The following is a 135,000-nucleotide window of genomic DNA, read 5'->3' as shown; positions in this document are numbered from 1 at the left end:
AATGGGATTTTGATTATCGTGATAATATCGTAAATTGCGATTTCTTTCGTCACAATCGTCGTGATATGACATTTTCATATCGTCCCATTCCTATGGGGCTGTTAAGTATGACATCATTTTGTAGGCAGAGGAGAATTTCTGCCCCCAGTTTCCGTGAATCTTTTTACTATTTTTACTATTTACACATTTTTCTTCTCTTTGTTGTTGAAAGGAAAGTGTTAGAATTATACTTTAGTCGTTATTTTTGTCTCGGATCTGTTGAAAATAGCGAGGGACAGAAAATGATCTGGGGGCAGATTCTCCTACATGCCTACAAAATGATGTCACGGCTTAAAAGCCCCATAGAGGGTATGCATGTCCACTGGGCCCCGCCCCCCTAATCTAGTGGCAAAACATTGAGCAGCATGGAGCATTGGAGTTTGGAAGTGCTTGTTGCAAATCACTCAACAGCCCTGCATACCACCTGTTTCTAAATGTCACATAATGCAGGAGGCAGCAGGATGTTGTGTTGGTGAAAACGAGTGCTTCCAAACTCTGACACTCGGAAAAAATAATCCCCTGCACAGAATATCTTGACAGAAAGTAGCTCATAACATGCCTATGGTGGATTTTTATGAAACAAAAACGTTGCAGGTAGAAAGAGGATAATTCAAGCTTTTAGTACAATGACAGAAATGAGTTTTTTGCCACTCAGTAGGCGTTCCCACATAACTTCCAACAGTGATGGCACACGCATACCCTCTATTACAGGTATCCATCTTCCTAAGGAACAGTATCTGTACACCATGATGTGTAGTAATAGTTGTGTATCTTGCTGTATGGGTGTGTGTTGCAGGTATCCATCATCCCCAGAGGTAAAGGTCTGGGCTATGCTCAGTATCTTCCTAAGGAACAGTATCTGTACACCAAGGATGTGTAGTAATAGTTGTGTATATGGTTGTATGGGTGTGTGTTGCAGGTATCCATCATCCCCAGAGGTAAAGGTCTGGGCTATGTGTAGTAATAGTTGTGTATCTTGCTGTATGGGTGTGTGTTACAGGTATCCATCATCCCCAGAGGTAAAGGTCTGGGCTATGTGTAGTAATAGTTGTGTATCTTGCTGTATGGGTGTGTGTTGCAGGTATCCATCATCCCCAGAGGTAAGGGTCTGGGCTATGCTCAGTACCTTCCTAAGGAACAGTATCTGTACACCAAGGATGTGTAGTAATAGTTGTGTATATGGTTGTATGGGTGTGTGTTACAGGTATCCATTATCCCCAGAGGTAAAGGTCTGGGCTATGCTCAGTATCTTCCTAAGGAACAGTATCTGTACACCAAGGATGTGTAGTAATAGTTGTGTATATGGTTGTATGGGTGTGTGTTACAGGTATCCATTATCCCCAGAGGTAAAGGTCTGGGCTATGCTCAGTATCTTCCTAAGGAACAGTATCTGTACACCAAGGATGTGTAGTAATAGTTGTGTATCTTGCTGTATGGGTGTGTGTTACAGGTATCCATCATCCCCAGAGGTAAAGGTCTAGGCTATGCTCAGTATCTTCCTAAGGAACAGTACTTGTACACCAAGGAGCAGCTGTTAGACAGGATGTGCATGACGCTGGGAGGACGCGTGTCTGAGGAGATCTTCTTCGGACGCATCACCACTGGAGCCCAGGACGACCTGAGGAAGGTTACACAGAGCGCTTACGCACAGGTACACACGCACGCACACACATAGGGCTGTCACAATATGACATTTTACATGACGATTATTTGTCACTCAAATAATTGGCGATTAACGATTTAATTGTGTTTTTGTCGTTGACAATTACATTTCTGTTTGGCTTTTAGGCTTTGAAGTTGTACATGGTAGATATGACACATGACCTAAATATACAAAGAAATCACTGACATTTGACAACTTACTACTTAAAAAATAACATTGATAGTGGAAATAGCCGATCTACAAGCTCACAGCGCGTCGTGATGCGACGCGTTGTGAGCTTGTAGATCTGCTAGTAGATCTGCTTGTAGATCTGCTAGATCTGAAGTTGTACATTGCAGATATGACACATAACCTAAATATACAAAGAAATTACTGACATATTTGACAACTTACTACTTAAAAAATAACTTTGATAGTGGAAATAGCAGATCTACAAGCTCACAACGCGTCGCGATGCGACGCGTTGTGAGCTTGTAGATCTGCTATTTCCACTATTTCTGACATTTTTCAACATTCAGGATTATGACGATTATGACAAAATAATTGCGATAATGTCAAATAATCACGATTAGACGATTATGTAATAATTGTGACAGCCCTAAAGTAGAACTAATGTAATGTGTGGTACTCTGCTGCTCTTCTCCAGATGGTACAGTTTGGTATGAAGTAGAACTAATGTAATGTTGGTACTCTGTTTGTCCACAGATCGTGCAGTTCGGTATGAACGACAAGGTGGGCCAGGTCTCCTTCGACCTCCCCCGGCAGGGAGAGATGGTCCTGGAGAAGCCCTACAGCGAGGCCACAGCCCGCCTCATCGACCACGAGGTGCGCTCTCTGATCACCCAGGCCTACGAGAGGACCCTCGCTCTGCTCACCCTCAGGAAGGAGGACGTGGAGAAGGTAAAGGTCATACCAGAGCAGCAGGGGTCCCCACATTATTTTGGGGGACCCCCAGATGATTAACTTAATGTAGCAACATTGTTTTCCTCACTCAACACTAAACAAACCAACATAAAGTGTATAGAGGGTATCTATCTGCACATTTCTAAAGTGACAATTTTAATGGGTTAGGGTAAAGCCCTTTGCACACAGGACAGTTGCGTTTTTTTTTCCGTTTGCTGCATGAATAAAACGCATTGGATTTGGTGTGCAAGGCTGTGCGGAATCGGCGCTGCGGATCCCAAAAGGAGTGATGAGTTTTTTACCGCATGTGACAAGACGCACAAATCGAACTGGGTTCGCTCGAGAAAAAAAACGTACAGCCGCAGCCACTCGTCGCACGGCTAATTCGGATCCGGTGTGCATGAGGTCGTAGAGAATCATTGTTTTCTTTAAAAAAATAATAATTGTCTGTTTTATCCGGGCGGATAAACGCGCCTGTGTGCAAAGGGCTTTAGGGTTAGGGTTAGACTTTTTAATGCCTCTAAAATGACAAATTAAACATTGGCCAAATTGTCAAATATTAGAGGCAGAAATTGTGAAAATAGCCGATATATCTAGCTGATATTTGTCCGAAGAAACGCAGCAGTGTAATAATGCGTTCCAAGTCTTACACATTATAGTGTATTATTATTTTATGCTTTAACTATTGAAAAATAGCAGATATACAAGCTCACAGCACGGCACTCGGTGAGCTTGTAGATCTGCTATTTTTGGAAAATCTTGAAAATTCGAATTTTGACCCGATTCTAGAAGTGTCTTTTGAATCCTATTAAGATTTTTTTGAAAAACCCAATGTTTCTATGTCAGCAATCTGGCCAGCCATCGTCAAAGAAAAGGTCCTTTTCACTTAACTGGAGCTCAGTCTGTTCTTGAGAGACTACTATGTCAGTGGTTCTCAAACCTTTTCATGTGAAGGACCCCCAAAATGATATGTATTTGGCCACGGACCCCCATCTCAAAATATTTAGTTCCAGGGACCCCCCAGATGCAAAATTTGAGTTACAAATGCTCGCTTTGAAAATACATATAGTCAAAGATTTGCACACATTTTCACGACTTTTTCAAAAATAGCAGACCTACAAGCTCGCAGCTCGAGCTTGTAGATCTGCTATTTTTCACTGGTTAAAGCATTCAATAATTCTAGGCCTAAATGGGTTAATGTATTTCACTATTTCTCCAGTAAAGTGCATTCGGTACAAAAAAGGATGAACATTTAAAAAAGAATCGATTTTGAGACTTGACTGTCGTTTCTCCCTCCGCTCCACCAGGTGGCGCTGCGTCTCCTGGAGAAGGAGGTGCTGGACAAGGCGGACATGGTGGAGCTGCTGGGCGCGCGGCCCTTCCTGGAGAAGTCCACGTATGAGGACATGGTGGAGGGGACGGGCGGAGAGGACGAGGACACCTCGCTGCCCGAGGGCCTGAGGGACTGGAACAAAGAGAGGGGCAAGGACCAGGAGAACATGACCGTAGAGGAGCAGGTGGCCCGGCAGATCTCTGGAGGGATGCCCTTCTAGCGCCCCCTGTCTGTCTGGAGGACCTCTGGAGGGATGCCCTTCTAGCGCCCCCTGTCTGTCTGGAGGCCCTCTGGAGGGATGCCCTTCTAGCGCCCCCTGTCTGTCTGGAGGCCCTCTGGAGGGATGCCCCTCTAGCGCCCCCTGTCTGTCTGGAGGCCCTCTGGAGGGATGCCCTTCTAGTCCAGTCATTATATGAAAAAACCTAAAACAAATTGCAATAGTAGCAAACTCAACTGATTCTGTATCCTCATTTTGTCCTTAGTGAGAGAAAAAAAGTCCCAAGGAATCCCATCAGGGGGAAAGTTTTTAAAACGACCTACCTACCTTCACTTACTACCCACAATTTTCCCCGGGGGTTTACTGGAGACTATCAGGACCAAACTTCCGGGTTTAACAGCAGACATACAAGCTCACGTCGCGTCGCAGATGCAACCCGTTGTGAGCTTGTAAATCGGCGGCGGAAGATCGGTGCAAACGTCTGCGCAATGCACTATGGGGCGTAGGAAAATCGTGGATACACTACACTATAAAGGAAAATATGACTCCCAAAAATCTGCTTTAAGTGGGATGTGAGGGGTCAAACTAGGGGTTTTTAATTATTCTGAATCCATTGCAAGCATTTGTTTTGCATGAAAAACATTCCTTGGGCTAAAAACGGACCCCAAAAGACTGTGAAAATTGATGACTCATCACTAAGCCATCGTTTTGAGGGGCCATTTCTTGCCCAAGGAATGTTTTTCGTGCAAAACAAATGCTTGCAATGGATTCAGAATAATTAATAACCCCTAGTTTGACCCCTCACATCCCACTTAAAGCAGATTTCTTGGGAGTCATTTTTTCCTTTATAGTGTAGTGTATAGTAAGTGAAGGTAGGTAGGTCGTTTTCAAAACTTTCCCCTGGTGGGATTCCTTGGGACTTTTTTTCTCTCACTAAGGACATATTGAGGATACAGAATCAGTTGAGTTTGCTACTATTGCAATTTGTTTTAGGTTTAGCCTAATTTTGGCCTAAAATTACTGGACTATTCTAGCGCCCCCTGTCTGTCTGGAGGCCCTCTGGAGGGATGCCCTTCTAGCGCCCCCTGTCTGTCTGGAGGCCCTCTGGAGCAGTGTTTCTCAACCACTGTGCCTGGGGACCTTTGGTGTGCCCCTGAGAAGGGTCAAGTGTGCCCCTTGAAACTGCTTGGAAGCCAGTATTGTATTTATCATTTTAAAAATGATTTAAACTAGTGTTAAAACAGCCGATCTACAAGCACATCGCAAGGCGTTGTGTGCTTGTAGATCTGCTGTTTTCACTACTGTCGTGCGACAGCCTTGTATGATGAAGCAGGGCTTTACTTTGCGAATAAACGTACACATTTGAAACTTGGAGATACGAGGTTTCTTCCCGACAGTGACGATATTTACACCCCTGTATTATGTTGGTGTGCCCATGGATTCTTGGGACATGAAAAGTATGCCCATGCAGAAAAAAAGGTTGAGAAACACTGCTCTAGAGGGATGCCCTTCTAGCGCCCCCTGTCTGTCTGGAGGACCTTGTGTTCACGGCCGTTCACAGTCTTTTTTTCTTTCACGCTGAGAAGAAAAAAATACGTTCCATAGAAAACAAGAGGTTTTGACCGAACATTATATGTCAAGGTGCCCACATGACCTGTTACTGTCCATCTAGTCTCGCGTGGCCAGACTGTTGCCTCCGCGATTTGGGCAAATGCTCCCCGGCATACAGTCTGGCAAACGGAAGAAGAAACGATGAGTGCGAGATAGAGCGGATGTGACGCAACCGCTCCCTTGGTGCAGTAGCAATAACATGTCCTACTGGAAGCGTTATGTCTCCTTTCAATATTTCTGGGGGCTTTATTTCGTCTTTCTCTGGTGTTATTGGTGTTACCTCCATGATGTTTTAAAACGTTTTTCTTAAACTATACACCCATAACAAGAATAGGCAGCTCAAATGACTTTGTCTGAGCTATTGTGTTTCTGTTATGTTTCCAATGGGACTACAATTCAGTGCAGCAGCGGCTACTTCCTATACTCGCCGTTCAGGAGCTGCCGTTCCAGACTCTATATAGCATTTAGGAGATTGTGAAATAGTTGTCTGGCTACGCGAGACTACTGTCCATCTGTCTGTCTGTGTGTGTGTTGCTGTCTGGCCGGAAACCTCACGTAATAAAAAAAAAAGATAAACTGTCAAATCACGTGGCGTTTTGAGCTTGTAGATCTAGCTATTTGTTTTGCTACTTTTGTGTGACACTGACTGCAGAATATTGATTTACAGGGAAAAAAAACTATAAAAAGTAAAAAAAAAATATGGAGGTTTCTGCCCCAAAGGCAAGAGGAACACAGGGTGGCAAGACAGGTTGTCTGTCTGTCTGTCTGTCTGTCTGTCTGTCTGTCTGTCTGTCTGTCTGATTGAATGTGTGTGAGACAGACGGTTTGTGTTCTGGAACTAAATCTCTCTCTGTGCTGAAACCATGCATGGAACATACAGTATTGTCCAGGACTTCCTCTGTCAGGATCAGGAGCTGAGACAGCCACACTGAAACCCTTGAGCAGACAGACGGGGGGAATCGAACCCCCCCCCCCCCCCCCCCCCCCCTGTCATGAGTGAAAGACTGACTGGTGGTGGAAATGTTTGTGGCGCTGAGTGACAGCTGTCAAACTGTCTGTCAAGTGTCAACCACAAATCACTTTGGATTAGATGACAATGATCGTATCGTGGAGATTTACATTTATCGTGGAGTTATCCTCCCGTCATGCACTGGGATCAATTCAGCTTTTATTTGCAGAGCTTCATACCTTGTACCACTTAAAGGAGTAGTTCACCCCCAAAATGACTTTTTTTTCTATTGATTACTCATGCCATGGAGAGTAGAGTTCAATAATATTTTTAGTTTTTTGTCACATTCCTAAGACAAAAATGTGATAACAATACATTTACCCCCATTCGTTCCGGATGGTGACCCGTTTCGAAACGGGTCCCCATCTGGAATCAATGGGGGTAAATTTACTCTAATAAAATTTTTGTCTTAGGAATGTGACAAAAACCAAAAAATATTATTGAACTCTCCATGGCATGAGTAATCAATAGGAAAAAAGTCATTTTGGGGGTGAACTACTCCTTTAAACCCTCTAGAATTGGTCAATCGTACCTTTTATTCGCTTTACTTTGCGAATAAACGTACACATTTGAAACTTGGAGATACGAGGTTTCTTCAGCAGCGGCTACTTCCTATACTCGCCGTTCAGGAGCTGCCGTTCCAGACTCTATATAGCATTTAGGAGATTGTGAAATAGTTGTCTGTACCTTTTCACTCTCTACCAAATCTCTTTGCTAAAAATTAGACAATCTACAACCAATTGTAGATCTGCTATTTTGTGGCGAATGTTCCGCCCCAGGATGTTGGATGTCGGGGGACATTTTTGATTATCGCGATAATATCGTAAATCGCAAATTTGTTTGGTCACAATAATCGTGACATAAAACGTTCATACGGTCCCATCCCTACTATCACTTTGGATTAGATCACTTTAGTGTGTGTGTGTGTGTGTGTGTGTGTGTGTGTGTGTGTGTCCAGAGAGCGTGTGCACGTACGTGCACTAAAATGTTAAAAAAGAAAGGTTGCGCCAAAGTGAAATATTGAAACGTTTCTGTTGACTTTTTATCAAACAACCCAAAGTTAACAGAATTCTTGGAAGGTCATTACAGTCGTCAGGTTAGTACAGAATGTGTCATAATTATCATTTTTCACAGCAAGCCTCTGGAAGAAAATGAAGTGATGTTTTGAAGGGAACTGGGTGTGTGTGTTAATACAGTATACTATTGATGAACACAAGGAATGCCAAATGTAATATTGTAAATAATAATAATAATAATAAAGCACACTCCTTACTGACTGATAATTAGAGTTTGTTTATTTGACGTCCCCAACATGCCATTATAATAGATATAAGCACTCGTTTGTTCCTCTATCAATTATTATTGAAAATAAACTCGGCACAAAAAGAAAGGAAACTTGACTTCGGTCCATTATATCTCTCCTTTATTAATACCATTGATATAAATATGATATAAAACACAATTGTGTTTTATATCATTTTTATCGTTGATTTGTCACCTTTACAACGAGGTACAGTTTGTAAGCATCGGGCATTCGTGGCATGAGCTACACAGCCAAACGTGTGGGTAGCGCCGACCAAAATGTTGCCAAAATGGCCTGCAATATACTGTTCTGCTGACATTTTTTTTCCTTATTACTGTGAGAGTGCAATCATTCAATGCTCCAAGCAACCAATGTGAACACCAAAAGAACAATATTGCAGGCCTGCCAGGCCATTTTGATCATTTTTGGAGAGGCGCTACCCACACGTTTGGCTGTGTTGCTCATTCCACGAATGCCCGATGCTTACAAACTGTACCTCGTTGTAAACGATAACAATGATATGAAACACAATACAATTGGTATTATTAAATGGGAGATATAATGGACCGAAGTCAAGTTTCCTTTCTTTTTGTGCTGAGTTTTAAATCAAGTAGTCTGATATTTCAGGAATTTGTTGAAAACGTGGACAAATGTGACGTTTATCTTGTGAATTAAAGTTTCTTGTAAATTGATATGAAGATTATTGTATAAAAGAAGTTATTCACAATGACTTACTGTAATGTTTTTAATGTCAGGTGGAAACCTTGTATGTCCAAATCTGTAACTTTCAGCAAATCTCTGCTGATGTCATAGGTTTTTCCCCCAATACCACTTTCTAAAAATACATATCTAGACACTTGCATGCATGCATGCAAATCAAAATAGTTAAAACCACAAGATTATAGAAAGCAGTAAATGAAAACATTTTAACACTCATCTCTTTTCTTTCTCTCTAATTACAATCTAAAACATGAACCCTTGTTGTAAAAAAAACAAAGTTGTCCTTTAAGGTGTTTTTGCGACCGTCAGGTCGCAGTTTAGTATCAAAACCTCCACCGGCCGGCCGTCCGTCCGTCCGTCCGTCCGTCCGTCGGTCACACGTCACACGTCACACCTTTGCCCTGCTCATATCTCCGCATCAGTATGACATCACACTGCTTGGTGTGTGCCGTCAGGGTCATTTGTGTACGGTGTGATGTCATACTGATGTCAGCAGTGTGATGTCATACTGATGTCAGCAGCTATGTCTCTATATATGGAGTTATATGTTGTTCGTGTCCAAATATGGGGCTTGTGAGGTCAGACTTAGTGAGATTCTCGGTTATCTCCATATATGGAGGGAGAACCAGCTTATGAGCCGATGAGTTGTGTCAGAGTCGAGATCCTGCTTGCATCTAATCTGTCGGTAGATAATGCCGGTCTTATATAAGGGTCATTTGTGTACGGTGTGATGTCATACTGATGTCAGCAGTGTGATGTCATACTGATGTCAGCAGCTATGTCTCTATATATGGAGTTATATGTTGTTTGTGTCCAAATATGGGGCTTGTGAGGTCAGACTTAGTGAGATTCGTCGGTTATTTCCATATATGGAGGGATGTGTTGGTTATCTCCATATCTGGAGATTCAACCTTCAACGATTTTGACATCTTGTTACTAATCTGTCTTATCTCCCGATTAGGGAGTCTTACTGGTAATATAGCCAATTGGAATTTGGGGACTGTATTTTATCATTTAAGATAACTGTCCGTACCACACGCCTTCTTGAGTTCGAGTGTTTTTATTTTATCTTTTAATCCACTTAACACAACAGGGCTGTTCTTACTGTGGAAAAAACTTTGATCTATCTACATTAATCACCACCCTGGCAACAATGTGACATAATGACATTCAGTTACTACCCAATGGGCCCTATTATGATCCAGGTCTTATGCCTTGTGCCTTAACTTCTTTATCTTTTTTTCACTATTTTGAAAAACATTTTTAAATACTACATATGCACGTTGTGAACTTGCAGATCAGCTATTTGAAATATTTAAAAAACAAAAACAAAATAGTCAAAAAAGGCAAAGAAGTTAAGGCATAAGGCATAAGACCTGGTTCATAATAGGGCCCTATGTGTTTCTTAGCAGAACAAAAGCACATTGTTTTGTCAGAAACAGATGAAGTGCAGTCCATTTGAAATGCTGGACTAATCAAAGCTGACCTGAAACCAAAGAGATCACAAACCTGTTTCATCATTTTAATTCATGATGAGGGGAGGGGAGGGGGGGGTCAATCAAAACCAAGCAGTGAAACTCTATTATGAGTGAAACAATAGAACTCTCACATCACCTCTCAAGGTGTAAAGTGGGCCACAGGTTTTAGTAGAGAGAGAGACCCCTCCCCACCTTTGTAGTTTTCAAAAACAGCCTAAAACTTCAACTAATTAGTTTTGTAGCAGAGAGTAATAGAAACCAGAAACCAGATATGATGACACAGTATCAGATAGATATGATTTCTGACACACTTAGGCCTACATTTTTATTGACAAAACTGCATAGGGGTCTGCACACGAAAGCAGTGGCGTCAGTTCAGAAAAAGCTACGGTATGGCAACATGACTGGTGTCTTGCACGCGCGCAAGACACCAGTCATGTTGCCATACCTTAGCAACAAGCATGATACATTTATTTTAAGAAGTACACCCCCCCCCCCCCATTTCTATGGTTTCTTGGGCTGGATATGGCAGCCTGGAACTGTTGTTCAAGTGCAGCTAAACTTGACATGTTAGTAAACGTACCGCAATTAACAATAATGCATTGCACCTGTGCAGCTGACCTGCGGAACCTGGGAATATACCATTCTGTCAAGATGGGGAGAATACAAGTGTGGAGAATATAATTATAATACCTTGTTAAAGTGACCATTTTGTTACATTTTGCATTTGTAGTTATTTTACTGTAATTTAACAACATAATAACCAGAACAGATAGACAAAGAGATATTCATGGATTTATATTTAAAAGTAACTTTTATTTCCCCCCCTGGACCCATGATATGGCAGCTGCATACCCCTGCCATACCCAATTGACGCCCCTGCATGAAAGACGTTTTCACACGTTTATTTATGTAAGTTGGGGTCATTTTTTTTATTCATATAAAATTGAATGACAGACAAATAAAACACTACTATTATATTTTAAAATATAATTGTATACAGAACCTTTTTGAAAATAGCAGATCAGAACGAGTTACATCATACAAAGTGACTAGTATGTTCTAATAATTGTAGTTGTGGAGTAAAAGTAGCCCACAATATTTCCCTCTGAGTGTTGTAAAGTACAAATACCTCAAAAGGTACAGAAGGCCTACTTGAGTAAATGTAGTTACTTGCCAGTGATAAACATGTAGGCCTATTATATATCTGAATTGGTGTAGGTGGTTTTCAACCAGTGGTCCTTGAGGGGGTTCCAGGGGGTCCCCAGCTAAATGATGGAGAGTTGGTAACCAAATGGACCCTTATAGATCTTTAACTATTGACAGTGTAAATGAAACCAAATGGCCCCTTATAGATATACACCCTCAAGAGTTAATGTATTGCTAAACATCTGCATTGCTTAATGTACAAGAAGTCTACACAATTAAATGATGTATTGTTAATTAGTTATTTGCATCCCCTATGATTCCACCATGAATACATCATGGAATTGCGGGGAAATAAATCTTATCCAGACAACAAAAGTTTTGGGTCTTATAAATGTCATCAAATCATTCAAATAATGGTTCTTTGGCTCAAATGCCCAATAAATAAATGGACCTTGTGAATGTGAAAAAGGTTGCAAACTACCAGGTCTAAATATGTTCACATCTCACACAGATTCACATTTAAAGTGACAAACTCTTATTTAAACAGTTTAATTTATTTAAACTGACACTGCTAGTAGTGTGGATAAAAGCTGATAAAATATGTCTTACATTGTCAAAGCATACACACAAAACAAACCATAACAATGCATATACAGGGACAAGACTGAACAATAAACATTTTATAACAATAATTAAAGTAATAATGAAAACAAGTGAATATTTAAAGGGATCCCTGGCTAATACGAGAAATATGCCTTATACATTGAGTATTCTGCTTTGTTTAACAATGTCAGTGAGATACCTGTTGCACTAACTAGCATTGACTGTTACGGTCTCTTTTTGTAAGACACTTTATGTATATACTTATATATTATTCGCCCCCTCTATTGATGCACCTTTTCTTTATTGGTACTGTACTGCTCTTTTTTTTTTTCTTTTACTCTTATCTATTTTTGTCTTACTTCTCTGTAACTTTGTACATACTGTATACTGCTATGCTACAACTGGACAACTGAATTTCCCCCTTGGGATAATAAAGGTATCTATCTATCTATAACTACAATGTAAAATTAAAAACACCTTAATTATTTTATTTCTTCTAGAAATAGCTAATCTTTCACTCAATATATAGGGGAAATGCCTGTCGCAAGTTGATGATGTCATAAATGTCATGTGTGATCAATCCCTATGGAATTTATGGCATGCATGTGAAAAAAACACATTTGAAATATTGATTTGATGCTCATATTAACCTTAGGAAGTATTACGTTTATTTTGCACATGCATGCCATAAATTCCATAGGGATAGATTGAGTGAAAGATTAGCTATTTCTAGAAGAAATACAATATTTAAGGTGTTTTTAATTTTACATAGTTATAGAGGACAATTATAATGTATTAAGGCATATTTGTTGTATTAGCCAGGGATCCATTTAACAAACATTTCTACTCATATTCTCTTTGTAAGTACGGCGTGTCGCCGCTAGGTGGCGGTATGTGTGTGTGTGTGTGTGTGTGTGTGTGTGTGTGTGTGTGTGTGTGTGTGTGTGTGTGTGTGTGTGTGTGTGTGTGTGTGTGTGTGTGTGTGTGTGTGTGTGTGTGTGTGTGTGTGTGTGTGTGTGTGTGTGTGTGTGTGTGTGTGTGTGTGTGTGTGTGTGTGTGTGTGTCCCAGCTAGGCTGGTGTCTTTTGTTTCCAAAGAACCGGTTCCTGTTCCTGTAGTTCCGGTTCCTGTGGGTGGATATAAACACATTGGGAGCGGGTTGTTCAGTTCAGTTCAGTTCAGCCTCTTAGAGTTCCTCTAAAACTAAACTATTCTCTAAACTAAACACATCTAGACGTGTTTCTACCGCAGCAGCGTCCATTCGGTCACCTTATCCCTGCTCAACCAGCAGTTAAACAGCCTTTAAACAGCCTTTAAACAGCTTTTAGTTCCAGGATGCATCGGAACAACGAGCGGCAGCAGCAGTTCCACAGCCCCGGACACAGAGCCTCGTCGGGCGGCCAGGGACACCAGGCAAGCCCGGGGCTCCTCCGGTCCCCTCCATGGGCCTCTCCTCCTCCTCCATGGGGAGGACCCCCCCAACACGGAGGGTCCCCTCACAACAACTCATCTTCCTGGGGACCACCCCGCGGAGGAGGAGGGGGTCCTCCTCCCCGATCCCCGTCATTCCGTGGGGGTCCGTACGGCGGCGGTTCTTCTCCCGGGGGGTCCCCGGTCCACTTCAACAGAGGTGGTGGAGGAGGTTACGGGGGAAGGAGTCAGCACAAGCCGCGCCACAGCCTCAGTCCCCGGGGAGGACCTGGTGGCTTCCACCGCTCTCCTTATGGAAGATCTCCTCACAGCTACCAGGTAACATTAGAACCTTTAATTATTATAATATGTATTATTATTATTATGGAAGATCTCCTCACAGCTACCAGGTAACATTAGAACCTTTATTTCAGCTTTTTGATTGATTGATTGATTGATTGAATGGTTGATTTGATTGATTGAATATGTTTTAGAAGGTTGCACAGGAAAAAGTACATTTTCGTGACCACCTAAATCACTGGTACAAGTCATTGATCGAATATTTTAGCAGGAGTTCTCATAGGAAAAGTTTAGTTCAGATACAGCACTATGGCTTGTTTACATTGGGGTCCTTTGTGCTCAATTCAGTTGAGCCACACAGGCCCTCTTTTTTCAAACCATGAAGCTGAGATTCAGAACTCTTAATAATGAACAGGAATAGAGCAGACATTCACACAATATTACAGCAACATCAAAATACATGAACCAGTTGTCCGAAAGCACCCCAAAAACACAATTAAAACGAGAACTAAAAACAAAGCAGATCTGATTATAATCATCAACCATGGGTTTGTTTTGTCTGTAAACTAGCTTGCTTATAACTGCAGATTTATTTTAATTTAATTGTTTGCTTATTTGAGCTTTCTGCTTAAAGTTTAAAGGAGCTATAGTCAACTTTTTCATGAAAAAACGAACGCTAAGATAAAAAAAAAAAATGTTTCGAAAATATTGTATGCATTCATATATGTGTTTCTATTCAAAAATTACCACAAAAAGCGTAAAATAATGATAAAATAATCATTTTGGCCGTTGTCAGGCCAACTTTGTTTACATCCCTCTTCTATTCTTTTATATGGATTGATAAGAGATATAAACAGTCAGTCTGACAACGGCCAAAATGATTATTTTATCATTATTTTACGCTTTTTGTGGTCATTTTTGAATAGGAACACACATAGGCCTTTAATATGAAGCTTAATCTTTTTTATAAAATATTTTCGAAACATTATCGAGCGGTGGTCACAACGCTCCTATACATGGCCGTGTGTGTGGGTATGTCTGTCTGTCTGCGTGTCTGTCTGTCTAGGGAGGGGCGCTGTTGTTCAGGCCAGACCAGACCAGAGACACACACACACACACACACACAATGGATGGATACCAGTGGCGGCCTGAGGCCTATTTTTTATTATATATATATATATATATATATATATATATATATATATATATACAGGTATATATATATTTGTTTTGCTGTTGCGCAGCCTCCACGACCACCGCTCAGTTCACACGGGTGTGATTTTTTTTATTTTAGCGTCCGTTTTTCAAGAAAAAGTTGACTATAGCTCCTTTAAACCAATGTTCCTTTCTAGATAGTTTTTATTTATCGGTTGTATGGATACATAAAGGTGGTGAAAGAGAACAAAACAGTTCCTTGAGTCTGTTCTTGAGAGATTAGTAACATTGTAACATGGGTTCCTCTCTGTATCTTCACTACAGTTCTTTAATAAACAGAAAATAAATGTTAAATGTCAAAAATTTGATTCAAGTAAATTTACCCCCATTGATGGGGACCCGTTTCGAAACGGGTCCCCATCCGGAACGAATGGGGGTACATTTATTGTTATCACATTTTTGTCTTAGGAATGCGACAAAAACCTAAAAATATTATTGAACTCTACTCTCCATGGCGTGACTAATCAATAGAAAAAAAGTCATTTTGGGGGTGAACTACTCCTTTAAGGTCAGGATATCATCCATATTATAATATAAATTAACTTTATTTCTGGAAGAACAGGACACTAAACAATAATAAATATATCCCAATCTTGGAACCTATCGCCAAAGAAAAGGGAAAATTAGCCACATCCCTGTTTTGTTCCTTGTTTTGTGGGTGAATCACTTTATGTGTCTTGAGAGATTAGCGCTTCCCAAACCAACACCACCGTGTGACACTAATGTCTGTGTTTTTCCTGTCATGTTCCCAGGGTTCCCCTCAGGGCCAGAGGAACAACGGAGGTGTGGAGATGTACTTCAGTCCATCCATGCTCCAGGACCCCTGGTCTGGGCTCAGACCGGTCCCCGTGGGGGGTCCCTACAACACACACAGCCCCCAGAAGCAGCAGCAGGGCCACTCCGCCCGCTACTACTGAGTCTGACCCCCCAACCCTCTGCTGAGGCTCGTCTTCTGGCACAGCTTCAAGCAGCAGCGCGACACGATCCCTCTGAAGTCTGAACTTATTTATTTTTTGGCAAAGGGAGGCGAGACCATGGATCAGGGTTCCCCAATAGGTGGCCCGCGGGCCATTTGCGGCCCACAGGGGGCTACTGTCAGGCCCCCACCAACCCCAGTAATAATGGTGGTATAAGAGCACAGAGCAGCAACAACACTAGTATATCGTCGTTGTCGGGTGGAAACCTTGTATCTCCAAATTTGTACGTTCTTTCACAAGGTAAAGCTCTGCTTCATCATACAAGGCCGTCGCACAAAAGTAGTGAAAACAGCAGATCTACAAGCACACAACGCCTCGCGGTGCGAGGCGTTGTGTGCTTGTAGATCGGCTGTTTTCACTAGTTTAAATCATTTTTAAAATGATAAATGCAAAACTAACGGTTTTGGACATACAAGGTTTTCACCCGACAACGACGATATCTGAACGGTCGCTGGAGTAGCGGGAACGCCACCGTCGCCCCCTGCAATGTTGTGGCCCTCGGCTTGGTAGCCTATAGACACAATTCGGCCCTTGGGGAAAACTAATTTGGGAACCCTGCCATAGATATAGAAACCTAGACGCCTCGGTCGCCGCTGCGATTCATCGGACGACTTGTATCGTTGCCGCCTTCCCTCCCTCTCACAAAGTGACTACTGGCCAATCACAGCGCAGTTTTTTTTTTTCCCCGGGACTTGTCAGAATCTAGGGTGCGTTGGAGTAAACTAATCGATCAGAGGGCACACTGGGGAACTCGGTTTGAACACCGAACGCACGGGTCACAACGGACAAGTACATGTTTAATGAACTTTTCCGTAAAGATGTATTACTTGTCCCGGACAACAGGACAAGCCTTAATGTCATGGCCTGCACCCACCCGCCTCTGATTGGCCTACAGAACGTCCCCTTCGGTGACGCACGCGGAAGCTCACTTTCCCTGGAACGGGCGCCCCAGAATCGGAGGAGAAGTCTGCCTTTTTTATGTCTATGGGTCAGACGACTACTCTTCTGATGTCATTTTTGATCCCCCCTCGTATCCTGACTTTCCAAACGTTCTTCAGATCAGAGGAGCGTTATGTCGATCTTTTACGTACGTAGCGGCCCCAACAACCCTATTATCGTGGATGGCCGGTAGATAGCTGATCTACAAGCCCACAACGCATGATCACACATTGTGTTGTGGGCTTGTAGATCATCGGAGGCCAGAACAAGGTGCTTGCAGCTGAGAGAAATTACTTTATTTTACTTTTTTATATAAAACCCAACGCAGAACAGTCGACGACCCTCTGATGCGAGGGTCTCTGGAATCTGTGGATTCACAACACGACACGAGACTCAAAATGAAAGACATTTATTTGTTTATTCTGTATTTTACGAGGAATACGATTTGTTTTTTTAAATGTTTTCTAAAGTAAGGTCGATTCACCAGCAAACCAAAACAGGCAGGGAATGAGATATAAATACCTCGTTTAGATAAATATGTGATTATGTAGAGAATACATAACGAAGCATAGTGGGATGTAGCCATGCATCCTATGATGGCATTATTGATACATAATGTTGTACGTGAGAGAAATTATATCTTTTTACTTTTCAGTAAATAATCTATGTTCCAAAATGGTTCCGAGGTAGTTATCATTTAATCACAAGCTCATAATAATACCTTGGTTCAATATTCATAATACCCACCCAGATCTAGAAGAAATCAACGCATTGTGTGAGCTTGTAGATTAGCTATTTTTGTTTTTGGGTGACATCGGGGCGTTTAGTAAAGATTCAAACATATATTTAGCTTTCTCGCCACCAAGTGAAAACCGAACATTTACGCAAATGACGTGTAGTTTTATAAATGCATATAAAAGTGACACGGCAAACGTAAACACTTTCAGGTTGTTTTTTAATCAAAAGCAGAACGTGTGAATGTATTTAAAAACTGAGGGAACAGTAGGGCATTCTTTACAGTGGAAATGAAACGTCGAATAATAATAACGTCAACATCAGCAAATATTATGCATTATCTTTTACTTTAAATAAATGCAACTTGTATACCTTTTTTTTTAATAAATGGTAAAACGTTGACAACCTCATATCTAAGGTTTGTGGATTTTGTCAGATATTTTTTTCAGATCTTAAACGGGACTGTTTGATTGATTGAAGACTTTATTGTCAGTTTGCATAGGAAAAGGTACAGTTTCATGACGGTACAGTTCACTGGTACAAGGTCTACTAAAAGGAGATCCTAGAAAAGACTAAGCTTATTTACACAGGAAGCCATTAAAGTATCTCACATAACATTGAATGACAGACGGATAGAACACAGTACTATGCAGTAGATATAGTAGAAAATATACAAATAAAATAAACAGTGCAAAAATATACAGGTCATGTTTATATAGGCCTATATATATTTTTTTACATAAAAGAAAAGTGAATCTTTTTTTTTCTTAAGTTCAGGATACTGATTTTATCCAGTGAGCATGGAGAACTCATGTAGGCTTCAGAATAAACAAGGTGCCATTTGGAGGCGATGACAAAAGACAAAACTGGAACAGGATAAATTTTATTTGATAAATGGCTTTTCCAGTTTCCTGGTGCAGGTGAAACTGCCACCCCAAGGCACCTCAAAACATTTAAAGGACTAATTTGTTTTTTAACAACAAGGGTTCATATTTGAGATGGTCATTAGAGAAAAGAAGAGCGATACAATATTTTAACAGTTATGGTGCCAACCCTGAGTTTCCCGAGTTTTTTTTCTCTTTTTTTTTGTTTGAAAGCTGTGAACAGCGTGCACACACGTGGTGCATGATTAGGCATGGGCGTGCACGATCAGTGCACTATGAATTACATGGAAGTCTATGGAGACCGTGGCATCTTGGACCTTCAAAGAGAGTTTTAATTGATTGCAACAATTGTGTTAATTTACTTATTTCTATCGTTTTAGTGATTTTAACGATTTTTATTGCATGCATGCCCCCAGGTTGGGGGCATGCATGCAAGTGGCTAAATATATTTTTAGACACGTCGTGGCCATGTGCAGATGTGACTTATGGGGGCTGGTGTAAATAGTAACAAAGACATTGATAGCTTATTGTGTCTAAAAAGACATATTTAGTCACTTGTACGCATGCCCCCACCCACTGAAATCAATATACTAAAATCGCTAAAACAAAGTTGTCCTTTTAACTTTTCCACAACCTTTTTGTTTGAACAAATAAAAAATCACTTCCCATGAATTCTCTAGGGCAGGGGTCTTTAACAGGGGGTCCGGGACCTCTAGGGGGTCCTCAGAGTCACTACAGGGGGTCCTCCAAATCTTTCTGAGATGGAAACTTTTTTCATTTTTTATATTAACCACTTGAACCCTAGTGTCCTTATTCTGAGAACTTTAGCCAAAAATAGCAGATCTACAAGCGAGGCGTTGTGAGCTTGTAGATCGGCTATTTTTGGCAAAAGGCCTTTGGTGTAGAGGGGGAAAAGAGCAGACTAAGTACAGAGTGAAAGGTCAGGTTTATTAAGTATTGACGGTTCAAGTGGTTAAATATCTGAAAACACAAATTGACATGAATCCAAAATACACTTATGTTCGATCGCGCTGTCAGACAATGAAACTATATGGAATCTATGAACAGGTTGTGGGGGTCCCTGCTTCATCTCTCTCTCAACTAAGGGGTCCTTGGTCTGAAAACATTGAAGACCCCTGCTCTAGAGATGAAATGTCCTTAAAAATGTGTGAAACCAGCCGACACCCTCATGAGTATTGAGTACTTGAATATGGTGATTAAACTGTAGACCTACTTTCTCTCATGTAAATCAGGCACACAGTGAGTATTGTAATGCTAATAGTTGAGTCGTTAGGTTGGGTGTGTTGATGTGTCAGACTGATTCAAGTGGATTCTAGTTCTCAGTCATTTGGATTTACATGTCAAGGACTATATAACTGTTGAGAGTACAAATAGAACACTATGGTTCCATTGGTACTCTCAGAGTTGCAGACCTGTAAACCAGGGGTCTTCAACGTTTTCAGGCCAAGGACCCCTTTGGCGCTGAGAGAGAGATGAAGCAGGGACCCCCACAACCTTTTCATAGATTTAGTTTCATTGTTTGACTAACAGCACAATCATCAGTGTATTTTGGATTCATGTCAATTTGTGTTTTCAGATATTTAACCACTTGAACCATCAACAATTAATAAACTTTATCAACTTGACATTCTTTTTCCCCTCTACACCAAACCTCTTTGCCAAAAATAGCCGATCTACAAGCTCACAACGCCTCGCAGTGAGCTTGTAGATCTGCTATTTTTGGCTAAAGTTCTCAGAATATGGACGCTAGGGAAAAAGGAGAAAACATTTTCTACCATAAAGATTTGGAGGATTCTATGTAGTAACTCTGAGGACCCCCTAGGGGTCCCGGCGGACCCCCTGTTGAAGACCCCTGCTGTAAAGGGTCCATTTGGTTGAGAGGTTTTCAGTCATTTTCACATCAAGGACATCCAAATTATTTATTCAACATTTGAGGCACAGAACCACCATTGATTGATTGATTGAATAATTTATTAGAAGTTTGCAATAGAAAAAAGTACAGTTTCATGACAGTACAAATCACTGGTACAAGGTCAACTAAAAGGAGATCCTAGAAAGCCGAGGCTTATTTCCACAGGAACCACACTTTAAGTATCTCATATAACATTGAAAGACAGACGGATAGAACATAGTACTTTATCTAGGATAATATCAGTTTCAAAAGCATAACATCAAATACAAAGGCATCCTCTCAGAACCAAAACCTAGAATATAGTGTTGTCTTTGGATAAAGATTTTGTCCACAATTCCATGTCGTATTGATGTCAATACCATAGGATAGACCAGGGGTTCCAAAACTTTTTTTGGCTCAGGGCTCCCCTATAAATATTATTTTCATCCGAGGCACCCCTACATTATGTCCATAATTTTCACTCCCAACACCTTATATTTATGCCATATTTTAGTGATTATGTTGTGAGGAAAACATTGAGATAATAGACATTTTGGCTAGAAGTGAGAACTGACTGAAAATAAGTTTAAAATGATACTAAATATATTTTGAAGTGTCCAAATAAATTCCAAATATCAAATTATCTCACGGCACCCCTGGACTGCCGTCATGGCACCCCAGGGTGCCCCGTCACCCACTTTGAAAACCCCTGGGATGGATAACAGGCAAACCTTGATCATATAAATACAACAATCTAATCTCTAATTGTGTAGACTTCTTATGAATTAAACAATACAGACAATTTAAACAACAATTTAACTCTTGAGCCTATCCATTTGGTTTCATTTTACAACATCTATAAGGGTTCATTTGGTTTACCAACTCTCCATCATTTAGCTGGGGACCACTGGAACCACTGTTTGAGAACAACTGCAATAGAGGCCAACGTGTTGTGACTGCGAGCTTGTAGATCTGCTATTTTTTTAACCATAGTTTCACTATAGTTTAGGAAACAGCACTGTTTCATAAATCACAGACTTGTCCAAACTAAAACGTTTCAGTTGTGAGATTCATAAAAATGATGATGTGCTTTTAATCGCTGAAATCATATTTTATAGTTGAATTCAGATCAAACCCCGGTGAGTTTGTAAGTTTACAGGTTCAAATACTCTAAATTCAAATACTCTAAACCCCCCAAATACAAGCCAACTGTATTCTGTCTGTCTGTTCACTAAAGCAAAAATAATTCACCTTTAAAAGGATAGTTGGCCACCAGATGGCGCCGTTGACTGCTATTCACAGCTTCATTCTCCCCCTGCATAAACGGGACAGTTTACTCACCCAATATAAAAGTCCTGTCAAATTTGAAATGACATTTTCTTTACATTACATTTGTTTCAATCCCATATTTAAAACTAAAACGTAATAATGTAACTTTGACAAAACAACCACACAATGATATGAAAGATAGAATAGGGCGAAAGTGGTTCATGTATGTTTCATAAGGCCCTATATAATTTATAACGAACTATAAACTAGTAACAGTACTGGTTTTCAGTAACTAGCACAACACAGTACAGTAGGCTACAGTACAGTACAGTACAGTACAGTACAGTACAGTACAGTACAGTAAAGACAAGTAAATGTACTCGGTTACTTTACAACACGTCTCCACTGTTCAGATCACTTTCAACCCAGAGTCAAAACCAACAAAGGGTCAAACTCTTTTTTCTGCTATACCACCAAAATGTGGAAAGCCTTACCGAAGGTCATAAAGGAGTGTGGATCACTAGCATCCTTTAAAATTGCCCTGAAAAAAACACTTACAGGCAGCAGCCATTCGCAACTGGTAAAAAAAACGAACCTAGCCCAACCCTACCCTCCCCTGCCCCTTCTTTGTATATACTGTTTGTTTTAGACTCTTTTTTTTTTCTCTCATTTTTTCTTTTCTTTACATATCTACTGCATAGTACTGTGTTCTATTTGTCTGTCATTCAATGTTATATGAGATACTTTAATGGTTTCCTGTGGAAATAAGCTTAGTCTTTTCATGGATCTCCTTTTAGTAGACCTTGTACCAGTGAACTGTACCGTCATGAAACTGTACCTTTTCCTATGCAAACTTCTAATAAAGTCTTCAATCAATCAATCAAAGCGTAGGATGGACCGGTGACGTCGAACACGCGCGACGGATTGTGCCACATTTCCGACGCTTTTCTTTGACGTCACTGTCGACTCCTTCCTTCCTTGCTGCTCGTGGAGCAACAAAAACAAACAGACAACAAACTAACAGAAAAAACACACAAACCAACCAACAGGTCGTCTTGGGGTTTACTCTGTGGAGCCAGTGTTCTGTGAGTGAATTATGTTGTTTAAAACGTTAACTTTGACTTGACAAACTGTTGGTGAACTGAATGGAATTAAACTACCTGGGAATGCAGTGCTATATAAGCTAGCCTCCAGTTAGCCACACTGCTAACTGCCAATATTACAATGGAATAGTGTTATTATTATACAGTAATACAATGTTGTTATGGTTTTATATAATACATGTTATATTATATTATAATTATAATGAAACACAGTGGTGTCTGAAAGTTAACTTTTATGTTTCTGACACCAGCTATGTTGTATTGTGTTGTTGTAGTCTAGAGCATTGGTTCTCAAAGTGGGGTCTGTGGACCCCCAGGCCCAGGGGTCCTTGAGGGAGTTCCAGGGGGTCCCCAGCTTATATGATAGCTATTGGACCCTTACAGGTCTGTAACTCAGAGAGTGTATAAATGGAACCAAATGGGCCTTTTCAGGTCCATTTGGTTCCATTTGTACACTCTCTGAGTTAAATTAACATTGATTTTGCAATATAAACTGGGGTCCCAGAGATTGAAATGCCATTAAACGGGGGTCCGTAGCCTAACATGCATGTCAAACTGGGGGTCCTTGAAATTAAAATGGTTGGGAATCACTGCTAGAGCCGTTTAAACATCTTCTCTTATGGGCTGTCCCTGGCATATCTCTTCAAATGGGGGTCCACGGGCTAATTTGGGGGTCCTTGATATGAAAAGGTTTAAGAAACACGCTCTAGAGGAGATTTAACTTTCATATTCCTTCCGTTTCTCATATTTACATTACAGTACAGATTACATTCCTGGTCTTCTCGAGGGAAATGGCACTTTATGATGTTAAAATATATCATGTTGTGTTTAAAGCTGCACTACAGTACAGTATGTCATTTTTCCTTTTCTACCGAGGACTTGAACCTGATTTCCTGCGCTGGTGCAGACATTTTTAACCATTGAGCTAATAGAGCCTGCCTGTTTGCTCAGGTGATGAATTGAATCTTCTTCATCCTCAGGTCAGAATCCGTGTCAGATCCTCTGTGTCTAGCTGAGGCGTGACCTTTGACACCATCTAAATGTCTCAATAGAGGAGCAGGGAGACACAAATACAACCACCCCACGTGTATACGGTAAGTTATATTGTATTGTATTATTAACATGCAGATTGTATAAGTTATGTTTGCGATAACGTCTTGCTGCGTGGTCATTCTGGGGAAATATGGTCACGACAGGCTGATAATCCCCGAGGCGAAGCCGAGCAGCTGCTCTGAGCCTTTGATTAGGCAGCGGTCCTTTATAGAGCAGAGCGGTTTGATTGATTGATTGAAGGCTTTATTAGAAGTTTGCATAGGAAAAGGTACAGATTCATGACGGTACAGTTCACTGGTACAAGGTCTACTAAAAGGAGATCCATGAAAAGACTAAGCTTATTTCAACAGGAAACCATTTAAGTATCTCATATAACATTGAATGACAGACAAATAGAACACAGTACTATGCAGTAGATATGTAAAGAAAAAGGGGAAAAAAAAGAAAAGAAAACAGTAAATCTAAACAAACAGTAAGTATATACAAGGAATATACAGTAAATCTAAACAGACAGTAAGTATGTACAAGGAATATACAAGTATACAAGTATAAACAAGGAAGGGGCAGGGAGGGTAGGGTTGGGCTAGGTTTTTTACCAGTTGCGAACGGCTTTCTGCCTGTAAGTGGTTTTTCAGGGCAATTTTAAAGGATGCTAGTGATCCACACTCCTTTATGGCCTTCGGTAAGGCATTCCACATTTTTGTGGTATAGCAGAAGAACGAGTTCGACCCTTTCTTTGAGTTGACTCTGGGTTGAACGTGATCTGTGGCACTGCCTCTGGTGTTGTAATTATGGACATCCTTAACGTTTATAAAGTATTTTGACAGGTACTTGGGTATCATAGTGGTGTAGTGTATCTTGTACACCAGGCCCATTGCAAGTTGCTGTACTCTGTCATCTACTCTGAGCCACCCCACTCTTAACTGGTGAGTAGCGGTGAGGTGAGTCTGATAGGGAAGGTTAAGCAGGACCCTAATTAGTTTATTTTGGGCTGTTTGGAGTTTAGTTTTAAGGGCTTGTGGGGCGTCACGATACCATACGTGGACTCCGGTCATTATACAGCTATAATTCACAGCTGATTTCAGCGCTTGACCAATCAGAATCAAGCATTCAACCAAGCTGTGTAATAAATTGTACCAGTAAGACTCCCTAATCGGGAGATAAGCGACCGTCAGGTCGCAGCGTGATTTGAGAGCAAAATGTGTAGGAGCAGTGTCCAAAAAAGTGTTTGAAAAAATCGGCCTGATGGTGTCGCTATATGGAACAGATCCATGTTGATGAAATGAGTGTAGATCAAGTGTGTACCAATTTAAGTGATTTTAGGGCAAATTTTCGGCCTCATGGTGGCGCTAGAAGACGGTCATGTGAGAATTGGTGGAGGTTGTGGTTTGGCAGGCAAGGAGTGTGTGTGCAAAATGTGTGTGTGTGTGTGTGTGTGTGTGTGTGTGTGTGTGTGTGTGTGTGTGTGTGTGCAGAATGCGTGCGTCATGTCCGTGCACCAGATGCTGCAGGAGCGCGTGTCGTGCGCGCAGGGCCTGCTGCAGCGTGTGGAGGCGGTGTGTGCGGTGCAGCAGCGCAGCGTGGAGGGACGCGCCAAGCTCTGCAGCAAGCTGAAGGCTGAGCTGCGCTTCCTGAGGCGCGTGGAGCAAGGTACGGAGCTGTAGAGCATAGCTGTGGCTAAAAGTATTGGTACTTTAGCTTGCATTTGTTTAAAAAAACACACAATGGTCTAGATCAGGGGTCTTCAACGTTTTCAGGCCAAGGACCCCTTAGTTGAGAGAGAGATGAAGCAGGGACCCCTTAGTTGAGAGAGAGATGAAGCAGGGACCCCTTAGTTGAGAGAGATGAAGCAGGGACCCCTTAGTTGAGAGAGAGATGAAGCAGGGACCCCCACAACCTGTTCATAGATTCCATATAGTTTCATTGTTTGACAGCACAATCATCAGTGTATTTTAGATTCATGTCAATTTGTGTTTTCAGATATTTAACCACTTGAACCGTCAATACTTAATAAACTTGACCTTTCACTCTGTACTTAGTCTGCTCTTTTTTTTCTGTTTTACAAATGCAAGAGTACCAATACTTTTAGCCACGACTGTATCAGAGGTCGCGCTAGGATTTTTAACAGCCGGTCACCGTGACCGGCATGATTAAAATTTATCGGACATCTGATAAAAATACCGGACATAATAATTGTAATGCATGGATGACAAGCAGGTGCAAAAACATAGCCAAAAACAATGTTGTTTAAGTCCTGTTGTATAGTTGGGACTGAACGAATTGAATGTAAAGGAGTAGTAGGCTGTACAAAAAACATACAGCTTCATCTTGCATAAGGGAATTAATTTATATTGGACTATTCTCGCGCAGGCTCAGGCTGTGTGTTTGCACTGCATGGTTTCATAACAAGTTGTTTCTGTTGCATCGAGGCTAACACATGTACAGAATAATGAGAAATATTCTGAAAGTGAGGTCTGCGCAAATGTTTCATAGGTTGATAGAGTCATCTGTCCAGAAATTAATCAATTATAGACTACTCACTGCTATGGTTGAGTGGTCACGATGTCCATGCATCTCTTATATGCAACTTTGGGAAGGTTGTAAAGGCTTTGGTGGTGATCTCGTACAGTTTCCATAACATCTCCTCATAAAGAACGTCAATCGAGTGTATAAAGTTTGTTTTATATGGGTTGTTAGTTGTCCTGCGTGTCTTCCATAATTCCCGTGGGTGCACGTTGCAAGATGACGCTGAAATGGACTGCTGTCTTCTCTCTCCCCCACGCCGCGTACCTCCCAATGCAGCTTATTTCACATAGGTTATTATTAACAGGAAAAAGTGTAGCTTAACCCGTGTGTTTTTGTGCAACCATTGCCAAACTAACGTGCATGTGAGAGTGGTGAGAGAGAGAGAGAGAGAGAGAGAGAGAGAGAGAGAGAGAGAGAGAGAGAGACATTGAGAAAGAGAGAGAGAGAGAGGGATTTGCGGTTCCCTTAATGGGGTCCATCCTATGTTCCCCAGGTTCTATGTTCCCCAGGTTCTATGTTCCCCGCTTCCCCCCCAAAAAGGTTCTATGTTCCCCAGGTTCTATGTTCCCCACACACCCTCCCCACAAAAAGGTTCTATGTTCCCCGCTCAACCAAAAAAAAGGATCTACTGTATGTTCCCCACAAAAAAAAAAAAAGTATTTGTTCCCAACTCAAATGCAGGAAATGGGGGCAATCCTAATTTAGTTGCCCAGGTACCCAGATGTCTCCACCCCTAAGTGCCCATTCATCCAAATGCCCACATGTATGTCCCTATGTCCAGGACATGTCTCCACTCCGACAAAGACTTCTTATTGTCAGAGTGGCAGCACTTCCATAGAGGTTAGGTTTAGGGTTAGGGTTAATGTCGGAATGGAGACATGTCGGAAAGGAGACATGTCGGATCCATCAGGTGCACCAGGCCCAGATGTCCAGGTGCACACTCGCCAGATGCCCAGTCATAACAAAAGTATGGTGTCCAGATGGCGAGTTTCTAAATTCTAGGAGAGCTAAGGCAAGGAGCGCTCGTTTTCAACGACATTCAGTTATTGTCCACGACATTGCAAGCGGCGCGAAGGCCAGCGGAGAAGAGCGGCCAGAGTTACGAAGCCGTGGTGAATGCAATCGTTATATTTATGCCCAGGCAGTAAGGCCTGGGCAAGCCCACGATAAACGCATTCTATTCACCTCCTCTGCACGGTCCAAGTGACTACAATGGAGCGCACCCTACCTCCGGTTCAGCCAATCACAAGCTTCAAAAATGAGTCCGGGGCGTGGTTTTGCCTTAGCTCTCCTAGAATTTAGAAACTCCAGATGTCCCTAGTGCCCCCTGTCCCACTAGTATTCGTATTTTCTCCCCATTATTGCGTGTTTTGAGTTATTAGTAATTAGAAATGAATGTTTCCCATGCATTTTTGGATGAGTGGGGAACATAGAACCTTTTTTAAGTTGAGCGGGGAACATAGAACCTTTTTTTGTGGGGGTATGTGGGGAACATAGAACCTGGGGAACATAGGACCTTTTTTGGGTAAGTGGGGAACATAGAACCTTTTTTGAGGGGGTAAATGGGGAACATAGAACCTGGGGAACATAGAACCTGGGGAATATAGGTACGGTCCCATATTAATGAACTGCCGTGTCATTTTCAATCGGTCCTTATGTCCGATGAGGTTTATATTTTCCGGTCTTTGTCATTAAAAATCGGTCAAATCCGGTCTAACGCAATCTCTGGACTGTATATGTCAAACTCAAGGCCCGGGAGCCAAATCAGGCCTGTGAATGAATTATCTTTGGCCCACGGGATGATGTTTAATTACTATTAGAACTGGCCCGGTGGTATATTGCACGCACCACCATAATACTACAAGTCCCACAATGCACTGCGAGTGCATTGGCGTGTATCGATGGCCCGCGAGTGCAAACCCGTGTCTTCACTATTCATCAGCAGCGGAAGCATATCGCCTGTACGCGGCTGTACGGTCAATTTGACCAGAAGTAGGCTAAATAGCATACTGTGGCGGCTAGGTGATTCACGGTCAATTTGACCATAAGTAGGCTAAATGGCATACTGTGGCGGCTAGGACAATATAATTGACGCCCTTTTAGATTGGCATGAAATGTATATTTCCAAGCAGGCTATTCACCTGGAACTCACCTGTGGTGAGTCCAAGTTGACTTTAATCTTCAGTAATCACTAATCCACCCAGTTTAAATGGAGTAAATCCCTCATTCTGCTGTTTTGTGTCACACACTGAGCATGGACCAAATGAAAAAGAAGAGAATTGCCAGGAGGTCAGATTGTATCCAAACATGGACAATCTCAAGGCTCCAAGTCCATCTCCATAGACCTTGATGTTCCTTCAATCAAGACGATGAAGACCCATGTTACCGTAGCTAACCTAAAGTCAAATGTCACGGTTGATTGACAGGCAAGGTGCAGATCAAAGAGTCCCACCTCCAGAGCACCAACCTGGCCCACCTGACCGCCATCGTCCAATCAGCCGAGAGCCTGACGGACGTGGTGAGCGTGCTGCACGTCTTCTCATACCTGGACCGGTTAGTATGTTCTTAGTATGTTCTTAACTCATTCCCTGCCAGGTCCGATAGTCCCGAGATTATTCCAATGTCTTTCCCCGCCAGGCCCGATAGTCCCGAGAATTTAAAAAAAAAAAAAAAAAAAACTCAAAAAAAAAATTTTTTTCAAAAAAATTTTTTTACCCCAAAAAATGGAGTAGGCATGATAGCAATCGCGAAATTGCATGTTTAACCCCCATAGCAACCCCATCTTTCAAGCATGGCAGCCATTTTGGCAGCCATCTTTGTTAAACATAGTGGCTGTTATCTCATGAATGCCTGAACGGATTTCCATTCGGATTTTTTTGTTTGAAAGCTGTGAGCAATGTGGACACACGTGGTGCATTATCTAGGCATGGGTGTGCATGATCCGTGCACACCCAATTACATGGAAGTCTATGGAGACGAATGGCAGGTGGGAGTACGGAGGTATGTTAAAATGGCGGTCAATGTGTTAACGTGTTCTTAGTATGTTCTTAGTATGTTATTAGTATGTTCTCATACCTGGACCAGTTAGCATGTTCTTAGTATGTTCTCATTACCTGGACCGGTAAGTAGAATTTAACTTTTTTATTTTATTTTGTTACTGTTTGTATTAAATTTCAATTTAGTTTTAGTGTTGGTTTAATTATATTTTCTCCTATATTATAATTATGGGTTAGTCAAGATGCGAAATAGGAATTACAGGTATATCGGTATGCTAGTTTTTTGCCTTTTTTTCCCATGGTTTTCGAACCCAGTGCCAATTGCCTAAGCTGTAATCCTGGGCTCTGCTCTCCCTCTGCCAACCTGGGGAGAGCAACAGACTGACCTCATGCTTCCTTAAGTGCATAATATTATAATGAATATGAGTTAAGACCAATCACATGAGGTATATAGATACGGTTGACTAACTATAAGTTATTTAACTCTAACTATAAGTTATTTAACTAACTAAGTTATTTAACTCTAACTATAAGTTATTTAACTCTAACTATACAGTACTTTATTTAACTCTAACTATAAGTTATTTAACTCCACTATAAGTTATTTAACTCTAACTATAAGTTATTTAACTCTAACTATAAGTTATTTAAGTCTAACTATACGTTATTTAACTCTAACTATAAGTTATTTAACTCTAACTATAAGTTATTTAACTCTAACTATAAGTTATTTAACTCTAACTATACGTTATTTAACTCTAACTATAAGTTATTTAACTCTAACTATAAGTTATTTAACTCTAACTATAAGTTATTTAACTCTAACTATAAGTTATTTAACTCTAACTATAAGTTATTTAACTCTAACTATAAGTTATTTAACTCTAACTATACACTATTTAACTATAAGTGGTCTCCGTCTCCCCAGGGGCGGGACTAAGCAGTGTCTGGTGGTGGACGTGGTGGCCAATGGCGGACACACCTGGGTGAAGGCCATTGGTCGAAAGGCCGAGGCGCTGCACAACATCTGGCAGGGGCGGGGCCAATACGGAGACAAGAGCGTCATCAGCCAGGCTGAGGACTTCCTGGAGGCCAGGTAGTGTTTCCTGTCCATAGCTGTATTCCAATCCGAAGGGTTCGCACTTTGAAGTGCGCATTTGAAGGGCTATGACGTCACTGGGCCGCGCCTAGTGCTGTCCCGTTTAGTAGACCGCGTTAACCTAGGGTAACCTACCCTTGGAATGTGCACTACTTTCTCCTCGTTTTGAAGCGTACAGCCGATGGTCACTTCAAGCACTTCGTTGGATAGCAGCGTCCCACAATGCAACGCGACTCCACGATTCAACCCGGATCAAAACAAAAACAACAGTGTCTGCTGTCCATCGCATTAAACTTTTATCCACAAAAGAGCTGTCTAACTTCTGTTTGGTGCCACAGAGTTTAATTGTAAGGTGTTTTCGGTATAGTATTTAGGTGTATAAACTTCATAATTAATCATGACTATTTAAAATATATGCAACGGCGTTGTCGGAAGGTTCTGAGAACCGCCGTGTCTCGTCTCGGGGCGGGCAGCTCTACGCATCGAATCCCTCTGAAGGCAACCTGTTCTCGGCTCCACGGCTCTGCTCCCCTCCCTTGGAATTGGTGGTGGAACATGACTGACATATGATTTGTTGTTGTGTCTTAATTAACAGGCAATCCATCAAATTGTTTTCTTAATATGATTAGACATGAAAGAAACTGCCTCTGGCTCTGTATAATGCTTGATTGAATGTTTTCAAGTAACACTAACATGACGAACTAGTCATTGTATAGCCTACTAAGTTTTATAGTTTATACCATTCATTGCATATTCTATTGAGCATACCGTTATTAATTCAGATTGTCCAGTGTATTGTATATGTGCGTTATGTTATTTCCAATTAAATAAACAATCTAACTACCACTGAGTTCCCGTGGCAAAGAACTTCGAGCACCAGGTTTGGTATTTGAGTGTTGTTTAAAATTACTATAACTATTATACTAACTAACTATTATAACAACGTGTGAACGTGTCCACTAATAAACGAGGAACCAATTCAGAATATAATCAAACATCAGAATGAACTGAAAATAGAAATGGATAGAGAGTAGGCCTACTAGGCTATGGCAACATCAAATCGGGAATATAGAGTATTTCCCTTAACTCATTGACTGCCACCATTAAAAGTGAACTATCAAGCTAGGTTGCCAAGCATTTCTTGATTTCTTACCATGTTTACCATTTTTTTTTAAATTCTGTCTAATGATGACTATGTCATGCCATGGCCCAGAGGAAAGAGGATAACTTCTAGTTTCCACAGAAAAAATAATTATGTTTTTATCATGTACACTTCTTTAGTTATAGCCATTTGAAAACCCTTGTTTCACCAAAACCAAGCCCTCTCAGAATAACAACTGGAGAAAAATACGTTTTTGTGAATGGTCTCTTTTCAAGCAAACAACTAATTTTTTTTACTCACAGCTCTTTATTTATTACATGAGATGCTTACTTTATGATCTGAAACAAAACAATATTTTCTTACAGTGTAATGGGCACATTGTCTGTCCGTCCGTCACACGTCACACTTTTGCACGTCACATCGTATCTCCGCAACCGTTGCCCAGATCCATGCCAAATTTTGCACACACACTCCTTGCCTGCCAAACTACAACCTCCACCCATCAATTCTCACATGCCCCTCTTCTAGCGCCACCTTGAGGCCGATTCTTGCAAAACACATTTTTGGACACTGCTCCTACAAATTTTGCCCTAAAATCACGCAAATCGGTACATACTTGCTCTACACTGATGTCATCAACATGGAGCTCTCATTTAGCGCCACCTTCAGGCCAATTTTTCAAAACACATTTTTGGACACTACTCCTACAGATTTTGCCCTAAAATCACGCAAATCGCTACACAGTATGTCTACACTCATGTCATCAAAATGGATCTGTCCCATATAGCGCCACCATCAGGCCGATTTTTTCAAACACATTTTTGGACACTGCTCCTACAGAATTTGCCCTAAAATCACGCAAATCGGTACACAGTATGTCTACACTCATGTCATCAAAATGTGTCTGTCTATCATCGACGTCGAGCACCGCTTGCGTGCTCATAGTCAATCTCTGCGTGGTACCGTTCGAAACAAAGCCTCCTGTGCAAAGGCACAAGACACAGATGGCAGTAGAATGAGGTCTCACTCCTTTTCTTGTGTATTTTGCTGCAGATGTAGCAGACCCTTGTAGGGTTTCTCCTTCGTGGTCTGGGCGGTATCTTTTCAGGGACATGGGCTGACCTCCTCACAGTCCGAGAATCGGGCCAGAGGGGTTGGGTGGGTCGCGGGGTGCACCAGGCTTCGACAATGGCTTCGGTGAAGCTCAAGCCAACACAAACACATCAACAACACAGCAACACCTCCCAGATGAAAGCATTGACAAATCAACACTCAAAATGTTATAAAAGTTTCAACATGAACTTACCTCAGTGTGATGAGGAGAGCGTTGGTGTAACACACACACAGAGAGAGAGAGACAGATAATTCCAGTGCCGTTTAGTGTCAGTAGATCAGTAATCCTATAGTTTCATTCGTGTAGTTTTCTTTTTCTTTTTTCGTTGTTTGTGAGCGGGTTTCATGCCCTCACCACGGAAGCCTAAGGCCCCGGCCGGGCACAGCAAGCGCCCGACGGCTAGCCATGGTTCACCGGTCGCCTCTAGTTCTGGTTCCCGTCGCGAACCAGCCCGATCCTGCCCTGGACGCGGGCGAGGTAGAGGGGCTAGAGGGCCTCCATCGAACCCCGGTCCTGGTCAGACCACCATGGATGCCTTTCTAATCGCCAATTTGCCCCGTCCGGAGACGGATACGGAGTACGAGACGGAGGAAGAAGAGGCGGCACCAAAATCAAATGATGTGTACAGGTCCGTGTCCGAGGACTTCTCCGATGCAGATGATGTCATCGGCAGCACTGGTGATGGAAGTGCTTCCATCACCAGTGCTTCTCTGTCAGGCACTGGGACACAGAGACCTTCAAGCAAAGGAACAGGCAAAGGTAAGATAAAAATAATGATATTTTATATATATGTGTATATATATATATATATATATATATATATATATATATATATATATATATATATATATATACATATACACACATATATATATATAAAATATCATTATTTTTATCTTACCTTTGCCTGTTCCTTTGCTTGAAGGTCTCTGTGTCCCAGTGCCTGACAGAGAAGCACTTCCTTGATCAGCTTCTGAAAACGCATACCAAAATAAAATAAATGATTTACTCCTCAAATTGAATGAAAAGTTCTGTGTGTGTGTGTGTGTGTGTGTGTGTGTGTGTGTGTGTGTGTGTGTGTGTGTGTGTGTGTGTGTGTGTGTGTGTGTGTGTGTGTGTGTGTGTGTGTGTGTGTGTGTGTGTGTGTGTGTGTGTGTGTGTGTGTGTGTGTGCACGCGCGCAATGTGTGCTGCATGTGCACAACTTACGCGCAAAGAAAGAGTCATCTTTGCTCTCCGGGGGGTGCCACTCAAAATCACCAGTGCTGCCGATGACATCATCTGCATCGGAGAGGAGAAGTCCTCGGACACGGACCTCATCATTTGATTGAGTGAATAATTTAGCGAAAGTTAGCTCAGGAAAGTAGGCTACGAAGTGATGCGCTGTGAACTTGCACTGACTGTTATCTGCTGTTTTTGAATGGATCAATGATATGGATTAGGATAATACATACATCTCACTCTGGGACTGGGAGAGATAGTGAGTCTCGATATTATCTCTCGGCGACATGGGCATGGCAGAGCGTTCTTCGCGTGGCCTCGCGGGACGGCGAGCCACCGATTCCGGCGTGAGGAGTGCGGGCAGTGGAGCCGTGTCTGCCCGCGGTGTGTGTTGTTGGGACGGCGACGCCGCCTCTTCTTCCTCCGTCTCGTACTCCGTATCCGTCTCCGGACGGGGCAAATTGGCGATTAGAAAGGAATCCATGGTGGTCTGACCGGGGTTCGATGGAGGCCCTATACCTCGCCCGCGTCCAGTGCAGGATCGGGCTGGTTCGCGACGGGAACCAGAACCAGAGGCGACCGGCGAACCATGGCTAGCCGTCGGGCGCTTGCTGCGCCCGGCCGGGGCCTTAGGCTTCCGCGGTGTGGGCATGAAACCCGCTCACAAACAACGAAAAAAGAAAACTACACGAATGAAACTATAGGATTACTGATCTACTGGACACTAAACGGCACTGGAATTATCTGTCTGTCTGTCTCTCTCTCTGTATGTGTGTGTTACACCAACGCTCTCCTCCTCACACTGAGGTAAGTTCATGTTGAAACTTTTATAACATTTTGAGTGTTGATTTGTGAATGCTTTCATCGGGGAGGTGTTGCTGTGTTGTTGATGTGTTTGTGTTGGCTTGTTTTGGTATAGAGAGGCCTGAGAGGCCGGGCGGTTGCTACGAGGCTCTGATGTAGCCATTGTTGTCTTGCTGTTTTGGTAAACTTTTGTTGCAGAGACTTTGAACTTTTTTGCGTGTATATGGAGCTGTGTGTGGGTTAGGGTGACTCAGTGCAGCAGGTCACAGCTTTTCAAGTGAAAATGTTTTTGATTCATGCAGAATGGTCTGCTTGAAGATCTGCTTGTTTTGTTTTCATTGTCTGACACCACCACTGCTGCGGCCGCGCCGCACTGTGTCGGCGGAGCCGTGTCCTGATAAATGAGTTCACTTTGGGTTCATGGGGAGGTCGATTTCTCCTTTGTTTTCAAACAAGCTGACTTTGATGTGTGATTTTTAACCACCCTTTTATCATAGCAACATGACATTTTGTCACAGGCTAGAGGAAAGTGTACTTTTGCATAAACCTTGAAAACAGCCCCAACTCGTGAAACTCGGGCGACGCAGCCTCAGACAACGGGAATAACTCGGGAAACTCGTGGCGGCGCAGTCAATGAGTTAATTACAGATGTTATGAATAGGCTACGTGAAACAGTAGGCTAATAGCATATTGACAATTTGTGATTTAGTCCTAAATTCGCATTATAGGGTATAAATAAATAAACGGGGCGAACAATTACTTTTGCTTTATTCTCCACTGCTCTGTAATATACAAAATAGAGGCTCAGAACTGTAATAGCTAAATGACATTTAGTGGAAATGTTTTATTCTCTCACCAATGCACCACAAACGTAGGCTTACTGTATATGCTGTGGCAGCTGAAAGCAATGGATTAATTGGTCATCCGCGATGTTGCGGGTGATCATCAACCTGCTATAATGCAACGGAAAAGAACAGCATAGTAGTTATGTGCTAAAGGGCTGCTAGAATGTCAATAGAATCTATAAACCTTCCATGTCGGGAAACAGAACGCAGTTTCTGCTTGGTTATAGGCCTATACACTTCAGAATGAGAAAATACTGTATTGGGGTCCATTTGATCAAATAGGTCTATTCGCCTATATGTATCCTAGTGTAATATCTGTGGGTTAGAACTCGGCATTCAGTCTTCACTCTAATAACTAAATAAAGCTTCAGATCTTTGTCATATTTCCTTAACTCATATGCTGCCATTTAACAATACCTTCGTACTCTTTAACTGCCATTCGTCTCCATAGACTTCCATGTAATTCATAGTGCACGGATCGTGCACACCCATGCCTAGATAATGCACCACGTGTGTCCACATTGCTCACAGCTTTCAAACAAAAAAATCCGAATGGAAATCCGTTCAGGCATTCATGAGATAGCAGCCATTATGTTTTACACTGTTGTGAGCTTGGAGGTCTGCTACCTGAGTTGTATGGGGGTTGTATGGGGGTTAAACAAGCAATTTCGCGATCGCTATCATGCCTACTAACGTTTTTGGGGTCCCAAAACATTTTTTGAAAAAAAATTTTTTTTGAAAAAAAAACTTTTTTTTTTTCAAAATGGCGGAAATTCTCGGGTTCCTCTGGCGTGGCAGGGAGGGACATCGCGAAATTCTCGGGTTCCTCGGGTTTGGCAGGGTATGAGTTAAAAAGAATTACATTATGCGTTGAAGCAAGTTGAATGTTTGCTTTATGATTTACTATGAATTATGCCTGACCATGATATGAAATGTTGCGTTTTTATTTTGGGGCTTGTATTGCTTAATTGCTGCTATTAATGATGATGATCAGATTACGGTGATGTGATTCCCTGAGTCTGTTCACAGAGAGGCAGGGAAAACACACTTTCAACCACAAACATATCACACAATAAGCCTTATACGAATCATTTAAACGAAGGTCGGGCTTTTCATATTTCTCTCTGTCAAATAAATGACCTGAAATGATGTTAATTCCGATGCCGCTTTTACATTAAGCATAATATGAATATCATGATACATGTTACAGTTACAGTGTGAATTGTAATAGAGCGTGTTAATAAACTGTTATTTTATTTAATGATCTTGTGCTTCAGAACAATCTCATCATACAGTTATGTGACTGTCAGACCTTTAATTATGACAAAACCAAAAACAGAAGTTTCTTTAATATCTAATCAACAGAAAACTATTTGAAACGGGTTGTCTGAAAGTTGTAGCCACAATAAATCATATCACAATCATGTATAGGTCTATAGCCAGTGTTTCCCAAACTTTTTAGCCTGTACGTGACCCAAAAAAGAAATTAGTTTGCCCTGGATCCAAACTAGTGAAAACAGCAGATCTACAAGCTCACAACGTGTCGCTTTGCACCGCGTTGTGAGCTTGTAGAGCAGGTAAGCAACAGGACATGCAACGCTCATCCCAAGCCGAAAATCGAATGCCTTGGACGGATGACATGACTCTCACTGCCCGCCTCGGTTCGAGTGATGCTGGTTCTCAATTATCCTCGAACGTCAAAATAGCTGTGAATTATTAGGTGAATTATGACCCCCCCAAAAAATTAAAAATATCCTAAATTGTCTTAAAAGTTAATTCCGCCTCACAAAAAAATCAGTTTGGGCGTTTAAGAAGGTAAAATACGTAGTTTAAAAGCACCGCGGAGGAAAAAATGACGGAGAAATGATTTTTGCAACCAGAAGTTCTCGGCTATGCACTTGGTAGTGCTGTCCCACTCCACAGGCACTGTGGAGTGCACTTCACAGGACAAGCCCTACACATGGCACGGCCCAGTGACGTCATAGCCCTTCAAATGCGCACTTCAAAGTGCGAACCCTTCGGATTGGAATACAGCTCATGTAGTCTCGCGTAGCCAGACAACTATTCCACAATCTCCGAATGCTATATAGAGTCTGGAAGAGCAGCTCCCGAACGGCGAGTATCGGAAGTAGCCGCTGCTGCACTGAACTGTAGTCCCACTGGAAACATAACAGAAACACAATAGCTCAGACAAAGTCATTCGAGCTGCCTATTATTGTTATGAGTGTATAGTTTATGAAACGTTTGAAAACATCATGAAGGTGACACCAATAACACCAGAGAAAGACAAAATAAAGCCCCCAGAAATGTTGAAAGGAGACATAACGCTTCCAGTAGGACATGTTATTGCTACTGCACTAAGGGAGCGGTTGCGTCACATCCGCTTTATCTCGCACTCACCGTTTCTATTTCCGTCTGCCAGACTGTATGCCGGGAGCATTTGACCAAATCGCGGAGGCAACAGTCTGGCCACGCGAGACTACAGCTCATGTCTAGTAGACTTCCTGTTTCCTGTCAGCGTCTAGTAGACTTCCTGTTTCCCTTCATAGTAGGGCTGCATGATTTTGGGAAAATATCTAATTGCGAGTTTTCTACAACTAATATTGCGATTGCGATTTTATTCAGAATATTTATTTTAAGGTCGGATAAGTGATAGTTTTTTTGTTAAAACAAAACGTTTTTTTTTTTTTTTTTTTTTTTTTTTTAAAGGTTGACATAATAAATTATTTTTAACCAAATAAAATCACTTCACTACCTTAAGTCAAGCTTCCGAAGCTTCCCTTGAATATTTATTAAGTAATATGTTTAAAAAGAAATTGATTATTAATAACTAGGTAAATTGGCAATCATGCAAATGGTTTGATTCAGTTCAGTTATATTTTCAAAAGAATACCTTGTATTTTGCTTATTAGCAATATAAAACGTTTTTATATTCAGAAAGATCTCAGTTCATTATTGTCAAGGAAGAAGGTACCGTATGTCGCTGCCTTGCTTTCATCAAGGCAAAACAATGCACCCTAAGACACACACCATAAGTTTCACATGTGTGCAGGGGACGGAGGAGGGGAGCCACCGTCACACAGAAATCACTTTTGCGATTATTACGCAACTTGGTAATTGCGTGGTTCGAAATCGTGATTTCGGTTTAAAAAAACGATTAATTGTGCAGCCCTACATCATAGCTAATAAACTTCCAGTTACCTGTCATATCTAATACATTTTTACAACGTATGCATTTAGCCTGATTGTCCGAAGGAGGGAAGACATCACGTTCCTGGACGTTTTTGGCATCGCAAGTGTTAACTAGAAATCACTAGAAATGTCACTTTTCTTTTGAGGAGAATAAACTTGACCTATAAAGATTTGGTATAACATACTGATCTCTCCTTTCATAGAGCCCACAATCAGTAGCGCGTTCGAGGCCGGACGTGACCGGACGCCGTGTGGCCAATATATTTCTCACATGCGTGCGCACAGACGGCACAGAACAGTGCTTGCGAGTGTGCATGCTTGAACTCCCCATAGATTGGAGTGACGATGCGCCATATAGCCTACAGTTTCTAATGAAATGGCAATATTTGCATAACAAGTTTACCAGGTTTGCCAGTAAGTGGTCTGCATCGCATCCCCCCCTAGATTCACAAGACCATGTACCCTATTCATATGGATACTACTTTAACACCTACAGTAGCCTACTAGGTTTCCAGTGGTGAAAGCATGTGCATGTGTGTGCATCCAGTCCTCATACATGGCTCCGTATGCAGGCTACTGTTTGAGATTCCTTCAAAGCAAACTTGTTTCTCTACTGCAGCACTGTATTTTCTAATTGAATTAAATGAAACTAGAAAATAAAATATTAAGTAACAATGCAACTGTAATTAAGACTAGAAAACCAAAACTAAATTGCCTCTAGAGTCGTGTGCGCGCGCGTGCAAGTGACAGCAATAAATGACCGTCCGCCCTGAAAAGAAAATCCCAAAGCACCACTGCCCACAATGAGTGAAATGGCTTGATGTGGTGTCCCCCCATACAGTGGTCCGCAGTAGGTCCAGTACAGGTTGAATAGTGTTTTATTTTTATTTTTATTTATTTTTAAAATTTATGTTTATTGTTTTTTTTTGTTTCACACATAACACAATACATACACTTACACCCATTCACTCACTCCCACATACAGCCTACCCCCTGCACATGCCCATCAAGAGTCACCTTGTTTACAAAATGAAATACCAAAAAATAAAAATAAATAAATAAAAACAATTAAGATGACATTGTTCACATCATTTAATTTTTCCTTTCCTTTTTTCTGTAACCATACATTACCATTGTGAATATGCACACTATTGTTTCAGGTATTTGTCTCCACAGCACCCATAGACACCTCCCAAAGATGTTCAAACTCACTCTGTCTACCCCCAATGATATAAGTCAGTCTCTCCAGCCCAACAGAGTTCATGAGTTCTCCATGCCACATCCTCAACGTGGGGGCATCAAGGCTTTTCCAGCTTGGAGAAGACCAAAATCTAAGATTTTTGTTAGTTTTGCTTCTTTGGATAGATTACAAGCATACAGAGTTTAGCACTTAGTGGAACTGTGATTTTATTTAATATTGTTAATGTGTTAATGTGTCCCCCCATTTAGCGGTCAGCATGTTAATGTGTCCCCCCATACAGCGGTCAGCAGCAGGTGCAGTACAGCCAGCCCAGCGTCATCTTTGCCTTCTACAACGGCGTGTCGCGGCCCATGGCCGACGCCCTGAGGAGCATGGGGGTGAGCGTGAGGGGAGACATCGTGGCCGTCAACGCCCAGGGGGGCGGGGCCGAGCCGGAGGGGGCAGGGCCAGAGGAGGGGGCGGAGCCAGAGGAGGGGGTCCACGGCAAGGAGGAAGGTGACAGCGAGGGTGACGATGAAGATGAAGAAGATGATGAGGTAAGATTGGGTGATATGTAGCTCTGGTCCATAGCGTTAGTGGAGTTCTCCCTAACACTATGTTCCTCTACCTCCGTATTCCTTGGCAAAAACGGAAAACCGCGCCGTCTGGTCCGAAAATAACAAAAACTGTTTGGCCCCTCATCAAACCAAAGGTATCAGTGGACAGTTGAAAGCTTACTCTACTTAGTGGACGCAGTCTGGACCCCCCACCAGACACTTAAAATACATTTCTAGGGCGAAATGAAAAATAATCCACCTGACGGTTGAAGACAGTTTTTACGAAACAGCGCTTCCAACGTCACAGAGCTGCATAACACCCCAACAAGATTAATGCTCTGTTAATGCGGTGCATTTCGGTCCTCTGACCTGCGCGGCAGTAGTGAGTTGGTGCCGTGATGGCAACCACAAAATAGTAAAAAACTTGAAGAAATGGAGTCTCCATCCGGTGGAATATTTTTCATTTTGCCCTAGAAATGGATTTTAATCTTTAAGCTTCAACTGTCCACTGATACCTTTGGTTTGGTGAGGGGCAAAACAGTTTTTGTTATTTTCGGACCAGACGGCAGGGTTTTCCGGTTTTGCCAAGGAATACGGAGGTAGAGGAACATTGCGCTAGGGAGAACTTCACTAACGCTATGGACCAGAGCTAGGTGATATGGTGATAAATATCGTTGAGACATTACAATGTCTCCACAATATGCCTTTTCAGAGATATCCTATGTATCGTGATACTATAGAGCAGTGAAGTGTGACGTCATTTACACCCCCCATTCTGAATTCCCATAGACCTTTTTCATATGGCGTCATATAAGAACTGTGTTCCAATTATAAACAAATGATCTCAGCGGTTTGACTCATATGGATATGAAGAATCAACTGATGGTGAGAAAACGCTAATGTTACTGTCGCCCAATTAGTTACATTTTCACCAGAAACAGACTGTATCAAATATGAGTGACTGACTATCATAAACCATACAGAGCCTCCTCCCCAACAATATTGCAAAGACCGTTTGTTTATTTTTGGACCACAATGCTTATAAGAGACGATTTTAAGATGACTCAAGGGGGATGAGCGAGTCACATCATGACTTCGTTGCTCTGTGAGGGAGAGCTTTATTAAAAATCCTGTTGAATTGTTAATACAGCAGATTCACTGCAGAATTCATTTAAACCTGCATTTTTGTCTAAATCAGTTTCTCACAAACTTTAAAATAACTCTGACAGTGTACAAATGAAACCAAAAGGACCTGCAAGGGTCCATTTGGTTTCATTTGTATACTGTCAGAGTTCCATTCTTGTAAGGGTCAATTTAGACCTCCCAAAAGGAACCCAGAGAGTCCCTGGACCCCACTTTGAGGACCACTGGTCTAAATGGTCTGTTACTCCTTTTGCTTTTAGCTTTTTGTTACCTTGTACTGTAGTTGGTTGTACTGTTAAGTAACCTGAAAAATAACCATAAAAACCGTCATGAAAAAGAATCGTGATCAGATGGTGTATGGTGATACAGCTTGGGAGAACATGGTGATATTGTATTTTCCCATATCTCTGACCTCTAGGACGACGAAGATGATGATGATGATGATGAAGCAGCAGGTCTGACCAGAGTGGATCGGCACACGGTGGTGGAGAGGCTGGCCTTCCCAGAGGTGGGATAGGAGGAATGTAGTTACATTTAATGTGTTTATTTAAACTCGGCACAAAAAGAAAGGAAACTTGACTTCGGTCCATTATATCTCCCCTTTAACCCATTTAGTGCTCCAGACATGAACGGGTTAATTTTCCAGCGTGCTGTTAGCCTGCTCCGTCCGCAGCCAGTCTCTTATTTTGAAGGCCGGAAGTAGATCGAGCTAACTAAACAAATTCCTACTTGACGGAGATTCACCCGGAAGTACTTGTGGTCGAAATGTAAACAGGGCTGGAAGATGGATCCCTTTATACTTTTGCTATTTTAGCGAGAATCTAATGCCATCCTTGGCTTAAAAAGTGTTTTTTGTAGAAAATGGACATCAAAGATGAGATAGACCGTCGGCTCCCATGTTATGGGATCACTATTGTGTGCACGTGGATGCGCGATGATGATGAATCGGCGAGTCCATCCGTGCCAGGACTTTCCAACGGACCGTACGGTAAGCTTGCCAGATTTACTGTATATACAGTATATTTATCCTCGGGATCGGCACTCTAAATACTCGAGTATTTTTCACGAGTATTCTCGGGATCGGCTACAAATGGGTTAATACTACCAATTCGTATTTTGTTTATATCGTTTTTATCGTTGATTAGTCACCTTTACAACGAAGTACAGCTTGTAAGCATCGGGCATCCGAGGCATGAGCAACACAGCCAACTGCATGTCCTCTCCCCCACCTCTCAGCTGAAGGTGGAGCAGTGATAACTACATGTTCTCTCCTCTCCCCCACCTTTCAGCTGAAGGTGGAGCAGTGCTCCAGGGTCAACCTGGACATCACCACCCTCATCACCTACGTGTCCTCGCTGTCCCACGGGCGGTGCCACTTCTCCTTCAAGGAGGAGGTGCTGACGGAGCAGGCAGCTATGGAGAGGCAGGAGAAGGTGCGTTTCTGTGATGTCACTGTGACGTCACCGTGATGTCACTGTCAGGGCCCATTCATACTGCTAGGGCCCTATTTTGAACCAGGTCTTATGCCTTATGCCTTAACTTCTTTACCTTTTTTTCACTATTTTGAAAAACATTTTTAAATACTTCAAATGCTGATCTACATCTGCACGTTGTGAGCTTGCAGATCAGCTATGTGAAATATTTAAAAAACAAAAACAAAATAGTAAAAAAAGGCAAAGAAGTTAAGGCATAAGGCATAAGACCTGGTTCAAAATAGGGCCCCTATACTTTTAGAGTTGAATTTATTTCGTTTCGGTTTGGGGAGTTACAAAATCTGAGTGGCACTGGACAGCCGATTTAATTAATGAATAATTACAGTACCCCCGAACCTCTGAATGACGTCATAGTGTAGCCGAATCGAAATACATTTGGCTCTAAAAGTGGAGTATGAATCGGCCCCCAAAAAGCACCATTCAGTTGTTCTTTCTCACTGATGGATTCATTGATGCTCTCTCTCACTGGCACACTGCGAAGACGCATTGACAACATGTAGAACTGCTCATTTTTGCCTAAGAGATTTGGTGTAATAGTTGCAAAAGAGAACGTACCAAGTACACTCTTTGCAAGTCTGTTTCACTAAGTATTGAGGGTTTAATGACTGTACCTCCTCTCCTCTCCTCAGGTTCTGCCCAAGCTGGACTCCTTCATGTTGGACAAGGAGCTTTTCGCCTGCCAGTCTGCGGTCCAGGACTTCCATGTGATCCTGGAGACCCTGGGGGGTCCCGGGGAGAAGCAGCGGGCCCAGGCCCTGCTGGCCCGCGTCCGGGTGGTCCCCGACCAGCCCTCAGAGCGCACGCACACGCTCACCGCCAGCTCCAAGGTCAACCACAGGTCAGCACCCTCATGATTATTACTGCATCGTCTAATCCAGGGGTCTTCAACGTTTTCAGGCCGAGGACCCCTTAGTTGATAGAGAGATGAAGCAGGGACCCCTTAGTTGAGAGAGAGATGAAGCAGGGACCCCTTAGTTGAGAGAGAGATGAAGCAGGGACCCCTTAGTTGAGAGAGAGATGAAGCAGGGACCCCTTAGTTGAGAGAGAGATGAAGCAGGGACCCCTTAGTTGATAGAGAGATGAAGCAGGGACCCCTTAGTTGAGAGAGAGATGAAGCAGGGACCCCTTAGTTGAGAGAGAGATGAAGCAGGGACCCCTTAGTTGATAGAGAGATGAAGCAGGGACCCCTTAGCTGAGAGAGAGATGAAGCATGGACCCCTTAGTTGAGAGAGAGATGAAGCAGGGACCCCTTAGCTGAGAGAGAGATGAAGCAGGGACCCCTTAGTTGAGAGAGAGATGAAGCAGGGACCCCCACAACCTGTTCATAGATTCCACATAGTGTCATTGTTTGACAGCACAATCATCAGTGTATTTTGGATTCATGTCAATTTGTGTTTTCAGATATTAAACCACTTACTTTGTGTTTTCAGATATTAAACCACTTGAACCGTCAATACTTAATAAACTTGACCTTTCACTCTGTACTTAGTCTGCTCTTTTTCTCCTCCAAGGCTCTTTGCCGAAAATAGCTGATCTACAAGCTCACAACGCCTCGCAGCGCGAGGCGTTGTGAGCTTGTAGATCAGCTATTTTTGGCTAAAGTTCTCAGAATATGGACGCTAGGGTTCAAGTGGTTAATATAAAAAAGCTTCTATCACACAAAGATTTGGAGAAACCCCTGTAGTAACTCTGAGGACCCCCTATGGGTCCCGGACCCCCTGTTGAAGACCCCTGAGATAGTATAAAGTTGTCAAATATGTCAGTCATTTCTTTGTATATTTAGGTCATGTCATATCTGCCATGTGCAACTTCAAAGCCTAAAAGCCAAACGGAAATGTGATTGTCAACGACAAATACACAATTAAATCGTTAATTGTAATTATTTGAGTGATCAATATCATAGTGACATGTGTGTGTGTGTGTGTGTGTGTGTGTCCGTGTGTGTGTGTGTGTGTGTGTGCGTGTGTGCGTGTGTGTGTGTGTGTGTGTGCGTGTGTGTGTGTGTGTGTGTGTGTGTGTGTGTCCGTGTGTCCGTGTGTATGCGTGCGTGCGTGTGTGTGTGTGTACATGTGCATGTACGTGCGCTGCAGGTCTCTGATGATCTTCGGGACGGGCGACGCCCTCAGGGCCGTTACCATGACGGCCAACAGCGGATTCGTCAGGGCGGCGGCCAATCAGGGCGTCCGATACAGCGTGTTCATCCACCAACCACGCGCCCTGACAGAGGGCAAGGAGTGGAGGGCCACGCCCATATGACTGAGTGACAACGTGACCCGGCCAATCACAGTGGAGGGCCACGTCCATGTGACGGCATGACCGGCCAATCAGATTTGTTTGGTGAACATTAACGGAAGTTTAAGAGATATTTGTTATTTGGGTACTTTTTTTTTTTTTTGCCAACCCATTTATGGCTGATGCCGATTCTCAAATTGACTTCTAAATCCCGACCTAAGTTTTCTGAAAAAACTTCAAATATTTTATTCAAAATATACAAAAATAATATTTTGCTTTAGTACAGTGGTTCTCAACCTTTTCAGGCCGCGACCCCCCCCCCCCCCCAAAAAAAAATAATCATATTTTAACTGGGGAACCCCCCACCCTGACGAACACTAAGAGTTGAGGCATGACATTTTGTATAACATGGTTCTATTGTGAAAATAGCAGATCTACATGCTCACAACGGTATTAAAAACTCACTTGTCACTTTAGAAATGTGCAGATACCCTCTATACACTTAAACTTTATTTTGGTTTGTTTACTGTTGAGTGAGGAAAACAATGTTGCACATTAAGTTAATCATCTGGGGACCCACCTGGGGGTCCCGACCCACAGGTTGAGAACCACTGCTCTAGCATAATACCCTACATGGCAACAAGAAGCCCAAGAGTGCATGGTTCCTGTCTTGAAAGGTAAAAAAAACCCATATAAGGACGGCTTCCCGTCCTGAATGGGTTAAAAACGTTTGATCTGAATTCAACTATAAAATATGATTTCAGGGATTAAAAGCAAATCATTTTTTATGAATCTCACAACTGAAAGGTTTAGTTTGGCCAAGTCTGTGATTTGTGAAACGGCGCTGTTTCCTAAGCTACCGTGAAACTACAGTAATATAGTGAAAATAGCAGATCTACAAGCTCACGTCACCTTGCAAGCTCTATTTTCAACAATAAAACAAGGGATATTTCAATTTAACTTTCAAAACATGTTTTGGGTTATTTTCTATTCATGTCTACCCAGGCTTAAGTGATTCACCCCAGAAAGTTTTTACGTTTCTTTATTAATTCTGTTCCCTATGGAGACACAAAGAGCTGTATTTTCATCCATGCCTTACCCCAAAACGTATTTTTCTTTTTTTCTTTTTACTATTTGGAAAAATATTTTTAAATACTTAAAGGAGTAGTTCACCCACAAAATGACTTATTTTCTATTGATTACTCACGCCATGGAGACTTGAGTTCAATAATATTTTTTGTTTTTTTGTCGCCTTCCTAAGACAGTAATTTGATTACAATAAATGTACCCCCGTTGATTGTGAATGGGGACCCAAATGCATCCGGGTGCCCATCCGGAATCAATGGGGGTACATTTACAATAATATTTTTGCGACAAATACAGTGCGACAAATACAAAATAAATATTATTGAACGCCATCTCCATGGCGTGAGTAATCAATAGAAAATGAGTCATTTTGGGGGCTCATGTTGCGAGCTTGTAAATCTGCTATTTGAAATATTTAAAAAAAGTTTTTTTAAAATAGTAAAACATGGCAAGAGTTTAGAGATGAGGGGTAAACGGCGTAGACGAAAATAAAAGCCCAAAGAGTCTCCTCAAATTATTGTCTTAGGAATGCGACAAAAGACAAAGAAATATCCATGAACTGATGTCTCTATGGAGAGAGTAATGCATATAGCAGGGGTCTTCAACAGGGGGTCTGGGACCCCTAGGGGGTCCTCATAGTTACTACAAGGGGTCCTCCAGTACTTTGAGTGATAAAAAGTTGTTTTCTCCTTTTTTATATTAACCACTTGAATCCTAGCGTCCATATTCTTTAGCCGAAAATAGCCGATCTACAAGCTCACAACGCCTCGCGCTGCGAGGCGTTGTGAGCTTGTAGGTCGGCTATTTTCGCCAAAGAGCTTTGGTGTGGAGGGGGGAAAAGAGCAGACTAAGTACTGTGTGAAAGGTCAAGTTTATTAAGTATTGACGGTTCAAGTGGTTTAATATCTGAAAACACAAATTGACATGAATCCAAAATGCACTGATGATTGTGCTGTCAAACAATGAATCTATATGGAATCTATGAACAGGTTGTGGGGGTCCCTGCTTCATCTCTCTCTCAACTAAGGGGTCCTTGGCCTGAAAACTTTGAAGACCCCTGACATATAGAAATATAGTGACTTCGGGGGTGAACTCATTCTAACAGAATTGACATCACTTAATCGCCTCTAATGTTTGATGCTGCTTCACACATCAGGCCTGTTAACGGTTTGTTTATTCAGTCATGAGACGTGTTTATTTTTGAAAGAATTGCTGCAATTCATTGTAATGTTATTATTTTCCTACCAGGTGTACAGAATGTTTCTGTCAGTATCTGTAGATGGAATATTTACTTTATGTACAGATAAAATCTAAATATCCTGTATGATTTAAGTTTCAAAATAATAAATAAGCATTCAAATGGCTGAAACAACTCCATGTGTTTTGAGTGAAGTTACTCTATAGCAGGGTTGCCAACACTCCTGAATATTGCTCCTGAATTCAATTGTCATTTCTGCTGAATTTCTCCTGGATGGGAGGATTTCCGTGGCTTTGCGTGGCAACACGTGTTCATTTCTCCTGGATTTGGTATCAAACTCCAACAAATCACCAGAACCAGGGGCGTCATTTGGGTACGGCAGGGGTATGCAGCTGCCATTCCCTGGGTCCGGGGGGGAGTTTTAAACATAAATCCATGAATGTCTCTTTGTCTAGCTGTTCTGGTTATTATGTTGTTAACTCATTGACTGCGCCGCCACGAGTTTCCCGAGTTATTTCCATTGTCTGAGGCTGCGTCGCCCGAGTTTCACGAGTTGGGGCTGTTTTCAAGGTTTATGCAAAAGTACACTTTCCCCTAGCCTGTTACAAAATGTCATGTTTCTATGATAAAAGGGTGGTTAAAAATCACACATCAAAGTCAGCTTGTTTGAAAACAAAGGAGAAATCGACCTCCCCAGTCCCCATGACCCAAAGTGAACTCATTTATCAGGACACGGCTTCAGTTCTGCCGACACAGTGCGGCGCGGCCGCAGCAGTGGTGAAACAAAACTAGCAGATCTTCAAGCAGACCATTCTGCATGAATCAAAAACATTTTCACTTGAAAAGCTGTGACCTGCTGCACTGGGTCACCCTAACTCTAACCCACACACAAATCCATACCCACACAAAAAAGTTCAAAGTTTCTACAACAAAAGTTTACCAAAACGGTAAGACCCAGCAAGAAAACAATGGCTACATCAGAGCCTCGTAGCAACCGCCCGGCCTCTCAGGCCTCTCTATACCAAAACAAGCCAACACAAACACATCAACAACACAGCAACACCTCCCAGATGAAAGCATTGACAAATCAACACTCAAAGTGTTATAAAGGTTTCAACATAAACTTACCTCAGTGTGATGAGGAGAGCGTTGGTGTAACACACACACACACACAGAGAGAGACAGATAAGTCCAGTGCCGTTTAGTGTCAGTAGATCAGTAATCCTATAGTTTCATTCGTGTAGTTTTCTTTTTCTGTTTGTGAGCGGGTTTCATGCCCTCACCGCGGCACAGCAAGCGCCCGACGGCTAGCCATGGTTCGCCGGTCGCCTCTGATTCTGGTTCCCGTCGCGAACCAGCCCGATCCCTGGACGCGGGCGAGGGGCTAGTGGGCCTCCATCGAACCCCGGTCCTGGTCAGATCACCATGGATGCCTTTCTAATCGCCAATTTGCCCCGTCCGGAGACGGATACGGAGTACGAGACGGATGAGGCGGCGCCGCCGTCCCAACAACACACACCGCGGGCAGACATGGCTCCACTGCCCGCACTCCTCACGCCGGAATCGGTGGCTTGCGTGAGGCCACGCGAAGAACGCTCTGCCATGCCCATGTCGCCGAGAGATAACATCGAGACGCTCTCCCAGTCCCAGAGTGAGATGTATGTATTATCCATATCATTGATCCATTCAAAAACAGCAGCAGTCAGTGCAAGTTCACAGCGCATCACTTTGTAGCCTACTTTCCTGACTAACTAACTTTCGCTAAATTATTCACTCGATCAAATGATGTGTACACTGTACAGGTCCGTGTCCGATGCAGATGATGTCATCGGCAGCACTGATGATTGTCAGAGCAGTATAATCAGAGAGTGGTGTCACCGCGGGGTCAGAAACAGCGCTGGTCACGTGGTTCATTGTCACTTTACACCTCATAGACTTCAATGCATTTTGTAAACTTCCGGTTGGCCGTTTATCACTATACGCCAATAGATGTGTGCGTAGAAGACCTGGCCCCATGAAGTGAACGGGAGTGACGCAACTCTCCATTCTAGGGCTCTGATGATTGTGAGTGGCACCCCCGGAGAGCAACACGCAACCGCAAAGACGACCCTTTCTATGCGCGTAAGTTGTGCACGTGCAGCACACATTGCGCGCGCGTGCACACACACACACACACACACACACACACACACACACACACACACACACACACACACACACACACACACACACACACACACACACACACACACAGTATATTCTGTATAATGTATTTATTTATTTAGACCCTAACCCTAACCCTAATCGCTCTGGGTCTACTAAATGCCTAAAACATTTCCCATGTCAATATGTTCAAAATAAAACAGCATAATGGCAAATATAAATGTATTTTTCTGTTCAAGTTATTCTAGTCAAGGTATTGATGTTTTGTCATTACCCATAACAGTAAAATACATATTCCCATTTTCACCATGCAGTACCCCTGCATACCCATAGTACACATACACCCACAGCAAACCTTTATGTATCTCATATAGCATTGATGCTTTTCACACACACACACACACACACACACACACACACACACACACACACACACACACACACACACACACACACACACACACACACACACACACACACACGGAAACAGAACTTTTCATTCAATTTGAGGAGTAAATAATGTATTTTATTTTGGTATGCGTTTTCAGAAGCTGATCAAGGAAGTGCTTCTCTGTCAGGCACTGGGACACAGAGACCTTCAAGCAAAGGAACAGGCAAAGGTAAGATAAAAATAATGATATTTTATATATATATATATATATATATATATATATATATATATATATATATGTGTGTATATATGTGTATATAAATATATATATATATATATATATATATATATATATATATATATATATATGTGTGTATATATATATATATATATATATATATGTGTGTGTGTGTGTGTGTGTGTGTGTGTGTGTGTGTGTGTGTGTGTGTGTGTGTGTGTGTGTGTGTGTGTATATATATATATATATATATATGTGTGTGTGTGTGTGTGTGTGTGTGTATATAGGAGCTCCTGAGCTTCACCGAAGCCATTGTCGAAGCCTGGTGCACCCCGCGACCCACCCAACCCCTCTGGCCCGATCCTCGGAGTGTGAGGAGGTCAGCCCATGTCCCTGAGAAGATACCGCCCAGACCACGAAGGAGAACCCCTACAAGGGTCTGCTACATCTGCAGCAAAATACATAAGAAAAGGAGTGAGACCTCATTCTACTGCCCTCTGTGTCTTGTGCCTTTGCACAGGAGGCTTTGTTTCGAACGGTACCACGCAGAGATTGACTATGAGCATGCAAGCGGTGCTCGACGTCGACGATAGACAGACACATTTTGATGACATGAGTGTAGACATACTGTGTACCGATTTGTGTGATTTTAGGGCAAATTCTGTAGGAGCAGTGTCCAAAAATGTGTTTGAAAAAATCGGCCTGATGGTGGCGCTATATGGGACAGATCCATTTTGATGACATGAGTGTAGACATACTGTGTAGCGATTTGCGTGATTTTAGGGCAAAATCTGTAGGAGTAGTGTCCAAAAATGTGTTTTGAAAAATCGGCCTGAAGGTGGCGCTAAATGGGACATATCCATGTTGATGAGATGATTGTAGACATACTGTGTACCGATTTGCGTGATTTGAGGGCAAATATTGTAGGAGCAGTGTCCAAAAATGTGTTTTGCAAGAATCGGCCTCATGGTGGCGCTAGAAGAGGGGCATGTGAGAATTGATGGGTGGAGGTTGTAGGTTGGCAGGCAAGGAGTGTGTGTGCGAAATTTGGCATGGATCGGGGCAACGGTTGCGGAGATACGATGTGACGTGCAAAAGTGTGACGTGTGACGGACGGACAGACAATGTGCCCATTACACTGTAAGAAAATATTGTTTTTGTTTCAAATCATAAAGTAAGCATCTGATGTAATAAATAAAGAGCTGTGAGTAAAAAAAAATGAGTTGTTTGCTTGAAAAGAGACCATTCACAAAAACTTCTTTTTCTCCAGTTGTTATTCTGAGAGGGCTTGGTTTTGGTGAAACAAGGGTTTTCAAATGGCTATAACTAAAGAAGTGTACATGATAAAAACATAATTATTTTTTCTGTGGAAACTAGAAGTTATCCTCTTTCATCTGGGCCATGGCATGACATAGTCATCATTAGACAGAATTTTAAAAAAAATGGTAAACATGGTAAAAAATCAAGAAATGCTTGGCAACCTAGCTTGATAGTTCACTTTTAATGGTGGCAGTCAATGAGTTAAATTACAGTAAAATAATAAAAATTGTCATTTTAACATATATTCTCCACACTTTTATTCTCCCCATCTTGACAGAATGGTATATTCCCAGGTTCCGCAGGTCAGCTGCACAGGTGCAATGCATTATTGTTAATTGTGGCACGTTTACTAACATGCCAAGTTTAGCTGCACTTGAACAACCGTTCCAGGCTGCCATATCCAGCCCAAGAAACCGTAGAAACTAATCTTGCCTGTTGCTAAGGTATGGCAACATGACTGGTGTCTTGCACGTGCGACACTAGTCATGTTGCCATACCTTAGCTTTTTCTGAACTGACGCCACTGACCAGAACACAGGAAATTACATTCGCTGTGTTCAATTATTTATGGTGGAGGACCCCCGCTTAAGGGTTGTGGGCAGTACATGTAATCATAGTGAGATATTCACTTAAAGTAGTGAATATTAGCAGCACATTCTGTTACACATACTTTTTGCATTTTAAATGCTGAAATCGTACCCATGTAGCCTACCAATGCAAGAAAAGCGCCCCATATAGGCCTACTATCCCCTCCTGAATTCTGACCGATGTTGGCAACGTAGCCTACTTTAAGCTATAAATTAAGTGTTATTGTACCAAACAGTTTTGATTTTGTTGATTAAAACTCTGCTGCCTTTTCCTGCTGACGAAAACTAAAATACAAACTAAGCTATGATGACTACAACTAAGACTAAACATAGGCTATTGACAATATTGTCAACGAACATACTTTATTTATTTTTTCTCCTGCGGTGTTTTGTATGAGGAGGTACTGCAGACGGCTGTGGTGATTCTGAACTTGATAAAACATTGTGGAGAAAAAAAACAGCATTGCATTGTTGCTGGTGTTGGTCCCACTGTTTTATCAAGTTCAGAGCTGTAGGACATACAAATGTAAGTAAAACATTTTTTTTTTATTTTTTTTTATTTATCATCACATTACAGTAACACAACAAACTATTCCCTGCATTAAAATAAACAGTGAAACAATAAAACCACTGCAGGTTTAAATAGATTGCTTTTTGTGTGACTTTTGATTGTTTGTTTGATTGATTGATTGATTGATTGATTGATTGATTGATGAATACTTTATTAGAAGTTTGCATAGAAAAGGTACAGTTTCATGACGGTACAGTTCACCGATACAAGGATTGACCCTGAAACATGAGGGTCGTATCTCACGTCCGTCATGGATGAGGTTCAACCTGGTGAGAAGTAGTTTTTCTACTTTGCCACCTACGTCTACACAAACGTTCAAACTTCAAAGATAAAGTTCTTACTGAAGGCCCACGGAAGTCCCAATATGGAACGCTTAAGCAGAATTACCCTTATTTTCCGTATTGTTTAATAAAAAGTATTTTAATCCGATCGGTGACCATGTTTCAAGTATCAGAAGTGCAGTACACCCTACAACCGATGGGGTCACTTAGTTGAAAAATGAGAAAATCCGAGAAAATGGCCGTCAATCGGATTTAAATGCTTTTTTATTAAACAATACAGAAACTAGGGGTAATCCTGCTTAAGCGGACCATATTGTGACATCGTTAAGCCTTCATTCAGCACTTTATTTTTTAAATGTGAATGTTTGTAAAGATGGTACGTGGCAAATTGTCTACCCCGCTCCACACAAAAATAAGGTCCATCCATGACCGTCATGCTTCAGGGCTAAGCTTGACCTATTCCTCTGAATGCTTGTCATTTGACGCCCTCTGTCGCTGAAACAGTGGAAGCGCAACAATATTCACACGTTGAATAAAAACACCAAATGTTACATTGTTTAATCATGTAATTAACTATGTTGAATAAAACATAATTCTGTTTAGATGATATGTTAATAACAACAACAACAATAATGTTAATATGGAATGAAACAAAAACATAAAACGCATGATAAACGACTTCAAGTGTGAAATCAACCAATTCTTTACATTGATTGATTGATTGAAGAATGTATTAGCAGTTTGCAATAGGAAAGGTACGATTTCATGACAGCGCAAATCACTGGTACAAGGTCAACTAAAAGGAGATCCTAAACTTTACGGCTTATTTACACAGGAACCACTATACGTATCTCATACAACATTGAAAGACAGACTGATAGAACAGTACTTTGCATAGGATAACATCAATTATTATAACATCAAGTATTGTTACATTAAAAACAATCACAGTATATGAGCCATAGATCCCGGAGGTGAAATGGTTGATAAGAGGCCACTTTCTTCCAACGCTTCTCCACAGTCTCTGTGGCGCAACCGGTTAGCGCGTTCGGCTGTTAACCGAAAGGTTGGTGGTTCGAGTCCACCCAGGGACGATCATGCTTTTACCCTGTATGAAAAAAAACAAACATCAACCTTTAAGCCAGGGGTCTTCAACGTTTTCAGGCCAAGGACCCCTTAGTTGAGAGAGAGAGATGAAGCAGGGACCCCCACAACATGTTCATAGATTCCATATAGTTTCATTGTTTGACAGCACAATCATCAGTGTATTTTGGATTCATGTCAATTTGTGTTATTATATAGGCCTAGATATTAACCACTTGAACCGTCAATACATAATAAACTTGACATTTCTCTCTGTACTTGGTCTGCTCTTTTTCCCCTCTACACCAAACCGATCTACAAGCAGTTGTGAGCTTGATCTGCTATTTTTGCTAAGTGGTTAATATATGTAAAATAAAATAAAAGTTTTTATCACACAAAGATTTGGAGGACCCCCTGTAGTGACTCTGAGGACCCCCCCTAGGGGTCCCAGACCCCTGTTGAAGACCCCAGCTGCTTTAAAGCTTCTTGTAATTTAACTCCATGCGATAAAGACGCGATTGGATCGTTTAGCTTCCCGCCCCGCCCCCAAGCTTGTACACAGAACCAACATGGAGAGAGAGAGATAGGAGAAGAAGGATATCAAATCAAATAATAGAACATTATTTTGGGAGTGAAGTGAACTACTCCTTCAAAGACTATACTTCCATTTGAACACTCTCTTTTTTTTGCTTGCTATTTATAATGTCCATGAATTAAATACCGAGGGCTTTTAACAAAAAAAAAAAAAAAAAAAAAAAAGACAGTAAAAAGTCTTATTTGGGATGTTCCTTTTAGGCAGGGTGTTTAACTGTACTTGTACTGTTCTCCATTCTGTCTAATATGAGGAGATGAGAGGAGAGGAGAGGAGAGGAGAGGGGAGGAGAGGGGAGGGGAGGGGAGGGGAGGAGAGGGGAGGAGAAACAAGTTGTTTGTTAACCTTTTTTTTTTATGGACCAGAGCTGTGCTTTATGGATCCCACACAAGGAGGAGTTGTGTTTGTTTACCACGGAGCAGACTGAAGTGGAAGCAGATGAAGTGTAGTGAAGGAATGCAGGAATGTCAGAGCAAACAGAGACAACATCTGCTTGTTGGCCCCTGGAGACAAGATAACCAACAACAAATATGGGTCTGTTCATTTGGTTAAAGTGGAGATCCAATTGAATAGTTCGAGAAACACTGGCATAGATTGTCTCCATAGATCAGGGGTCTTCAACGTGATCAGGCCAAGGACCCCTTAGTTGAGAGAGAGATGAAGCAGGGACCCCCACAACCTGTTCATAGATTCCATATAGTTTCATTGTTTGACAGCACAATGATCAGTGTATTTTGGATTCATGTTAATTTGTGTTTTAACCACTTGTAGCCGTTAATGCTTAATTCTTCTCCCCTCTACACCAAACCTCTTTGCCGAAAATAGCAGATCTACAAGCTCACAACGCCTCACAGCACGATGCGTTGTGAGCTTGTAGATCTACTATTTTTGGCCAGTTTTCAGAGTTTTCAGAATCTTGTTCAAATCTGGCTAAAAAGGATATTTTTTTTTCTTTTTTTTTTCCTATCACACAAACATTTGGAGGACCCCCTGTAGTATAACTCTGAGGACCACCTAGGGATCCCGGACCCCCTGTTGAAGACCCCTGCCATAGAGCATTGCGGTTATGTTGTTGTGTGTCACTGGTGTAGTAGGCATGTCGTTACGGTGCCTGACCAAGAGGAGGCAGAAATACACCAGACTAAAGGGGCAAAGTCCACTCTGGGCAGCGGGGGAATAAAGAGACAGGGATGTTGTGTTGGCGGCGTTCAGTGAGCCTGTTAGGGACCCCCTCTTTCCCAGGTGTTTGGCCCAGGTGGGCGTGGTTATATGCCTAACTCTGACCCTAAATAACCCCTATGTAAAAGTAAAACTATGCCTAAACCTACCTTAACCCTATGTAAAACTAAACCTAAATTATAGATTAAAATCTATAGTGAAAATGAATTTAAATATTAGCCTAATTGCTCAATTAATGAGGTGGGCATAATAAGCTTCGGCTTCAGCACGTAGCCTACATCTTTTCGTCCAAAAGTTATTTGTTGACTATATGCTGATAAAGTCAATCAATCAATCAATCAATCAATCAATCAATCAATCAATCAAATAAAACTAACTAAACAAAAACAAAAAAAATAAGGAAAAAAAAGAGGGGGGGGGGGGGATTTAAACCACGCCCACCTGGGCGATACACTTAGGAAAGAGGGAGTTCCCGTCTTGGAAAATAAACAAGACAAGATAAAATCATTGTGCGTCGTGTCTTCAGTCATTCTAGTCACTCTACTGACAACAACCCGTCCTGTGAAGGTCTACTGTAGATGTTGGAGAAGATGAGTAGATCTGTATTGTCCATGCTGCTGATCCTCATGTGTGCTGTGGTCTGTCAGATCAGCGCAGACAGTTACAGCCAGTTGGACCCTAAAAGGCAGAGGATTGTTGATCTGACCATCACTAAAGCGAACCAGCAGTTTAATGGGTTTGGACATCTGAACTTCTTTGAATTCGGAACGGTGAAAGAGGTAAAGTCGTGTTTATTTATCATACTCTTTATTATTAGGCTAATGAATCATTATTGTCAGTTGAGGAAAGAAAAAACACTCACATGCTTTAGGTTACTTTTATGTTGTAGAAGTATCATTACGGCTATGTAGAATAATAGGCCTAGAATCCGTAACGTACGTGGTTCAAATTCTTTGAAAATAGCAGTCTATTGTGAAATGTCAGAAATGTATAGGCTAATATAGGGTTGAAGTGATTACTGTGTGTTTCAAAATAATGATCAAACTCTACAAAACTAGTAACTTAAAAGTTTTCAAATAGTGGAATAAAAAAAGTACAATATTTGCCTCTGAGATGTAATGGAGTAGAAGTAAAAGTACTTAAAGTTGGAAATACTGAAGTAAAGTAACAATAACTCAATATACTTAAAGGAGTAATTCACCCCCAAAATGACTTTTTTCCCCCTATTGATCACTCATGCCATGGAGACTTGGATTTTATTTTTTTGTATCCTTCGCATTCCTAAGACAGAACCTTGATTTTAGTAAATGTTCCCCCATTGATTCCGGATGGGTTAGGGTTAGGGTTCGGGTCCCCATCCGGAATCAATGGGGGAACATTTATTGTAATTACATTTTTGTCTTAGGAATGTGACAAATACAAGAAAATATATATTATTGAATTCAAGTCTCCATGTGAGTAATCAATAGAAGAAAAAATAAAATAAGGGTGAACTACTTTAAGTACTGTACTTGAGTATACTTGAGTACTTATTACACCACTGATCATGATTGTTGACTGTATTTAGATTTTACACTGAGTGAGTTTTCTGGTAAAACAAAGGTCTGAGCTTTGAAGAACATTGATTGATTGATTGATTGATTGATTGATTAGGGCTGTCACGATTATGACATTTTACATTTTACAAATAAGTGGGATTAATGATTTAATTGTGTTTTTGTCGTTGACAATTACATTTCTGTTTGGCTTATAGGTTTTGAAGTTGCACATGTATGCAGGGCCGGATCTAGCCTTTAGCACTAGGTGGGGCAGGAAGAAATAATAGGGGTGTCACCTCCAGCCCATGCCACGAAGCGGCGTGGGCGGGGAAAAAAATGGGGGGACAAACCGCCTAAAACAACCAAAATGCATAGAAAACTAAGCATTTTGGCACACTTATACCTACCAGTAAGACTCCCTAATCGGGAGATAAGCGACCGTAGGTGCCTATAACACACAATACAAACAACATGTCTTATCAGTGTATCTATCCATCTACCTAGTTGCAGCATAACATTTCAAATAGTTTAATATTTTTGAAATTTTAGATTTTTGCATGCCATCATGTTAGGTGGGGCAGACAGGGCATTTAGGGGGGCATTGCCCCCCCTTGCCTATGGCTAGATCCGGCCCTGACATGTAGATATGACACATAACCTAAATATACAAAGAAATTACTGTCATATTTGACAACTTTATCCACCTGTTTTTCCGTGAGAATTTACTGAAGCATATTATCTGTGGGACTGATTGATTGATTGAAGACTTTATTGTCAGTTTGCATAGACAAAGGTACCGTTTCATGATGGTACAGTTCACTGGTACAAGGTCTACTAAAAGGAGATCCTAGAAAAAAGTTTATTTCCTTAGGAAACCATTGAAGTATCTCATATAACATTGAATGACAGACGGATAGAACACAGTACTATGCAGTAGATATAGACAGGAAAATAAAAATTAAATAAAAAACATACAGTAGGTAAATACAAAGAGGGGTCAGGGGAGGGTAGGGCTGGGCTAGGTTTGTTATTGCCAGTTGCGAACGGCTGCCGCCTGTTAGAGTGGTTTTTCAGGGCGCTTTTAAAGGATGCTATAGTGATCCACACTCCTTTATGGCCTTCGGTAAGGCGTTCCACATTTTTTGTTGTATAGCAGAAGAACGAGTTTGACACTTTGTTTGAGGTGACTCTGGGTTGAACATGATCTGTGGCGTTGCCTCTGGTGTTGTAATTATGGACATCCTTAACGTTTATGTAGGCCATTTACCATGAGAGGGGGTGGGTTGTTGGCTGATTTACCACTGTTTCAGGGTTGTGGCACGAGGCACAACAGTATTCAATGAGTCACTCTGAATAAGAGTGTCTGATAGATTCCTAAACTGCATATTGTTAAGAAAATGACACACAGATTACAGTGTTTATGTTTGGGTCGTTGTCTGGTTGTCCTCTAGGTCAGGGGTTTTCACAGTGGGTGACGGGGCACCCTGGGGTGCCATGACAGCAGTCCAGGGGTGACGGGGCACCCTGGGGTGACGGGGCACCCTGGGGTGCCATGACACCCTGGGGTGACGGGGCACCCTGGGGTGCCGTGACAGCAGTCCAGGGGTGCCGTGAGATAATTTGATAATATTTGGAATGTATTTGGACACTTGAAAAAATATTTAGTTGCGCGCAGTTACTTTTACACTCTCATACTAACCAAACCTCCACCAGCCGTCAGTCCGTCAGTCCTTCCGTCACGTCATTCGTCACACGTCACACTTTCCCCCTACTCATATCTCTGCCACCGTTGCCCCGATCCATGCCAAAATTTCCACACAAACTCCTTGCCAGCCAAACTATAACCTCCAAGGACCCCCGGAGCTCCAGGGACCCCCAGGTGTAAAAAAATAACCAAATGTGCAAAAATGACCACCCCAACGGGGCTGCTCACAGGGAATTCCCGGGGACCACCGACTCCTGGTGCTCCAGAACGGATGCAAAAGTGGTGGCACCCCCAGTGGAGGACCCCCTCCACTGCAGCTCACATAAAATGCCTTAACCCGGGCTAGGAGCGACCGGGAGAGCCGGGGCCGGTACCTATTCGTCCGCCTCGGCGGCGCGGAGACCCCACCCCTCATTTCTCACATGGCCCTCTTCTAGCGCCACCATGAGGCCGATTCTTGCAAAACACATTTTTGGACACTGCTCCTACAATTTTTGCCCTAAAATCACGCAAATCGGTACACAGTATGTCTATACTCATGTCATCAACTTGGATCTGTCCCATATAGCGCCACCTTCAGGCCGATTTTTTAAAACACATTTTTGGACACTGCTCCTACAATCTTTGCCCTAAAATCACGCGAATCGCTACACAGTATGTCTACACTCATCTCATCAACATGGATCTGTCCCATATAGCGCCACCTTCAGGCCGATTTTTTAAAACACATTTTTGGACACTGCTCCTACAGATTTTGCCCTAAGATCACACAAATCGCTACACAGTATGTCTACACTCATGTCATCAACATGGACCTGTCCCATATAGCGCCACCATCAGGCCGATCTTTTCCAACACATTTTTGGACACTGCTCCTACAGACTTTGCCCTAAAATCACGCAAATCTGTACACAGTATGTCTACACTCATCTCATCAACATGGATCTGTCCCATTTAGCGCCACCTTCAGGCCGATTTTTTTAAACACATTTTTGGACACTGCTCCTACAGATTTTGCCCTAAAATCACACAAATCGCACAGTATCTCTACAGTCATGTAATCAAAACGCATCTGTCCCATCTAGCGCTACCATCAGGACGATTTTGGTAAAACAAATTTTTGGCCTATTTATTAGGGAGTCTTACTGGTATAATTTTAAACTTGAAGTACAAAGTTATTTTCAGTCAGTTCTAACCAAAATGGCTGTTATCTCAACGTTTTCCTTGCAACATAATCACTAAAATATCGTCACTGTCGGGCAGAAACCTTGTATCTCCAAGTTTTTTGGTAAAGCAAAGCCCTGCTTCATCATACAAGACTGTCGCACAAAACTAGTGAAAACAGCCGATCTACAAGGCGTTGTGTACTTGTAGATCTGCTGTTTTCACCAGTTTAGTACATTTTATAGATGATAAATACAAAACGAACGGTTTTGGACACACAAGGTTTCCACCCGACAACGACGATATGCTATAAATATAAGGTGCTGGGAGTGAAAATTATAATGTAGGGGTGCCTCGGATTAAAACAATATATATGGGGTGACCTGAGACAAAAAAGTTTGGGAACCCCTGATGTAGGTGTTGTTATGTTTGGGTCATTCATTGTGTGGTTGTCCTCCAGGTGTTGTTATGTTTGGGTCATTCATTGTGTGGTTGTCCTCCAGGTGTTGTTATGTTTGGGTCATTCATTGTGTGGTTGTCCTCCAGGTGTTGTTATGTTTGGGTCATTCATTGTGTGGTTGTCCTCCAGGTGTTGTTATGTTTGGGTCATTCATTGTGTGGTTGTCCTCCAGGTGTTGTTATGTTTGGGTCATTCATTGTGTGTTTGTCCTCCAGGTGTTGTTATGTTTGGGTCATTCATTGTGTGTTTGTCCTCTAGGTGTTGTTATGTTTGGGTCATTCATTGTGTGTTTGTCCTCCAGGTGTTGTTATGTTTGGGTCATTCATTGTGTGTTTGTCCTCCAGGTGTTGTTATGTTTGGGTCATTCATTGTGTGTTTGTCCTCCAGGTGTTGTTATGTTTGGGTCATTCATTGTGTGTTTGTCCTCCAGGTGTTGTTATGTTTGGGTCATTCATTGTGTGTTTGTCCTCTAGGTGTTGTTATGTTTGGGTCATTCATTGTGTGTTTGTCCTCCAGGTGTTGTTATGTTTGGGTCATTCATTGTGTGTTTGTCCTCTAGGTGTTGTTATGTTTGGGTCATTCATTGTGTGTTTGTCCTCTAGGTGTCGTCCCGGGTGAAAATGGACGTCCGTCTGAAGAACACACACTGCAGGAAGATCGGCGATGCACGCGGACACACACACCGCCCAGAGTGTGCCTTCAAAAAGGTGTGTGTGTGTGTGTGTGTGTGTGTGTGTCTGTCGTGAGTGTGTGTCAAATACACCAGTGGTTCTCTAAGTGGGGTCCGGGGACCCCCAGGGGTCCTTGAGGGGGTTCTATCTGCTATTTTCACTACCTCTTGATTTTTTTCATATATTTATGGAATGTCTTAGATTTGTTGGTTTTTAAAATGTATAACAATTCTTAAAAAAAATAAATATATATATATATATATATATATATATATTATATATATCCACCTGTTTCCGCGGGAGTTTACTGCAGATTATTTGGACCTGTTTGGACCACACTTCCGGTTTAACATTAGACATACAAGCTCACGTCGCGTCGCAGATGCAACCGTTGTGAGCTTGTAAATCACACTCGGCTGCGGCGCCGGAAGCTCAGTACAGCGTCTGCGATATGCACTATGGGGCGTTGGAAACTTGTGTATATATATATATATAAAAAATTGGATTTTTACTGGAGTCGTGACGCATAAAAATTGTTTTGTGACCCACAAATGGATCCCGACCCACTGTGAAATGATGTTTCAGATTCAATCAGCAGTGTTGCATTATACCCTGTCTGTCTGTCTGTCTGTCTGTCTGTCTGTCTGTCTGTCTGTCTGACTGTCTGTCTGTCTGTCTGTCTGTCTGTCTGTCTGTCTGTCTGTCTGTCTGTCTGTCTGTCTGTCTGTCTGTCTGGCTGTACAGGAAGTGATGTCAGTGTGATGTCAGTGAGTCACAGTGATGTGGTACAGAATGACTCATATATGGGTATAAAAAGGATGTCACGTGACATCACTTCTTGTACTGACAGTCAGACAAGCTACGAGATTTCTCAGGGTATAAAAGTCAATATATGGTCATTCCCAGAAAAAAGAAGAAAAAAAAACCTTTATGCCCATACATGGAGATTTCTGATGTCATAAATCCCAGGCTGAAAATAGAATGTTAGGGTGCCCCTTATGCCCATATATGGAGATCCACAAGCATCAAACCAAGGCCCTAACTCACCAAGGCCCTGCTTGGCATTACTAATTAATGTACGTTTTATGCCCATATATGGAGATTCCTATACTATCAATATTAAGGACATGATTAAGGAAATTATGTTATCAATATTAAGGACATATATGGGAATGCCCATATTTGGTAATGTCCATATATGGGCATGTTTTGACTTAACATAACTATCATGAAGGGGTCTCCGTATATGAGTAACCTTGCCCTTTAGGGCGAGGTCGCATGTCACCCTGAGGTCGCAAGTCACCCTGAGGTGTCTTACTAGTATTACCCTCTGTCTGTTCTGCTCTTGTCTTCAGCTGCAGGTGTGGTGTGTCGTCTGCAGCCCAGAGCCAGACACCAACGAGCCTTTCATCGGCTGTGTTCGCAAAGTCAACTCAAAGGAGGTAAACACATTTTTCTCGCCCACACTTATAATCTCGCCCTCAGCATAAAATGTTTTTTAATTGTAATTCTGCCCAATTAAAATATATTTACCCAATCAAATCTCTTAGTTACATCGATATCGTTAGTTTGTTGAAGCTTATTCATTATACTCATCGAAATCGATATGACCATGCCGCACCGTACCGCATCGTGGCCGTACCGCACATCACCGCACAATGCAGTGTCTAGCAGGAGATGTCTATGCAAGACTAGTAATCCACAAAGCGATTTATTTTATCATTTCAACAAATATTCACTGTGTATTCCCTCCCATTTTGTTCCAAAATGTTCCTATTTATCATGACAAAGCAAAAGATTTAATAAAAATATGAATACCGGTAAATATCAATTTAAAACTACACTCTCGCCATTAATATTAATGGAAGAATGTGGACTTTGTCCCACTGCATAACTCCGCCCCCGGTAGCAAAAGAGAATGATTTTTCTGGTTGATTTAATTGATGACATACATTTTAAAATATGTTATTTTAAACCAAAAATCCTCTCCCTCACTCTTATGCCAGTGATTACCCTCCGCTGTGCCAATGTTGGTGCCAGTGCCTAAGGTTAGCCTTGTTCCAAAGTATTGACATTAAAGGGGTATTTCACTTTCAAAAAAACCTTTGGTAATTTTATCATCTAATCAGGCTTATATGAACACCCTGAACAGTTTTTAATTAGCTTGATTGAATATTTAGATATTTTATGTAAATGTTACCAGGCCCTCCAGGCCCAGGGCCTCTCCCCACACACACCCATTGTAACTTCAAACTTCATTTTAACCATGATAGATTCATTAAAAACACACATAGTTTTTTCTGATGACTCATACTACCCTCCTAATATGTGAGCAGGCCGTGTTTTTTCGATAGATTTTTTCATTTATTTTTTATAATTATTATTTTTTATTTCATTTTTTTTCATTTTTTCCAAATAATTATTAAAAATAAATCGAAAAAACACGGCCTGCTCACATATTAGGAAGGTAAAATGAGTCTCCAGAAAAAGATAATGGATGTTTTTAATGAATCTATCATGGTTAAAATGGAGTTTGAAGTTACAATGGGTGTGTATGTGGAGAGAGGCCCTACCACTGCTCCCTGTTGAAAGTGGAATATCCCTTTGAGTTAAAATAACTGTTGACGTGAACGTGTGGTTCTGTTTCAGCTTGAGCCCATGATCAAGGAGCACTGTGGTCTGCACGGGGCGGCCAGCGCGTTGGCCCGGACTGATGGGGACGGGGTACAGAGTGGATGTCTGGGCTGTTTCTGATTCCATCCAGGACTCATGGAGACGGGGTACAGAGTGGATGTCTGGGCTGTTTCTGATTTCATCCAGGACTGATGGGGACGGGGTACAGAGTGGATGTCTGGGCTGTTTCTGATTTCATCCAGGACTCATGGGGACGGGGTACAGAGTGGATGTCTGGGCTGTTTCTGATTCCATCCAGGACTCATGGGGACGGGGTACAGAGTGGATGTCTGGGCTGTTTCTGATTTCATCCAGGACTGATGGAGACGGGGTACAGAGTGGATGTCTGGGCTGTTTCTGATTCCATCCAGGACTCATGGGGACGGGGTACAGAGTGGATGTCTGGGCTGTTTCTGATTCCATCCAGGACTGATGGAGACGGGGTACAGAGTGGATGTCTGGGCTGTTTCTGATTCCATCCAGGACTCATGGAGACGGGGTACAGAGTGGATGTCTGGGCTGTTTCTGATTCCATCCAGGACTCATGGGGACGGGGTACAGAGTGGATGTCTGGGCTGTTTCTGATTCCATCCAGGACTCATGGGGACGGGGTACAGAGTGGATGTCTGGGCTGTTTCTGATTCCATCCAGGACTCATGGGGACGGGGTACAGAGTGGATGTCTGGGCTGTTTCTGATTCCATCCAGGACTGATGGAGACGGGGTACAGAGTGGATGTCTGGGCTGTTTCTGATTCCATCCAGGACTCATGGAGACGGGGTACAGAGTGGATGTCTGGGCTGTTTCTGATTTCATCCAGGACTCATGGAGACGGGGTACAGAGTGGATGTCTGGGCTGTTTCTGATTCCATCCAGGACTGATGGGGACGGGGTACAGAGTGGATGTCTGGGCTGTTTCTGATTCCATCCAGGACTCATGGGGACGGGGTACAGAGTGGATGTCTGGGCTGTTTCTGATTCCATCCAGGACTCATGGGGACGGGGTACAGAGTGGATGTCTGGGCTGTTTCTGATTCCATCCAGGACTCATGGGGACGGGGTACAGAGTGGATGTCTGGGCTGTTTCTGATTCCATCCAGGACTCATGGGGACGGGGTACAGAGTGGATGTCTGGGCTGTTTCTGATTCCATCCAGGACTCATGGGGACGGGGTACAGAGTGGATGTCTGGGCTGTTTCTGATTTCATCCAGGACTGATGGGGACGGGGTACAGAGTGGATGTCTGGGCTGTTTCTGATTTCATCCAGGACTGATGGAGACGGGGTACAGAGTGGATGTCTGGGCTGTTTCTGATTGCATTCACACTGTGTTGACAGCATTTCTTTTTCTTTTGTTTTAGCCCATGAAGGCCTGGAATTATTTGATGCTTTAACTATTGAAAAATAGCAGATATACAAGCTCACAGCACGGCACCGAGTGCCGCGCTGTGAGCTTCTAGATCTGCTATTTTTGAAAAGTCGTGAAAATGTGGACACACTTTGAATATAATTATGTATTTTTAAAGCAAACTTTTGTAACTCAAATATTTCCCTTGTACATGATATTTTGAGATGGGGGTCATTAGTGAAATACATATAATACTAGGGGTCCTTGACATGAAAAGGTTTGATAACCACTGACCATGAAACATATTTTCTTTTTTTTTTTCAAAAACCTAGAAGAATTTTAAAAGACATTTAGAATCGGTCAAAAATATACTTTTACAGATCTTTCAAAAATAGCAGATCTACAAGCTCGCAGCGCAGTACTCTGTGCTGTGCTGTGAGCTTGTAGATCTGTTATTGTTTTTATAGTTAAAGCATAAAATAGTGGTTAAAGTAATAATGTATAATATTATCCCATGATTTTTGTAACCCATTTTTTAGCCGGTGGCCTGTGTCAATTATCTACCGTAATCCTGTGCACTGCTCCCCCTCTTAGTCAGGAGATATTAATAAAACATGGGAATAAATTCCTTACCAAACAATGTCTTCACCAATGTGTTCATAATGGTGTCTAGTAACATATCTAACAAAGACTGAAATTCAACATCCCTAGGAGAATCTTTGACAGCTAGGGTAATTCTGGGTCTCAAAATATGCTTTAAGTAGCATGTGAGGGGTCTAACTAGGTGTTTTTAATTATTCTGAATCCATTGCTAGCATTTGTTTTGCACGAAAAACATTCCTTGGGCCAAAAATGGACCCCATACAACTGTGAAAAGTGATGACTCATCACTAAACCATCGTTCTTTGGGGGTGTTTTTAGCCCAATGGATGTTTTTTTTTTGTGTAAAACAAATGCTTGCAATGAATTCAGAATAATTAAAAACACCTAGTTAGAGCCCTCACATGCTACTTAAAGCATATCTTTTGGGAGTAATAGTATTATAAGTGAATGAGACCCAGAATTACCCTAGCTGTCAAAGATTCTCCTAGGGATGTTGAATTTCAATCTTTGTTAGATATGTTACTAGACACCTTTACCAACACATTGGTGAAGACATTGTTTGGTAACAAATGTATTCCCAGCTTTGACACGTATTCTGCTAACATTCCCTGCCAATCTGCCAACCTGGGGAAATGTTGGCGGTGCCTTGATAGCGTTGGTTCCATGCTGAGAATAGCCAATCTACAAGTTCACAGCGAGTCGCACCGCGTTGCGCTGTGATCTTGAAGACATACTATTTTCAGAGCGCGACCAAACTAGGCCATGGCTACACAGAGCTGGATATTTCATATATCCTGGTTTTTCAGATATCCACATAGAAAAATATCCAGGTCCACACGGAGCTGGATATTTCATATATCCCGGTTTTTCAGATACCGTATCCACAAAATATCCAGGTCCACACGGAGCTGGATATTTCATATATCCCGTTTTTTCAGATATCCACATAGAAAAATATCTAGGTCCACACGACAAAGATATCTAGGTCTGAAGCACACACACAGTAAAGTCTTCAGAGATATCCGGGTACCGTGTCTACACGAATCCAGTGAATCGGATATTTTTCAATGTCTTCACTTATTTATCCGGTTTAAAAAATATCCAGCTTCGCGGCCAAAATATCCAGCTTCATGTGGCTGCAAGCCCCAACAGCACAAAAACATGTCTAGCTTCAGAAATATCCAGCTCCGTGTAGCCATGGCCTAAAATGTATCTCTCCTTCACGACTCCACATATCATTTTTAGGGCTCCTGGAAATGAAAGGGTTTGTTGAGAACCACTGTAGTTGCTGTACGTCAGATATTCCACCAGAGGGGGCTGTATGCCCTGTTCCATGTACTAATCATGTTGTCTCATTCAAACTATAATATTATTTTATTATTATTATTTTAATATCATTCATGCAGTATTTTAAGATGTATTGAGTTAAACTGTTTTACTTGTTATATTTTCGTAAGGCTGCAATAGGCAAAGATTCCCTCTGCATGCCTTTTATACTCTCAATGCATTTTTCCAATGTGGAAATACAAAATACAGTACAATCACATTAATATTGCATTGTAGCAGCCTTTACCGGAGTAATCCTTGTTATAAGTTATAACTATAAATGATAACCTATTGACAATTATTGCAATAAAACTGTAAAAGGTCTCAGTCTCTGTACTTTATGTAGCCCACACGTAGGGATAACACGATATTGTGTTAATTTCTGTTTCTGAATTGAATACACATAACAGGGACCACAATGGAAACAAGCCCTAAGAGCTTGTTGTGTTATATTTTCAGCATCATTGTACATTTGTAGTACCCACTGTACTGTTTACAAACTGTTAATAAAGCAATCAATCAATCAATCAATCAATCAATCAATCAATCAATCAGTGTGTGATTGACTCCACCATGGAGCTATAACATGGATTCCACAGACGAGACAGGGGCGGCGTCACAAGGGGGGGGGGGACAAGTGGGAATGAGTTAATGAGTTACTAGGGCCCAAGGTAGAGGGGCCTTAAAGGGAAAGACCACCCTGGTAACATTTTTACATCAAATATCTAAATATTGAATCAAGCGAATTAAAAACAGTTCAGGGTGTTCATAAAATCCCGATTAGACGATAAAATTACCAAAAGTTTTTTTGAAAGTGGAATATCCCTTTACAGGAGTGTAAATCCCTGACTTCCTTTAAAACCGCTCTGAATAAACACTTACAGGAGGCTGCTATTCATAACTGGTGACAGTAAACTTAGTAACCTTACCTGCCCCTGACCTTTACTATTGTATAGCCTACCATTTATATAGGCCTATACTTTAGTTCTATTTGTTCTATTTGTCTCTCTCATTCAATATTAGGCCTATTATGACTTTAGAAAAAGGGACCCCCAATTGAAACAAGCCCAAAAGCTTTTTTTCCCCCTTCTTTTTACGGTTTCCATTTAGTTGACACTGCACCAGTGAACTGTACTGTCATAAAACTGTACCTTTTCTCATGCAAAACTTTGAATAAAGTCTTCAATCAATAAATCAATACATCTCACATGATCTACTAAAGTAAATATGCTTTCAGCGCTAGAGTGGGCGGTGGCGGTAGTGAGCAGTGAGCAGTAGTGGGTGAATCTAAGGTAAAAACTACAACCAGAGAAGAAGAAGAAAGCGGAAAGACGCTCCCCCCGCCCCTTCCGGTTCCCCCCGACACCGGCCCGGCCGCGTTGCATGCCGGGGAGGATCCAACATGGCGTCCTGCGGGGCTCAGTAGCAGAGCAGTGGCAGAAAGACTCATTTAAACAGCGACAGACAGGACAGAACGGTGCTTTTAACGAGGCTATGAGGTAATGAAAACATCACGTTGTTCTAACCTACTGTTACACATGATGTCTGCGCTGACAGCCGTGCTGTAGCTCTGCTCCATAGCGTTAGGTTTAGGAGCTCTCCTTAACGCTATGTCACTGAACAGCCCGGAGCCCCGGGTGAAGGCTGCGCAGCCTCTCGTCTGTAGTGGAAATAAACAATGTTCTTTCGCTATTCACCGAAACAAAGACGGTTTTATGGAGTTTAAAGCCTGCTTTACTTAGTGGCAACACCCTGAGCCCCAACCTCACGTCAGAAATACACTTTTTGACCCAGAAAAGAGGATATTTCACCATAAGGTGAAAATCTGCTCAATGGACATTTCTATCGACAAGGTCGGTAGAGGGCGCTGTTGGGTAGCTAAAACCTCCGGTGGAAAAATCGGAAAATATCATCTTTTCTGTCCATAAAGTGTATTTTAGAGGTGAGTCAGGGGGCTCAGAGTGTTGCCACAGAAAAGCAGGCTTTAAACTTCATAGAACAGTATATGTTTCGGTGACGAGCGGAATAGTATGTTTTATTTCTCCTACAGACCAGAGTCTGTGCCGCGGCGGTGAGCAGTCAGGGCTCAGCGGTGACGTAGCGTCCAGGAGAAGTGACAGAACTCATTCTAACTATAATAGACCAGAGCTAAGACACGACACGAATGATGTAAAAATACACTTTAATGGAAACAACAGCATGGTTTTTAATACACCTGGGATGATGTAATGACAGCTGTGTCATCACATCAATGATCGATTATCGTTATCTGATCGATTCTAATCGATATCATATATCGATCAATAATCGGTGGTTGGTTGGTTTTAGTGGAGACTAGACAGCGTGGGATCGAGCTGTCAGCGTGTGTGTGTGTGTGTGTGTGTGTGTGTGTGTGTGTGTGTGTGTGTGAAGGTTAGCCTGCTTGCTTCTAGCTGCAGAGCTAGCCTACTAGCTCAGTCAGTCAGTGTGTCTCAAACCTTCACATTTCAAGGTCCTCCCTTTAAGTCTGACAGGGTACAAATGGAACCAAATGGACCCGCTTGTACCCTGTCAGAGTTACCAGACCTGTGAGGGTCCATTTAGACCCCCATAAAGTAACCCTCAGACAGACAGAGACCCTGGGATCCACTATGAGAAGAAGCTGCACTAGCCTCTTTATGCTAATGCTAAAGGTTGTGTGACAGTGTGAGGCAACGCCTACAGCTGACTGACACACACACACACACACACACACACACACACACACACACACACACACACACACACACACACACACACACACACACACACTGTTGGGTTGTATGTGTTCTGATGCGAGGCACACACACAGATCCTAGAGATGTTACTGGTAGCATGCTTCTGTCTGTCTGTCTGTGGGTGTGTCTGTCTGTCTTATTTACTCTGTGTGTGTGTGTGTGTGTGTGTGTGTGTGTGTGTGTGTGTGTGTGTGTGTGTGTGTGTGAGAGTGTGAGAGTGTGAGTGAGTGAGTGAGTGAGTGAGTGAGTGATTACCTTTAAACAACTTCTATGTATGCACAACCTGTCCTATGTGGATGTGTAGACCAGCTATTCCTCACCGCACATGCAATCCTATGGTTTTGTCAGTTAGGTGTGTGTGTGTGTGTGTGTGTGTGTGTGTGCGTGTGTGTGTGTGTGTGTGTGTGTGTGTGTGTGTGTGTGTGTGTGTGTGAGACACCATCAACCTTGCGACCTCTGTGTCAGATTGGGGGTTTCCAGAGAAACACCACTAAATGTATAAGTACTCGATTAGTCCCCCGTAAAATGAAAATACACTCCTGATGCATCCCAGATGTGCCACACATACACAGTGTCATAGTAAATCAGTGTCATACACCTTCTGAAGAAAACCTGGAGACTGACATTCATTTGAGTCTTATGAACAAATGAACAAAATAAGAACATTGTAATGTTATGTAAAACAATGTTTCCACGGACAAGGCCAAATCGGGCCACCGACACACTTGTCCATGTAGGGACATATTGATGGCAGGGGCGGAGCCAGAACAGAGAAATAGGCTGGTCCTGGCAACTTCAGGGTGGGCACAGGGGGGGGGGGGGGGGGGAGACTCTTGACAATTTCTGGATTATTATTTTTTTTTCTGTAAATTATTATGGTTTTTGGGTGGTTAAAACGGGTGCGGACGGCAGCATCAATGAACAATAATTAATAGGCAAATACAAAGCATTGAGTTCCCAGCTGCACTTCATCCCAACAACACATGTCCAAATATAAACTAACACTCCCCCTCCAAACACACAGTATCCAAACTGCTGCTAGTGTAAAAGATGCATCATCGGAGCCACAGTTGTAAAGTACTGTTCATTTATTCATATTAAGCAAGACCATGATCACACAAAACACACACATTTTATTTAATGAAAGAGACATGATCAAAAAACAAACAAAAAAACAAACATAAAAACACCCCTGATTGATGGTCATCAATATGTCTGTACATGGACATGACACAATTTGGCAGAGATGGCGAGTCTTGCTGTTTCCGGTAACACCTCTCCTCTCCTGTCTCCCCAGGTGTTCCGTGTTTCTTCCTGGTTGTGGACCAGGTCTTCTACTATGCAGTTTGTCCGGTCTGGGCGTCGCCTCGTCCTGAGCCTGCGCTCCAGCCGGCCCCTCCTCCCCTCCCTCTCCTCCCCTCCCCCCCCCCCTCCCCTCCCTCCTCCGGCCTCCCTCCGTTGCTCCCCGCTGCCCCCTATTGGCCGGCGGCAGCATGTACCCCGCTCGCCTCTACGGCACCACAGTAGGAGGTAGGAGGATGTTGACAATTCATCTAATTTATTTTGTTTAAAGCCCGGCCAATAGGAAGACAGAGGGGCGGGGCTTCAGCGATTACAGCTCGTCCCCATTGGCCGTCTAAGTACACACACCAAGTTTTGAGATGGTACCATGCTGCGGACTGGAGTTATGGATGTTTAAATCCCAGCCAATAGGAAGACAGAGGGGGCGGGGCTTCAGCGATTACAGCTCGTCCCCATTGGCCGTCTAAGTCGAGACTCGAGACACACATTTTTGAGATGGTACCATGCTGCGAACTGGAGGTATGGATGTTTAAATCCCAGCCAATAGGAAGACAGAGGGGGCGGGGCTTCAGCAATTACAGCTTGTCCCTATTGGCCCTCTAAGTCGAGACTCGAGACACACATTTTTGAGACGGCACCATGCTGCGAACTGGAGGTATGGCTGTTTAAATCCCAGCCAATAAGAAGACAGAGGGGGTGGGGCTTCAGCAATTACAGTTCGTACCTATTGGCCGTCTTAAGTACAGGCACTGAGTTTCGATACGGTACCATGCTGCAAACTGGACTTATGGCAGTTTAAAGCCCGGCCAATAGGAAAACAGAGGGGGTGGGGCTTCAGCAATTACAGCTCGTTCCTATTGGCTGTCTAAGTCCAGACCACAAGTTTCGAGATGGTGCCATGCTGCAAACTGGAGTTATGGCTGTTTAAAGCTCAGCCAATTGGAAGACTTATGAGGGGGCTACAAATCAACAATTACAGCTCGTCCCTATTGGCCGTCTAAAAAGTCCAAAGTCGTGTGAACGTTTTAAAGAAATCACGTTCCTACGCAAAAAGTATGCCAGAGTAATGTGGCGCCAAATGTTCAGTTTTCTTTCAGTTTTCCCCCATTGAAAGTCAATGGGGTTTTGGGTAAGTGTTTTGCCATTGCATGGCAGGCACATGTAACGAATGGATCATTTGCATCCCTAGGCGGAGGAGGCGTAGACAGAGGAGGAGCAGGAGGAGGAGGAGGGGCTAAGCCCGGGCGGAGGCTGGGGGGCGTAGCCCTGGACCCCCACCACCCCCCCCATCACCCCCCACCACAGGCCTCCTTCCCCGTCTACCAGGGCAGACCCCAAGCCCACCATCATACCAGGTACCCCCCATGGCACCTCTTTGACTAACGGCCGGGCTACACCAAGCCGTTTTGCGCGCGTCAGTGCGTATGCGGGTCGTGCGCGCGTATGCACGTTTTGGATAGATCCAATGTATATCAATTCAGCCGGCTACACCAGGCGTACGGATAGCGCGAACCACGGATACGCATTCCCTAAAAATAGGATCGGTTCTATTTTTAAGCACGCGTATGCGTTTTGTACACAGACTATCTGGTCTTCCTCATATATACTCCCTCCTTGGTGTAGCCTGGAGCGTTTACGCATACGCAAGCGTCTTCACGGACAGTACGCGCGTATGTACGCATTTTTCCGGCCGTAGGGATGGAGCCCTAGCTCGATAACCCGATAACAGATTTATTGACTACCCTATTAGAGTATCAATAAGCTTTGGGCTAATCAAGCTTGTTATCGAGCATAGCGGCCCATGATGTCATGTTTAAACAATCTACTATCCATAATACAACGACATTTAACACTTATTGCACACTAATGAATGATTGTTTTAATGATATTTAATGATTTCATGATGATATTTGTCAGCAACAAGCTCACAACAACTGGCCAATAAAAAAAGAAGATACCAGCTATATCCTGAATTTGCCATCACACATCTTTCCACTAAATATTAAAAAACGCTACGTGGGCTGGATAAAAGCCTGGCTCAATAAGCTGGGTCAATAAGCTGCTCATTATCAATAAAAAATAACGAGCCCCATCCCTATCTCTGACTCCTGGTTACTTGGTGTATACCAGGGGTCTTCAACGTTTTCAGGCCGAGGACTCCTTAGTTGAGATAGAAATGAAGCAGGGACCCCTTAGTTGAGATAGAAATGAAGCAGGGACCCCTTAGTTGAGATAGAAATGAAGCAGGGACCCCTTAGTTGAGAGAGAGATGAAGCAGAGACCCCTTAGTTGAGAGAGAGATGAAGCAGGGACCCCTTAGTTGAGAGAGAGATGAAGCAGGGACCCCTTAGTTGAGAGAGAGATGAAGCAGGGACCCCTTAGTTGAGAGAGAGATGAAGCAGGGACCCCTTAGTTGAGAGAGAAATGAAGCAGGGACCCCTTAGTTGAGAGAGAGATGAAGCAGGGACCCCTTAGTTGAGAGAGAGATGAAGCAGGGACCCCTTAGTTGAGAGAGAGATGAAGCAGGGACCCCTTAGTTGAGAGAGAGATGAAGCAGGGACCCCTTAGTTGAGAGAGAGATGAAGCAGGGACCCCTTAGTTGAGAGAGAGATGAAGCAGGGACCCCTTAGTTGAGAGAGAGATGAAGCAGGGACCCCCACAACCTGTTCATAGATTCCATATAGTTTCATTGTTTGACAGCACAATCATCAGTGTATTTTGGATTCATGTCAATTATTGTGTTTTCAGATATTTAACAATTTGAACCGTCAATAATTAATAAACTTGACCTTTCACTCTGTACTTAGTCTGCTCTTTTTCCCCTACAATAGCCGATCTACAAGCTCACAACGCCTCGCGCTGTATATCTGTATATCTACAGTATATATAGATGTTTTAGTGAGAGCAGTGCTGTAATATTAGTAATGTAAAAGTATAGGGTGAAAAACTATGAAAACAAGTAAAAATAATGTGTAATAATAATGTAATATGAGTAATGCATGGATGAAAAATACAATGGCAGCTGATTATATGTGCTGTAGGGCCCCTGTAGCAGAATCAACATTGAAATTGTAATTTGATTTTGTCTCTATAGATTTATTGACCAATAACAGAACAAAAACAGTTGTGTGACTGGTTATGGGAAGCCGGCTTCCCATACAGGGCTTAAAGGGATATTCCACTCTCAACAGGGAAACACCTTATGGGCTTTTCTCCACATACACACCCATTGTAACTTCAAAAAAAAAAAAAAAGAAAAAAAAAAAATTGACCCCAGAAATGTAGTAGGCATGATATCAATTGCGAAATTGCATGTTTAACCCCCATAGCAACCCCATCTTTCAAACATGGCAGCCATCTTTGTTTACATTTTAGGAAAACATAATGGCTGGTATCTCATGAATGCCTGAACGGATTTCCATTCGGATGTTTTTGTTTGAAAGCTGTGAGCAATGTGGACACACGTCGTGCATTATCTAGGCATGGGTGTGCATTAGGGATGCGAAGATATACCGGTACGGATCGTAATCGCGATACAAACGTGCGCGACACGAGTGAATCGGTTCATTCAGTGTGTACCGGTACAATAGACGGCTGAAATCGTGATGGATCGTAACGTGAGTGTCTGGATCGGTAAATTCCGCGATTGTATCGGTTTTTCCATATAGTATTTCATTCTATCCTGTGTTTCCGAGGCGCCATGAATGCACCATCATCAGCCGTTCAGCCCCCTCCCCAAAAGCCAGTCTTTAACGCGAGCTGCGACTCGGACAGACGGACAACATCTGCACTCTGTCTGCATGCAGGCAACCAGGGAGACAGACAGTGCAGCGAAATGCGAGTTAATCAACACAGACAAATTAGCAGCCCCACGGGTTAAAAAGATGCAAGATTAGTAGTACAGTACTTAGCTTTATAACATCCAAGTCCGCTGCGCTGATTGTTGTCACAGAGTAGCACAGCCTGAGTGATATGTAATCAACAGCCGTTTCTTAGCGAATCTCCGATGGACAATTGATTGAGATCATCTTCTGCGCTATATTAACTGCACACAAACAACAAACATGTTGCTGGGTGTTGTAGGACTACTGCTTGCGTTTAAAACAAAGTATTTGTCACTGTTCTACAACTTTCCTGTTGATGCAAGCAACTCTCACTTTCTCTGCTGCTAGTTCTGCTCTGGGAAAGAAGCCTAATTTCTACTTCGCAGGGAATAACGGAGTTCCGACAAGATGGCGACCGAGTAGGACGCGTTTGTTGAGCTCTGTGGAGGTGCATAGTTTTCACATTTTTTAAGCCCATTTTTTACTGCCTTTATAGTTCTTTTGAGACTTTAAACGCCCAAAACACTGGTGAGCGTCTGTTTTTGCAGTTGTTTCGTGTTTCATGCCGAATACGATTAACACGAGGTCGAGGAGTACCAGGTCTCCGACCGCAAACGCCGACAACATGGCCGGCGCAATGCAGGGCGACGCTGACGCTCCGGTTACAAAGAGCATGCTGCGCGAGGTCCTCAAGGAATCACTGAAAGAGTTTATGGATGGTTTTATTCAACCCATGATGCTTGGCTTGGAGAAGAAATTACTGAAGAAGATTGATGACTTCGGAAAGGAGCTGCGTCCTGCAGTCGCCACGCTGAACACGACCGTGGCTGAACAGGGGGAGGCCATTGAGAACTTTGGTTCCTCCATGGACAGTTTGCAGATGTGTATCACTGAATTGGAGAGAAGATGTGCTAATCTGGAGGAGAAGCTCGTCATAGCAGAAGACCGGAGTCGTAGGAACAACATAAGAGTGATTGGGATCTCTCCTGGGCTAGAAAAGGCTGACCCAGTGGCCTTTATCCAGTCTTTTTTGCAGAAAACATTCCCCGACGAGTTTCCCGACTCCCCCCCGGAGGTGGATCGTGCTCATCGGACCGGCAATCCACGTTCTGATAAGCCAAGGGCTTTCCTGGCAAGGATCCATTTTTTCCGGGTAAAGGAACGCATACTCCAGCTCTCCAGGAAAGCAGGCCAACTGACATACAATGGCAAAAAGGTGTATATTTTCCCCGACTGGTCTGCTGAAACATCGAAGAGAAGGGCAGCTTTCGGGCCAGTAAAGGAATTCCTACGTTCCATCACCGCGGAAGGGGTTAAATACGGAATAAGGCACCCGAGCAAATTCTGGATAACCGTGGATGAGGCGACTTCTACTTTCAACTCACCCAAGGAAGCTCTGGCCTTTTGCAAGGATAAGTTCAAGACTCCAGGTGCTGCGGACGAGACTCTAGCTACGCAGGATGATGAGACGACAGTTACAGAGAACTAACTTTTACCAGGGACACTTTTGCTTTCGTGATCGCGTGCTTTCAAACACATTCTGCCGATGTGATATCCTTTTGCCTTTAATGGACTGTTGGTAAGCTGGCTGGGACTTTGGAGATGACTTTTACGCAGCGTCTTTCTTTCCTCACTCTCTCCTCCTCCTCCTCCCCAAAGGGTGAGTTGTTAATGTAAGCCTACTTATTGTTTTGGACTCATCATCTGACTGGACGTTGTGTTTTCAAGTGTTTCGTTTCATAATACCTATTTTATTTGTTTTATTTTTTAACAAGATCTGTAAGCAGATGGGTGTTACTCGTTTTAATTTAGGTTACCGCAAGGAGAGAGGATTTAGGGCTGCTAAAGCTATAAGCATAATTCACTGTCTTTTTTGTTTGAATATAATGGACATTGTTCTTGTTATTATTGTATTCCTTTTCTTTGCTCTTATTGAGCGTTGTGCTGCTTACTATATAGGTCTAGAGGGTTTTATCTCTCTCTGTTAGGCTTTGTCTAACGTGTTCCGTGTCGCGGTTTGGACGGAGCCTGCTCTCTCTATCGTCTTCCCTCTATGTCTCTCTATCTATCTCGGCTTTCCCTCTCTCTCTCTCTCTCTCTCTCTCTCTCTCTCTCTCTCTCTCTCTGGCTCTCTCTCTCGCTGTGTGTGTGTGTGTGTGTGTGTGTGTGTGTGTGTGTGTCTTTCTCTCTCTCTCTCTCTCTCTCTCTCTCTCTCTCTTTCTGTTAGGTAATGGCGGCTATGTTGGTTGTTAGTTTATGGTTCGTTTATGCCGCCTAAAACGCTACTTTTTCGGGTAGGAGGGCGAGACTGGGCTTTGGCCTTTGTATTGAGTAATGTAGCCTACTGTTTAAGGTGAAACAGATATAAATAATATGGTCTAAATTGTGAAGGCTCCGCGGTTCCAGAGACCACTCGCTCTCCCGCCCTTTCTCTATGTCTCTCTACCTATCTCTGCTTCTCCTCTCTCTCTCTCTCTCTCTCTCTCTCTCTCTCTCTCTCCCTGGCTCATTGACTCGTTCTTTTTTTTCCTTTTTTTTTCTAATCTCAATAGCTGGCGGATGTACGATCTCGTGGCGCGTTGGCTCTACGTGCTTGTGGATCCGCTGTCTGGGGGGGGGGGGGGGGGGGTAGTTATTTACCTACTTTACTTGTTAAAATGTTAATTTACTTGTTAAAATGTTAATTTCTTGATGGGGGGAGAGGGGAGCTCTGTATTGGGATATTTATTTTGTAGTCGTGATTGGGTAGGTTCACTGTTTGAAGTATGGTAGTTTACTGTTTAAGACGGAAACAGACTTAACTAATATGATTGACATTTATCTAAGTTTGCACTGGCCTTTTGGGCATGTACAGGGAGCTGTATATGGCGCAGTATGCATTATGTGTGCTGTGTTGTATATGGTTTCCTGATCATACATAACTGTGTTTTATGTAAATACTTATGTATACAGACTTTTCTTTTCTTTCCTTTTTTTCCCCCTTCTAATTAGTAATTGTGGTTTGTATGCATGGATGCATGGGGGGGCTGTATGTGGCGCAGTATGCATTAACACTGTGTGTGCTTTGCTGCATATGGCCCCCCGGATGTGCTTTTAATTTCTATTTCTAACTACATATGTAAGTGCATATATTTTTATATCATATACACTGATTTCCTTTTTTATTTATTTTTATTATTAATATTATATTAGTGCCTTGTCGTGGTGACAGCCTTATTTCCACTTATCTGTCACAAGTGTTTGGTTATTTGCATTAGCGTGGCTTATAGGGCTTTATCACATTCTAAGTGGGCCTAATGCTGGACTGATTATTATTATTACAGTTGTTATAGTCCCCTCAATTTTTTTTTTTTCCCTTTATTCTTTTCTTTTTTCTCTCCCCCTTCTTTACTAGAAATGTTAACATACCATTCTCATTTATTTAAGTGATATGAAGTGGGGAGATTGATCATAATTTGAGCTGATGGAATGTTTGAGAGCTATTCAGCCACAAGAAGGCACTTTTTTGTTGTTGTTGTTTTTACTTTGGTGATCTGTTATATATTTACATAACCACCAGAGGGCAATGTATGGTTACTTTTGGGCAGTTACTTGTTTGCACTCTCTGACAGAGTGAAATGAAGGTTGACTAATAGGTTGATGGGGTGGGGAACTGTTTTTGTGCACTCTGATGCTAATGGGGTTTTCCCCCTCAAGCTTCAATGTTATGTGTTTTTTTATGTTCGTTTGATGTTGCTTTTTCCTTTCTGTTCCTTTTGGGGTTGTTTTGTTTTTCTGTTGGGAAGGTTTGTTGTGAGGGACCAACTAGGAAATTCTAAAATGTTCTACTGTGCTTGCTGTGCGTATGGTTTGAACCACAATTATGACAGAATATAAATTTCTAAGTTTCAATGTAAGGGGAGCGAATATACCGCATAAGCGAACCAGCATTTTGGGGGTTTTGCGATCTAAATCAATTGACTTTGCATTTATACAGGAGTCTCATCTTTTAAAAGAGCATTCCAACCGATTGGCTAATAAACATTATCGTGTTTTAGCCTTTTCAGCTGCTTCTTCCAAAACCAAGGGAGTAGCCATATTGGCTAGACGTAACCTTAGGTTGGATTCTTTGGGTGATTGGTCTGACAGTGACGGGAGGATAGCTGTTGCTAAAATCCGCTTGGAGGGTAAAATGCTAGCACTAGTCTCTGTGTATGCTCCAAATGTTTTAGACAAAGAGTTTTACAAATTACTAACTAAAACCTTATTGGAACTGACGGATTTCAAAATCATTGTTGGTGCTGACTTCAATGCAACATGGCAACATAACCTAGATAGATCCACTGGGGTAGAAAGCAGAGAACAAGCACTAGCGTCTGCAGAACTACGTGCTTGGGCAAACTCAACTGGCTTACTCGACATCTGGCGTTTAATGAACCCAACGGTTAGAGATTTTTCTTTTCTGTCGGGTAGGCATGCTTCATTCTCTAGGATCGATTACGTTTTTGCCCCTGTTAGCTTGTTTCATAAAATTGCCAAGGTAGAGTTGCTCCCAATGTCACTCTCGGATCACAAGGCGGTGCTGTGTGTTGCTTCACTGAAACAGGTTATAGATAGAGCTCCTAGATGGCGGTTTAACACCACACTGCTGCGCGATGCGGCATTTGTAGCTCAGTTTCAAACTGGTTTGCGTGAATTTATAAATATCAATACAGGCTCAGTTGAGGATCCCAGAATTCTTTGGGATGCAATTAAAGGCTTTATCAGGAGTAATACAACCCTCTATGCGTCCACTCAGAGAAAATTAAGGTCAGCCAAACTGGTGGAATTGGAATCTCGGTTTTCTACTTTGGATAATTCTCTCCAAAATAACTTTGATGTTAGTACAGCAACTCAGAGGGAGCTAGTTAAGAAAGAAATTAACTCCATTCTCAAGCGCCGCTCAGAATTTCAAATGAAACGCACAAGGCAAAACTACTATTTTAATAGTGCAAGACCCAGTCACTTACTGGCTTTACGTCTTAGATCCAATGAGCATTTTGCTGATATTGTTAGTGTCAAATCAACAACGGGAGCCATGGTTACAGAACCCAAAGAGGTCAATGCCACGTTTCGTGCTTTTTATGATGAGCTCTACACCTCCGAGGTCATTCACGATGATGCAGTATGCAATAATTTTTTATCCAACATACAGTTACCAACCCTTAGCGAGGCGGATGCGGAAGCCTTAGATAGACCGCTCCATCTGGCGGAATTACAGGAAGCTGTGCTCGCAATGCGTAGGGGCAAGTCGCCTGGTTTGGATGGGATACCCCCTGAACTTTATGCCATCTTTTGGGAAGATCTAGGTCAGCTGATGCTAGACATGTTTCGATATGCAATTGAAAGTGGCTCTTTCTCCAGGGATGTGAATGTAGCTATTATATCATTATTGTTGAAGAAGAACAAGGATCCCACAGATTGCGCAAGCTATAGACCGCTTTCACTTTTGAATTCTGATCTAAAAGTTTTTGCTAAGGTGCTTGCGCGTCGCTTGCAGGGTTTTATGACCACCTTAGTACACTGTGATCAGACAGGTTTCATAGGAACTAGACTAGCCTCTGATAATGCTAGACGACTATTGCATATCATCGATAGGGCTAAGGAGCTGAGGACCCCCGCCGCAGTGTTGTCGCTCGATGCGTTGAAGGCATTTGATCGTCTGGAATGGTCTTACCTGTGGGCTGTACTAGATAAAATGGGATTTGGTGCTTCATTCATACATTTTGTTAAAGTACTTTATTCTAATCCGTCAGCGATGGTCCTAACCGGTAAGATCTGTTCGCCGCTATTCACGATTGGCAGATCTTCGAGGCAGGGTTGTCCCCTTAGTCCTCTCCTTTTCGCACTTTCACTCGAACCCTTGGCTCAGACAGTGCGTCAGTCTGCAGATATTACTCCTGTTTCGATTAACAACACACAGCATCGCATTTCCCTATATGCTGACGATATTCTACTGTTCATTGAGAATGCACCACAGTCAATTACTCATGTCCTTCAAATCTTTGATCAGTTCAGTTCCATTTCCGGCTACAAAATTAATTGGACGAAGTCAGCCCTTCTACCTCTAAATGATCAGATGAGATCTGCTATCCTGCCGCCCATAATCCCAGTAGTAAGCCAATTCAAATATCTTGGCATAGATATTTTCCCCTCTCTTCAGGCTATTGTTAAGAACAACTATGGTGACACTCTAAATAAGATTTGTCTTGATTTAGATAGATGGTCATCTTTGCCCAACTCTCTCCAAGCTCGAGTTTCAATCATAAAGATGAATGTTCTTCCTAGGGTTAACTTTGTAAGCTCTATGCTCCCTTTGCCACCACCGCCGCAATACTGGAATAAGCTTCACTCTTCGATATCTAAGTTTGTGTGGAAAGGGAAACGCCCTCGTCTTAAACTTTCTCTATTACAGCGTGCTAGAGATGATGGCGGCCTTTCATTGCCCAACTTTAAATTTTATTATTGGGCCTTCACGCTCCGCCCCCTTTTAAATTGGTTTAACCCAGCAAATAAGGTTTCTTGGAGAGAGCTTGAGGAGAGTTTAGTGCAGCCTGTTGAATTGAGAGATCTTATCTATTCAAACATAACTACACATCAATGCAAAGTTCGCTTTGGACCTATCATTTCTCATTTAGTGGCAGTATGGAGAGCAGCTGAAAAGATGTGTAAGATTGATTGTAAATGGAACTTATTTTCCCCAGTGTTCAATAATCAAAGACTTTTAATCGAGGATCGCCCCATTCGCTTTCCAAGGTGGAGGGCTAAGGGGATTCGTACATTAGGGGACTTATTTGATAGAAATGGTTTACGACCTTTTCGAGATTTGTGTGACATCTTCAATCTGCCTGGAAATACCCTTTTTTTCTACTTCCAACTGAGATTGTCCATGAGGACCTATGGGGTCCCATGGCAAGCTCCCCTTAGATTGCACCCCTTCCATGAGTTTATCTGTGATGGTAACAGAACAAGAGGTTTGGTTTCCACCCTCTATGGTTTTTTATTAGACTGTAGTTATGGGCCCCTATCTGTTGATACTGTTTGGAGGAATGATGTACCAAATTTGGACCCTGACTTTTGTTGGGACACAGTGTGGTCTAACATTAGGCTATCTTCTAGAAATCCAGACCATCAACAAATTCATTTAAATTTTGTTCATCGGACTTATTTAACTCCCCGCAGACTATGTGCTATGAGGATTTTGAATAATCCCAACTGCACTCTCTGCGCCTCAAATAGTATTGGTACCTTCCTTCACATGGTTTGGGAATGCCCAAATGTGTCGTCATTCTGGAATATGGTTGCCTCAAAACTTTCAACTATTTTTAGTATTAATATCATATCTTCTCCTTCTTTATTTTTATTAAATGACGTCTCACAGTTGCAACTAAACAATATACGCAAGCGCATCTTCTTTGCTGGATTAACGGCGGCGAAGAAGATGGTAGCTACGCGGTGGAAACCTCCTCATACGTTAACGTTTCGCCAGTGGGCCTTAACCTTTCTAGATATAGTATATTTAGAGCAGTCGATAGCAAGGTTACACGGAGCAAAAGAAGAAAACATTAATATGTGGTCGGACATTGCAGATAAGCTTAAGGCTATGATTCAAGAAATCACTATATAGTGGTAACAGCCTAGCACAGGCATGCACTATTGTACATTCCGTGTTGGTCCGGGGAAAGGGGGTGGGTGGGTTTTCTTTTTCCTTTTCTTGTTTTGCTATTGTTTGTGTTTGTCTGTTAATTGCATTTTTCTTTTGATTAATGTTTTACTTTTTCTTGTTCTATTCATATGTATGTCTCTAATTTTATGTTATGGAAAATAAAAATAATTGATAACAAAAAAAATTTCTACTTCGCAGTACAAGGGTGTCGCACCTAAAATAGCAGACCTACAAGCTCACAATGCGTCGTTGATGCGACGCGCTGTGAGCTTGTAGGTCTGTTTTAAAACATTTTGTCTATAAAAATGCATAATCCTGGATCAAATATAATATAATATAATATAATATCATATAATATCATATAATATAATATACAAACCAGGGAGGGACTTTATTGTTTTTCAGGTCAAGGACCCCTTAGCTCAGACAGAGATCAAGCAGGGACCCTCGCTGTAGGCGAGGCATTATAGCCTACTGTAAGTATCACACAAATATTTGGCAGGCCCCCTGTAATAACCCTGGATTGGGGTCCCTGACCCCCAGTTGAAGACATATACTAATAATGACATAGGCCTTCTATATGATTAGTTATCAAACAATTCTACAATAGCCAGCAGCTTTGTGTTCTCCCAGAATACTATATGTTGGGTTGTTAGACAGAGCCTAGTACTACAGTGAAACAATAAATTGCCTTGAATTTAAATTTCATACATTTTTAGTCGCTATGTTTTGTAAATTTTGGGATGTGGGCTTGAATCGTGGTGAATCGTGAATCGTATCGCATCGTATCGGGAACAGGAGTGAATTGTGATGTATCGTATCGGCAGGATTTCAATGTATCGCAATTATATCGTATCGTTGGCAGTGTATCGAGGTGCGTATCGTATCGCCTCAGTGGTCGAGATTCGCATCCCTAGTGTGCATGATCCGTGCTCTATGAATTACATGGAAGTCTATGGAGACAAATGGCAAGAGGGAGTACGAAGGTATTCTTAAGACGGTGAATGTGTTAATATTGAATCAAGTAAATTAAAAACTGTTCAGGGTGTTCTTAATAGCCTGATTAGACAATAAAATGACCAAAAGTTGTTTTGAAAGTGAAGTATCCCTTTAAGTTTGATTTCTAAAAAATAGCAGATCTACAAGCTCGCAGCGCGGCACCGAGTGCCTCGCTGTGAGCTTGTAGATCTGCTATTTTTAACTGGTTAAAGCATTGAATAATTCTAGGCCTAAATGGGTTTTAATGTTGTTTGCACGTCTCTCTTCTCCATCCGTAGGCCCGCCCACTCCCACCACAACCACTACACGCCCCCCCAGCTGCCCCCCCACCTGTCCTCCCTGCCCCCCCCGCCTCACCCTCACCCCCACCCACACTACCACCCCCACCCGCCTCACCACCACCACCACCAACATCAACACCACCACTACGGCACGGCGGCGGCCTCTGGCGCCCCCTCTGGCGGCCCGCTGCACAGCGCCCAGCAGCAGCAGCATCATCACCAGAAGAAGAAGACGTGGAACTTCATCCACGAGAAGATGAGCTACGACACCTTCTTCACCATGAAGAGGCTGATCGAACGCTCCCGCCAGCCTGACGAGGTACGTAATGCTTAGGGTTGCCAACCCCCAGAGATTAAAAAAACTAGGGGTTTTGAGGGGGGTCAAAACCCCTGAAATGCATAGAAAACTGCATTTTGGCAGTCACAGACACTCAGACAGTTATACCTATAACACACAATACATTACACACACAACAGTTCTTACATCTGCATCAGGTTACATACTGTAACATTGCATAAGGACATAATGCTTCAACCATATATATATATATATATATATATATATATATATATATATATTATATAATAAACCCATGGCTTGCCATGTAGACTGTACATAGTCTACAACACTGGTTCCCAAACACTGGGTCCCATTTGTGAGTCACAGAATTATTTTTATGGGTCCTTTAATGTATTGTTTCCTACATTTTGTTTCATGATTTAGTTATGAATAACTAAAATAAAAATCTAAGAAATTCCATAAATTAGAAAACACATTTTAGAAGTAGTGAACATAGCCGATCTACAAGCTCACAACACTGCGTATAGCGACATGTTGTGAGCTTGTAGATCTGCTATTTTCACTAGTTTGGGTAGTGGGCAAATGTCTAATTTCTCTTTTGGGTCTTCTATACTGCTGCAGAGAAGGGGGAACAAGTAATCTGCTTGGAGCTTTTCAACATCAAGAACCCATAGTATTACAATAGCATTTTGCACACACAGACACACACAGCTCACCTGCTGCAGATGAGACTCTTTCTTTCAGATTATCCCACAGTTTTGATGCCAAACGAGCTTTGGCTAACAAACCTCACACGCAGGTACTTATTTTCGGTAGAGAAATGTTAGTTGCAACTTTGTTTTGTGTCACCTGCGCTGGGTGACACAAAACAGTGCCAGCGTTCATTTCCACAGACAACCTGCCCATGACAAGGAAGCACGCACACACACACATACATATAGGGGGAACTGCAACCAAACTAAACTCAGCACAAAAAGAAAGGAAACTTGACTTCGGTCCCTTATATCTTCCCTTTAATTAAGCAAATGGTATGGTGTGTTTGATATCATTGTTATCATTGATTTGTCACCTTTACAACGAGGTACAGCTTGTAAGGATATGGTATTCGTGGAATGAGCACCACAGCCAAACGTGTGGGTAGCGCCCCTCCAAAAAGAAAAACCACATGCACAAAATGGCCTGGCAGGCCTGCAATACTGTTCTTCTGTTGTTCACCTTTGTTGCTTGGTGCATTGAATGATTGCACTCTCCCACAGTAATAAGGAAGAAAAAATACACATATTGGCCATTTTTACACTTTGTTAATTTTAAGCTCAGTATCAAGGCAGCCCAAAACGAGTAAATGCCAGCAGAACAGTATTGCAAGCCATTTTGGCAAAATGTTGGTCGGCACTACCCACACGTTTGGCTGTGTAGCTCATGCCCTGAATGCCCGATGCTTACAAGCTATACCTCGTTGTAAAGGGGACAAATCAACGATAAAAATGATATAAAACACAATACCAATTGGTATTATTAAAGGGGAGATATAATGGACCGAAGTCAAGTTTCCTTTCTTTTTGTGCCGAGTTTAGTTTGAGAACCACTGGTCTAAATGAATGACATAAATGCAGGTGCTGCGCTGGCTCACCCAGAACCCCGGCAAGATCTCCCACAACCACTACCCCATCGCCCTGCAGAAGATAGGCCAGCTGCTGCAGAGCCCGCCTCCGCCACCAGGGGGGGCACCGGCGGGGCCCGCGCCAAGGTTGGTGTAGCTTTGAGCTGTTCCTTGTTGTTGTTGTTTTAAATTGACCCTCCAGAAAAAACACGGGCAGAAATCCTTGATTATGCTGACTAAAATCATTGATTATGTGAGCAAAAAAACATGATTTCGCTATGGAATATGCAGGTTTTATTTATTATTTTATGCAGTGAAATTGCGGAAAGTTGCAGAATATGCGAAACATTACTTGAAATATAAGACATCTGTTTTTGCCCCCAAAACAAATGGTGAAAATCTACGAGCTCTCAACACGTCTCCAGGCTTGTAGATCCACTATTTTAGCTGCTTTAGAAACGGCATATGTTAACTGGTATAAATGTTTTGTCTCTGCCTCAGTAGTGGGAGCGGGGGTCCAGAAGTGTCGCTGGGCAGCAGTGGAGCTGGGAACACCACAGCAGCAGCAGCAGCACAGGTGACCACGGTTACGATGGTTTTGGACTTTACATTATAGTTTGGTTTTAGTTCGTTTTGACAGTTTTCTTTTCCAATTCAGTTAGTTTTAATTGGTTTTCAGAGCAGGTTTGCTAGTAAACCCATTAAGATCTGAAAAATACCTACAAATGTCTTCTAAATCCTAGTGGTTTTCTAGCCTGTTCGCTCCGTTCCGCCATTTGTTTTGTCTCTGGAAATCCTCATATCTCCAAGGGGAGGCGGGACATAGAACACGGCTTTCCAGCCACCGCGGCTTCCGATTGGTTTGTGATGCGAGACGGGACAAATACACCAGTGTGTATTGGCTGGCTGATGACGTAGCTACCCTAACCCTGCTCTGATTCGTTGGAACAACACCCAATTAGGGCTGCACGATTTTGGGAAAAAACCTAATTGCGATTTTTCTGACTAATATTGCGATTGCGATTTTATTCGCGATATTTACAGGGGCTAAAGCAAAAAAAAAAATCCTAAGACGGAAATTTATTTTGACTTGACTAGCAAGTATTATGCTGCATTTTGACGATTTCGGTCATGTTATTAACATCACGGCCATGGCTACACCCCCCCACCCCCATTTTTTGTTTTCTCTTTTTTGGCAAATCTGCCTCGATCTCATAAATGGCCCCTAGAGACTCCTCAGGACGGAAATCCATCCCCAGGACGGAGAACCTTAACCCCTGTATTTATATATGTATTTCAAGGTAGGATAAGTGATTTTGTTAAAAGGATATAATAAATTATTTTAACCATAGGAAAATCATTTCGCTACCTTAGGTCAAGCTTCCGTTGAATATTTATTGTGTAATACATTTAAAAATAAATTGATTATTATTAACTAGGCTAATTGGCAATCATGTAAATGGTTTGATTCAGTTCAGTTATATTTCCAAAAGATTACCTTTTATTTTGCTTTAGCAATATAAAACGTTTTTATATTCAGCAAAATGTCAGTAATGGTTTTGTCTGCCTCATTATTGTCAAGGAAGAAAGTACTGTATGTCGCTGCCTTGCTTAAGTTTTATCAAGGCAAAAAAATGCACCCTAAGACACGCCATACGTTTCATGTGTGGAGGAGGAGGAGCAGCCACCGTTGCACTGAAATCACTTTCACTTTCAGCTTACGACAAACGGGAGCATTTAATCTATGCACAAGGATTTAAGGATGTTATATTTATAATGATTACCAGAACATTCACTACCTGTAGCCATGGAGTACTCCGTTGGAAGGGATCATACACGTTTACATGCTGTTAGACAGACAGTGTCATGCCTCATGGCTTGGCTCCTCTCCTCTGAGGAGATTGGAGCAACCTGTAATGCTAATCCTCGGTGCGGCCGGCGATGCGCAAAGAAAGACACCACAGTTTGATTTGATCATTCCTTAGTCAATTATGAACGGATTTCTAAAATTAAAACGTCTGCATAATGCTTGGGAAGTCAACTTCGCAGAAAATCGCCAAAACCGCGGCCTTTGCGATTCGCTAATCGCGACATTTCACATCGCGATTTCGGTTTGAAAACGATTAACCGTGCAGCCCTACACCCAATCAGATTCATTTCCAGACTGTGATGCGGAGAGAGACAAAATAAATCACGGAACGGAGCGAACAGGCTGGCACCCAGGCTGGTGGTTTTCTGAGATGCCCGTTTCTTTATCTGTGTTTCTTTATCTGTGGCGCTCAAAGTTTTTAATGCCAAGGACCTCTAGAATGATATGTATTTGACAGCCGACCCCCCATCTGAAAATACTTTGTTCCAAAGATCAAGAGAAAGATTCAAAGATTTGCTAAATTTTAGCAGTCTCTGTGTGCCCATTGCGCGTTCGGCGCGTTTGTACAGTAAACTGTATTAATGGGTAGCTACTGTACAAAGCTACCGCGGTGAAGAAAAAAAAAGAAAACACCCATTCACTTCAGTTTAACGCTGCTGCACAATGTGCATAAACACCCATTCACTTCAGTGTAACGCTGCTGCACAAATGTGCATTTTTTCCCTCCTAATCTAACTTTTAAATCACCTTCATGTTTAAAACGCGGCCTTCTCTACCGGCCGTTACAAAAGCAATGAGGCCCGCGATTGTTAGAAAACTGTCCTGGCTGAAAGAAAATACTATCGTGAAAATGAACAGGACATACTCGGATTACATTTACTTTTTTGCCAGCCCTTCAAAAGACTGGCAGAAATGGCAGTTTGCCATGGGCACCTGTCCATGAAATGTTGAATAATCCTGGGCATCTTATTTGTTAACCCATTTAGGCCTAGAGTTATTGAATGCTTCTTTATCCAGTGAAAATTAGCAGATATACAAGCTCACAGCTTGTACATCTGCTATTTTTGAAAAAGTCGTGAAAATGTGTGCAAATCTTTGAATATATGTATTTTTAAAGCAAACGTTTGTAACTCAAATTTTGCTTCTGTGTGGTCCCTGGAACTAAATATTTTGAGATGGGGGTCCGTGGCCAAATAAATATCATTTTGGGGGTCCTTCACATGAAAAGGTTTGAGAACCACTGACATAGTAGTCTCTCAAGAACAGACTAACTGAGCTCCAGTTAAGTGAAAAGGACCTTTTCTTTGACGATGGCGAGCCATATTGCTGACATAGAAACATAGGTTTTTCAAAAAATCTTAGCAGGATTCAAAAGACACTTATAGAATTGGGTCAAAATTCGAATTTTCAAAATTTTTCAAAAATAGCTGATCTACAAGCTCGCAGCGCTGTGAGCTTGTATATCTGCTGTTTTTCAATAGTTAAAGCATAAAATAATAATACACTATAATGTCTACCTGTTCTAACAACCCCCCAGGCGCCGGCGCTGGGCGGTGAGGACAGCAGCAGCGTCAGCAGCCTCAGCAGTGTGACGCTGGAGGAGGCAGAGGGACGGAGGCTGGTCCTGGAGCAGCCAGACTTCCACTCGCTCTGCGACAGCATCGTCAGCGACTGCAGCAAGTTCGACAACTTCAGCATCGTCAACTGCCTGTACGCCGTGGCCGCACTGGGTGAGTTCTGACTGTCTGTCTGATGATGATGGGTAAAGCACTAACGGTTAATGGTGATCGATAAAAATAAAATGAACACATCTATTGCCACCACTAGATGTCGCCAACTCCTGCTGAATGGCCAAGTGAGGGCCCATAAGTAATAACTTTATAGCTGTGCAAGCCCTGCCCTGCATTGACGTGCGCGATGACTTGCGTGCGTGTCATCACTATGCCGGAAGGAAGGCCTTGGCTTTCATTTCCTCTAGGCCAATGTTATTGTTAGAAGCACTTTTTTCGGCTATTTGGCCGCGAATAAAGGCTGTCCACTTCCGGAAAAGCATAAAATCTGAGAAATGGGGCTTATAGTTGGCCATCTGCATTGGATTACATTGAATAAATCCGCGGAAAACAACGACGGCGTTCGCGGTAAACAACGGCGGCCCTCGGACCATATACAGCTTCAATAATCAGCTCACAGGTAAGGACTAAAGCCGTGCGTCGCTACTAGTTCTAGAACTAGTTCAGGATCGGCACTCCGGATTGCGTCGCTAGCCGACAAAAAGGCGAACTAGTTCGGCTTTTTGGCATTTGAAGGGTTAAATAAAATCAACCCGCGCGTCAACGTGACCAGGAAGTCTTGGATCCCTCATAGACAGCAGTGTTATGAGATTTACAAAAGTGCATTTAACTCCTAATCTAACTTTTAAATCACGTTCATGTTTAAAACCAGCCCTTCTCTACCGGCCTTTACTAAAGCACTGATGGCCACGATTATTTTTCTGTTCTGAGTGAAAGAACGCGGCAGGTTAGATATTCACCCACGTTAGTTTTACTGAGGTTTGGGTTAAGGTTTTGCTTTAGGTGCTACCTCCCTTTAGGTGCTACCTCCCTTTAGGTGCTACCTCCCTTTAGGTGCTACCTCCCTTTAGGTGCTACCTCCCTTTAGGTGCTACCTCCCTTTAGGTGCTACCTCCCTTTAGGTGCTACCTCCCTTTAGGTGCTTCCTCCCTTTAGGTGCTACCTCCCTTTAGGTGCTACCTCCCTTTAGGTGCTACCTCCCTTTAGGTGCTACCTCCCTTTAGGTGCTACCTCCCTTTAGGTGCTACCTCCCTTTAGGTGCTACCTCCCTTTAGGTGCTACCTCCCTTTAGGTGCTTCCTCCCTTTAGGTGCTTCCTCCCTTTAGGTGCTACCTCCCTTTAGGTGCTACCTCCCTTTAGGTGCTACCTCCCTTTAGGTGCTTCCTCCCTTTAGGTGCTTCCTCCCTTTAGGTGCTACCTCCCTTTAGGTGCTACCTCCCTTTAGGTGCTACCTCCCTTTAGGTGCTACCTCCCTTTAGGTGCTACCTCCCTTTAGGTGCTACCTCCCTTTAGGTGCTACCTCCCTTTAGGTGCTACCTCCCTTTAGGTGCTACCTCCCTTTAGGTGCTACCTCCCTTTAGGTGCTACCCCCCTTTAGGTGCTACCTCCCTTTAGGTGCTACCTCCCTTTAGGTGCTACCTCCCTTTAGGTGCTACCTCCCTTTAGGTGCTACCTCCCTTTAGGTGCTACCCCCCTTTAGGTGCTACCTCCCTTTAGGTGCTACCTCCCTTTAGGTGCTACCTCCCTTTAGGTGCTACCTCCCTTTAGGTGCTACCTCCCTTTAGGTGCTACCTCCCTTTAGGTGCTACCTCCCTTTAGGTGCTACCTCCCTTTAGGTGCTACCTCCCTTTAGGTGCTACCTCCCTTTAGGTGCTACCTCCCTTTAGGTGCTACCTCCCTTTAGGTGCTACCTCCCTTTAGGTGCTACCTCCCTTTAGGTGCTACCTCCCTTTAGGTGCTACCTCCCTTTAGGTGCTACCTCCCTTTAGGTGCTACCTCCCTTTAGGTGCTACCTCCCTTTAGGTGCTACCTCCCTTTAGGTGCTACCTCCCTTTAGGTGCTTCCTCCCTTTAGGTGCTACCTCCCTTTAGGTGCTACCTCCCGGCGCTCCGTATCTTCGGCAGGTTAACATTTCACCTGCGTCACCTCCATGGTGCCGTGGCACGAGTGGGGGACATTTGAAGAAGCTGCTGTCCCTCCTCAATGTGTTAATGGGATTCATTCTCTCAGGTCTTCCCAGTGACTCTAGGGTAGTGTTGATGATATTATATTCATTCTCTCAGGTCTTCCCAGTGACTCCCGCGTGTCGTGTTGTTGATGATATTTTTATGGTTATGTTTATTCTCTTAGTGACTCCGGGGTGTTGTTGATGATATTTGACTCTAGGGTGGTGTTGATGATATTTTTATGGTTATTCTCCAGGTCTTCCCAGTGACTCTAGGGTGGTGTTGATGGTATTATTGCGACCGTCAGGGAGCAGTTTACTATGAAAACCTCCACCGGCCGTCCGTCCGTCCGTCCGTCCGTCACACCTTTGTGACCATCAACAAACGTCACACCTTTGTTGATGTTTAAATCGAAGAGTCTTGGTCAAATACTTCTGTTGGTTTCTGAACTGATCATTTATACAATTCAGCTGTGTTTGCTCGTGTCATCATGATGAGGTCATAAATCAGCCATGCCCAAATATAGATTTTACGGGTTTACATGCTTACTCAGTTATTCGTTATGTGAAAGTCCTATGACGTCTATGATATCTGACATCATCATACATACATTCCCTTTTATGCCCATAAATGGAGATCCCCTCTGTAGAACCAGCCACTGACATCACTGTAATGTCAGGGGAACCAAATCCCTTTTATGCCCATATATGGAGATCCCTGTGATGCCAGGGGAACCAAATCCCTTTTATGCCCATATATGGAGATATGGAGATCCCCGTGTTGCCAGGGTAACCAAATCCATTTTATGCCCATATATGGAGATCCCTGTGATGCCAGGGGAACCAAATCCCTTTTACGCCCATATATGGAGATCCCTTATGTCATCAATATTAAGCCCATATCTGTGAATATCTTTGGGTACCAGATGTCTCCATATATGGTTAAATGGTCCGATATACATCACTGGCCAGAAGACCAAGAAATGGTGCAACCTCGCCCTTTGCTTTTCTCCCTATAGGCATCTTACTGGTAGGTAGTTTAATGAGGAATGCAGTATGGTGGTAGGTAGGTAGTTATGGCCTTTGATGTAAGATTTTCACTTTCTAGGATAACTATATTTGCTATTCCCAGATGATGCCCTTTTAGGGTACCCCTCATGCCCATATATGGAGATCCCCAGGCTTTACTAATTAACATAAGTTTTATGCCCATATATGGAGATCAGTGTCCCAATGTCATCAGATATATGGGCATAAATGGACACAGGCAAACTAGATGGGCTGTATGGATATCCAGATGTGTGATGTAAGTGTTTTATTCCAAATGTGGCACCCCACAGACATATTTCCAGAAACAAAATCCCTTTCATGCCCATATATGGAGATTTCTGATGTCATCAATCCCAGGCCCTGTAAAAAACATGGTTGCTATGGTATGAGCAACTTATGTCTCCATATATGGAGATTCAACTTCAATGAGTAACCATGGCAAACTGTCAACTGCCCGTATGTCTTGATAATTGGTAAAACAAACTTTTGGCCTATTTGTGGAGATAAGCGACCAACGGTCGCTTATCTCCCGATTAGGGAGTCTTACTGGTATTCATTCTCTCAGGTCTTCCCAGTGACTCCCGTGTGGTGGAGGTGCTGGTCTCAGAGTCCCAGTCCAGGCTGTCCCAGTTCAACCAGAAGGACCTCAGCATGGTGTTGATGGTGTTATGTTTATTCTCCAGGTCTTCCCAGTGACTCCCGTGTGGTGGAGGTGCTGGTCTCAGAGTCCCAGTCCAGGCTGTCCCAGTTCAACCAGAAGGACCTCAGCATGGTGTTCTGCTCCAGTGTGAAGCTGCATGCAGGCAGCCTGCAGCACCCGCTGACCGAGGCCTGCCTGGCCGGCCTGGAGAAGAACCTGGAGCGAGAGCGCCACCCGCAGACCCTCTTCCTGTTGCTGGGCTACTACCGCCTCAAGTGGCGCGCGCTGCAGGCGCAGCAGGCCGCCAGCGGGGGCGCCAACGGGCCATCCTCTCCAACTCCTCCTCCTCCTCCCCCGCCCCCCAACCCCGAACAGCTGCTGGCTAACAGGTAGGGGGCGCCAAACTCGCTTGGATCATAGTTTTTTTTTGTAGTAGTTTTCTGTATAGTCGGGGGCCTTAGGGAGATAGAATGGTAATTTCGCGCTAATCAGTCTAAAAGCGCCAGATTTTGTACAGATGTAGCCCAGGGCTTGCTCTAATGATTTAGCTAGGGCGCCCGAGTCGGCGACCTTCGGGGTCGCCGCAGCGGCCAAATCAAGTTGGGCTCCCATCGACTTTCTATACAGGAGGAAAATACCCAGAAAATAAGTAGGATGTGAGGGGTCTAACTAGGGGTTTGTCATGATGCTGAATCCATTGCAAGCATTTGTTTTGCACAAAAAACACATTCCTTGGGCTAAAAATTGCCCCAGAAAATGATGGTTTAGTGATGAAAAGTGATGAGTCATCACTTTTCACAGTTTTGTGGGCGTTTTCTAGGGCCGTTGTTGTTAGCTTGTAGCACCGCACCGCACGGCTATTTCCGAGAGCTAGTGTGTGTGTGTGTGTGTGTGTGTGTGTGTGTGTGTGTGTGTGTGTGTGTGTGTGTGTGTGTGTGTGTGTGTGTGTCTGTACACACACACGCGGCACCGCACGACGGACGAAGTATACATTCACTAACGGATCCGGCCCGCCTCCTTTTCAGTCTGTTCGGAGAAAGACCACGTGACCTACTGTATCATAATGTTAAACTGTTTGGAGAAAGACCATGTGACCTACTGTATCATAATGTTAAACTGTTTGGAGAAAGACCACGTGACCTACTGTATCATAATGTTAAACTGTTTGGAGAAAGACCACGTGACCTACTGTATCATAATGTTAAACTGTTTGGAGAAAGACCACGTGACCTACTGTATCATAATGTTAAACTTCTGGGCGTGTCAGCCGGTCTTTAAGTAAATAATTCAAGTACTTTTTCCACCACTGATCCGTGTCCCTTCTCTCTCTCTCTCTCTCTCTCTCTCTCTCTCTCTCTCTCCCCCTCTCCCCCTCTCCCCCCCCCCCTCAGGAAGATCCTCCGTCTGGTCAAACACACGCTGGCCAGCGTGAGCGGCGTGCGCGACCAGGAGATGGCGCTGCTGGATGAGATGCTGGCGGCCTGTGCCCGCGAGGCCAGCAACAAGAGCCTGGAGCTCATCTTCAGCTCACACCTTTTCTACCAGAACAGACAGGAGAGATTCATCACCAGCCTGGCAGGTAAAACCTAGTATAAACATCATATTATAAACTGTGCACAAAAAGTTAGGAAACTTGACTTCGGTCCATTATATCTCCCCTTTAATAATACCAATTCGTATTGTGTTTTATATCATTTTCATTGTTGATTAGAATCCTTTACAACAAGGTACAGCTTGTAAGCATCGGGCATTCGTGGAATGAGCTACACAGCCAAACGTGTGGGTAGCGCCCCCCAAAAATGTGCCAAAATGCCCTGCAATTCTGTTCTGCTGGGATTTACTCTCATCCTGGGCTTTCCTGACACTGAGCTTAAAATTAACAAAGTGTTAAAATGGCCTATAAGTGTCGGTTTGTCTTTTCCTTATAGTAGGAGAGTGCAATCATTCAATGCTCCAAGCAACAAAGGTGAACACCAATACCAATACAGAACAGTATTGCAGGCCATTTTGACAACGCTACTTTGGTTGTGTTGCTCATTCCACAAATACTCTATGCTGACAAGCTGTACCTCGTTGTAAAGGTGATATATCAACGATAACAATAATCTAAAACACAATACCAAATGGTATAATTAAAGGGGAGATATAATGGACAGAAGTTAAGTTTCCTAACTTTTTGAGGGTAGTTTATGTATGTTATTATTCTAATCTACCAGAACAGACAGGAGAGGTTCACAGGTATTTGATTTGATTGGAGCCAGGCTAGTATGCATTTTTCTCCATTATTATTCAATTCTTTTTGAATATAGGCATACAAGCAACGGTTTTCTTAAAGAAATAGCAGATAAACAAGCTCGCAGCACGCGCTGTGAGCTTGTTTTTTTAACCAGTTAAAGCATACAATAATGGTTAAAGCTATACTATGGAAGTTGCTCAACTACTGGTCAGTAGCGGTATTGCTTTTTTCAGGCGTTTTGTCGCCGTGGACCAGAACGGGTCCGTCTCGCCGATACGAATCCGTAGAGCCGTCTCCCGTAATTTTTAGACCTAACCCTAACCCTTGGGGGAGATTCCTTCACCAGTGTAAACACTGTTGCTGACGGAAGCTACTTCCTGAAGAGACGGCAAGACGCGCTGTGATTGGCCGGTAGTGTATGATCGGCGCTGTGATTGGCCAACGTATATACAACGTATATGGATGATGCAGATGACGTAATTTTGCCGGGAAATCCGGTCCCCGGCCAGAATCATAGAAAACATATTTACAGAAGGCTTTAGGGGCTGAAATTAACGGAGTTGGGGTTCTAAAACTTTAGCGATTTAATAGTTAGGACAATTTTAAGATTAGTTTTATTGGAAAAGTTACATAGTATGGCTTTAAAGTAATGGTTAAATTAATAATGCGCTCCAAGTCTTAACGGGTGAATAAAGGTTTTTGTTGCTTCTGGTCTTTTCTTGTGACAGTATATTTAGTATCATTTTAAACTTCAAGTACAAAGTTATTTTCAGTCAGTTCTAACCAAAATGGCTATTATCTCGACATTTTCCTCGCAACATAATCACTAAAATATCGTCACTGTCGGGCAGAAACCTCGTATCAATCTCCAAGTTTCAAATGTGTACGTCTTTTGGCAAAGCAACGCCCTGCTTCATCATACAAGACTCTCGCACAAAACTAGTGAAAACAGCCGATCTAGTGTGCTTGTAGATCTGCTGTTTTCACTAGTTTAGTACATTTTATGGATGATAAATACAAAATGAACGGTTTCCACCCGACAACGACGATATGCTATAAATATAAGGTGCTCGTTTTGTGGGTCCGTTTTTAGTCCAAGGAATATTTTTCATGCAAAACAAATGCTTGCAATGGATTCAGCATCATGAAAAACCCCTAGTTTGACCCCTCACATGCTACTTAAAGCATATTTATCTTTTGTATTTTTTTCCTGTATAGTAAATTAACACCTTCTAAGCCACGGGGAGCCCCTTAATGTTAAAACCGTACTATATCGCACATCCCCCCAGGGACTCTCAGCCACGTCGTACATTCCCGGACTTTGTCTTTAAAACCGGAATAAAAGCTTTTGATCCGAAAATCGGCGATCGTCTAACCTTCCCTAGTCACCACTCGTGCACTGATAGCTCATGCAGACCGTGCATGAAGCAGAGGTGACGTCAGCGCCTCTCCTTCTCCAAGGCTACTCCCAGCCATCCGTTTGCTGTCTGCACACTCGAGCTCCTACAGCAGACATGCTTGGGGCTATGCTAGCGAAACTTTTCAGTTCTGTTCTTCAGTCACACATGGACTATTTGCGGGGACATTTACGTGAAAGGATCGCGCACGCGAAACGCACGGGGACATCGACGATCGGCCAAAACCCCCATTCTATCCCAACGGAAATCGAGAAAATCATGGTGAGTTACTGGCCTGGGGAAAAAAAAAAAAGAAAAAACAGCGGCGCTGTTCAAGATGGAGGGGCTGCGGGGTCATGTTTATAAACATAATATTATGTCTCAGATCACAATACAATAATAGAAATTTCACGGCTAATCTACCAACCCCCATTCTATTTCGGACCTCAAGGTGTTAATGGGACACAAACACAAATCAGTTTTTTTATGAGGTTTCCCCCGGGACTTGAATTTCAACCTTTTAGTACATATTATTACACACCTTTAGAAACACATTGGTGAAGACATTTCTTGGTAACGATTTACTTCGCAGATTGGTCAAATATCTTATAAAATCCCCTTACTATGTTGTTTCAGAGGAGCTCCCTAAGAAGGCTGACGGCGTGACTCCGTTCACCATGGCCCTCATAGCCAAGTACATGGCCCGCCACCGGCTGAGAGAGACCCGTCTGCTGGACACCATCGCTGACTTCCTGGTCAAGAAGGCCGAGTACCTGGACAGCAAGGTGAGCTCCGTCCGTCCGTGAGTGTGTGTGTGTCCGTCTACAAAGTTTGTTAGCAGCTAATCTCCGGAGGCGTTGGCCCGGTCGCTGCCAAACTGAGCACACACACTCCCTGGATCTCAATTCAGAACCTCTGCCCCACATTTTTCACATGGGCCTGTTCTAGCGCCACCATGAGGCCAATTTGTGCAAAACTACCTTTTGGCCAGTACTCCTTTTGTCCAAAAATTTTGTCCAAAACTCACGCAAATCGGTAGACAGTATCTCTACAGTCATGTGATCGACATGGATCTGTCTGATTGTCCATATTCCATACTGATTGGCTGAGACTGGCTTTCAAAGATTGTAAGATCAGTTTTGAACAAAATGCCTCAAATCACGAACACAGCGTGCAATTTTTGTGAAATTGTGCACGCACATTCCCAATAGGCAGAGGAAGAAATGCCACTTCAAACTTTTCAAATCAGCCTCATGGTGGCGCTGTAACAGGCCGCCTGGCCTGGTGGAGACCTGTGCTCGGAAGAGCACTGCTACTAGTTTGTTCAGATTTTGTGTTGTGTTTTTTGTTTTGTTTTTGTAATGTAGGACCGCCATGGAAACCAGCCTACAGGCTTTCTTGTGTTCATATCCTTTTGAATACATCTTCAATAAACGAATCAATCAATCAATCAATCAATCAAAAAACATCAATTTTGCAACTTTATCTAACAATAGAGGGTATGCACGTGACATCATCATTATACTCGGAAGATATGCGGGAACACCTACTGAGTGGCAAAAATCTACTTTCTGGCCTTGACAGTCCATACATCCACACAGAAAAGTCCTATTCACTTTCAAAAGAACTTTTGGTCATTTTATCGTCTAATAATGCTTGTATGAAGCAAGCAGATGAGGGGTGGACCGGCGCGGGTGTGTACAGTAGCAGCAGCTCCCGTAATGCTAGTCTCAAATCTGGAGCGCACATAAACAATAATGGCTGCAGGATCACTTTGTTGGTGGTTTTCTATGCCTGGATCTACTTTCTCTATTTCTATGTCTGAAAACTGATGCAAACAGAGGGGGAGGAGCCTCTCTCTCCATAATGGCTGCGTCCATAGTGTTGTGTTTTTTTTTTCATGACTCGGTGAGCGATGCAGCTGACTTTTACACAAGACCGCGTTAGGAAATAATGGATGGCTATTTTTTAGGGCTGGGATGCGATTAAAAATTTTAATCGAATTAATTACAGGCTCTGTGATTAATTAATCGCAATTAATCACATTTTAATCGCACATCGATATTTGACCTGAGAAGCATTTTTTTCAAGTAAAACACATTTTGTTGTACGAGTGAATCAATGAGTGAGTTTTTTAAATCTAAATTTAGCATCCACTGGGCTAAAACAAAGCGCTCTGATCGGCTACTTCTCCCTTTGCGTTTGTTGTCTCTTCTTGGTTGGTGCATCGTTATGATCAGTATGCCCGAAACTGAAGGTTCTGTGGTGCAAAAACTAAGTGCGATTAAAATGCGTTAATTTTTTTAATCGCGTTAATTTTCTGTAATTAATTAATCGCAATTAATCAGTTAAAGTCCCAGCCTTATTTTTCTATAAATTCGCAAAGGTAAGGTACTTTGATGGCCGTGAGCAGACTGTAAACAACCTACCCGTAATTGCCAGACTATAAGCCGCAACTTTTTCCCATGTTTTGAACCCTGCGGCTCATACAACAGTACGGCTTATATAGAGATTTTTACAGCTAACGGCCAGTTATTTAGTTTTACAATGGTCTTTAACAAGGATTTATATATATAGATTTGTACAGCTAACGGCCACCAGAAGCGCTCTAGCAGGAAGCAGGAAGGACACCTGTGGCTTATAGTCCGGTGCGGCTTATATATTATGTAAACATTAGTTTTTCGTTAAATTCAGGTGTGGCTTATAGTCCAGCAATTACGGTAAATGGCGGCAAAAGGGTTAATGTATAGAATGTCCGTCCGCCGTCTGTCCGCATGCAGACATCACTGATACTAAACAGTGTCACCGTCATGGTAACAGCCACATGCTGAAACAATGCCCGAATATCAATGACTGACATCACCGAACACCATGTATGGGCATAAGCGGCTAAAACAGTCTGCCTGATAACGTCACTGATATTAAACAGTGTCGCCACCATAGTAACCATGGTAACAGCCGCATGCTGAAACAATGCCCAAATAACGTCTCTCTGACATGATGAAACACATGACCAAATTTGGAGATGACTCACGTCATCACTGATTGATATCACTAAAGTGTCCAAATTTGGAGATGACATCACAGACTGGCATGGACACAATACACCATATATGGGCATAAAAGAGAGCCAGACAGAAAGACAAGAGATAACAGATCTCCATAATAATGTATGGGCATGACAGGGACGCAGACAGATGGATTTCCCAACATTACTTCTGAGATTCCTCAGGGAAATCAATCCCTCATATACTGTGCACACCCCAGGGCACATGACTAGTTTATATAAAGCACTGGTGTTGAGTTCCTCCGACTAATACTACAAAGAAACGTGTTCCTAGACTACGTTTTTTCACTTAAATAGTAAATCTACAAGGTCGCAACGTGTCACAGATGCCGCGCGACACAGAAATATGTCAACCAACCAATGGTGGATGCGTTGTTTCGGTAAACTTCGGTAAACCGCATTCCAAGCAGGATATGTGATCAGATTTGAGTACTGATCTCAATCTTGACCGAATAAGGAGTTCCACACTGATGTCATCAATATGCTGTTATGTCCAAATATGGAGTTATGTTTGTGCAGCTGTACCAATATAAGTGTTGGCGTGTGGAACAGCACAGCATTGCATTCCAGAGACTCGAAGACTTCACTTTCATCTATATTGTTGCTGTTGTCCAAAATGTGGCGCTGGACCTTGCATCTGACCAGAGGAACAAAGAGATCCTTGGATGTTGCTGTAGCAGTGGAACACAAACTGTACTCCTTTGGAGGCTACTGTGACTTGAATGACAGGGACCAGCTTGCAGTGCATGTCTTCAACACAGTGTCTTTGCGTTGGATTAAGTTGCCTCCTGTGACAACTGGAAGAGAAGAACTTCCCCCTGAGGTTCCCTCCAACTGTGTGGACCACACAGCTGTGCTCATAGAAGATACTGTCTACATCTGGGGGGGAAAGTGAATTTTCAGATAAGGGAGAGGGCTAACGGTATTTACATCCAGGGGAACTACTCCAACATTGTTTACGGATATGATGTCGACACTCACAGATGGTCAAGGCCCAGTGTTTCTGGAACAGTTCCAGAGGGGAGGAGCAACCACTCAGCCTGTGTCTTGGAGAAGGTCATGTATGTCTATGGAGGATACAACCAGCTGACTGGACGCACAAATGACATCTACAAGTTGGACACCACTACAATGGTCTGGTCTTTAAAGGACCTACACCATGAATTTTCACTTTTTCTATTTTAAAACCTTTTTTTGGGGTCCCACTGGCACCTTCTACCCTCACAAAGTCCTATTTCTGTACATTGTGTCTTTCTCTGGTTTTGGGAAGACAGATGAAAAGCTTTCCACGGGTTCTCAGAACAGTGCTGTTCTGAGAGTTGACGCATGTGACGTCACACGCGTTTCCCGTTTTTTTTTTCAGTCAAAACATTTTTTTTTTCAAAAACTGTAAAAAAGTAAAAAAAAAAAAAAAAAATTCAATTTTTTTTTTTCAAAACTTTTTATTTCAAATTTTTTTTTCAAAAAACTTTTTTTTTTTTCAAAAACTTTTTTTTTCAAAACCTTTTTTTTCAAAAAACTTTTTTTTCAAAAACTTTTTTTTCAAAAACTTTTTTTTTCAAAAAACTTTTTTTCAAAAACTTTTTTTTCAAAACCCTTTTTTTCAAAAAACTTTTTTTTTTCAAAAACTTCTTTTTTTTCAAAAAACTTTGAAAAACTGGAAAAACCCCACTAGATGCGCCCCTGAGCAAACAGAGGCCGTTTTGGTATTGCAGCTGGAGAGCCTCATTATAGTAGAGCTAGAACAAACAAAAAGAATGGTCAGAGTGTTTGTTGAGGGTTAAAACCTGTCTAAGACTCAATTTTGAGCATATATTTATACAAAAAATATAGTTTTAAAAGCATGGTGTAGGCCCTTTAACACTTGGGGAGCCAAACTCGTTCAGGGACGAGGTATGGCCACTAGATGTCACCCTGCCACAGGAAGTTATATCGTCGAGGGACGAGTCAACAAATAGTTAACTTTTCGAGACCGCAGCTTCCCTTTGCATGCCCTGAATCCATTACGTCACCCAGCCAGGGCAGGAAGCCCCCTGTCTCTCCCCACACGGAAGGATTTTACATGGCTTTAGATTCTACTTTGAAACATAAGAACGGCTTTATCTGAGAATGAGGTAAAAACAGCCCCATGGAGGCAGAGAGCTGATTGTTTTCACGGCGACACTTTACCGCGAATTTACCGCGATTTTTTTACCGCGAGTTTCGCGAGCGTTTGTAAACAAATGGAGTACCTCCTCAATCTTCTCTGGACACGCACGTGCACACGCACGAAGCTTGCGGGGCTCATCAAAACATAACGTAAGTCAATGGTGGCACCAGCAACAGCTATAAATGTTATAAACCTTGGCCGCCCATGTGTTAATGAACACCAGAGGAACTCCCCCACCTGCTACATCTCTACACTCTGCCACCATCTAATCGGAACAAAGATGTTTGTATTTGGGGGCTGTCCGGACCACGACAACAACATCAGAGTGTTTGACACAGAGACCAACTGCTGGATGAACACACCTTCTGCACAGGTTCTACCAGAAGGACGCAGGAGTCATTCAGCCTTTTCCTATAATGGAGAGCTGTACATATGTGGAGGAAACAGCAGTCAGCTGAAGCATAAATTCAATGATCTGTGGAAATGTAATCCAGAGACCTTCTCGTGGAAGAAGGTTGAGCCCAAGGGAGAACAGCCTGTTTGGATGACTTGTATGTCCTGTTGCATGGTGGGAGATCGTATCATCCTCTTCAGAGGACTCAGAGACAAACCCAGTTTCCTGTTCATGTTAGACTTGAGTCCTAGTCTTAAGACATTATGCAAGCTAGCAGTTCTTCAGTACGGTCTGGAGCAGTCTGGACTCCCACATGACATCAGGTGGGAACTGGCAGCCATGACAGCAACTGAATGAGTAATAACCAGTTGTAACACTAGTCAGTTTTCAGACTGACAGGTGTCAGTCAATGTGTCCTGTGCAATGTAAGTACAGAGACAGAGGACCTTGGTCTCTGGTAGCTTGTTTTTTTTTTTTTTTTTACGGATTCATACATTGTTGCCAGTAAATATGGCATGTTGTTGCTGTGGTGGTCAGTCTAAATCCAACACCTTCAACTGCTGCTTTCACAATACTCATCCTCCTCCCTGTGGATTTTCGTCCTGGGGCTTGTCCTGAGTGGGAGGACTGCGCTATTGAGACAGTTTTGGCCCCACCCTCATCCCAGCTCCTGCCTGCCTCCTGCTCAGAGCTACTGCAGTAGCAGTAGAAAATGGGACAGCCCGTTTTGAGAGCTGCTTCCATAGATCTGCCCATAAACTGAGAAAGACACAATGGTCAGAGATATGACTTTGTGAGGATTGAAGGTGCTGGTGGGACACCAACAAAATACATATAAATAGGAAAACATGTAAATTCATGGTGTAGTCCCTCTAAAAGGCTGTAATACATTAAAACTATTTTAGACACATTCGTGAAAAAGAATTATTTAATAAAATAAAATGTAAGAGCATTTATTTCCCCCAGAGAAGTAAATTAAGATATACTATGATGAAAATAAATAAAAGTCAGTAACGATCTACTCTTGCGAACAAGTAATAAGTAATGTAATTGCATTACCTTTTAACTGGTAAATTGTTACTTGTCTTTCCCAACACGGCATAGTATCCCTACTCATTGTAGACTCATTTTTACCTGACCTTTACTTGCTTTTTTTTTTATTTCCCCCCAGTTGTCAATCATTTGTAACATTTTTTGAAGCGGTGAAAGCCGCTTCCAAGGAGTGGCTTTGTGTGTCCCGTACATGTCCCGTGCATGCAGAATTGAGCATTGGTCAAGCTTCACATGACAATTTGGCCCTCCAGACAAAATCATTCATTCATTCAGAATTCATAAAATATAGAACTAAAGCACATAGATAGTATAGATCTAGAACACAGAATGTATAGATCTAGAACACATATTTCATAGCTCTAGAACACAGAATAAAAATTCACCGCTCCACTTCGAACCGAGGTTTGATTTTTTTCCCTCCGAACTTAGTCGTCATGTCAATGAATTCCTCCCGATGCTTGACATACCATTGCTGTACCTTTACTGTTTTACCTGCCAGCTAGGAGCCCCCACCGGGAGTACTTAGCCTCTTGCTGTAGCGTTACTGTTTCCACCTGCCAGCTAGGAGCCCCCACCGGGAGGACTTCGCCTCCTGCTGTACCATTACTGTTTCACCTGCCAGCTAGGAGCCCCCACCGGGAGGACTTCGCCTCCTTCTGTACCGTTACTGTTCCACCTGCCCTCACCGGGAGGCCCCTAGCCTCCAGTCCTACTCCTCCCGTTGAACACATTACCTGCTGACAGTCTGGACAGTGTAGAAACAAAGATCATCCGCTCTAGCCTCGCTTAAGGCCTCTCCATACTTCGACCGAAATGTTCGGTGAGTTGTGTTTTCCGACGTGCAAATTTCCGAACTCTCGTTCGGTCCAATGCTTTTCAGAAGTCCAGAGGGATATCATTTTATTGCGACCATAGGTCGCATTTACTACCAAAACCTCCACGGGCTGTCTGTGAGTGAGTCAGTCAGTCAGTGAGTCCGTCACACTTTTGCCCTGCTCATATCTCCACAACCGTTGCCCCCATCCATGCCAAATTTTGCACACACACTCCTTGACTGCCAAACTACAACCTCCAAGGACCCCCGGAGCCCCAGGGACCCCCAGGTCCCTGGGGGACCCCCAGATGTAAAAAATGACCAAATGTGCTCACACGTCACACGTCACACTTTTTCCCTGCTTATATCTCCGCACCCGTTGACCCGATCCATGCCAGATTTTACACACACACTCCTTGCCTGCCAAACTACAACCTCCAAGGACCCCCGGAATGGGGGACCCCCAGATGTAAAAAATGACCAAATGTGCAAAAATGACCAAATGACCACCCCAACGGGACTGCTCACGGGGAATTCCCGTGGACCACCGACTCCTGGTGCTCCAGAACGGATGCAAAAGTGGTGGCGCCCCCAGTGGAGGACCCCTTGCCACTGCAGCGCACATAAAGTGCCGTAACTCGGGCTAGGAGCGTCCGGGAGAGCCGGGGCCGGTACCTATTCGTCCGCCAAGGCAACGCGGAGACCCCACCCCTCATTTCTCACATGGCCCTATTCTAGCGCCACCTTCAGGCCGATTTTTAAAACACATTTTTGGACACTGCTCCTACAGTTTTTGCCCTAAAATCACGAATATCACTACACAGCATGTCTACACTCATGTCATCAACATGGATCAGAAAGATTTGGGAAAAACAAATTTTGCCCTATTTGTGGAGATAAGCCACCTACGGTCGCTTAACTCCCGATTAGGGAGTCTTACTGGTGGTAGAAAATGACCTTTTGACCGAAAACGGCGGTTTCGGTTAAAGTATGGACAGGCCTTTAGCCAGACAATATCACTGTGTGGATATTAGTATGCTTCTTCTCAGTGTTGATAATTATTACCAAACAGTCGCTATTGTTCAGACCTACAACCAATCAGAAAAATATTCTGCAGAGTTGAACAAATATTCCCATAAACATTAATTGTGGCTTTTTTTCCTCTTTTTTTACCGGCAATTCCTACAAAAAAGGGAAAAATGTTTGTTGTTTTTTTATTCCGGTTATGTTGTCGCTGTGTCAGGTAATTTTCCGGTTACATTGGAAATAATTGATGACCGATAAGTTAGCGAATAGCGCCATCCCAGGGTCAAAATAAGGATAGTTTGTCAAAGTTGACATTGGCGCCCTGGACAATGTATAGGCAATAAGTCGTCAAACTTGCTGAGTGGCAGTAAATTAGTTAATATGTCTGTCAGTCTGTCCTGATTGATATGTCAACAAATGATGATGTTGTTATTTTGGCAAACGCTAGACCCGCCTTCCATCCAGGATATCAGATCAGATCAGAATATATCTCATCTCTTTTGACCAAATAAGGAGTTAAATTCTGATGTCATCATCAATATGTTTAGTCAAATATGGAATTATATATACGGCTGACCAATATAAATATTGGCGTGTGGAACAGCACTGCATTGTTTTCCAGAGACTTGAAGACTTAACTTTCATTTATATTGTTGCTGTTGTCCAAAATGTGGCGCTGGACCTTGCATCTGACCAGAGGAACAAAGAGATCCTTGGATGCTGCTGTAGCAGTGGAACACAAACTGTACTCCTTTGGAGGCTACTGTGACTTGAATGACAGGGACCAGATTGCAGTGCATGTCTTCAACACAGTGTCTTTGCGTTGGATTAAGTTGCCTCCTGTGACAACTGGAAGAGAAGAACTTCCCCCTGAGGTTCCCTCCAACTGTGTGTTGCACTCAGCTGTGCTCATAGAAGATACTGTCTACATCTGGGGGGGTGTAGTGAATTTTCAGATAAGGGAGGGGGCTAATGGTATTAACATCCAGGGGAACTACTCCAACGTTGTTTATGGATTTGATGTCGACACTCACAGATGGTCAAGGCCCAGTGTTTCTGGAACAGTTCCAGTGGGGAGGTCTGACCATTCAGCCTGTGTCTTGGAGAAGGTCATGTATGTCTATGGAGGATGGACCCAGCTGAATGGATACACTAATGACATCTACAAGTTGGACACCACCACAATGGTCTGGTCTTTAATTAAGACCACAGGCTCTCCTCCACCTGCTTCAACCCGTCACTCTGCCACCATCATCGGGACAAAGATGTTTGTATTTGGGGGCGAACCGGACCACGACAACAACATCAGAGTGTTTGACACAGAGACCAACTGCTGGATGAACACACCTTCTGCACAGCTTCTTCCAGAAGGACGCAGGAGTCATTCAGCCTTTACCTACCATGGAGAGCTTTACATATGTGGTGGTTACTCTGATCATTTGAAGCAGAGATTAAATGATGTGTGGAAATGTAATCCAGAGACCTTCTCCTGGAAGAAGGTTGAGCCCAAGGGAGAACAGACTTTTCGGATGACTTGTATGTCCTGTTGCATGGTGGGAGATCGTATCATCCTCTTCCGAGGATTCAGAGTCAAACCCAGTGTCCTGTACATCTTAGACTTGAGTCCTAGTCTTAAGACATTATGCAAGCTAGCAGTTCTTCAGTACGGTCTGGAGCAGTCTGAACTCCCACATGACATCAGGTGGGAACTGGCAGCCATGACAGCAACTGGATGAGTAATAACCAGTTGTAACACCAGTCAGTTTTCAGACGGACAGGTGTCAGTCAATGTGTCTTGATGCAATGTAAGTACAGAGACAGAGGACCTTGGTCTCTGGTAGCTTGTTGTTTTTTAAAGGATTCATACATTGTTGTCAGTAAATATGGCATGTTGTTGCTGTGGTGGTCTGTCTAAATGACACACAACGATGCAAAACACAAAAAAAGTACGATCTTGCGGCAGACCTGGCGATTTTGCTGGCGAGCGCCAAAATAAGAAAGTCATGAGGTGTTTACGAGCTCTTAGGCAATTTGCACTGGATGAAAAATGGGTTTACAGAATCGTGGGATAAAATCAGGGCTGTCGTTGCCTGCATTATTCATGAAGCTTTCCCGGAAGAGAAAGATCCCATGATTGGCCACTAGTTGCGCTGTTTTCCCCCTGCGAGGTACCAAAAAGATTTGTTCTCCACTGGACCTCGTTAATTTTCCTCTTTGATTTTCTAACCTTAATAAACATCGTCATAAATACTTTATGGTTCCTGTCGCTAGTGAAAAACTGCCTTTCAATCACCAGGATATGCGTTTTGTGCAAATATGGTCTCATTTTATGTTAAAATTGATGATAAAGTTGCGGGGGCGTGGCCAACTAAACTGATACCAGCCGGCTGTGTTCTTCTTCGTGTGCTTTATTTCGGGAGGCTCCGACCACATTCTCCCATGTATCCCTGCGGTTGCACGTGACCGTTGGCAGCCAATAGCATTCCTTATGATTCCTGGGGTACCATTCAAACAATGATGGCGACACCCATATAAGGGACAAAAAAAAAACAATGGCTTTGCGTCGTCCATATTTTTTTTTACAGTCTATGGATAAAATAAAAGTATTTCCAAAGAAACTAAAACAAAAAACCTGTGGTACCTCTTATGCAAGGTTATTATAGTAAACGAAAATTAACTAAAAAACGAAAACCAGAACGGAAAAACATTTTAGTTAACTGAAATAAAAATAAAAACTAGGCTTTTAAAAAAAACGAAAACTAACTGAAACGGTATTGTGTGTTTACAAAACTAACTAAAATAAACTAAAATTAGAGAGAAAATCTCCTTAGTTTTTGTCTTTTGTCTTTCGTGGAAAATAAAAATAAAAAACACCAGTTGGTGAGGTCAAAGAGAGAAGTTGTATGTCTCAACATTTCTGCCACTCTCAACAATATGATGTTTTGTTGATTAGACAATACTTTTTCCGGAGCTTTTTTAATCTCACCCCTGAAAAATACCCGATATTAGGTAAAAGACTAAAACTAACACTAAAACTAATAAAAACTAAGCATTTTCAAAAAATAAAAACGAAACGAAACTAGCAACCCCACTTTAAAAACAAATTAAAACTAAACTGTAATTGAAAACAAAACCTCAAAACGAATAAAAATAAAAACTAATGAAAAAAATCCAAAACTATTATAACCTCGCTCTTATGTCGCCCCCTGCAGGTGATCCAGAAGCTGGTGTTCCCGTTCAGCCGGATGTCGTACCGTCCGTCCAACGCGCCGCTCTTCTTCGGCCGTCTGGAGGCGGTGCTGGAGCAGAAGGCCCTGGCCTCGCCGCTGGCCACCGTCAACATCCTCATGTCCCTCTTCCAGCTGGGACACTTCCCCTCGCTGGTGCTGCACCGCGTCTTCAGCACCGCCTTCATCAGCAACGTCACCAGTAAATACACTTACTGTTCATTGTTGTTTTTGACAGCAAATTTTGATTTAGTTTTAGTCATTTTGAATAAAATGTCATTTAGTTACCGGAAAAGTTTTAGTTTTAGTCTAATTTTAGTCGACTAAATATCACACGTTTTTAGGCGACTAAATCTACAGTTGATTTTGTCAACTAAAATGTATTTTTGTATCATCGTAATGACTGATTTTACACTTGTTTTGTGTGCTGAAAATAGCAGATCTACAAGCTCACAACGCGTCGCAACGCGACACGCTCTGATCGTGTGGTATTAAACGGTATTGTCTCCTGCAGACAGTCTGTATGCTCTGATCGTGTGGTATTAAATGGTATGTTCTCCTACAGACAGTCTGTACGCTCTGATCGTGTGGTATTAATGGTATGTTCTCCTACAGACAGTCCTTACGCTCTGATCGTGTGGTATTAAATGGTATTGTCTCCTGCAGACAGTCCGTACGCTCTGATCGTGTGGTATTAAATGGTATTGTCTCCTACAGACAGTCCTTATGCTCTGATCGTGTGGTATTAAATGGTATTGTCTCCTACAGACAGTCCGTACGCTCTGATCGTGTGGTATTAAATGGTATTGTCTCCTACAGACAGTCCGTACGCTCTGATCGTGTGGTATTAATGGTATGTTCTCCTACAGACAGTCCTTACGCTCTGATCGTGTGGTATTAATGGTATTGTCTCCTACAGACAGTCCGTACGCTCTGATCGTGTGGTATTAAATGGTATTGTCTCCTACAGACAGTCCGTACGCTCTGATCGTGTGGTATTAAATGGTATTGTCTCCTACAGACAGTCCTTATGCTCTGATCGTGTGGTATTAAATGGTATTGTCTCCTACAGACAGTCCTTACGCTCTGATCGTGTGGTATTAAATGGTATTGTCTCCTGCAGACAGTCCGTACGCTCTGATCGTGTGGTATTAAATGGTATTGTCTCCTACAGACAGTCCTTATGCTCTGATCGTGTGGTATTAAATGGTATTGTCTCCTACAGACAGTCCGTACGCTCTGATCGTGTGGTATTAAATGGTATTGTCTCCTACAGACAGTCCGTACGCTCTGATCGTGTGGTATTAATGGTATGTTCTCCTACAGACAGTCCTTACGCTCTGATCGTGTGGTATTAATGGTATTGTCTCCTACAGACAGTCCGTACGCTCTGATCGTGTGGTATTAAATGGTATTGTCTCCTACAGACAGTCCTTATGCTCTGATCGTGTGGTATTAAATGGTATTGTCTCCTACAGACAGTCCTTATGCTCTGATCGTGTGGTATTAAATGGTATTGTCTCCTGCAGACAGTCTGTACGCTCTGATCGTGTGGTATTAAATGGTATTGTCTCCTACAGACAGTCCGTACGCTCTGATCGTGTGGTATTAAATGGTATTGTCTCCTACAGACAGTCTGTACGCTCTGATCGTGTGGTATTAAATGGTATTGTCTCCTACAGACAGTCTGTACGCTCTGATCGTGTGGTATTAAATGGTATTGTCTCCTACAGACAGTCTGTACGCTCTGATCGTGTGGTATTAAATGGTATGTTCTCCTACAGACAGTCCGTACGCTCTGATCGTGCGGCGCTACCTGTCGCTGCTGGACGCGGCGGTGGAGCTGGAGTTCCAGGAGTACAGCGGGCCGCGGCTGCAGGAGCAGCACAAGGTCCTGATGTTCGACCACGTCCTGACGGCCGACGAGGTCAACCGCAAGTACAGGTACGTTGGACCACTCCCCTAAAACCTATCCGCAACTACAGGTATGTTCAGCCAAGCCCCTAAAACTAGTGTCTGACCGATAGACCTTTTTGTGAACCGATACGATACATGATAGGGGGGCCCATCACCGATACCGATACGATACCGATATAAAATATTTTTGAAAAAGAAAATTAAAAAAAAAAGTATTAAAAAAAAAACTTTTTTTTTTCAAAACTTTTTTTCCTGATATGCCCAAATAAGGTCATATCGTCCCAATAATATCGGCGGCCGATATATTGGTCGGACACTACCTAAAACCTATCCGCAAGTATAGATATGTTCGACCACACCCCTAAAACCTGCCCGCACGTACAGGTATGTTTGACCACTCCCATAAAACCTAACCACAAGTACAAGTCAAGTATGTTGGGCCACACCCCTAAAACCTATCCACAAGTACAGGTATGTTGGGCCACGCCCCTAAAACCTATCCCCAAGTACAGGTATGTTGGGCCACGCCCCTAAAACCTATCCTCAAGTATAGGTATGTTCAGCTACGCCCCTAAAACCTGCCCGTGTGCGTGTTTACCTGGGACGAATAACAGTCTAAGTACATATCTTTACATTTTTAATCTGTTAAATTGTTAATGCACCCCCCCTCATTTTGCTCAATTGTCTGTTTTAATTTGATCTGCTCCCTTTGTCTGCTGAATATTGCTTGTACGGACTTATACTGTTGTTCCACTTTCCATAAGTATTATGTCTTATAATTCCTAATATATATGAGCAAAAACATCTTAATTGAACAAAGTGGGGGGGAGTGCACTAAGAATTTAACTGTGTGTTATTTGTCAGTTATAAGTTAATTTACTGTAAATACTGTCTGTTATGTGTCAGTTATACATTAATTTACTGTAAATACTGTCTGTTATGTGTCAGTTATACATTAATTTACTGTAAATACTGTCTGTTATGTGTCAGTTATACATTAATTTACTGTAAATACTGTCTGTTATGTGTCAGTTATAAGGGTCTGGTGGCCGAGGCCCTCCGGCAGCTGGTTGGAGAGCAGAGCTACAAACAAGATGAAGTGTTGGCCCCTGGTTATTTTACAGGTAATAATCTGATATAATCTGATATAATCTGGTTATGTTACACTTAATAATCTGATATAATATGGTTATTTTACAGGTAATAATCTGATATAATATGATATAATATGGATGTTTTACACGTAATAATCTGATATAATCTGATATAATATGGATATTTTACACATAATAATCTGATATAATCTGGTTATTTTACAGAAATGTGCAGATACCCTCTATACACTTAAACTTTATGTTGGTTTGTTTACTGTTGACTGAGAAAACAATGTTGCACATTAAGTTAACCATCTGGGGACCCCCCAAAATAATGTGGGGACGAATTGGCGCCATCCAGCGATAAAATAAAGAATTTGTCAAACTGTGTCTTTGGCAATAAGTCGTCAAACTCGTCACGCAAAAATAAATCCATGAATTCTGTCTCGGTAGGGTGAGTAGTAATCGATAGAGAAGAACGCGTTGACGTTGCGTTTCATGTTTTGTAGATTTCGTTCTGTGGATGGACGGCTGCGGGCGCGTTCTGCCCCTCCGGACGGGAAGTGGAGGTTTCGCTCCACTAGGGGGCGCCGACGGGGCGACGCTCGCCGCCGACTTCCAGAAGTTCTCTCCGTTCTCCTCGTCAGCGCTGGAGGAGGAGGAGGAGGAGCCACCGGGAGGCCCCGCCCACTGCTACAAACTCAGGTTCCCTCCCCTCTCTAAACAACTTTGAATTTTACAACAAGGGTTCACGTGTTTAGATAGTCATTAGAGAAAGCAAAAGATGAGTGTTAAAGCTATACTCTGGAAGTTGCTCAACTATTGGTCAGTAGCGGTATTGCTTTTTTCAGCCATTTTTTTCGCCCGGGGTCGCCGCGGACCACCGGAGCGGGTGAACATATGGCCAGTGAATATACAAATGGCCTTAACTTTTTTTCTCAATGTTTCTGGCAGAGCAGGCCTCTCATTCTGTGGACCTTAACGACCAAACTAATAGATAAAGCTGAAATAAAAAGTATGGCGTGACATCACGGGTTCAACCCGATTCCTTGAGCTTTTGGGCTTGTGGGTCCCTGACTGTGTGTGTGTGTGTGTGCGTGTGTGCGTGTGTGCGTGTGCGTGTGTCTGTGTGTGTTTCCAGCGGGTCTAACGGAGCAGGGGGGGGAGGAGGGGGGGTCCTGGACTACAGCTCCTACTACCCCTCCCCTCACGGATCCTCCTCAGACTACTACTCCGGTCTGACCAAAGACCCGGCGGTGGATCACGGATCCTCCTCAGACTACTACTCTGGTCTGACCAAAGACCCTTCGGTGGAGAGTCAGGACAGCTCCACGCTGAGCAGCCCCCCCTCTGACAGTCTGATGCAGGGAGCAGCAGGTAGGAGTTGTAGATAGATAGATAGATAGATACCTTTATTACCCCTCTGACAGTCTGATGCAGGGAGCAGCAGGTAGGAGTTGTAGATAGATAGATACCTTTATTACCCCTCTGACAGCCTGATGCATGGAGCAGCAGGTAGGAGTTGTAGATAGATAGATAGATACCTTTATTACCCCTCTGACAGCCTGATGCAGGGAGCAGCAGGTAGGAGTTGTAGATAGATAGATAGATACCTTTATTACCCCTCTGACAGCCTGATGCATGGAGCAGCAGGTAGGAGTTGTAGATAGATAGATAGATACCTTTATTACCCCTCTGACAGCCTGATGCATGGAGCAGCAGGTAGGAGTTGTAGATAGATAGATAGATACCTTTATTACCCCTCTGACAGCCTGATGCAGGGAGCAGCAGGTAGGAGTTGTAGATAGATAGATACCTTTATTACCCCTCTGACAGTCTGATGCAGGGAGCAGCAGGTAGGAGTTGTAGATAGATAGATACCTTTATTACCCCTCTGACAGCCTGATGCATGGAGCAGCAGGTAGGAGTTGTAGATAGATAGATACCTTTATTACCCCTCTGACAGTCTGATGCAGGGAGCAGCAGGTAGGAGTTGTAGATAGATAGATAGATACCTTTATTACCCCTCTGACAGCCTGATGCATGGAGCAGCAGGTAGGAGTTTTAGATAGATAGATACCTTTATTACCCCTCTGACAGCCTGATGCAGGGAGCAGCAGGTAGGAGTTGTAGATAGATAGATAGATACCTTTATTACCCCTCTGACAGCCTGATGCATGGAGCAGCAGGTAGGAGTTGTAGATAGATAGATAGATACCTTTATTACCCCTCTGACAGCCTGATGCAGGGAGCAGCAGGTAGGAGTTGTAGATAGATAGATAGATACCTTTATTACCCCTCTGACAGCCTGATGCAGGGAGCAGCAGGTAGGAGTTGTAGATAGATAGATAGATACCTTTATTACCCCTCTGACAGCCTGATGCATGGAGCAGCAGGTAGGAGTTGTAGATAGATAGATAGATACCTTTATTACCCCTCTGACAGTCTGATGCAGGGAGCAGCAGGTAGGAGTTGTAGATAGATAGATACCTTTATTACCCCTCTGACAGCCTGATGCATGGAGCAGCAGGTAGGAGTTGTAGATAGATAGATAGATACCTTTATTACCCTCTGACAGCCTGATGCATGGAGCAGCAGGTAGGAGTTGTAGATAGATAGATAGATAGATACCTTTATTACCCCTCTGACAGTCTGATGCAGGGAGCAGCAGGTAGGAGTTGTAGATAGATAGATAGATAGATACCTTTATTACCCCTCTGACAGCCTGATGCAGGGAGCAGCAGGTAGGAGTTGTAGATAGATAGATAGATACCTTTATTACCCCTCTGACAGCCTGATGCATGGAGCAGCAGGTAGGAGTTGTAGATAGATAGATAGATACCTTTATTACCCCTCTGACAGTCTGATGCAGGGTGCAGCAGGTAGGAGTTGTAGATAGATAGATAGATACCTTTATTACCCCTCTGACAGTCTGATGCAGGGAGCAGCAGGTAGGAGTTGTAGATAGATAGATAGATACCTTTATTACCCCTCTGACAGTCTGATGCAGGGAGCAGCAGGTAGGAGTTGTAGATAGATAGATAGATACCTTTATTACCCCTCTGACAGCCTGATGCAGGGAGCAGCAGGTAGGAGTTGTAGATAGATAGATAGATACCTTTATTACCCCTCTGACAGCCTGATGCATGGAGCAGCAGGTAGGAGTTGTAGATAGATAGATAGATACCTTTATTACCCCTCTGACAGTCTGATGCAGGGAGCAGCAGGTAGGAGTTGTAGATAGATAGATAGATACCTTTATTACCCCTCTGACAGTCTGATGCATGGAGCAGCAGGTAGGAGTTGTAGATAGATAGATACCTTTATTACCCCTCTGACAGCCTGATGCATGGAGCAGCAGGTAGGAGTTGTAGATAGATAGATAGATACCTTTATTACCCCTCTGACAGTCTGATGCAGGGAGCAGCAGGTAGGAGTTGTAGATAGATAGATAGATACCTTTATTACCCCTCTGACAGTCTGATGCAGGGAGCAGCAGGTAGGAGTTGTAGATAGATAGATAGATACCTTTATTACCCCTCTGACAGTCTGATGCAGGGAGCAGCAGGTAGGAGTTGTAGATAGATAGATAGATACCTTTATTACCCCTCTGACAGTCTGATGCATGGAGCAGCAGGTAGGAGTTGTAGATAGATAGATAGATAGATACCTTTATTACCCCTCTGACAGCCTGATGCAGGGAGCAGCAGGTAGGAGTTGTAGATAGATAGATAGATACCTTTATTACCCCTCTGACAGCCTGATGCATGGAGCAGCAGGTAGGAGTTGTAGATAGATAGATAGATACCTTTATTACCCCTCTGACAGTCTGATGCAGGGAGCAGCAGGTAGGAGTTGTAGATAGATAGATACCTTTATTACCCCTCTGACAGCCTGATGCATGGAGCAGCAGGTAGGAGTTGTAGATAGATAGATAGATACCTTTATTACCCTCTGACAGCCTGATGCATGGAGCAGCAGGTAGGAGTTGTAGATAGATAGATAGATAGATACCTTTATTACCCCTCTGACAGTCTGATGCAGGGAGCAGCAGGTAGGAGTTGTAGATAGATAGATAGATAGATACCTTTATTACCCCTCTGACAGCCTGATGCAGGGATCAGCAGGTAGGAGTTGTAGATAGATAGATAGATACCTTTATTACCCCTCTGACAGCCTGATGCATGGAGCAGCAGGTAGGAGTTGTAGATAGATAGATAGATACCTTTATTACCCCTCTGACAGTCTGATGCAGGGTGCAGCAGGTAGGAGTTGTAGATAGATAGATAGATACCTTTATTACCCCTCTGACAGTCTGATGCAGGGAGCAGCAGGTAGGAGTTGTAGATAGATAGATAGATACCTTTATTACCCCTCTGACAGTCTGATGCAGGGTGCAGCAGGTAGGAGTTGTAGATAGATAGATAGATACCTTTATTACCCCTCTGACAGTCTGATGCAGGGTGCAGCAGGTAGGAGTTGTAGATAGATAGATAGATACCTTTATTACCCCTCTGACAGTCTGGTGCAGGGAGCAGCAGGTAGGAGTTGTAGATAGATAGATAGATACCTTTATTACCCCTCTGACAGCCTGATGCAGGGAGCAGCAGGTAGGAGTTGTAGATAGATAGATAGATACCTTTATTACCCCTCTGACAGCCTGATGCAGGGAGCAGCAGGTAGGAGTTGTAGATAGATAGATAGATAGATACCTTTATTACCCCTCTGACAGCCTGATGCAGGGAGCAGCAGGTAGGAGTTGTAGATAGATAGATAGATACCTTTATTACCCCTCTGACAGCCTGATGCAGGGAGCAGCAGGTAGGAGTTGTAGATAGATAGATACCTTTATTACCCCTCTGACAGTCTGATGCATGGAGCAGCAGGTAGGAGTTGTAGATAGATAGATAGATAGATACCTTTATTACCCCTCTGACAGTCTGATGCATGGAGCAGCAGGTAGGAGTTGTAGATAGATAGATAGATACCTTTATTACCCCTCTGACAGTCTGATGCAGGGAGCAGCAGGTAGGAGTTGTAGATAGATAGATAGATACCTTTATTACCCCTCTGACAGCCTGATGCAGGGAGCAGCAGGTAGGAGTTGTCAACCCCTCTGCGGAGCAACGTTCTCATTCGCAATGAGGCCATGGCTACACGGAGCTGGATTTTTCATATATCCCGTTTTTTCCAAGCCCCCAGAACCCTGGGGGCGCTTTGAAGCAAAAAGTACATGGTGGCCGTTTGAGGTACTGCAGTTGGGGCTACTATTCAAACAGTTAGTTCAGTTGAGGCAGATAGCCCCCCCCCTACCCCCGCCTCCCCGTTTCTCGCTCCCAGACCACGCCCCGGCCGTCGCGATTGGCTCAGAAGCCAAATAGTAGCCCCACTACGTCACGTTTCAGAGGCGTCTCAAACGCGGAAGTACGCTTCATGCGCTGGGTGAGCAACTCAATGCAAGTGGACGGGCGGGGATATCCGGTGTCCTCTCTATAATTATTATAACTCTATGGGTTTTTCAGATATCCACATAGAAAAATATCTAGGTCCACATGACAAAGATATCTAGGTCTAACAAGCACACACACAGTAAAGTCTTCAGAGATATCCGGGTACCGTGTCTACACGGATCCAGTGAATCGGATATTTTTCAATGTCTTCACTTATTTATCCGGTTTAAAATATATCCAGCTTCGCGGCCTAAATATCAACCGCACAAAAAAATGTCTAGTTTCAGAAATATCCAGCTCTGTGTAGCCATGGCCTAATTCTGTATTGTTCTGTGTTGGTGTTCACCTCTGTTGCTTGGTTCATTGGATGAATGCACTCCTCCCACAATAATAAGGAAAGAAAGGCAGTTCAGAACTTCAGGGAAACACCCCAAATATTAGTGTGCGCTGCGCAACGCTATGTTTAAAAAAACACATATTGGGGCATGAAAATTGGGACTGAAAATACATTTCAGTCTAGGGGCTTCTGTTTGGCTTTAACCCCTGTGTGCGTAATTTAGTTTTAGCCGAAGAGATCGACGCTGATGAAGTTGTTGTTGTGACAACAGGTCTAGGAGCAGCGGGGCCCCCTGGTGGCCAGGCGGTGCATCCTCCCAGCGACTCCCTCTTCCAGTTCTCCATCGGTCACATCCTGGAGGAGCAGGGGTCCACGGGGGTCTACGAGGCCGGGGGGGTGTACCCCTCGGAGGGGGGAGGGGCCGAGGGGGACCCCCACCCCGCCGAGCGGGGGGAGGGCTCCGACGGCGCCGCGGCGGCCGACCCCAGGCAGGTCAGAAGGTCAGTGAGTCCATGTTACAATTAGGGTTGTCACAATATTATTACATAATCGTCTAATCGCAATTATTTGACGTAATCGCGATTATTTTTCATAATCGTCATAATCGTTTCCATGTTGAAAAATGTTCTTATGTAAAAAAAAGAAGTCAAAAATAGTGGAAATAGCAGATCTGATCGGCTATTTTTGTTATTGTATGTTATTTTTTTAAAGTTATACCATGTAACTTTTTTTATAAAACAAATCTTAAAATTGTCCTAACTGTTAAATCGCTAAAGTTTTAGAACACCCACTCCGTTATTTTCAGCTTCTGAAGCCTTCTCTTTATATGTTTTCTTCTTAGCAGTGACAGGGGCGGGATTTCGCGGCAAAATGACGTAATCTGCATCATCTGTATACGTTGTGTCTACGTTGACCAATCACATCGCAGATCATACACACATGATACACTACCGGCCAATCACAGCTTATCTGCTCTGGTCTTCAGGAAGCGCCTCCGCTCAGCTACAGTGTTTACCATGGTGAAGGATTTTAACCTCTTAATCCCCAAATCCTGGCCAGAAAATTACGTTCTACCATGCGTTCTACCCCTCCACGGATTACTATCGGTCGCGGTGGTTTGCGGCGCCGCTCCGGTGGTCCGCGACGGTGGTCCGCGACGACTCCGGCCGAAAAACGGCAGAAAAAAGCAATGCCGCTACTGACCACTAGTTTAGCAACTTACACAGTATAACTTTAAGTATAAAGTTGTCAAATATGTCAGTAATGTCTTTGTATATTTAGGGTTTATGTGTCATATCTGCCATGTGCAACTTCAAAGCCTACAAGCCAAACAGAAATGTAATAGTCAGCAACACAATTAAATCGTTAATCGCAATTATTTGAGTGACAATTAATCGTCATGTAAAATATCATAATCGTGACAGCCCAGCTAGTTACGATGGATGTTTTTTTTGTTTTTTTAATGTTGTTCATTGTGCCTTAGGCAGGGGTGTCACACCAAATTCTGTGCCCTGGGTAAAGGATTCACTGCGGGCCCCCTATGAATGTTAACTATTGAAAAATAGCAGATCTACAAGCTCACAGCTGGGTTGGGCTGAAAATACTGTATTTCCCCCTTGGGAGGAAGTAGGTAACTATTATTATTAATACTGTGTGTGTGTGTGTGTGTGTGTGTGTGTGTGTGTGTGTGTGTGTGTGTGTGTGTGTGTGTGTGTGTGTGTGTGTGTGTGTGTGTGTGTGTGTGTGTGTGTGTGTGTGTGTGTGTGTGTGTGTGTGTGTGTGTGCGTACGTGCGTGTGTTTTTCAGGGTGATCATGTCTGTCAATGACAAGTGGCATTACTGTCACAACTCTGATGTGTTGGTGGGATCCAGAGCTATGAGAGACCGACACCTCACTCTGATGGGGTACTGCATAGTGCAGGTAACAAACACCAATACATTATACTACTACACACAGAGCTATGAGAGACCGACACCTCACTCTGATGGGGTACTGTATAGTACAGGTAACAAACACCAATACATTATACTAACTACACACTACTGGGGTACTGTATAGTGCAGGTAACAAACACCAATACATTATACTAACTACACACTACTGGGGTACTGTATAGTACAGGTAACAAACACCAATACATTATACTAACTACACACTGATGGGGTACTGTATAGTACAGGTAACAAACACCAATACATTATACTAACTACACACTGATGGGGTACTGTATAGTGCAGGTAACAAACACCAATACATTATACTAACTACACACTGCTGGGGTACTGTATAGTGCAGGTAACAAACACCAATACATTACACTAACTACACACTGATGGGGTACTGTATAGTGCAGGTAACAAACACCAATACATTATACTAACTACACACTACTGGGGTACTGTATAGTGCAGGTAACAAACACCAATACATTATACTAACTACACACTGATGGGGTACTGTATAGTGCAGGTAACAAACACCAATACATTATACTAACTACACACTGATGGGGTACTGTATAGTGCAGGTAACAAACACCAATACATTATACTAACTACACACTGATGGGGTACTGTATAGTGCAGGTAACAAACACCAATACATTACACTAACTACACACTGATGGGGTACTGTATAGTGCAGGTAACAAACACCAATACATTATACTAACTACACACTGATGGGGTACTGTATAGTACAGGTAACAAACACCAATACATTATACTAACTACACACTGATGGGGTACTGTATAGTGCAGGTAACAAACACCAATACATTACACTAACTACACACTGATGGGGTACTGTATAGTGCAGGTAACAAACACCAATACATTATACTAACTACACACTACTGGGGTACTGTATAGTGCAGGTAACAAACACCAATACATTATACTAACTACACACTGATGGGGTACTGTATAGTGCAGGTAACAAACACCAATACATTATACTAACTACACACTGATGGGGTACTGTATAGTACAGGTAACAAACACCAATACATTATACTAACTACACACTGATGGGGTACTGTATAGTGCAGGTAACAAACACCAATACATTACACTAACTACACACTGATGGGGTACTGTATAGTGCAGGTAACAAACACCAATACATTATACTAACTACACACTACTGGGGTACTGTATAGTGCAGGTAACAAACACCAATACATTACACTAACTACACTCTGATGGGGTACTGTATAGTGCAGGTAACAAACACCAATACATTATACTAACTACACACTACTGGGGTACTGTATAGTGCAGGTAACAAACACCAATACATTATACTAACTACACACTGATGGGGTACTGTATAGTGCAGGTAACAAACACCAATACATTATACTAACTACACACTGCTGGGGTACTGTATAGTACAGGTAATAATACATTACACTACTACACACAGAGCTATGAGAGACCGACACCTCACTCTGATGGGGTACTGTATAGTACAGGTAATACACCAATACATTATACTAACTACACACTGATGGGGTACTGTATAGTGCAGGTAACAAACAATACATGCCCTGCTATTCAATGAGTTTTTACCACATGCGACAAGACGCACAAATCGAACTGGGTTCGATCGAGAAAAGAAAAAAAACGCACAGCCGCAGCCACCTGCCGCATGGCAAATTCAGAGCCGGTGTGCATGTAAGCCATTTACCATGAGAGGGAGTGGGTTGTTGGCTGATTTACCACTGTTTCAGGGTTGTGGCAAGAGCCACGACCTCGAATGGTAAATTGCTTTTCTACCACTTTTTTCCATATAAATGAAAGAAAACACATTTGTAACTTGCAAGGATCTTTAGTTACAATCATTAATTGCCATTGACTCCTATTCTATGCTGAAACATAAAAACGGCTTTATCTCGAAATAAGGTGCAAATAACGCCGAGGAGGCCGAGATCCGCTTGTTTTCACGGCGACACTATGGTCCAGGAGCCAACTCAAGGTTGTTGGCCTATTTACCACTGTTTTAAACAGAATACAGTATTTGAACATGTGACTAGAAAAAGTGGTAGAAGAGGTCATAGAGAATCATTGTTTTCTTTTTAAAAAATGAAAAGAGGTTTGGTGTAGAGGGGAAAAAGAGCAGACTAAGTACAGAGTCAATAGAGCATCGCAGTGAGGTGTCGGAAGCAAGCTGGCCATTTATTTTTACCATAGGGTTTTTCATTATCAGCCACAAAGTCGTAGCAATTCAATGTACACTTACCACTAGGCTGGTGTTTGTAAAATGGTTCTATATGCTCCTGTAGAACCCCCGAGTATGTATGCAATCACTCTAGTTTTAGTAAAAACATGTTCTAATCAAGATCGCACGGAGAAGAACTGCATTTCCCATACTGCTAAACATGTACATCCCGTGAAATCAACGTCTGTGATTGGTCTAGCTTCTTCTTCTTTCACATATCTTGCTGTTACCACGGAAGTAGCTACTGCCCCCTGTCTGCCCGGCAGATTATTGCACTTCAGCAGAACTCCGTGAGCGTTCGTCTTTCTTTTACAAATAAGATGCACTATGTTGAGGAGGACGATAAGAGCGTCCACAGAGATGACAATCACTACATTTCAGGCCGTATGCTGGCCTGGATAACTAAACTGAGCGTGATTTAAGGGCTATATTTCAGGAAATGTCATTCGCAATGCATTCTGGGAGTGTAGTTTCCGCAATTTTAAAAATAATGATGTACACAGTCTTGTACCCTGCCCTTTTTTCCAGCTTTCTAATTAATCATTGCTTTAAAAAAAAAATAGATTATTGTCATGATTCCTCTCCAGCCGAGGTGGCTTTGTCCAAGGCTTAAAAACGTTTAAATAAATACTTTATGAAATGTCTATGGAAGAAATGAATGGGGAAAACGCTTCCGACACCAGAGTGAGGACGGGCTGGGGCTTCAACTGCGATGCTCTATACTTAGGTTTATTAAGTATTGACGGTTCAAGTGGTTAAATATCTGAAAACACAAATTGACATGAATCTAAAATACACTGATGATTGTGCTGTCAAACAATGAAACTATTATGGAATCTATGAACAGGTTGTGGGGGTCCCTGCTTCATCTCTCTCTCAACTAAGGGGTCCCTGCTTCATCTCTCTGTCAACTAAGGGGTCCTTGGCCTGAAAGCACAGTGAAACAATAAATTGTATTGATAATTACAGAGTGTACAGTTGGCATTGTATTGATAATTACAGTGTTTTTTGTCCCTCTACAGTTGATAATAACAGTGTTTTTTGTCCCTCTACAGTTGCCGTACCAGGAGTTGGAGAAGCTGAATGGGATCGAGGAGGTCAAACAATATCTTCACAAAAAACTCCTGGACGTCCCCTTATGACCACAGAACTCTGTGTGTGTGTGTGTGTGTGCGTGCGCGTGTGTGTGCACGTGTGTGTGTGTGTGTGTTTGTGTGTGTGTGTGTAGCGTAGGAGAGCAGTGATTGGTTGTGTGGAGAGTCCATATTTTTGGGGGCGTGGCCTGAGGCCATATTTTCAGAGAACGGTGCGTTGTGTTGTGAGCTTGTAGATCGTCTGTTTGTTTCTTTCTCTTAAAGCTACAGTCCCTGTCTCTCATGCTCTACCCAGTTTACCCGGGATTTGAACCCACAACCTTTACCATATGAGCTGTAAAAGAACGCCTGTTTAAGGTTCAAAGGTCAATTAATTACGGCGCTTTGTACCCGTGATGTTGGCTTTCTGTGGTAACATCGCCTCCTGTAAAGCCAAGAGATTGTTTTAAGAATATTTCTAAGAAGTTAATTTTATTTAATTTTATTTATTTTCCTTTTGTCAAAGTTGCAGGACCTCCCCGACCACTAGTTTATGTTAACATTCTCTAATGTGCACATCAGGCTAAAACAACCTTTTTTGTTTAGCAAATCTTTGAATATATCTGTTTAAAAGCAAACATTTGTACTCAAATATTTGCTTCTGGTGGGGGTCCCTGGAACAACATGTTTTGAGATGGGGGTCCACAGCCAAATACATGTCAATTTGGGGGGTCCTTGATTTTTCTACAATCGGGTATGTCAGCAATCTGGCCAGCCATCGTCAAAGAAAAGGTCCTTTTCATTTAACTGGAGCTCAGTTAGTCTGTTCTTGAGAGACTATATGTCAGTGGTTCTCAAACCCAAAATGATATGTATTTGGCCACGGACCCCGATCTCAAAATATCTAGTTCCAGGGACCCCCCCCCCCCCCCCCCCCCCCCCCGAAGCAAAATTTGAGTTACAAACGTTCGCTTTGAAAATGCATATATTCAAAGATTTGAAGCACACATATTCATGACTTTTTCAAAAATAGCAGATCTACAAGCTCGCAGCGCAGCACTCGTGCCAGGCTGTGAGCTTGTATATCTGCTATTATTCAACAGTTAAAGCAGTCAATAATTCTAGGCCTAAATGGGTTAAATCATTTGTACCCGGAGGACTTAACCTCCATGCCACACTGTGTGTGTGTGTGTGTGCGCGTGCGTGCGGCCGTGCGCGTGTGTGTGCGTGTGTGTGTATGTGTGTGTGCGTGTGTGTTCGCGTGTGTTTGTGTGTGTTTTATAAAACAAGGTTGAGGGTGATTAAGATATTATAAACGATCTGCTTCTCCACCAACACAACTTTTAATGTCAAAGTAGGACGGACAAACAAGACCCATAGACATTTTATCTAAAAAGAAATTAAAATAAAAAAAACAAAATCAACATGATAAGAAGTGCAACAGATTCAGAGAGAAACAGACTGTTTGGGTTTTTGGATGCTAGAGGAATTGTAGTTCTGTTGGGGCGGTGGATGCTGGGTAATGTAGTCCTTTGTGGAATGGAACAGGTTGGGTTGATGGTGTTGGGTTGTAGTTCTGTGTGAACTAATAGTCAGGGAAAGTTAGCAGAATATCTGTCAAATGTGGGAATAAATTCCTTACCAAACAATTTCTGCACCAATGTGTTGGTAAAGGTGTCTAGTAACATATCTAACAAAGATTGAAATTCAACATCCCTAGCAAAATGTTTGACAGATAGGGTAATTCTGGGTCTCATTCACTTACTATACACTGTACTGTAAGGGAAAAAAACACTCCCAAAAATAAGCTTTAATTGGGATGTGAGGGGTCTAACTAGGTGTTTTTAATTATTCTGAATCCATTGCAAGCATTTGTTTTGCACGAAAAACATCCCTTGGGCCCATACACCTTGTGAAAAGTGATGACTCATCACTAAACCATAGTTCTTTTGGGTCTGTTTTTAGCCCAAAGAATGTTTTTTGTGCAAAACAAATGCTTGCAATGGATTCAGAATAATTAAAAACACATCGTTAGACCCCTCACACCCCACTTAAAGCATATTTTTGGGAGTCATTTTTTCCCTTATAGTACAGAATATAGTAAGTGAATGAGACCCAGAATTACCCTAGCTGTCAAACATTTTGCTAGGGATGTTGAATTTCAATCTTTGTTAGATATGTTACTAGACACCTTTATGAACACATTGGTGAAGACATTGTTTTGTAAGGAATTTATTCCCAGGGTTTTATTAAAATTCCCTGACTATAAACTGTGTTGGGTGAAATCATCCCTCAAAGGCTTCTGACAGAAATGTGGGGCGGGGCTCCCCCTGCTGGGCGGAGCTTCTGCATGATCCGGGCAAGCTCCGCCTCCCCCCCACCCCCCGCGTTCTCATTGGCTGAATGGAAGTCTGAGAAAACATGTAAACCGACATAACTTTTCCAACAAATATGACGGAGGCGCGCCGTCTCAGGCGAACTTGAGCTACGCGAGACACCGGCGAGCAAGCGAGTCACCGCGTCGAGCGTTGCAAAGGTCGCGTGAGCCGACTCAGCGCTGTTACCGAGTTATGTCACGAAATGGACAGAATAGTAAATCTTCGTCCTCCCCGACTTTCGGCACCTCCGCGCAGTCCAGGTGAACACAACGACGGAGTGCTCCCTACCTCCTTTTCAGCCAATCACAAGCTTCCGCGGGCGGGTCTTAACTGGAACCGTAACGGTGTTTTGATCCCGTAGGTTTCCCCTCCCCTACTGGGCGGGGCTTCTGGCGGGATCTCTTTCTTTTTACTGTGGTTGGACGTCGTCTTATTCTAATACAGACCCAATGCCCTGTTTCAGCATCCACCTCAGTGGCTTGGCTCGCTAATCACTAGACATCCCAATCCACGCCTCCCGGGTTCGCATCCTGCTCACGCCACTGTTTTTCTGCCCACCGTTACTATCAAAACCTCCACCGGCTGTCTGTCAGTCTGGCTGTCAGTCTGTCAGTCACACGTCACACTTTTGCCCTTCTCATATCTCCGCCACCGTTGCCCCTATCCATGCCAAATTGTGCACAGACACTCCTTGCCTGCCAAACCACTACCTCCACCCAACTCAATTCTCACATGGCCCTCTTCTAGCACCACCATGAGGCCGATTCTTGTAAAACACATTTTTGGACACTGCTCCTACAAATTCTGCCCTAAAATCACGCAAATCGGTACACACTTGGTCTACACTCATGTCTTCAACATGGATCTGTCCCATATAGCGCCAACATCAGGCCGATTTTTTCCAAACACATTTTTGGACACTGCTCCTACACATTTTTGCCCTAAAATCACGCTGCGACCTGACGTTCGCTTATCTCCCGATTAGGGAGTCTTACTGGTAGTTATTGACCATGAGCGAGGCGTACCATCTCAAGCGACCTTGAGACACCACCGAGCGAGCTAAAGCGAGCATGTCGAACTGTTGTGGGGACTGCTTCTTTGACCGACTGCGGCGGGTTGGGCGGTGTGGTGGCTGCTATGTCTGGCAGAAACCCTCAGCCGGATGATTTCACCCACGCGCAAAGTAAACGTGTTTAAAACCCATTTAGGCCTGAACACATTATGACGCAATATTTTATGCTTTAAATATAAAAAAATAGCAGATATACAAGCTCACAGCGCGGCACCGAGTGCCGCGCTGCAAGCTTGTAGATCTGCTATTTTTGAAAAATCGTGAAAATTTGAATTTTGACCCGATTCTATAAGTGTCTTTTGAAGATTTTTGGAAAAAACCTATGTCTCTATGTCAGCAATCTGGCCAGCCATCGTCAAAGAAAAGGTCCTTTTCACTTAACTGGAGCTCAGTTAGTCTGTTCTTGAGAGACTACTATGTCAGTGGTGCTCAAACCTTTTCATGTGAAGGACCCCCAAAATGATATTTATTTGGCCACGGACCCCCATTTCAAAATATCTAGTTCCGGGGACCAGCCAGAAGCAAAATTTGAGTTACAAATGTTCGCTTTGAAAATGCATATATTCAAAGATTTGCACACATGTTCATGACTTTTTCAAAAATAGCAGATCTACAAGCTCGCAGCGCGGCACTCGGTGCCGCGCTGTGAGCTTGTATATCTGCTATTTTTCAATTGTTAAAGCATTCAATAATTGTAGGCCTAAATGGGTTAAATGGATGCTGGGAATTGTAGTCCAGTCAGTCAGACGATTGATTGATTGATTGATTGATGCCACGGTAACCACGGTAACCTGTTTGCCAAAGGAAGTGTGGGGCTGTGTCAAACGGCTGTTATTAATAATAATTATTATTAATTAAACCGGTTTATGGTTGATTAAACGGGTTTGTTTATTTATTGTTACTGGGAGTTGGAGACTGTCAGGATGGGCGGGAAAGCTTGTTTATATTATATAATACAAAAAATATATATGAAAGGAAATGTCTATATAATAAAATATTAAAAAAGCAAAGCCTACATGAGGTGTGTGTTGTTTTTTTTGTTGGTGGTTGAATGTTGTAGGTTTCGAGAAAATGTGAATATGTATTTTACTGTTATGGGTTATGACAAAACATTGACAGTCTTTTTGTGAATCTGCTCTTCTGTAAATCGTGAAACCAAATGACATCAATACCTTGACTGGTGCAACTGTTATTGAATAGAAAGCAATGTTTATTTGTCATTATGCTGTTTCATTTTGAACATATTGGCATTGGAACTGGACTTTTGATGTACATTTTAGGGGTACAGGTTAGGGGGGTACTTGCAGCTTCAGAAATCAATATACGGGGGCAACCAAAAAGGTTTGAGAACCAGTGCCATAACAGGTGTGTAACTCTGACAGAGTTAACCCTGCAAGGCCCGAATTAATTTCTACTGGCCAAAAAAAATTGAAAAAAATCAGAAGGTGTTGTAGGAGTCCTAATCACAGGAAAATGTAATGTTAAAAAATGTATAATGTTTTTGTAAGGTTGTATAGCCATAAATCATAAATCATGCTCCAGTTTGCATTTTGGGCATATTTTTCACAATAATAACACATGTACATGTTCTAGACATGCTAATGATCACGAAAAACAATATTACAGGCATTTTACTTATGTTTTAGTGAGGAATAGCTTCAGTTAAAAAGTGAGATGTTGTTCGTCCAGACGCTGGAATTTCAACTTCTCTGGGAGGTGTGATTGTCAGCCCCTGTGGGAGGGATTTATATGCAAATATCGTGGCCAATGGCATTGTAATACTAAACAATAGGATTTAATGGTGATGTTAATGTGAAAAAAAGAACAGGAAAACTAATTATAACATTCTTGGAGCGGTGAAAGCGCTCCCAATAGACAGGTATGTCCGTGGGTGGCTATGTGGCTGGCTGGCTGGCTGGCTGGCTGGCTATGTCTGTAGCCTGGCAATACCTTGAGTGGCCACACAAGTTAAAGGAGGGGCGCTGTTGTGCAGGCGCACACACACACACACACACACACACACACAGACAGGGTATAGCTGCTCAGATTCACCGCTCCACTTCGAACCGAGGTTTGATTTTTTTTTTAATGATTTAAAAAACGTTGCCAAAAAGCAACGCTGGGCCTTGCAGGGTTAAGGGGGGTCCTTGCAAATAAAACATTTGAGAATGAGAACCACTAGTCCTAGTAGACTCCTAATTGCGACCGTAGGTCGCATTTACTATCAAACCCTGCACAAAGTCTCAGTCCGTCAGTCAGTCCGTCAGTCAGTCAGTCTGTCTGTCCGTCTGTCTGTCACACCTCACACGTCACACTCTTGCCCTGCTCATATCTCCTCAACCGTTGCCCCGATCCATGCCAAATTTTGCACACACGCTCCTTGGCTGCCAAACTACAACCTCCAAGGACCCCCGGAGCTCCAGGGACCCCCAGGTCCCTGGGGGACCCCCAGATGTAAAAAATGACCAAATGTGCAAAAATGACCAAATGACCACCCCAACGGGGCTGCTCACGGGGAATTCCCGGGGACCACCGACTCCTGGTGCTCCAGAACGGATGCAAAAGTGGTGGCGCCCCCAGTGGAGGACCACCTCCACTGCAGCTCACATAAAATGCCGTAACTCGGGCTAGGAGGGTCCGGGAGAGCCGGGGCCGGTACCTATTCGTCCGCCAAGGCAACGCGGACACCCCACCCCTCATTTCTCACATGGCCCTCTTCTAGCGCCACCATGAGGCCGATTTTTAAAACACATTTTTGGACACTGCTCCTACAGTTTTGGCCCTAAAATCACGCAAAGCGCTACACAGTATGTCTACACTCATCCCATCACCATGAATCTGTCCCATATAGCGCCACCTCCAGGCCGATTTTTAACAACACATTTTTGGACACTGCTCCTACAGATTTTGCCCTAAAATCACGAAAATCACTACACAGTATGTCTACACTCATGTCATCAACATGGATCAGGAAGATTTTGGCAAAACACATTTTTGCCCTATTTGTGGAGATAAGTGACCTACGGTCGCTTATCTCCCGATTAGGGAGCCTTACTGGTATGACATAGTGTGACAGTAAATCAGTGTCATATTGAGAATGAGAACCACTAGTCCTAGTAGTGGACTCCTAATATGACACAGTGTGACAGTAAATCAGGACTCCTAATATGACATAGTGTGACAGTAAATCAGGACTCCTAATATGACATAGTGTGACAGTAAATCAGGACTCCTAATATGACATAGTGTGACAGTAAATCAGGACTCCTAATATGACATAGTGTGACAGTAAATCAGGACTCCTAATATGACACAGTGTGACAGTAAATCAGGACTCCTAATATGACATAGTGTGACAGTAAATCAGGACTCCTAATATGACACAGTGTGACAGTAAATCAGGACTCCTAATATGACACAGTGTGACAGTAAATCAGGACTCCTAATATGACATAGTGTGACAGTAAATCAGTGTCATATTGTGAAGAAGACCTGGACACTGACATTCAGTAAATCAGTGTCATATTGTGAAGAAGACCTGGACACTGACATTCAGTAAATCAGTGTCATATTGTGAAGAAGACCTGGACACTGACATTCAGTAAATCAGTGTCATATTGTGAAGAAGACCTGGACACTGACATTCAGTAAATCAGTGTCATATTGTGAAGAAGACCTGGACACTGACATTCAGTAAATCAGTGTCATATTGTGAAGAAGACCTGGACACTGACATTCAGTAAATCAGTGTCATATTGTGAAGAAGACCTGGACACTGACATTCAGTAAATCAGTGTCATATTGTGAAGAAGACCTGGACACTGACATTCAGTAAAAGGGTCTTATGATCATATTGTGAAGAAGACCTGGACACTGACATTCAGTAAAAGGGTCTTATGATCATATTGTGAAGAAGACCTGGACACTGACATTCAGTAAAAGGGTCTTATGATCATATTGTGAAGAAGACCTGGAGACTGACATTCAGTAAATGGGTCTTATGATCAAAAGAACAAGAACATCTATGACCCCTGGTACGGAGGCAGGACACAGACAGACGGGACCCATTTGTGGGTCGCAGACAGGTTTGTATGGGTCCCCTAAAGGAGTAGTTCACCCCCAAAATGACTTTTTTCCCCCCCCTATTGATTACTCACGCCATGGAGACTTGAGTTCAATACTATTTTTAGTATTGACAATAATTTGATTGGGTCCCCATCCGGAATCAATGGGGGTAAATTTACTATAATCAAAATGTTGTCTTAGGAATGCGGCAAATACAAAAAAAAAAAGTATCATTGAACTTAAGTCTCCATGGCGTGAGTAATCAATTAGGCCTATTATTTCCCTTGTTTTTACATTCCCCAAAAATGCAAACATTTTAATTTTCATTTCATGAAGAAATCAAAGAAAAAAAATGAGAAATTCCATAAATTAGAAAAAAACGTTTAAGAAGTAATGAAAATAGCCGACCTAAAGCTCTCAAAGCGGCGTGAAGCCATGCACACGTTGGTGCGCTTGTAGATCTGCTCTTTCCCGGGCAAACATCTAATCTCTCTTTTGGGTCGCAAGCTAAAAAGTTCTAGGGAACCACTGGCTATAGAGCTGTGGTTCTCAAACTATTTCATGTCAAGGACCCCCAGTTTGACCTGCCTTTTAGGCTACGGACCCCCAATTAATGGCATATCTATCTCTGAGACCCCAGTTTATATTCAATCAAATCAATGTTAATTTAACTCTGAGAGGGTCTGCGGGCAATTTAACTCTGAGTGTACAAATGGAACCAAATGGACCCAGACAGACTGGTGGTTGATTAATAGCTATAGACCTACTCATTCTCACTAGTGTACAAGTAAAAATGGGGGTCCATTTGGTTCCATTTGTACACTTAAGTCTCTCTTAAAATTAACATTGATTTTACAATATAGGCCTAAACTGGGGTCTCAGAGATAGCAATGCCATTTAATGGGGGTCTGTAGCCTAGAATGCATGCCAAACTGGGGGTCCTTGTAGGCCTATGTATGTATGTAATCTATGTTTAAAAAAGAACTATATAAAAAGTAGGCTATATCAAAAGGAACTACATTTAACATACATTTCATTTAAAACATTTCGTTTAAAATGAACAACATGCCCTCACTCCGGTGTCGGAAGCGTTTTCCCCCATGCATTTCATCCATAGACATTTCATAAAGTATTTATTTGAAAAAAGACGAGGATACAAGTTGTACCCTCGTATTTTTTTTCAGCTTTCTAATTAATCGTTGCATGCAAAAAATAGTGTTTATTGTCATGATTCCTCACCAGCCCGGGTGGCTTTGTCAGAGGCTTAAAAACGTTGCAATAAAAACTTTATAAAATGTCTATGGGTTAGGGTTAGGGAAAACGCTTCCGACACCGGAGGGAGGGCGGGGCGGGGCTTAGAGGTCGTCGTCACATCCGGTCCCACCGGCAACCAGGAAGTAGAAAGCAGCAGCTGCAGCAGGAGGAGCGGCTAATGCTAATGCTAACCACAACTATTATGAGCCTGAATGTTCCCCGTTTGAACAGTAAGTCATTAAACTATTATTATTAACATTAATAACAGAATTAACTTTATCCAGCGTCGGCGGTGTTTTCATAGAAGTGTCATTATTTATCAGTGTTTAAATATCTATTTAAATGCAGTCCGTTAGACTGACGTCCATGTAAACACTGTCCAGATGGACTCTAGGCTAATATTACACTGTTGTTGTTGTTCACATCATAAACATCATATTTATAAACATAACATAACGTCATGTTATATTCCAGTCTGGCTGGCATAATATGGTCTCTGCTTATTACTAAGTTACTTATATTCTATCAATAACTAATAAATAAGCAAACGAACAGCAGAATTGCTACTTGTTTACACATAGAACTATAGAGTAAACAACATTTTTCACTGTGGTTCTTCTCAAACTTTTTAGATTTCAATTCAACCCCAGGTTCATTAAGTTATTCTGCATTTGAGCCTCTGGCCACCTTTTGGTCAGATTTATCCTCTCAATCAGACCCCAAAACGTAGGATATTCTGTTATATCCATGTTGTATTGATGTTGGTGCCATAGGAGAGACGACAGCAAAACGTTGATCAAAATATCAACTCTTGGGGGCAGTTGGTATCGCTGTCGTCTCAGGACCGTACCTATGTTCCCCAGGTTCTATGTTCCCCACTCACCCCCTCAACAAAGCTTCTATGTTCCTTGGGTTCTATGTTCACCCTCAACTAAAAGAAGGTTCTATCTAGACTATCTATACCCCCCCTGTTTACCTAAAAATAAGTACCTTTGATTACAGCTTAGAGGAAGCCCTCTTAAAAGGCCAGTTCACCTCTGGGACAACCAGATCTTATTTTATTGTTGTTTGGGACAAGATCAACACAATCCTGAGTTATTTTTTGTGTTCGATCTGTGTTTTGAGATATTTTAGTATTTCAGAATGAATGATGATGCATTTTGCATCATATGACATCATATGATGCAAAATTTTTAGTATTTTAGAATGAATGATGATACATTTTGCATCATATGACATCATATGATGCAAAATGCATCATCATTCATTCTGAAATACCAAAATATCTAAAAACACAGATCGAACACAAAAAATAACTCAGGATTGTGTTGATCTTGTCCCAAACAACAATAAAATAAGATCTGGTTGTCCCAGAGGTGAACTGGCCCTTTAACCAAAGTGCTGAAATATCAACAGCTAGAGCAGTACCATCTCACAGCTAGGCTACAGATGTAAACTTTTAGTTTTTATCTTTGGCAGCCTGGACCACAAGTTGGTTGCCTCTCCAAAAGGAGGGCCAAACAGTCAGCAAGGTACTGCTCTGTATCAGCTGTTATAGGAAGATGCTCCATTTGGAAGATGTGTTGTTTACTTTACCCATGATTGTTGTCTGCAGTGTGTGACATGTATAGCAACAGTATTGTATGTAACAATAGGGCTGTCACAATTATTACATAATCGTCTAATCGTGATTATTTGACATTATCGCAATTATTTTGTCATAATCGTCATAATTGTGAATGTTGAAAAATGTCAGAAATAGTGGAAATAGCAGATCTACAAGCTCACAACGCGTCGCAACGCGACGCGTTGTGAGCTTGTAGATCGGCTATTTCCACTATCAATGTTATTTTTTAAGTAGTAAGTTGTCAAATATGTCAGTAATGTATTTGTATGTTTAGGTTATGTATCAGTGTATTTAGGTTATGTCATATCTACCATGTACAACTTCAAAGCCTAAAAGCCAAACAGAAATGTAATTATCCACGACAAAAACACAATTAAATCGTTAATCGCCAATTATTTGAGTGACAATTAATCGCCATGTAAAATGTCATATCGTGACAGCCCTATGTAACAATGTTCTGCATGTCATGTGTGTGACATGTATGCCAACAGTATTGTATGTAACAATGTTCTGCATGTCATGTGTTTGACATGTATAGCAACAGTATTGTATGTAACAATGTTCTGCATGTCATGTGTTTGACATGTATAGCAACAGTATTGTATGTAACAATGTTCTGCATGTCATGTGTTTGACATGTATAGCAACAGTATTGTATGTAACAATGTTCTGCATGTCATGTGTTTGACATGTATAGCAACAGTATTGTATGTAACAATGTTCTGCATGTCATGTGTTTGACATGTATAGCAACAGTATTGTATGTAACAATGTTCTGCATGTCATGTGTTTGACATGTATAGCAACAGTATTGTATGTAACAATGTTCTGCATGTCATGTGTTTGACATGTATGCCAACAGTATGTAACAATGTTCTGCATGTCATGCGTTTGACATGTATGCCAACAGTATGTAACAATGTTCTGCCCTACATGCACTTTGTAACTGTCTGTTTTCCTAATTATCCGACTGCACTGATATTGTTTATGTCATCAGGGCTACTCAACCTTAGAAGGCTCAGGGGCCACTCAGCAAAATTCCAAGGTCCACAAGCTGAACATAACAGCCCTATTGTGGACGTTTAGACAATGATTTGTGTAACGCACTATGACTAGTCCAGAAATTAACGCACAGAAAACAGACATGTTTCCAGCTATAAGGCCAAACCTAATTGAACAAAAAGATTGTCATGGAATGATTAACCCATTTAGGCCTAACCTATAGACTATAGTTGGGGCTAAATTGGCCTACAAAAACAAATATGTTGCTACATACTGTACATGTACTGTAAGCCCCTCCCAAACAGCAAAATGTGATGACATTATGAAAATATTTTTCTCTTTTGGAACAAACAGGGGAAAAAAAGGACAAGACAAAAATATTTTCCTAGTGGTTTTGAAGAGGAACAGAAAAAAAAATGAAATTATTTGTCCACACTGAAAGTAGATATAATATACATGTTTATTGGTATGACAGTGACTAACCATACATCTTGTAGAATGTTTTTTTTTTTTTTTTTTTTTTTCACTCCTTGGCTGCCAAACCACTAACCCCACCCCTCATTTCTCACATGGCCCTCCTCTAGCGCCACCATGAGGCCGATT

The 135,000-nt window shown here is 42.6% G+C and overlaps 5 protein-coding genes across 7 annotated transcripts in view; all 5 read left to right on the top strand.

Annotated features, from left to right (window-relative positions):
* Nucleotides 1–7,020, top strand: part of afg3l2 (AFG3-like AAA ATPase 2) — a 38,547-nt gene extending 31,527 nt beyond the window's left edge. For 2 of the 3 annotated variants that reach the window (XM_080726667.1, XM_080726666.1), the window contains exons 16-18: nucleotides 1,490–1,690; nucleotides 2,408–2,602; nucleotides 3,913–7,020. In XM_080726667.1, the coding sequence (XP_080582793.1) occupies nucleotides 1,490–1,690; nucleotides 2,408–2,602; nucleotides 3,913–4,158 (642 nt within the window). In that variant the 3' untranslated portion in view covers nucleotides 4,159–7,020. The remainder of the gene's footprint in view (nucleotides 1–1,489; nucleotides 1,691–2,407; nucleotides 2,603–3,912) is intronic. The other variant, XM_080726665.1, reaches the window with a different exon arrangement.
* Nucleotides 7,021–13,194: 6,174 nt separating this feature from the next.
* mplkip (M-phase specific PLK1 interacting protein) lies at nucleotides 13,195–16,155 on the top strand. The gene is made up of 2 exons (XM_080726997.1): nucleotides 13,195–13,776; nucleotides 15,705–16,155. The coding sequence occupies exons 1-2, from the start codon at nucleotides 13,363–13,365 to the stop codon at nucleotides 15,867–15,869; spliced, it is 579 nt and encodes a 192-aa protein (XP_080583123.1). The 5' UTR covers nucleotides 13,195–13,362; the 3' UTR covers nucleotides 15,870–16,155.
* A 6,479-nt stretch (nucleotides 16,156–22,634) lies between these two features.
* LOC308285332 (UPF0415 protein C7orf25 homolog) lies at nucleotides 22,635–47,144 on the top strand. Its single transcript, XM_080726054.1, has 10 exons — nucleotides 22,635–22,753; nucleotides 23,752–23,865; nucleotides 25,300–25,474; nucleotides 28,777–28,903; nucleotides 30,275–30,442; nucleotides 40,204–40,459; nucleotides 42,021–42,110; nucleotides 42,892–43,035; nucleotides 43,725–43,933; nucleotides 45,186–47,144. Exons 3-10 carry the CDS (start codon nucleotides 25,312–25,314, stop codon nucleotides 45,349–45,351), a joined length of 1,323 nt encoding a protein of 440 aa, XP_080582180.1. The 5' UTR covers nucleotides 22,635–22,753; nucleotides 23,752–23,865; nucleotides 25,300–25,311; the 3' UTR covers nucleotides 45,352–47,144.
* A 9,359-nt stretch (nucleotides 47,145–56,503) lies between these two features.
* On the top strand, nucleotides 56,504–64,718 carry LOC308285537 (uncharacterized protein). Its single transcript, XM_080726317.1, has 4 exons — nucleotides 56,504–56,794; nucleotides 61,485–61,589; nucleotides 62,909–62,995; nucleotides 64,203–64,718. Exons 1-4 carry the CDS (start codon nucleotides 56,594–56,596, stop codon nucleotides 64,305–64,307), a joined length of 498 nt encoding a protein of 165 aa, XP_080582443.1. The 5' UTR covers nucleotides 56,504–56,593; the 3' UTR covers nucleotides 64,308–64,718.
* Nucleotides 64,719–68,886: 4,168 nt separating this feature from the next.
* Nucleotides 68,887–126,612, top strand: fastk (Fas-activated serine/threonine kinase). Its single transcript, XM_080727128.1, has 18 exons — nucleotides 68,887–69,000; nucleotides 71,555–71,787; nucleotides 72,749–72,914; nucleotides 84,345–84,666; nucleotides 86,262–86,395; nucleotides 86,750–86,825; nucleotides 89,656–89,848; nucleotides 93,587–93,932; nucleotides 94,935–95,122; nucleotides 97,813–97,961; nucleotides 108,892–109,108; nucleotides 110,691–110,850; nucleotides 111,856–111,947; nucleotides 112,427–112,622; nucleotides 113,059–113,294; nucleotides 117,976–118,204; nucleotides 119,511–119,625; nucleotides 122,982–126,612. Exons 2-18 carry the CDS (start codon nucleotides 71,751–71,753, stop codon nucleotides 123,066–123,068), a joined length of 2,943 nt encoding a protein of 980 aa, XP_080583254.1. The 5' UTR covers nucleotides 68,887–69,000; nucleotides 71,555–71,750; the 3' UTR covers nucleotides 123,069–126,612.
* Nucleotides 126,613–135,000: the final 8,388 nt, after the last annotated feature.

The sequence above is a fragment of the Nannobrachium achirus genome (genome assembly GCF_963921795.1).
Source record: "Nannobrachium achirus genome assembly, chromosome: 5".
NCBI classification, from domain to species: domain Eukaryota; kingdom Metazoa; phylum Chordata; class Actinopteri; order Myctophiformes; family Myctophidae; genus Nannobrachium; species Nannobrachium achirus.
This window is presented reverse-complemented; position numbering and strand designations above follow the sequence as displayed.

Coding starts and splice junctions, on each gene's coding strand:
- mplkip (XM_080726997.1), top strand. CDS start 13,363: ATGCATCGGAACAACGAGCGGCAGCAGCAGTTCCACAGCCCCGGACAC. Junction 13,777..15,704: donor GATCTCCTCACAGCTACCAG/GTAACATTAGAA, acceptor TCATGTTCCCAG/GGTTCCCCTCAGGGCCAGAG.
- LOC308285332 (XM_080726054.1), top strand. CDS start 25,312: ATGTCCGTGCACCAGATGCTGCAGGAGCGCGTGTCGTGCGCGCAGGGC. Junction 25,475..28,776: donor CCTGAGGCGCGTGGAGCAAG/GTACGGAGCTGT, acceptor GTTGATTGACAG/GCAAGGTGCAGATCAAAGAG. Junction 40,460..42,020: donor AAGATGAAGAAGATGATGAG/GTAAGATTGGGT, acceptor TCTGACCTCTAG/GACGACGAAGATGATGATGA.
- LOC308285537 (XM_080726317.1), top strand. CDS start 56,594: ATGTTGGAGAAGATGAGTAGATCTGTATTGTCCATGCTGCTGATCCTC. Junction 56,795..61,484: donor AATTCGGAACGGTGAAAGAG/GTAAAGTCGTGT, acceptor TTTGTCCTCTAG/GTGTCGTCCCGGGTGAAAAT. Junction 62,996..64,202: donor GCAAAGTCAACTCAAAGGAG/GTAAACACATTT, acceptor GTTCTGTTTCAG/CTTGAGCCCATGATCAAGGA.
- fastk (XM_080727128.1), top strand. CDS start 71,751: ATGTACCCCGCTCGCCTCTACGGCACCACAGTAGGAG. Junction 95,123..97,812: donor ATTCATCACCAGCCTGGCAG/GTAAAACCTAGT, acceptor ATGTTGTTTCAG/AGGAGCTCCCTAAGAAGGCT. Junction 97,962..108,891: donor CCGAGTACCTGGACAGCAAG/GTGAGCTCCGTC, acceptor CGCCCCCTGCAG/GTGATCCAGAAGCTGGTGTT.